At 42.4% G+C, this 143,446-nt stretch overlaps 6 protein-coding genes across 8 annotated transcripts; 5 read left to right on the top strand and 1 right to left on the bottom strand.

Moving 5' to 3' along the window:
* Positions 1-2,432: 2,432 nt before the first annotated feature.
* MRPL17 (mitochondrial ribosomal protein L17) lies at positions 2,433-13,735 on the top strand. 2 transcript variants are annotated; one of them, XM_051987628.1, is made up of 4 exons: positions 2,433-2,700; positions 2,868-2,936; positions 3,160-3,329; positions 10,511-10,611. In XM_051987628.1, the coding sequence occupies exons 1-4, from the start codon at positions 2,527-2,529 to the stop codon at positions 10,521-10,523; spliced, it is 426 nt and encodes a 141-aa protein (XP_051843588.1). In that variant the 5' UTR covers positions 2,433-2,526; the 3' UTR covers positions 10,524-10,611. The 2 variants fall into 2 exon arrangements, with proteins under 2 accessions (XP_051843588.1, XP_051843586.1); XM_051987626.1 differs by lacking the exon at positions 3,160-3,329 and having other exon boundaries at positions 10,511-13,735.
* Positions 13,736-42,359: 28,624 nt separating this feature from the next.
* On the top strand, positions 42,360-98,792 carry DCHS1 (dachsous cadherin-related 1). The gene is given in 21 exon segments (XM_051987618.1): positions 42,360-42,531; positions 42,534-44,230; positions 59,314-59,502; positions 59,597-59,828; positions 60,262-60,498; positions 62,046-63,086; positions 65,738-65,931; positions 66,200-66,296; positions 79,729-79,886; positions 80,247-81,108; positions 81,207-81,446; positions 81,754-81,879; positions 86,382-86,591; positions 86,985-87,872; positions 88,116-88,229; positions 88,618-88,829; positions 88,998-89,152; positions 89,427-89,557; positions 89,709-89,992; positions 94,217-94,355; positions 94,672-98,792. Coding segments are annotated over 21 exon segments (9,936 nt in total). The 5' UTR covers positions 42,360-42,425; the 3' UTR covers positions 97,296-98,792.
* Positions 98,793-98,952: 160 nt separating this feature from the next.
* On the top strand, positions 98,953-105,337 carry TPP1 (tripeptidyl peptidase 1). The gene is made up of 13 exons (XM_051987622.1): positions 98,953-99,065; positions 99,161-99,244; positions 99,663-99,802; positions 100,907-101,057; positions 101,171-101,298; positions 101,384-101,568; positions 101,672-101,870; positions 103,188-103,376; positions 103,596-103,665; positions 103,900-104,020; positions 104,181-104,339; positions 104,541-104,666; positions 104,823-105,337. Exons 1-13 carry the CDS (start codon positions 99,049-99,051, stop codon positions 104,961-104,963), a joined length of 1,710 nt encoding a protein of 569 aa, XP_051843582.1. The 5' UTR covers positions 98,953-99,048; the 3' UTR covers positions 104,964-105,337.
* A 2,349-nt stretch (positions 105,338-107,686) lies between these two features.
* Positions 107,687-109,833, top strand: TAF10 (TATA-box binding protein associated factor 10). The gene is made up of 5 exons (XM_051987625.1): positions 107,687-107,978; positions 108,506-108,663; positions 109,076-109,140; positions 109,280-109,394; positions 109,622-109,833. Exons 1-5 carry the CDS (start codon positions 107,771-107,773, stop codon positions 109,709-109,711), a joined length of 636 nt encoding a protein of 211 aa, XP_051843585.1. The 5' UTR covers positions 107,687-107,770; the 3' UTR covers positions 109,712-109,833.
* ILK (integrin linked kinase) lies at positions 109,804-117,901 on the bottom strand. Of its 2 annotated transcripts, none has more exons than XM_051987623.1 (13): positions 117,803-117,901; positions 116,800-116,908; positions 112,724-112,889; positions 112,424-112,519; positions 112,218-112,314; positions 111,987-112,070; positions 111,714-111,799; positions 111,211-111,320; positions 111,000-111,127; positions 110,756-110,877; positions 110,560-110,659; positions 110,331-110,461; positions 109,804-110,226 (listed from the first exon to the last, which is right to left on the bottom strand). In XM_051987623.1, the coding sequence occupies exons 2-13, from the start codon at positions 116,886-116,888 to the stop codon at positions 110,077-110,079; spliced, it is 1,359 nt and encodes a 452-aa protein (XP_051843583.1). In that variant the 5' UTR covers positions 116,889-116,908; positions 117,803-117,901; the 3' UTR covers positions 109,804-110,076. The 2 variants fall into 2 exon arrangements, with proteins under 2 accessions (XP_051843583.1, XP_051843584.1); XM_051987624.1 differs by lacking the exon at positions 117,803-117,901 and adding an exon at positions 117,597-117,705.
* On the top strand, positions 117,756-142,772 carry RRP8 (ribosomal RNA processing 8). Its single transcript, XM_051990812.1, has 7 exons — positions 117,756-118,196; positions 121,573-121,795; positions 128,010-128,511; positions 128,631-128,760; positions 129,242-129,348; positions 134,584-134,680; positions 134,991-142,772. The coding sequence occupies exons 1-7, from the start codon at positions 117,756-117,758 to the stop codon at positions 135,102-135,104; spliced, it is 1,614 nt and encodes a 537-aa protein (XP_051846772.1). The 3' UTR covers positions 135,105-142,772.
* The last annotated feature ends 674 nt before the right edge of the window (positions 142,773-143,446 follow it).

Genomic DNA, 143,446 nt, shown 5'->3' with positions numbered 1-143,446 from the left:
CCCCCTTCCAGAATGCAAACTCCTTGGGAGCAGGGACTAGCTATGTAATGAGGGGTGGAGATACTAGAATGGTTTGCCATTTCCTTTTCCAGCTTATTTTACAAATGATTAAACTGAGGAAAACAAGATGACATTCCCAAGCACACAACAAGTGTCTAAAGCCGGATTTGAACTCCAGATAGGATATTAAATGCTACCTTTGGAGTTTCACTGAGCAACCCAATCTGAAATGGCCCAGGCAATAAAATTCAAGACGGCCATAGTAATTCATAATTTAGAAATATTTATTTGTAACTGGCCTAGATGGTGTGCATGGCCAGGACAGACCTCCAGTAGGATTCTGGCATGGTTCCTTGCCCAACTGAAGTAGGTTCAGCCTTATAAGCATTTCTGTTCTGCTTGTTACATTCTGACATTAAACAGTGACTCGATTTTACAAGAGGAAAATGGGGGTTTTACAGGATGAAAGAAGAATCCACCAGGGCAGATGTTTTAAAACAGATAGGGATGGGGTTAGGCGACCACCCTCACAGAATAGATATCTTTGCGAGAATTGTTAATCTGGCACTTTGAAGTGCAAAAGAAGTCCCTAAATCTAGCTCAGCAGACCTTTCTTTGAGAAGCCCAGGCCCTTTAACCTAAGACTGAGGGAGGGGACGGGAGGCCAGTCCTTTGTCCATTTCACCTACATTCATCAGGGAATCAGTGGAGTTGTTGGTAAGATATTTGTTTCTCTAATACAAGTATGAGGGAAAGTCATAGATAGGAAATTCTATCATGTATAGAAATTAATACCACAACTTCATCTTGACTGTGTACATGGTCATGATTTGACTAATTTTCCAAGTAAATGTAAAAAAGATGAAACACAAACAAATAGAATATCTGCTAAGAATATATTTTAATATCATTTTTTTAAAAAGCTATTTTGTTTCTTACAGGATCAAAAGCTATTTTGTTTCTTACTGGATCTTCTGTGATTACATTAGTTGGGTAGAATCTCTTGTCCCCTGCCTTAAGTATATATGGGCATTTGCAGACGTACATGTGCAGGTGCACACACATAGAAAGAAAAATTCTGTTATGATCACTCAACAAAATTTTAAATTGCAACGTACAGAGATATCTGTGTGCTGCTAAAAGCACACTATACTTTTCTGTGGGACTTCCTTTATACACAAAAAGACAACAAAAACACAGGAAATCCTTACCCTATTCTGACTGACATAAGAGATGACAATTAACTACAGTTGTTGAGACAGCCGCATAAACAAGGTACAGATGATATATATGGTACATTTAAGTGATAGTAGCAAAGGAATTTCTATTGGAAAAGGATACACTCAGTACTGCTATTTCTACAGATTTTGTTGTTCAGCTATTTCAGTCATGACAGACTCTTTGTAACACCATTGGAGGTTTTCTTGGCAAAGATACTAGAGTGGTTCGCCATTTCCTTTTCCAGCTCATTTTACAAATGATTAAACTGAGGAAAACAACGTTAGATGATGTTCCCAAAGTCACACAGCTAGTGTCTAAAGCCGGATTTGAACTCCAGGCTCTTCGTCCTATCCACTGAGTAATCCAGCCTAACTAATATACATTGCTATGTTTCTTTTATTCAGCAAACTACCACAATCTTGCAATTAGTTATAACCAAGATGAAGTAACTTAAAGTTAAACAATATCTAAAATGTATGTTCTGTAGATACATATAGACAAACACGTATAGAGTCTAGACACACATATGCACGAATATACAGGCGTCTTTCTGACAAAAATCTTTTCCAGTTCTCCTAAATCTTAGCGCCTTCCAAAATGGCTCCCAATTTATCCCACCTATCTCTTGTTTCGTTAATCCGTTTTCTCTGTCTCCCCCGGTAATAAGTGATCTGGAGAGCTGGAACCGTCTTTTTCCTTCGTTTGTATTCCCAATCACAGGAGCTGCCACAAAGAAGGCACTAAACAAAAGTTGGCTGAATGATTAATACACATACACACATCGATAACCCCCGGGAGGACCTGGAGTCGGAACTCTTGCCCACCAATCAGAGGCACTGAACGACTGACGCATGTGCAGTCTTCGCACCCAGCCCCGAACTACAATACCTACATAGCTTCGAGACGCTCGGTTTTACTGAACGAACCCTATCCAGAAATTTGTCAGACGGGAGGGAGGCGTTCCCTAATCTCCCCCTTTAGACGCCAGGTGGCGCCATGCCCTCTCTCCATTATACCCGAAGGCTGGATCTAAAAGAGCAACCACTCCTTGTCCCCGCCCCGTGGAGCACGCAGTGCGTACGTCGCACGGCTAATGTATTCTGTAAATAGGTGTGGTCCGACCCTCCACAAACCACTGCCACCAAAGCGGACGCAAACGCTCATGCGCGTGCGCGTACACGTACACCACGCCGACGCCGCCATGACCCATGCGCAATTACACTCCGTTTGACGGGCCACCGACTGTGTGCATTCTAATTCCTGGCGCAGTTCCGGTTCCGGGTGGAGAAGGGGTGGCTGGCTACCATGCGGCTCTCTGTTGTTGCTGCCATTTCGCACGGGCGGGTGTATCGCCGCCTGGGCTTGGGCCCTGAATCCCGTATCCACCTGCTGCGCAACCTGCTGACGGGACTTGTGCGCCATGAGCGTATCGAGGCTCCCTGGGCGCGCGTTGACGAGATGCGCGGCTACGCTGAGAGGGTGAGGGCAAAGGACTGACTGACTAAGGGGAGGGGGTGGAATTTCCGGGAGAGGATGGAACGAGTCCTGGGGGTGGAGCCGGGGGGCGAGAGGGTACACGTGGCGGGAGGAGGAACCTGGAAGCCGGGGCGGTGCTCCCTGCCGCTGACTCCGCCCTTTTCCTCCAGCTCATTGACTATGGGAAGCTGGGAGACACCAACGAGAAGGCGATGCGGATGGCGGACTTCTGGCTTACGGTGAGTGCACATGTACGCATGCGCGCGCGAGGCCAAGGATGTTCTGCGGTCTTTGGGGAAGTTCTGTGAAGTTTACTTTGACTTAACTTACTGTCACCCAAAATCTCTTTAGTCTTTTCCCATGTGCTGCTAAGCCAGGTCTCACCACACTCTACTTACAGTTATTGATAGTTTAATCGTGAGTGAAAAATTTCTGTTCATCTATATTTAATTTTTTTTTTAGGTTATCCACATAGCATCTTTTGGAAACTTTTTTTGGATTCCCTGCATGTTAGCTATTCTTCCCATCTTTGTTTCCACAAATTTTCAAACATGCTTTTTGTTTCCCTTATTCAAGGTTATTAAAATGTCGAACAAGAAAGACATGATGCCAAAACTTTTCAGCATTTTACTGTAAGCTCTTATCTCGCTGTATGACATGAAATCCATTAATCAAAATTTTTTTTAATTTATACTGTACAGTCACGAAGACCCTACCTGAATGTTATTTATTTTATAATCTTTGGAGAATGACCATAAGGACATCAAGATTGACTGTCAATAAACTGGAGCAATCAGAATTTAGAAACATTATCTATTAGAAACAGTGTCAATTGTATTGAGCAACTGCTTAGAGTATATTTGCTTAGATTATTTCTATCAATCAAGTGTCCTAATTTGATCCACAGATTCTGGGTTTTAAACAAACTCAAGCAGTTTCTGAAGACTTCTAAGCAATTCCTTCAGACTACAAAACTTGCATTAAGGTGACAGATCAACAGATGGTCTCAGACAGAACATTTTGTGATATAAGTGCATGAGTGTCCACAACATATAGTTTCAAGAATTCCAGGATGAATTAAGTTTACTTAACAAAGAGTTTTGAGTATTAAAATGTTTTATATATTTAAAATTTTTACACATCATTATAAAGATTCATATAATAGTAAAATATGAGGATAAGTTCAATTATGTATCATCCTATAATAAAAATTGTTAGTGTCTTTTGATACTACCCATCTGGTCATGTTGATCAATAACCAGTAACTAAAACCAGAGAACTAATCAATTCAACTACTAAGTCTTTCTTAAATTTTAATTTACCCTAAGTTTGAGATAATAAAATTTTGTTTCTAAACTCTGCAGTTTTATACCTCTGGTACAGGCCATATAAGACCTGTAAAATCATTTGCTAATGCAACCACAGATGGTGATCATCTGAAAGCTAGGTACAGTAACCTCCTCTGTTAGAGTTCTTTAAGTTGATAATTTTGCGTGACCCATGAATGTTATAAATATCCAAATGGGCCATGGCAGAATTTAACAGCAATAAAAGTAAAATCTTTTCAGTTTAAAAGAATCATCTTCACATCTATATAATAGCATGGCTAGATTAACATTTTATGTGAAAAAATAGGAGTTTCAGTGGACTAAAAGATCAATAGGAGTTAAATGTGCCATCAAAAGTCTTCTCTACTCAATAAACCTTTATTATCTCTGGAATGAAATGCAAACTCCCTGTTTTTGGTTGCCTTCTAGCTTTATTAACCACATGACACCCCTTATATGTATAGCTCAGCTAAATGAGTTTTCTTACACACAGGGTGCTGTATTTCACACTTCAATGTTTTTAAAGCACCTTACACAAAGTCTTCTGATATTTCCAGATATTCATGCCTTCCTCTTCGATGACTTTGTGTTTATTTTGTGTGAGAGTGTATGTGTGTACACACACAGACACATATATACACACACTTTCTTGATACTTTGTAACCTCCTGGAAGGCAAGGACAATCTAATTTTGATCTCTTTATCTTTAGTACCTGGCATAGTACCTGAAAAATACTTAATACTTGTTGACTGATTGATTACACATCTTAAATTTTGTTTTTTCTCTCATCCTATCCCTCTTTATCCTGGATACAGAAAATGAAATTGTTTTCTCCCTTGACAAAACAAGCAACCATGCCCTAGTTTCCTTACTTTGCTCTTCTCTAGAGAAGGAACACGTTCATACCCTTTGGGAAGACTATTTTCACCATAAGACTTGAGGTAAGGTGACCAATTAGAAGGTTATTAAAGTAGTCCAAGTGAGAGAGGATTATGACCATGTGAGTAAAAAGATTTATGTGAGAACTTGGCACACTGATTGCATTTATAATATAAGGGAAAGTGAGGAATTAAGATGACTCGGGCTTGCCAGCTGAGGTAACTAATAAATACCTGTCACAGAAATAAAGGAGTGTATTTAGGAGAGGAAGGATGAGTTATGTTTTAAACAAGTTGAGTTTAAGGTGCCTTCAGCACATGCATTTCAAAATGTTCAATAGACAGTTAATACTGTGATACTGATAGAGCTGAGAGGGACTTTAGAGACTTTATAGACACTTTCATTTAGTGCAACTTCCTTTTACAAATGGGGAAACTGAGATCCTGAGAGATTTTTCCCCCCATGGTCATATAAACAGGAGATAGTAAAAACAAAGAACAGTTATCTAAAGATGGTTAAAAATGCAAAATTGGTAGCTTAAGCAAAGAATGGGGGGGGGGGGGTGAGGATGGTACTATCTAACCTGTATCTCAATAAAAATCCTTTCTGTGAAATCTAGGAAAAGTTGTAGAGCTTGCATTTGATTTTCAGGAAGTCTGAAGTTGTTTCTCTGCAACTTTCTACTGTTACTCCTTATTCTTCTCTTTGGCACCAACTAGAACAAGTTTAATGGCACTTTCATATGACAGACTTAAAGAGCATTATCATGTGCCTTCTGAGATTTTTCTAGAATCTAAACGTTCAGTGGATACATATTTTGATCTAGTTGTCTGAGTTTGGGAGTTTGTTATTCATCCTTCATCAGTTCCCTTCTTCTTCATCTTCAGAATATGTTCTAGAATCCTTTCATCCTTGTTGCTTTCCTCTGTATGGATTTAAGCAACTCGATATTCTATAATGTAGCACCCAGAACTATGCATAACAAAAGCAGTTTGACTCTGGGCAGGATCCAGCAGTACTTCATTTAGAATACTTTGCCTCTTATAATGTAACCTATGATAACATTAATTTTTTTTTAACTTTTGATGGCACATTTAATTCTTATTGATCTTTCAGTCCATTAAAACTCCTATTATTTTTTCACATAAATTGTCAATCTAGCCATTCTGTTGTATAGTTGTGAAGACAACTTTTTTAAACTAAAAAGATTTTACTTTTATTGTTGTTAAGTTTTTAAATAAATTTGGCCCATAATTGTAGTCTGATGAGATGTTTTTATATCTTTACTCTATTAACCAGCATGTTTAACTGTTCTAGCCTTGGGTCATTTGCAGATTTAACAGACATAGATCTGAGTCACTGTTTAAAATGTTAAAAGCAAAAGTCATAAATCCCTAGGACATTCTAGTAGACTTCCCTCCAGATTTATAGCCAATAATTAATGACTACTCCTAGTTTATAATAAGAAATTGTCGAATGTTTTGCTGAGTTATAGATATATTGTGTTTAAAAGGTTCCCCTCATCTATTAATTAACTTTGCCACCACCACTTCCAAAAAAAGGTTAGTCAGCCAAGCTCTCTTAAAGAAGCCTTTCGGTAATCATCATTTCACTTTACAAATCATCCATTTAATATGTCCTTTAATTTTGCCAAAAATTAAAGCTTGGCTCACTATAGTTTTTAGAAAACCTTTCTCTCTATTGAAAATCTAATCCTATGATATATCTCCCACTCATTTTTTTTCAAAGATCACTAAATAATTTGGAAATTATAGTTGCCAGTTCTTTCATTACTCTGGGATATAGTTTATCCCAGCCTAATTGCTTGAATTCATTCAGTACAGATATCATATACTCTTTATAATCTCCCCTTATTTTGGGTTTTAATTGGCTTTTAACTATTTTTGTTTTTCTTAAAACAAAAGCTCATTTTCTCAGAAAAAAATAAAAGGAATTTAATATTTCTGCATTCTCTTTGTTTTCTAGTATCATTAACCTATTTACCAAAAGAAGTGGTTCTGAACCTTCTGGAATTTTACTCTTTCCCCCATGTTACTAAAAAAAAGCTCTTTTAATTTATTTTGATACTCATTTTTCCCCTTTAGATCTCTTAGATATTTTTTCTTGTGAATTACTAGTCGTCTACATTTATAGCCTTTGCTGCATCTGCTTCTCTATTGTCCAAGAGGTTATTTTCTCCCTCCCTTTCCTTCTCCACTTGAAAGCCCTTTTAATCAGTTTTGCAAACACCTGCCACAAATATTTTTTACAAGCTTTTGGGATGTACATTCCATCCTTGACCACCATTCCTTCCTTCAAACCATGGTCTAAAAAGTCAAGTTCATTCTCAAACACCATCTAGTTAGCTGATCATGTCCCATAACTACCTTTCTTTTCTGCAGTCCCTGCCTTCAATCAACAGTAGGGATTAGAAGGAAAAAAAACCCTTATCCATACTTCCTACAGTTTTCAGTTTCTTTCCCAGAATTTCGTAATCCCTACCAATGATTTATCAGTACTTTCTAGTAGAATCATTTGTCCCTACGTGAATTACCCAGAGGGGGGTATTGGTTATCAGTCTTGACAGTTCTCAAGAGGGTGAATCATATGACTAATACAATCATGAATTAATTACTTTATCCAAACCACTTCCAAAAAAAAAAGTAAATTAAATATAGCTAAATCCACTGAAGAAAGACAAAACACTGATAATATGATTAACATCAGAGAACTCTAGACCTTAAATTGTTTACTTTGCACCCCTCTCACAAGCCTCTACAAACCAGAGGCAAGGCTAGAAGTTTACATGCAAATTTCTGCAAGATCCCATCTGGGGATTCCTCCTAATATAGCATCCTGCTGTACCATCACCCTTTGGCATCCTGCAGACATTGATTTTGCCCAGTGCCAGATACTGGTTTAGCCCACTCAAGGAGAAAGGAATTAGAGCAGATGACAACATGAGCAGCAACTCTGAGCCTGAAGAATAATGAATTGAAATTCATCTGAGGCCAGTTCTGTTCCCTAAGATGATGATACTCTGGTTAGGGTATACCTATTGCTCTTCTCTTCTCCTCCAACCCCCAAGTAAGGAAGCAAAGGGGAAGTCTCCAAAAAGTAAATGATGAATTTTTTTAAACATTTGACTCCAAACTTTTTTTTCCATTTGTTATTATTTGATTTATTCCAATTACATGTAAAGATAGTTTTTAAGACTTCATTTATTTATTTATTTGTTTGTTTTGGCAGGGCAGTTGGGGTTAAATGTCTTGCCTGGAGTCATACAACTACTAAGTGTAAAATGTATGAGGCTGGATTTGAACTCAAGTCCTCATGACTCTAGGACCAGTGCTCTATCCACTGTGCCATCTAGCTGCCCCACTATTCCCTTCTGAAATTTTCCTTCTCGAGTCTATCGGAATTGTCACCAAAGATTTAAAGAGAAAAATCTTTAATAAAATCCCAGAACACAAACAAACAAGTCAGCCAGAAGAAAGGAGGAAGAGGTAGTGAATTCTCTGTGAGAATACAAAACCCTCAACAAATATCATAGGACAATGGAAAATGAATAATGCCTGATGAAATATAGAAACCTATGGACTTTCTCGAGAGACCATGGAACAATAAGAAACTCCAGAGTAGTTCAAAAAGGAGATTAATGTCATAAAAGAACAAATTGCGAATGAACATGGGTTAGGATATAGACCTTAATTTTCACTATATTCCCTCAGTTTAGAATTTAAAATAAATAATTTAGAAAAACTTGAATCCACAGAGGAGAATCTTTAAAGAAATGAGAAACTAACAAGTTTATGTGTAAGAGTTACTGAAGTGGAGAAAAATATGGTAGAAGAGAAGCAAGAAGTTAAAGGAACACATGAACTGTTTGTAAGCCAAAGCCACTGACCTTGAAGAAAGGGTGTGCAGACAGCTTAAAAACCACAGGTCTCCATGTCAAAATGAAAATCTGAATACTATAATGCAGAAAATAAGATACACCCCAAAACAATAAGTTTCTCCATAATTTATATTGTATTGCTAGATCATCAGCAGAGAATCATCCCTATCATTCAGACCTTATTTCTCTGACAGTTATTGGTGGTTGGTACCATGGATCTACATCAGTCCTTGAAACTCAAAAACCTGAACTACCCTTAGAAAAGCTAGCTACCTCATATACAGGCATTAGGCTTATATCTTTTACTTAATTCCAAATGTTTGGTAGGCTTTCTTTTCTATGTCACATTATTCTGCTATTCAGATGAGTAATCAGATTCTCCTTTGGCTATTTTTTATTTCTGCCACTTATTCCAAGAACATGATCTTCTGTCTCATAGCCTGAAGAGTATAAAGATCTATCTCCAGTTTTTTTTTTTTTTTTAATCACTTCTAAGGGGAATTTAACCTGCACTTTGTTCATACATATCATTCTTAGATGTGTCAGAAACACAAACATAGCTGCTTCTACAATCTAAGCAAACGATCCTGATATTCTTTATTTGCTGGAAGCCTAATTTTCAATCCACTGCTCTTCTTGCTCATATCATTTTTGGCTAAATCTTTTGCTGTTTTGCTATGGAAAACTGTTCCTGTTTCAGTTTGATTTACTAGTGATTCCATATTGAGTCTTTCATGGCTTCACACAATTTCTCAAGATATGATGCTTGTGAAGTCCTGATGTGATAATCATCTTCAGCTTCCTTTGTATAAGGCTCTCCAGCAGAAATTAAATTGTCAGAAAGTCTTTACTTAAATCTAATTATCTACCTTTAGAGAGGCAGAATAATGTTTAGTGATGAGCTTAGAAACCTAGTTCAAATCACACTTCTGACACTGAATATAGGCTAGTCATTTAACACTACATGAGCTTCAGTTCTAAGATAGAGATAATAATATATATGATTCCTACCCCTTTGAGTTGTTGGGCCATTCAATGTAAGAGAACTTCACAAACCTTAAAACCCTATATAAATGACATCATTATCTCCTTTTTAGTAAACATGATATTTCCCCTTGTATTCCCTGGGCTATCTGAAAGTGATGATTAAAATCACTGAGAAGGACTGTGATATAGTGGAAAATGGACTTAGAATGACAAATCAGATTGAAAACCTAGCACAGATATTGGGTAACTGTGTGACTCTGTTTCTCTGAGCCCAATTTCCTAGTCCATAGTGTAAGATAAGTAAAACATGCTACATACTGCACATTATTAATGTGAAGCAAGCAGTTTAGAAGCCTGTTACTTTAAATTCAGCAAATATTCAGTTCCCAGTCAAACATACAGGAGACTAGGCTCTAGAAACATAACTCTTCTGCTTAGCTTTGTGGATGTGGGCAAGTTATTTTGCCTCTAAGTCTGTTTCCTTATCTGTAAAAAGAACCCTTTTAAGTTGATGTCTTCTGTTTCCTCTAAATTGTCCAGTATTATTCCTCTGTATGGGTATGTGTATGTGAGAGAAAGAAAAAAAGATGGACACTGAGAGTTTACCTGTATTCTTTTATTGGATGAAGAAGCTCTTGTGACAAGAGCATAGGGACTCATGATTTATTCTTGTGACTCAAACTATTTTCTGCCTTTCCTTCCCTTACTGCCATCCCACAGGAAAAGGACCTGATTCCAAAGCTGTTCCAGACACTGGCCCCTCGCTTCAGTAACCAAACTGGGAACTATACAAGGATGTTTCATATTCCAAACCGTGAAAAGATGGACCGGGCCAAGATGGCAGTTATTGAATACAAGGGGAACCCCCTCCCTCCACTAGTGCTGCCACGTCGGGACAACAATCGCACACTCCTCAATCAGTTACTTTTGGGCCTTCGCCAAGACCTGGAACAGAGTCCTCCCAGATCTACTGCATAAAGGCTCCAAGGGTTCAGTTCAGAGCAACATAACCCATTCTTGTTGGAGTATTCCAGCCCAATAGTGTGGGAGGGCAAACAACCTGTATTTCCTTCCTTTCCCTAGCTTCCCTGGAACTTTAGAGTTCCTGTCTTCTCTTGTTATGAGAGAACCTCAGACTAAAACGCACTTTGGATATAGGAACAGAACAAGAGATGAATGTGTATATGAGGTGGACAGGCCATTGTCCCTACAGTCTTTCTGTTCTGTCCTGAGCAAGAAGGGAGAAAAACACAGACTAACAGGCTTCCCTCTGTACAATAGATGATTCTTATACAGATATATGTAGTGTAAGTGCTGTTTTTATCCATTTCTTTCCCTGGTCTCTAAGGTAAGGCTAGTTTCTCTGGAAGGCCTTCCTCTAGACAGGACTCCCGTTGGCTTCCCACCTAAGCCAAAAGCTTCAGAGGACATTACAATTATCCTGTATCCAAGCAGGGACACAGAACTGCCACCCCAACTGTGTATAGTATCATTAAGTAGGCTTACACTTATACTTTGTTCTCCCTCTTCTCCCTGCACTTAAAACACTTCAGCTGTGAGGAGTATTGTTAGACCCCAAGACATGAAAAACTTTGCAGGATTAGGATGAAGAAAATGCATACAAAGCTGGGGAGAACTATTCAACTGCTCCCCAGCACACATGTGGGTTAACCCATATGAATGGGTGTGTTAATGGGGAATCCCAAAGCCAGCTTCAGTAAGGTCAGCCCCTGGTGGGAATCAGGATGTAGATCTTGCTGGGAATTTCCTGGAAATATTTCCCATGTACTTACTTTCAGTCTACTTTCTGGGGAGGGAGGAAATCCGGCTCTGCAAAGTAATGAGACCCATTCATATAGGGAGTCTTAGAGCTTTAGGTGCCACAGAACTAAAGGAAATCCGAAGTCAACACCCTTTTCTCCGCCTCTAAATACACACCCCACAACGCAAGACTACCACACATAGAAGATTTAAATATAGTTAAGGAATTGCCTTCTGGAAACTAAGTGGGAATCATTAGGTTTAGAATCCTCGGACTATGGTTATTCCCTCTACAGATAGGAAGAAGAGTGAAAAACATAACTAAAACAAGATTCTCAACCTTGGTCACTTTGTAATAATGTGAAATGCTAGTCTTGGATACTTTCAAGAATAACATTTTAAGAGTATCTTGATCTTGCTCATTTGTAGTAGAATGATGAGGGAATACTGGCCCTTGGCTGTTTTGGAGAGAAATCTGGATATATGAGGCCTTGGTTATTCTGGGAAGTTAAAAATCCTCATCCTTAATGCTGATTTATTGATCATTCTTGTTCACTACAATTCAATGATTGAAAATTCAAATCATGATTATTCTCAGGGATGATGGGAGAAAATTTTATCATTAGTCACCCAGTAGGACAGTGATGGGAAAATCTGGCCTTAGCTACTCCTTAAAACAGTGAAAGAAAATTCTGACTAGAGTAATCCTGTAGGTCTACAAGAGGAAATTCCAGTTCGACTCAGCACTGTGGTAGCACTCTTCCCTTCATGGGCAGTGATGGGAGAAGCCTACCTGGGTCGCTAATTTAATAGTGGAAGAGCCCCTGCACTTATTCCTTCTGAGTAATGGGGAAGTCTTGATTTAGGACATTGTGGAGTTTCAATTCAATAAAACATTTAATGTCTTCTCTATGCTGGACACTTGATAAGCACTAAAGATAAGAGGAAACGCAAAAAGTGGTCCCTAATCTCAAGGAGGTCAGTCTAATGAAAACAACTGTATAAACAAATATGTGCAAAATAAGTTGGACGTTATTGCAAGTAGGAAGGCACTTAAAGAGAATTTGGAAAAATCTCTTGGAAGTTGGGGTTTTATCAGGGATTTAAAAGTCAGTGATGGGCATTCTAGGTATATGAGAGAGCCAGTGAAAATTCTGATTGGGAGATGGGGTGTCTTATTTGAGTAACAGTCCATTGTCACTAAATCATAGAATGAATGAAAGTTGTTTATGTAAGAAAACTTGAAGGAAGGGGGGAAGGAGGTTATATTTTTCCTGGAGGAATAATGATGTCAAATTTATGCCTGGGACCAATTTGACCCCAAATGGAGGATGGACAAAAGAGGAGAGAAACAAGACAGGAAGGCTAACCAGAAGGCTTTTAATAGACCAGGTATGAGAAGATGACCTGCATTAGGGTTATAACAATGTAAGAGGAGAGTTGGGGATATATAAGAAGAATGTTGCAAATGTAGTTAGCTAGACCTGATGACATTAAATGGAGAGAGAAGGATGGCCAGATTTTGAATCTGGGGAATCAGAAGGATCTGCCTTGAAAAACAACAGTTAAAAGACTTAAGAGGTAAAGGTAATGAAATTTAATTCTAGACATGAGTTTAAAATAATGGGGCATCCAATTTGAAATGTCCCAGAAGGCAGTTGAAGGTTTGAGTGTAAAGATTACGCAGATCAGATTGATCAGCATAGAGATAATACTAGGATTCATGATAATCATCCAATGAAATATTAAACTGGGGAAAGAAGAGGGCCTAGGACAAATCCTTAGGGGGCATCTATATTAGTGGGCATTATCTGAACAAAAATAGGTAGAGAACCAGGAGAGATCACTATCACAAAAACCTAGAAAGAGAAACATGAGGGAGAAAAGGGTTTTAGGTAAGGGTAAAGGCTGAAGAGATCAAGAATAATCAGGATTTTTTTTTTAAAGCCATGAAATTTGTTGATAGATCACTGATAACTTTGGAAAGAATAGCTTCAGTTGAATGATGATTTTGGAAGCAGAGTTGAGAGGAAATGGAAGTACGTTTAAGTTACTCTCAAGGAGACTATACATCAAAAAGAGATATGGGATAATGGAACTAGACATAATCAACTGAGAATATTAAGTACAAGATATATTTATCGCCTTCATTGTGAAATAAAGACTACTGATTAGCAGATCAAATTGTTCAGTGTCCTTTTTTTAAATCACCAATTGGGAGACATTTTTTCAGTATTCTGGATGTTTTCTATTCAGCCACATAATATGTGGTTGAATAAAAATAATCAGGATGTCAGGCTTTCCTGAATACCAAAATTGGGAGCTGAGGCAAAGGGAAAAAACGGCCTATTGATAAGGCTAAGGCAGGCACTTAAGATGGGTTAACCGTCCTAGGAACTGAACACAAAGAAAATAATGAAAAAATATTGATCCTAGTTATTCTCATGAATGAGGATGGTGGGGCAGGAGAGGAATCTTGGCTCTGCTGTATGAAGGGACTTAACTGGATAATTCTATACCCTAGTTGCTCTTTGAAACAGTGATGGAAAACATTTTTCAGAGAAGAGATAGGAAATCTTGGCCTAGGCTACTGAGATTCAAAGATGGAGAATACTGGCCCTGATGAATCTCTGTGACACTGGTGTGCAGTGATGTGCACTGGGGTCACTACAAATAGCAATAATGAGGAAATTCCAGTTATGGTCCATCAACATGCATCTAATAAGTACTTAAGGTATAACACCAGATTCCTGGGCATGCAGATGAGTCTCTGTCTTTAAGTAGCTCATATTCTATTGATCATTCCCTGGGAAAAGAAAATTTAGACATTAGTTACTTCCTAAGATGAGAGAATCCAGGCCCTGGTCATTCTTTTGATAATAATGGTGGAATCCTGGCATCATCAACAGGTGAAAAAAATCTTCATACAGTGTAAGATATTGGTTTCTTTGTCTTTTGTGTCAAACTATTGGCTTCTTCTAAACTTTTAAAGATCCAGTTCTCCCCCCCAAACAGTTTTTTAGCAACATACCCCACTTTTCTGTATATGTGTAGGTGGTTTTTAAAACCCAAGCTTACATTTATCCCTATTAACTTTAATCTTAATAGATACAATCCTTTGTTTTAACCACTTGTTATCTTTTTGAATTGATTGTCACTAATTGTGTTAACTCTCCCATGACATCTGCAAGCTTGAGTATACATGTATACATTTTAAAATAATCTTTCAGTTCAGTGAATATTAAGCATCTACCATCTAGGCACTATCCATATCTTTGAGCAAAATGTTAAGGAAGCAAATCCTTGGGACACTGCCCTATGCAAGTTGCCAACAAACTATTAATAACTACTCTTTATATTGTCATTAAACTAGATCCCAACACACTTCACTGTACCATCATGCAGGATTTATTTTCCCAGCTTGTTCAGGAAGATAGTATTAGAGATTTTAAGTTGCTGAATTATGAATTTACTCTGTAGTAGGAGCAATACTTAGTACAATCCCTGCCATAGAGTCTGGGCTAGCTTTTCCCAAGACCCTAACCCAATGCAAACCAGGATAAATTGAATTTTCCTTAAGGAGGATTGAAAGTTATCCAGAAAAGTTGTCCCAGGGATCCTAAATTCCCTGAACCATTGATGTAAGCTTCCTGGGGCCTAATTTCAAAAAGCTATTGGAGGAAAAAAAAGGGCTCTTCCCTCAATTGGAGGGTGCCACATACAAAATGGAGGAGGAAGAAAAGGAAACAAGTATTAATTGCCTACAAATGTCAGGCACTATGCTAAGCACTTTTTCTTATTTGATCTTCACAACAACCTTGGGAGGTAAGGGCTATTATTAACCCCATTTTACAGATGAGGAAACTGAGGCAGGCAGAGGTTAAGTGACTTGCCCCAGGTCATATAGTAAGAAGTGTCGGGCTGAATTGGAATTCAGATCTTATCATAACTCCAATTCAGTGCTCTACCCACACCTGCACCACTTAGTGGCTTCATGCAGAATCAGGGAAATTGCACCCAGCTGAATCAATGCTGGATCCTTACTGAACATCCTTTCTAAGCTGCGGCTTCCTTTTGTTAACCATTTGATGATTCTGTCTGATTATGTTCCATTTCCAAGCCTGAGGTATCCCAGCTGCCCTGGGTCAAGCCTGGCCTACAATACTCTCTCTGTTGGTGGAACCAGCCTAGTAACTGTCAAGGAGATGAGAGTAGTTTGGCATGACTTGTACTTAATAAAACCATGGATATATAAGTATATTATAATGTGAAATGTTACTCCACAGCTCATTTCATCCATTCTGTTTATTTAGAATGAAAGCTATCCTTCCATGAGAAATAGTATAACAGTGGAGAAAGGGCAGACTTGGGAGTAAAGAAGCCCTGAGTTTAAGATCTGCCCTTAACATATAATAATATGCTAAAAGCTCTGAACTTCTCAGTATCCCCAAGAAATTCGTTAAGACTATAAATGATCAGATGTCTAATGAAAATACAATTCTGAATTTTAAAGAAGTCTTCCATGACCAAATTCTAGTTGTGAAGTTCATCTTAAAGTGCTAGTGATCCTAGTTCAATAGAATTTGCCCTCCCCTCCCCCAATCACGTGGCTCTGAATCACAAGTGAACGCTTCATTCTGGAGGTGAGTCAAAGTAATTTGGGGTAAATCAGTAAAATGATTTTTACAAGTAAAAATCTACTCTCTATGGGATCTCAGAAAACTGAAGGGTTTTGCCATCTGCTCTTTGCAAAGAGTGATAGTATGTAAAAAGTATAATGATAATTGAAAAGTTTTTGTACAAACAAAACAAATGCAGACAAGATTAGAAGGGAAACAATAAACTGGGAAAACATTTTTACAATCAAAGGTTCTGATAAAGGCCTCATTTCCAAAATATATAGAGAATTGACTCTAATCTATAAGAAATCAAATCATTCTCCAATTGACAAATGGTCAAAGGATATGAACAGACAATTCTCAGACGAAGAAATTGAAACTATTTATAGACATATGAAAATATGCTCCAAATCATTATTAACCAGAGAAATGCAAATTAAGACAACTCTGAGATACCACTACACACCTGTCAGATTGGCTAGAATGACAGGGAAAGATAATGTGGAATGTTGGAGGGGATGTGGGAAAACAAGGACACTGATACATTGTTGGTGGAATTGTGAACACATCCAGCCATTCTGGAGAGCAATTTGGAACTATGCTCAAAAAGTTATCAAACTGTGCATACCCTTTGATCCAGCAGTGTTTCTACTGGGCTTATACCCCAAAGAGATACTAAAGAAAGGAAAGGGACCTGTATGTGCCAAAATGTTTGTGGCAGCCCTGTTTGTAGTGGCTAGAAACTGGAAAATGAATGGATGCCCATCAATTGGAGAATGGCTGGGTAAATTGTGGCATATGAATGTTATGGAATATTATTGTTCTATAAGGAATGACCAGCAGGATGAATATAGAGAGGCCTGGAGAGACTTACATGAACTGATGCTGAGTGAAATGAGCAGAACCAGGAGATCATTATATACTTCAACAACGATACTGTTTGAGGATGTATTCTGATGGAAGTGGATCTCTTAGATAAAGAGAGCCTTAATTGGTCAAAGATGGACAGAAGCAGCTACACCCAGAGAAAGAACACTGGAAAATGAATATAAACTGCTTGCATTTTTGTTTTTCTTCCCGGGTTATTTATACCTTCTGAATTCAATTCTCCCTGTGCAACAAGAAAACTGTTCGGTTCTACAAACACAAATTGTATCCAGGATATACTGTAACCTATTCAACATGTAAAGGACTGCTTGCCATCTGGGGGAGGGGGTGGAGAGACGGAGGGGAAAAATCAGAACAGAAGTGAATGCAAGGGATAATGCTGTAAAAAATTATCCTGGCATGGGTTCTATCAATAAAAAGTTATTTTAAAAAAAGTATAATGATAATCTTTTGATGCTATTTTCGTACATATATATTCATATTCCGCATTGTACATACAATCGTTCTATTCCATAAGAAATTCATACTTGAGAGGACTTTTTAAAAAAATTTTTGTACGTAAAATTAAAGTTATTCATGATTTAATCTACCAGACATCATAAGACTCAAATAAATGAACAAAATTGTACTTCTCCCCATTTTATAAATATGAAGTCTGAAGAAATCAATAATGTATGTTCTAGTTCACCTTTTTTATTATCCATACCTAGTGCATTTATGCATATAGTTACCTACTGTGGCCATTGACATTTTTGCTCTCTCTTCTGTGAATATTTCTTGTGAATCTCAACAGAAATGGATAATGATAATCATGTTTCACAAGCTAGGGAAGTTCTCCAGTGCATCCTGGATTGATGCCCCTCCAAAATGGCAGATCTATTATTTTTGTCAAATCAACAAAACTCTCCCTCTTTTCTCTCTTTCTCTCTCTCTCTCTCTCTCTCTCTCTCTCTCTCTCTCTCTCTCTCTCTCTCTCTCTCTCTCTGCCCATCTCTCCCTTTTGCAAAATAACTCTTATCTTCCTCCCTTCCTCTTCGCCCCTCCACAAGAAACTTCAGGTAAACGATATAATTCCTTGAACTAAAGCCACCTTTGCAGTTTACTCCTTCCACAGAAAGGGGCTTATCCCAAACATTTTCTGTGAGCCTTCTTCCCTTCTTCTGACACAGGCTACATTTCTCTACAACTTTCAATCCTTCTTCCTGTCTTCTCTTTAAAGATTTTATCCATTTTTTCAAGAAATAATACATTTTCCTAATAATCTAGAGAATTATTTCACTTTTTTCTGGGAGGAAAATCAACCTGCCCTTAGTACACATAGTTGTCATTAGCAGACAAAATGTTGGGAGAATCCTAGTGATAATGAAGTTGTTCCCTGCCTTATTTACTCATAGATTTAACACAAATCCAGGCCAGGTTCTCCAACCTGCATTTCTGACTACATGGTTAAGAAACGATTCCCAACAACATGGGATGGTGGGTTGGGGGGAGAGGGGAAGTTGTAGAATAAAAACGTTGAATTTACAATTTAGATTACATCTTTGATGAACTTAATTTAGATTAGACAAGTTAAAAAATCCCAGTTCTGCAATATACCTTCTGTGTGACTTCTGACAAATCAATTTTCTTGTGTAGCTTCGGTTTCCTCATTCCTTATTCCAGATTAGAAAATTTTGAAATTCCCTTCCATCTCTACTTTCAGTCTTACTATGTTGCAACCAACATGACTGCAACAGTCCATCATTGTGACTACTCTTTCACCTGATCCAGATTGCAATTTCTTCATGCCTTAATCTACCACTTCATCTGTGACTGGCTATGTTTTCTCATGAGATTTCCCTCATGAGAAAATAATTGTTCGAATACCCTCTGACCAATGATGTAGCATGCCATTCACCTCTTGACTGACAGGTGATAGCCTCAGGATTCAGATTGAGACATAAATAACATGATCAATGCAGAGATTGTTTTGCTTAACTATATATATTTGTTACAAGGGTGTTTGTTTTTCTTTTTCAATTGGGAGAGAGGGGAGTGAGAAGAGAGAAGATCAAATTTAGTTAATTGGAAAAAAATTGTTTTTAAAACAGCTATTTATCTCATGCATCTTCCTCATTGACCATTGGTCACTCATTGGTAGCCATTATTTGTGATCTTAGCTTCTTGACACATAATTAGTCTGCCCCTTGAGTGACTCAATATGAGTCTGTTTCAAAGCATTTCCAGTGTAATAGAACTTGCTTAAGCATATGTTGCATTGACTTTGCCTTTTAATATCCATGGCAAGGTATCAGAGGAGACCTTTAATGGTAAAATGTGGCATTAACTATATTAATAGAAATGTGGCATAGCAATGGTTCTGTTCTTTTCCCCACTCAAACCACAAGTTTTTTAGTTAATTTTTTTTCAATTAACAAAAATCTGTTTTCTGTCCCCAGTATCTCCCTCACTCCACTGAAAATAAAACCATCAAAGAAATAGATGTAATCCATCAAAAAAAAATTCCCATATTGTCCATTGTTCAAAAAATATATCTAATATATGTCTATCACCTCTCTGTCAAAAGGTAGGTAGCATGCTACATATTTGGTAAGACCATTTTTAAACTATTGTTTCCTGTTTCTAAAAACTAAAGATTTGGAAGAGAACTCATAGATCATACAGCTACAACTAAACAGGAATTCCTCCTATTACATTCTAAAAAGTGGTCTATTAGACTCCATTAGAAAATCTCCATCTAAACAACCATCTTCTGAGCAAGTTTATTTCACTTGTAGATAGTTCTAATTATTAAGTATACACACACACACACACACACACACACACACACACACACACACACACATACACACACACACACACACACACACACACACACACACACACACATACCTACCTAAGCCTAAGTCTAATTTTCTGTATCAGCTACCAATTACTTCTAGTTCTCCTCTCTAGGATCAAGCAATACAAATCTAGTATCTCTTCCATACAACCTTTTAAATACTTAAGACAGAAATTCCTCCCTTTCCCCCAACTCTTCTCCAGTTTCTTTAACTAATCCAGCAAGATATCTGATCTGTTCAATATCCTAGCCCTCCTCTGAACACATTTCCACTTGCTAATGCTTTTTCTTATACCATATTCCAATTGAATGTACATTTATTGACTACTGCATGTAGGCTTAAGGTGAGATACGAAGTTTAGATAAGTCATAGACTTTGTCCTATCCATGTCTTTGTTCTCATGAAAGTGGTGATTAAGGTTTGGTATATACAAAAATAATTAGAATACAAAATAACAATTTTTAATGCAATTATGAATGAAGTTTTATATGAGGTGCAAGGTGAAGAGTCATAACTAATTAAGGGCAATCAGGAAAGATTTCTTTCAGGAGCTGGTCCCTGAGTTGGCTTTCAAAGCATGAGTAGTAATGTAAGCAGTTTGACAAAAGTAATCCTCAGCATAGAGAGCGCAAATGTGTGTAAAGATACCAAAGTAGAAAAACAGAGCATGTCTGGGGAATGGAAAATAGTTCAGTTTTGCTAGAATATAAGACTACATAAAGGGAGTCATGAGATAAGGGTGAAGTAGTAGGGTGATACCACATGGCAAAGAGAAATTTAAACTTTTTTTTTCCTATAAGACAATAAGGAATCATTGAAAGGTTTTAAGATTAGCGTACTATAGCCAGATATATTATCGAATTGGTCCATCAGTAGCATTCAGGGTAGAAGGAGATAGGAAGTCTCTAGAAAGACTGGGTACAAACCTATTTCAGTAATCCAAGGGGCTGGTGAGAGTCTGTGTTCCAGTGATAGCAGCAGAAGCAGAGCAGAGTAGATGAATGAGATGAGAGGATTTGGTGAGTGAGAATTGAGGAAAAGGAAAGAATCAAATATAACATCAAATCTCAGAACATAGACTGGGTGAATGATGGTGTTGCAAAATAGTGAAATCAAGTGGGGGAACAGATTTAGGGAGAGGGGAAGCTACTATCGTGATCTGGAATATGTTGAGACTGAATTTGTCGTAGTACACACTGATGGGGACATGGTTTCAGAAGCTTAAAATATCCATCTGGAACACAAATGAAAAGTCACTTGTAAGTATATATTTGGGAATCTTTGATTATCTTACATTTCCCCCCAGTTCTTTTTCCCTTAAGTTCACAGAGCACAGAAACTACTTCATTTTTGTCTTTGTATTTCTGTCATCTAGCATAATATGTGAACATATTCAAATGGATGTGTGTAGATGGATCACAACCCAGTCGTACTTGCATATCCTTTGGAACCTCATCTCTCCTCTGTCTCCCACTGGAGATCCACTTAACATGCAAGGATCTGTCTTCACTTTCTCTTGACATCAATATGGTACTAGAGCTCTAGACTCATAGGACCTGGGTTCATACCCTATACTTGTCATTTGCTACTTGCATGACTTTGGGCAAGTCACTTAATCTCGTTGGGTCTGTAAATGAGGGGAAATAGGGGAATAATCCTATGCTATGTGACCAGACTACTTTTTTCAATCATACATTTTCATAGCTCATACAATATATTGTTGCAGCCTATTCACACTCACCATCTTCTTTCTCTGAGTGATGCTTATTTTTATTCTTCAAAAACTATATTATTCCACTGCTGACCACCACTGCCATATACATTGTTAGTATGCTTCTTGGGAGCAAGGACTGTCTTGCTTTTGTGTTGGATCCCTAGAGATTAGCACATAGTAACCCTTAAAAAATATCTTTTTCATTCATTCAATCAATCAACATACAACAATGCCTGGGAGCCAATGTCATCTTATATTACTTATATTACATCTTATATTACTATTCTACTTCTTTTGTAGCTCCCTTAACTCCTACCTAATACTGCTCTAAAGGTAGTACTCACCCACAGCTAACTTGAACTGTGTATTTGCTGTACTTATCAATAAGCCCCACATCTGAGCTTTATTCACACAATTCTTGCCACCTGGAAAATGTTTCCCTCCATTAAGGTTATTACCTAATCTCCTTCAATTTATGATAAAGCTTTTTTAATCCCCCCAATCAGATGATCTCCCTTTTATCTAAAATTTCACAGTGCCATATACTTCTCTTACAGTCTTTATGTAGTAGAACTTATATTATCTTTATGTATTTTTTTTTACTCTTCACTAGGCGTTATTGAAGTTGAAACTAAAAATAATTGGGTTGCCATGGATGGCCTCTGAGATATCTCTTCTAGACCTATGATTCTATTTTTTTGTAGGATTTTAGAGTTTAGAGATTACATAGGTGGGAAGACCTGTATTTCTCATCTTTGTATCTCATAACTCTTAGCACAGGATCCTGCAAACAGTAAAATTCATGATCATTTGTGAAACAGCTATTTCTATGTCTCCCGAAGTGGCCTGAGTATATTTTTTACCATGAATAACTCCCAATACAAAACTCTCTCTAGTCAGCACCTCTGAAATGACTGCTCTATAGGAAAATGCCCATACTTCCAATGCTATTATCTATAATGAAAAAAAAATTAAGTAAAATTAGAAAAACAATGCCTGGAACATAGGAGGTATTTAATAAATTTGTTGAATTGTTTTGAATTCAATCATTTACAGAGAATTGCCAAATCTAGTGTTGGAGAGAACCTTAAAGACCATCTAGTCCAACCCTTACTTGGTAAATAATCCCTTATGCAAAATTCTCAACAATTGAGGGACATCTAATATCTCTCTTGGCAACAATCTAATGTTGCACTTTTGATAGTTTTAATTATTAGGAAGTTTTTGAAAACTCCTTTCACTGATTACTCTGTTTTGAAGTGGGACAAATCTAATTTCTCCTCCAACAGATGGTCGTTCAAAAGCTTGAAGACAGTTATTTTGTCATCCTTATAGATCTTCTCCAGACTATATATCCCTAGTTTCTTCAACCAGTCTTCATGTAGCATGATCTTGAGGCCTTTTATTAGCTCAGCTGCCCCCCTCTGAACCGACTCCAACTTATTAAAGTCCTTCCAAAAACGTGGCACCAGAACTGAACAGAACACCAGACATGTGGCCTGAACAATGGTAGAAGACAATAAGCTATCATTTCCCTAGTTTTGGACATTGTGCCTCTAATGATAAAGCTTTCATTTATATTTGCTTTTTTAGCAGCTGTATGATGGGACTGTAGGATACAAAATCCCCAGATTTTGTCCCCAATCCTATGTTTGTGAGGTTGATTTTTAGAATTCAAGTATGGAACTTTATATTCCTTTTAAATTTCACACATTCAGCACATTATGTTAACTTATTAAAGTCTTTGGGGATACTCTCTACACGTTAACTATCTAGCCAGGCTTCAGCTCTTGTACAAATCTAACAAATATGTTGCCTTTGTCTAAGCCTTTGATAAAAATGTCAATTTGATAAAAATATCAATTAACACAGTGATAAGTATAGGACCTTCAAGTTAGAAATATCTTATCTTCTCTTTGCCTCAGTTTCCTCAGCTATAAGAAGGAGATCATGATAGCTACTATCTAATAAATTTGTTGGAAGAATCAAATGAGATAATATTTGTAAATACTTAGCATAGTGTCTGACACAAGATATGTCTTCCCACCTCTCTTTGGCCAAGCAGAATAGGTCTAATCCCTCTTCATGATAATCCTTCTAATGTTTTAAGATAACTATTATTTTTCTTTTTCCTTTTTTTTTTTTTTTTTTTTTTTTTTTTTTTGCTAAGGCAATTGAGACTAAGTGACTTGCCAAGGTCACACAGCTAGAAAGTGTTAAGTTTCTGAGGTCAGATTTGAACTTAGGTCAGGCTGGTGCTCTATTCACTGAACCACCTAGCTGCCCCTATTATTTTTCTCTTTCAGAAATACCCTCATTTTCTTGTAGAAGTCTTCATATGATGTGGTTTCTAATTTCCTCAATATATTGGTCATCTTTTGTTCATATGAAAGTTTGTAAGTATCCTTCCTAAACATTATTCAAGCTAACATCAATCCATTCCATTTATTCAAAAGCTTCCTATATTATCATCTCTCTCATTTTTTCTACAGATTATCCACAAGCATAGTCAAATGTATTTTGTCTGAAATCTAATTATACTATGATCTGAAATGATGGAATAAATAGAGGAGAAAAGGATCCAAAAGAGAAGGGATGGAAGAAAGAAAGGGAATGAAAGAGAGAAATGGAGAGATGAGAGGTAGATATTCCATTGAAAAAAATGGATTAGGGAAAGAAAGGGATATGAGAATAACAAAAAGACAAGAGTAAAAGAAGAAAGGTGATTAAATAGGGAAGAATATACAGGGCAGTGGAGACAAAAAAAGAATGGGTTGGGAAAAGTATAGGAGGAAAAAAGAAGGAAAGAGGAGTATAGGAAACTTTGGAGGTCTTGGATGACATGAAGAAGGTGAAGAAAAAGAAGAAAGAAAAGAATATGGGCAGGAAAAAATGATGGAGAAAAAATGGTGGAAAGAAAAGTATAAGAGAAGGAGTAGTGGAGAGAAAGGAATCAAGAAGACTAAAGGTAAGAAGAGGAAGGCAAAAGATGGGGAAAGAGAAGGAAATAAAGAAGAAATATCAAGAGGAAGAAAAGAAAGAGAAGGGAACCAGACAAATTGGGGGAAGAGAAGAGTGATCGATCACTATGTTGAGGATCATGGAAACTGCCATATGAAGACCCCTGAACAAACTTGGTATGTTTAGCTAAGGGGGAAAAAAGATACATGACATGACAGCTGTCTTCAAGTATTTCAAAAACTACTGCAGGAAAGAGGAACAAAACTTGTTCTAGCAGAATACAGTAGTGGTTACAAAGAGGAAGATTTAAGCTTGAGGTCAGAAAACATCTCCAAAAAATTAGGGTTATCCCAAAGTGGGATGGGTTCCCCTTAACTCTAGGTTTTCAAACATCATGTCTCAATAAAAAGAAGGAAAATTTTCTGTTAAATGGCTCAAAATCCTTGCTTTGCCACTTCTAACTTTTAACACATCTCTGTTAGCTTTGGTCCTTATTTTATCCAGTCAATGGGGTTGGTCAAGGTGATGCAAAATCCCTTCCAATTGCAAATCTATATTCCTATAGGCCAAAGGTAGGAATGCCAATTGTTGGATATATAGCAGAGTATATTCTTTTTCATGTATGAGTTGTAGATCTTAAGGTATCTCTGAATTCTTTGATTCTGAAATAAGGAGGAAGAAGAGTAGGAAAAAAGAAGATGAGAGAGAAAGGAAGGAAGAATGGAAAGGGAAGGAATAGAAGAGAGGTGACAGGGAGAAGATATAAGAAGGGTATTTCAGGAGAAAGGGATGGGATAAAAAGGATAAGCAAAGAAAAGGGAGCTAGAAAGAAGAATGTGGAGATGAAAATGTAGCAGGAAGAAAAAAGGAAAATGAAGAGGAATGGATATGATGGAATAGGAATGAAATGGATAGACATGATATAGACAGCTCAGACCAGATTATTTAATTTAAAGCATCCTTTAATAGCCGGCTAGGACTGACCTCCACTAGACAGGCTAGAAGAAACCAGTCCCAAACCTTTAGCAAGGTACACTTTTAAGCACGTTTAACACATCCCAGTACAGCCTTGCGGTTACAGATTTCAAAAAGTACTGACACAGTTTCTCCTTTACAATGGGGATATGTCTGGATGGGAGTGAGCACACAACGGAACCTGTTGACATGTTTTGCAATGTTGTCTAGGGTCTCATGAACTGGGGGATGGGGCCCAGTCTGAATATAACATTTCCCTTAACTTAGTTTGAGCAACGTCTGCCTATAAGTCTGAGGTCCCTTGACCCAGGAATGAGGGGGCCAGTCTTTTGTCCATTACAGGAAAGAATGAATCAGAAAGAAAACCAAAAGGATGGAAGAAAATTGGAGGGGGGGGGGGGTAAAGGGGGAAGAGACAGAGACAGAAACAAGAAAGACGATAGGTAGAAAAATCAAGGTTAGGGAATTGGAGAATGGTGGAAGGAGAAAGAAAGGTTAAGGAGATGGGGGAAAAGAGAGGCAGAGACAGAGAGACAGAGAAGAAAGGTGATAGGAAGAAAAATCAAGGCTAGGGAATTAGGGGAATGGTGGAAGAAGAGAGAAAGAGGTTAGGGAGAGAGGGGGAAATAAAACAGATAGGGATTAAGGAGAAATAAGGGGTTAAGAAGAAAAATGCCAAGAGGTAGAGAGAGAAAAAGGATCACAGAATTATGAATTTCAAGTTGGAATGGCATTTAGCGACCATCTAGTTCAAACCTCTCCAAATGTAGGATGGAAATGAGATGGGAGAGAAGAGGATGGAGAAGGTCAATCTGGACCAAGTTCGGGAGGTTTAGGCTCACCCAGATACTGAGTCTGGAAAAGGAGGTTCGGACCAGGGCGGAGGGCTAGGAAGAAGGCAGTGGGGCCGGGACGTAGGAAGGGAGGGGGCGGGGGCGGGGGATGGAGAGAGGGAGGGCGCGCGGAGAGGGGGGCGGGGGCTCGGGTTACAGGCGGCTGGGGTGGGGGGGCTCGGGGGGCTGGGGGGGGCCGAGGGGCGGGGGGAATCTCGACTCCTCGGTGGCGGCGGCGGCAGCGGGAGGCGGCGCCCGGACAGACGGGCGGAGGGACTGACGGCCGAACTGCGGGACTGGAGAGGGAATCTAACGGGCAGCCAAGGCTGAGCGGCTAAAGCAGAATCCCAGAAAGAGGAGCGGAAAGCGCCGGAGGATGAAGTGCTCCGGGCCCCGTTCGGGCGCGGCCCCGGGGGGCGGATAGCGGATCGCGGAGCGGGCCGCCTAGGCGGCTGGGAGACGAGGCGCCGGTGGAGGCGGCGGTGAGGTCAGTGCCCGCCCGGCCCCTCCGGCCCCCTCCCCTTCGCCCGAGGTCCCCGGCCCCTTCTCCCTCGCCCGCAGAGTCCTCCCCCTTCCCGGCCCCGGGCTGCAGAGCTGGGGCTTTGTTCTGAGTCTGGAGACAATGGGGGGGGGGAGGGAGAGAGGGGGGAGATGGGGATGGGGAGGAGGGACTGGGATGGAGGGGAGAGAGAGGAGGGTCGGGGGCCTGCGTGTGCGTGTGAGTGTGTGAGTGCGGGGAGCCTGGATGGGCCGGGCGTGTTGGAGAGTGTATGATTCTGGGAGGATGTGTGCGTCTCCGAGTGTGCCTGCGTGTCCGTGGGGCAGCGAGTGTATGTGAGCTTGTGGCTTCGGGGGAGTGGGTGAATGGCTTTCCCTGTGTGAGTGTATGCATGTGCACCCGTATGTGTGTATCAGGACGTCTTGCATGTGGAGCGTGGGACAGAAAGAGAGACAAAGAGACCAAAATGGAGAGAAAGAAAAGAGAAACAGACAAGAGACTCAGGAAAAGAGTCTTGAAGAGGCAGCTGCAAACTGGAGAGGGTATTAGCCTGAAAGTAGAGTTTGCTTTCTAGTCCCAATAGTATCTCCAACTTACTGTGTGATCTTAGGCAAGTCGTGTCTCATATCTGGGCCTTTTCTTTCCTCGTCTAAAGTGAGAGGATTGATTCAGATTATCTCCGTGGTCCCTTTGGGCAGAGACACTGGGTGCCCCGGGTTCTGGCGAGTCAATAGAGATCCAAGATGTGAGCTGCCAGTTCCTCTCTTTGGAGATGCAGAAACTGGAATTGAAGAAGTGTTTGGGGACTCCCTGAACTGGCATAGTTGCCATTAGGAAGGGGGCAAGTTACCTAAATCCCTGGTGTGGAGGAGGGGAAGGAGGGTCTGAATGGCACAATGAATGCAGTGTGGAGTAGGCTGGACTGGAAACCACAGGGTCAAGGGCTGGGATAATATTGTGCCTTGTGGTCACCCACAAACTCCCGGACATTGTCACAACTGCCCACATGCTCTGGACACTGGCGGAGCCTTTCAAGTATCCCAGAGGAAGTGCTCTCAGCCACCTCTACACACTTAATCGACAAGGATTTATTAAGCGCCTACTATGTATCAGGCACTGTGCCAGATAATTGGGAGAGGAAGACAAAAAAAGAAACATTCATAGCCCCTCCTTCAAAAGCAAAGGCCACATAACACTGTGACAGCTGATTGAATACCCCACTGGAGATACTATCACAGCTGCCCACCAGTACCACAGCAGCTCTTCTCAGTGAGGCCAGAGGAGAGAGTTGCCCACACATGACACGCCCACCCACTTTAACAGCTGCCTAAACACCTCAGACACCAATACAGCCACCCCCACACCTCTAGTCTCTGCTGCCCACATCCCCCAAAGGAGTAATGGCCACTCCCTGAAGCCAGTCATTCCTAACTAGTGCATCCACCCCCACTCACACCTGTATAGCCCTGGCACCCAGTTCCCAGCCGTACCGCAGCCTAGGTCGGGGGCAGAGTTCCTTCACCTCCCCTTGTTCCAAGATAAGAACCATTTGTCCCATCTCCGACACAAGCAGGGTTCCTCCTACCCCCTATGCTAAGACAACCTTTTTCAGAAGTTCCAGGATACCTAAGTTCAAGGCTTCCCATAGTTGGAAAGATCTCATTCATGTCCACTCCTGTCCATGTTTCTTCTAGGACATTAAAAAGTGGCTGCTTCTGCTTCATTGTACTAAAAGTAAAGAAAAAAATCTTTTTTGGTGTCTTCTCTCTTTTCTCCGTCATCTAGTCTTCTTTATCTCTCTTTCTTCCTTCTCTCTCCTCTTTGAGCCCATCTTCTCTCCCCTTTGTCTTTCACTTGTTTCTTTGCTTAGTCCTTTCTCCTCCACATTTTTCTTTCTGTTGTTCATTTTCCAATCTGTTCCTTTTTCTCTCTTCGTTTCTCTTTCTCCTCTTCATTCAGCTTATTTTTCCTCTTTTCCTGTTACTTTCTTCACTATATATCCCTTCTGTTTTTTCTCCCATCTTTATTTCCTCATTTTCCACTCTCTCCTCTGTTTCTGCAAAGTTACAGAATCTTGGTTTAGAAAGAACTCCACAGAAATATCTGAATAGAGAATCCTTTTTATAATAATCCTGAAATGTTGTCATCATCTAGATGGTTTTGGAGAGGCAGTGTGGACCCCGGGGTGGGGGGGGGGGGGGGAAGTGTCTAACTTAATGTCACTAACTTGAGTTTGAATCCTGGTTCTGCTACTTACTACCTATATGACCTTAGCAAAATCATATAACTTCTTGGGCCAGATGTTCCACTAGGGTTTTTTATCTCTAGATCTATGATCATATAAACTCTGGTAAAGACTCATTCCACTTTGACAGCTCTTGTCAGGAAATTTTTCCTTACATCAATTCTAAAGCTGCCTCTTTCCAACTTACACCCATTTTTCATAGCTGCGCTCTCCAAGCAAAACAATCAGCTCAACATTTCAACAAGTATACTCTATGCACCTACTATGTGGCCAGGTACTGTGCTGGGTAATAGAGACAGAATGACAGAAAGTTACTATCCTCAGGGATTCTACATCCTTTGAGAGAAGAGGGGAACTGGGGTGAGGAAGGAGAGGAAGTCCATACAGTTGTGTGGAAGCGAATAAAAAAAAAAATGTATAGAGTAATTTAGGGAGAATGCTAATAGCTCTTCTTTGAGAGTGGGGGTGGAAATCAGAAAAGGTCTAATGAATTAAAATACAACTTTTAGCCTGGTTAAAGTAGAAAGATATTCCAAGCATTGGAAGCCAATGGAGGAAACTAGAATAGGAAGAAAGAAGTGAGCAGATGAAATATACATTTACAAATAGATAACAGCGAAAATGCAAAGGAAAAAGAAAAAAAAGATCATTGCATGATGTCATGGAGGGAGAGACTTCAAAGAGGAGAGTGATATTGATATTAAAAGCCTAGTTGAGGGTAAAGAATGTGACTTAAATTCAGAAGACAAAGGGCTGAGCTTTGCTATCTAGAGGTTCCACTGAATGACTATGGGTGAAATATTCCCCTTCTCTGAGCCTTAAGGTTTTTTGTTTTGTTTTGTTTTGTTTTTGCTTAGGCAATTGGGGTTAAGTGACTTGCTCAGGGTCATGCAGCTAGGAAGTGTTAAGTGTCTGAGATCAGATTGAATTCAGGTCCTCCTGACTTCAGTGCTGGTGCTTTATCTATTGCACCATCTAGCTGCCCCTGAGGCTCAATTTTATAATTTAGAATAGGGATAATCTGCTTTTTTTTTTTTAACCACAGAAAAACTGTCTATGAAAATGCACAAATATAAGGAATTATCTTTATTTGCAACAATAGAAACACATAAACAGTGACTTTTGTTGTTACTGTTACAGGGCACTTTGTATGATCTGAAGACAATGGGAAATCAAAGAGATTAAGAAGTAAAAACTAGCTCTGATAGAGCACCAAAAAGTAGGAAGTAGTTCTCAAAATAGATTGAAATTTTCTGTGCCTGAAAAATTCATCCTACAGTAACCAACCTGATAACAGGCTTTTCTAAATTTTGAAGGGTGGTCTTCAGTCAGTGGCTGCACATTAGATCCATGCTTCAGACTGTTTTAGCTTAACAAAACCTGGCACAGAAAGCCTTTGGAATAATTGCCAGCAGCTCTTCTATTCTCAAGTCTTCAGTTTGGGTTGTGGAGCATCCTGAGTTCCTCTTCAGTGAGGTTACCATTGTCTGAGCATCTTCAAGTTTGTTAGTAGTTTTCAAAAAATCCAATTCTCCCTTGTCATTCAGTTCAACTCTTTATCCTTCTTTTCAACCCTGATTCTTTTCCTCTCAAAGGAGTCAGAAGACCAGGGTTCAAGTTCCTGGTTAATTAGCACATGACCTTGAGGAAACCACTTAACTTCCCTGAGCCTCAGTTTCCTTACCTGTAAAATGAGATAGTTGTATTATTTGGCCTCTGAGGGTCTGATTCCTGTGATCTTGTGATTTTCTCTTCCAGCTCTCACATTTTGGGATTCTCTCCTTTGTCTCCTGTCTTTTTCTTCTAGTCATCCCTCTTTCTTCTCTGGCTCCATATATATACATACATACATATATATATATATATATATATCTTTCCTTTTTGTACCTCCTCTTCTCTTTTCCCTGACTTCTCTTTTTCCCCTCAGTCCCTTTAGTATCCCACTGTCTTTCCAGTATCTCTTATCTTTCCTTTCCATCTCTACCTCCATTTCAATGAAATTAAATTCCAATGAGCCAATTCTGAAACTCCTTATATCCCTTCTCCCCACTCTCTATCTCTCTTTTCCTTAGTGTCTCTCCAGTATCTCTTTTTTTATACATCTCCTGTTGCCTCTTTCTTTCATTCCTTTCACACTTTCAGTTTTAACTTTCCTGTTTCCTAGATTGCCATCTTTTTTACTCTTACACAGGTCTCTTCTCCTTTCCTACTACTTCCTCCTCATTTTTTTTTATTTCTAAGTCTCAAAGAAAAGAAGAAATCTAGTCCCACACATTCCTAAACAAGAATGTCCTTTGTATTATTGATAACAAATGGTCTTCTAGTCTGTTTTTTAATATATCCAGCATAGGGGAACCCATCACATCTCAAGGTAGCCTACTCCAGTTTTGGAAAATTATGATCCTTAAGAAGCCTTACCTTTAAGAAATCAAGCCTAAAACTTCCCCCTGCAGTTATCACTCATTGCTCCAAGTTCCACCTACCAGGGCAAAGCAGAACAAGAACAGTACCTCTAGTTGGCTGCCCTTCAGATTCTTAAAGATGCCCTCCTAAGTCTTCTCATTTGCAATCTGAACATCCTTAGTTTCTTCAATGGATTTTCAAATGACCCAAACAGTAACTTCCTCATTATCTTAGTTACCCTCCTCTGGACACTCTAATTTATAGAACCCTTCCTTAGAACTTGGCACCTAAAACTGAACACAGTATTCCAGATGTGGCCTGATCAAGACAATGCAGAACTCTCAGCCACTTTGACTGGTATTTTATATCTAATACAGCCTAAAATTGTGCTGACCATCTCATGGATCCATTGGAATATTTACATATAAGTAAACTGTGGTGTAGAAGAAATAGCATTTTTCCTCATCTGTAAAATGAGAGAATCAGATTGGTTGATCTCTAAGGTCAAATTCTAAATTCTGCATGTGCCTCAACTTCCTCATCTCCTTTACACTTCTTAATTTGTTGAAATCTACACTGATGTGTGAATTAGTTGGGACAGAGTAAAATAATTAACCTTCTAAATTTTCATGTGTTGCCCTTTGTTTAAATACTGCCTTTGTTGTTCTCTATTTTTATTACTTTGAGCCAATCACTTAATTTCTTTGGGTTTCAGTCTGTAAGATAAGGAGGTTGCCTTAGATGACCTCCAATATCCCTTCCTGTTCAAGCCATAATACAATGGTTTTTAAAAACAAAACAAAACAAAAATCTTTTTTATTATGTATTATGTAATCTTTTTGGTGTAAACATTTATCCTTTTGTTTTACATGATTTGAAATTCATTCACAAGATTTTGGCATTCTTTGATTTTTTTTTTTGAAACCACATTTTTTATCATATTGGATAAGTCCAATATTTGATATTATTGATGAACATTCTTTTTTCCAAGTCTAGCTTTAATTCCCTCTATGTTTTAAATGGGAGTGGAAATCAGATGAATCAAGATGATTGAGGCATGTTTAATATCCATCTCTTAAATATATTGTTTAGCCTTTACTGACATAGAACATGGTACAAAGTCACATTGCAGTATTTTATCACCATTTGGGAATTAATGTAATTTGGTATAATACTTTTTCTGTTTGTAATTATATTTGCTAAAATTCATTATTCCCCTTTCTGAGACAAGACATCTAGGCCCCCTGGAAGAAAAAAATCCCCGATCCTTTTTGGGTAGATGTACAATATGTCGAAGATCTTATAGGCTCATCAGGATTTCCAACAAAGGCATTGATATAGCCTTAAATGAAAAGGTGTGTTTTATAAGTGAAAATTACCTTTTCCCAATTTTCAGTACTTCATGCTCTGTATTTATTGTAAAGTTCATGACAAGCACTTTACCTTCATAACAAGTTAGCATCTATTTTTCATTGGTTTTCTTTATATTCTTCCAATTTCAAGACACTATGAAGAGAAACAGTAACAATCAGCTGCCAAGTCCCTCTGAGGGTCTTTGCTTGTTTTCTAAAGATTAATTAGGCTATTTTTCAGCAATAATTTGTCATTTCTTAGAGTTGTTTTTGTTTGCAGCCATACTTTCATTTACATTCTAGTGAAACCAATCATGTTTCACCATGAATTTAAATGATCCTTGTAATGCTCAACTTTCTCACACCAGCAGGTTCTACAATATCTCTAACAGTCATTGAAGTGTGTTCTTTCAGAACAACAGCTTTTGTAGCTTTCTTTGAAATAATATACATTCTTAAAAACCACAGAATTAAAAACACAATAAAAGAGAGTAATGAAATATATATGGTATGAAATACAGCACTCTACTGACAGTACTAACTAAACTGGGGAAACCAGGTTGATCCATTTTCATCTCGTCAGGGTTAGACATTATGAATCACCCCAGGGTCAATAGAAGTATATACTCATGACCATTGCTGTCACAAAATAAAACTACATAAAAATTACTAATTGTCAAAATAATTCACACATCACTGTAGCTTCTAGTACTGCCTACTCCTTATCTAAGATTATCAGTTATTAAATCATTGACCTTTTCTCAGTTCTCTTTCATCCTTCCTTTTCTGTAGTGTTTGACCACCCTTTCCTCCCAGATACTCCTTCCCTGGATTTTCATGACTTTGTTTTCTCTTGGTTCTCCTGATGTCCCTATGATTGCTCTTTTTTCAGTGTCTTCTTTTGGATTATTATCTATGTATAACCTTCCATTTGAATATACTCTAGCCTGTGTGCTGGATCCTTCTGCTTCTGTCTCTCTCCATTCTGGTGTTGATCTCATATAGTTCCCATAGTCCAATTCTCTTTTTATATAAATAACTCTCAAATCTACATATCTAGTCCAATTCTCTTTCCTAAGTCTCAAACTGTTACATAGGCATCTCAAATGCCCAAAGAACTCTTACTACTTTTCCTCTAAGACTACTCTTAAATTCTCACCTTCCTTATTTCTGCTGAAGGCACTACCATCCTTTTAGTCAATCACATTTACAAGTTCAGAATCCTCCTTATCCTTTCTTTCTCCTCATCCTCATATCCTATCATTTGTTAATTCTACCTCTACAATATCTTTCCTATGTCCTCTCTCCATTGACATGACCATCACTCCAGTTCAAGACCTCAAAACCTTTTATCCAGATTACCAAACAACCGTTTAATTGAGTGATTGAGCTAGGACAAGGTAGCTCAAGTCTTTCTCTTCTCCAATCCATTCTCCATTACAATCTAAAATTGCCAAGTTGATATTCCTAGAACACAAGTTGGCCATGTCATTCCTCAATTTAGTAAGTTTCCGTGACTCCTTTTTAACTCTGGGATAAAATACAAAATCTTCTTGGGATTTAAAGCCTTTCACAGTCCGACTCCAACCAATCTCTTCAGATTGATTTCATATTCCTACTACTCATGCACTCTGTATTCCACTCAAATTGATCTACCTGCTGCTCACTATACACTGTATACACAGTATTCTATTTCTTACTTTCCCATCTTTGTACAAGCTATGCATAGCATTCCTGAAATGTTCTCCCTTTTCATTTCCACCTCTTGCAATCCCTAGTTTTACTCAAAGATCAGTTCAAGTACCAGTTCTTAAAGGAGACCCTTTGTGATCCTTCAATTATTAGCGCTTCCCCTTCAAATAAATTTGTTTATACTTTGTATATTTACATATTTATATACTTTTTTTTTCTTAATAGAATGTAAGTTTCTTGAAAGCAGGGACTATTTTCATTTTGATTTGTGTTGCCCTAGGAGAAAGTACACTGGTACATGGTGGGCCCTTAATAAATACTTTTTACCTTGTTCAACAACTTGTCATGGCTGCCAAAAAATTTTAATACAGTTTTAAGCTGTGTTAAAAAAAAAAATCTGATGGCCCAGACTGAGGAGAATGATAGTTGTCTTCTGTTCAGACCACATTGCTTCCAGTTCTGTGCGTCACATTTTAGAAAGGTCTTAGAAAAGCTGGAGTAGATCCAGAAAAAGACAATCAAGATCCTGGAAGGAGTGGAGAATATGCCATACAAGGATCTAGGCTCAGCTGAAGGGATTGAGGATGTTTAGCCTAGAGAAGAGAAGACTTAGTGGAGAATGATAGCAGTCCTCAAGTATTTGAAGGGCTGTCATGGGGAGGAGGGATCAGCCTTGTTTCTGCTTAGCTCCAGAAGTCAGAAATAGGAACAATGGAGTAAAGTCACACAAAGGCAAAACTTCCCATCAATTTCCCTGTCAAAAAGTAATCTTCAAGAAATGGGGAGTTTTCTTTTTTCCTTTAAAATTTTTTTATTGATGTTTTCTTCTCCTTCATTGTTACTTGCTATTGACTCCCCACCCCACCCCTCCAGTCCTTTCCCCAGTAGAACCTTTCGTTGTCACAAATAAGTACAGGAGATCCAAACAAATTACACATTTGCCATTTCATTTCTGAAAATATAGGCCTGGTTCTTCATCTATTGGTTACCGCCTCTCTGCTCAGAGGATCTGAAGCAGAAGTTTACCAATCAAGCACCTTCTGGGGATGTTGTAGAGTCTATTCCTGTGCTAGAATTAGTTGAACTAGAACTTAAAAGTTTTTTTTTTTTTAATTCCAATATACTGTGATTCCTCAATCCCTTTCTTTTTCCCCTCTCAGTCCTCCTTCTCTGCCTGCTTTTTCTACCTTTCCTTACCAGTTTATTTTTCCTCCTGCCTTACAAAAGATCTCTCCTCTACTTCCTTTCTCTTTTGTTACTATTCTCTTTATCTGTGTGTCTCTCTTCACTGTTTCCTCGCTCCCTTTCCCCTCTGCTTCCCATCTTTCCTCTTGTCTTCTCTTCCCTTTGTGTCTTTTCTTTCCATTATTATCTCACTGCTTTTCCTTCTCTCTTATGATCCCTTTTCTTTTCCTTCTTGCTTCTCTGTCTTCTCTCTTTCCACTATTTCTTCACTCCTTAACCTTGTTCCCTTTTCTCTTATCACCAATTTTCCTCCACCCTGCTTAGTATTACCTTTTCTCTCTCCTCTGTTCTAACTTCTCTCTTTTTGTTCCCTTTCTGACTAGTCAAGTTGATTCAAAATTTAAATGACTTTCCTTTTCTCTTCCCCCTCCCTTTGTCATTTTTCTTTCTCTCCTCTACTTCCCTGCATTTCTCTCTACTTTGCCTCTCTTTGTCCCCCTTTTTCATTCTCTCTACTTCCCCTCCCTTTGGCCCCCCTTTCCTTCCCTCTGCTCCATCTTTCATTCTCTCTACTTCCTCTTCCTTTAGTCTCCCTCTTCCCCCTTTGCTTCCCTACATTTCTATTTCCCTTCTTTTGTCCCTTTTCCACTAATGCTTCCCTTTTTCACTTTCTCTATTTCCTCTAACTTTGGTCCCCTTTTCCCCTCTCTGCTTTCCTGTATTTCTCTTTCCCATCCCTTTAGCCCCACCCTTTCCCCCATCTGCTTCCTTGTATTTCTATTTCCCTTCTCTTTGTCCCCCTTTCCACCTCTTCTCCCCTCTTTCGCTCTCTCCACTTCCCCTCCCTTTGGTCTTCTTCTCCCCTCTCTGCTTTCCTGTATTTCTCTTTCTCCTCCCTTTAGCCCCTTTCTCACTTCTGCTTCTCTGTATTTCTTCCTATTTCCCTTCCCTTTGTCCCCCTCCCCCCTCTGCTCCCCTCTTTTACTTCCTCCATTTCCCCTCTCTTTAGCCCCCTTCTCTTCCCTTTACTTCCCTATATTTCTATTTCCCCTCCCTTTGTCCCCCTTTCTTCCTCTGCCCCCCTCTTTCACTCTCTACTTTCTCTCCCTTGAGCCCCCTTCTCTCTTCCATGTTCCTCCTCTCTGTCTTTTGTCTCCTTTGTCTAACTCTCCCATCTTTCTTTTTTCTGCTGCCTGTCACCATTTCTCTCCTTTCTTTCTCTTCTTCACTGTGACCTGGCTCCTTTCTCTCTATATGTCCTATTTTCTGTCTGTCAGACATTCCCTCTGCCCTGTATCTGTCTTGTTTTGCAGCCCTTTGTCTCTTCTTGTCCTTTGTAGCCTCCTTTTCTCTATGTCTCTCTTTTCACAGTGCTACCTTCTTTCTCTCCTCAACCTTTGACTCTTTTCTTATTGTCCTGCTTTTTTGTCACTCCTATCTGTCCCTTTTTTACTCCTTAACTCCCACTCTGTGCCCCCATGTATCTCCCTCTCCACCAGCCTACCTTTTTTCCTTTCTGCCTCCCTTCTCCCTCCCTACTGTCCCCTTCTACATTATCACCTTTTTATTTCCTCTTTTTTCCCTTATCTCTTCCTCATCTTAGTATTCTTTGTGCCATTCTCCCTTCTCTGTCTCTTCTGTTTTTCCTCTTCTCTCCTTCCTTTCTCTTTCATCGCTCCTGTCTCCTTCCACATAACTTCTCTTACCTAATCTCCCTGATCTTTTCTCTCCCATTTCCCCTTTTCTCTTCCTCTTTTGTCCCCCCACAACACACTTTTCCTTCTCCGCTCCCCCTCATCCCTCCTCGTCTCCCCAGTCTCGTTTGGGTGTCTACCTAGAACCTTCCTTTGGGAGTAGAGGAGGACGAATTGCTCTAGTCTTCCTCCCCATCCCATTGGCTTGATCTCCATGCCTGCTGGGTAGGGGGCTGCTTTATCCGTGGCTCCTCCTCCCCCTCCTGCTTAGACTCCTCTTTGTCCTCCCAGAGCTCCATCCTGACTCTCTCCCTGCTTTCTCCCCTCCTCCTCCCTCTGCCCAGCTCCTCTTGGCTGCCTCCCTCCCTCCCTCCTTCCCTCCCTCCCTCCCTCCCTCCCTCCCTTTTCTTTCCCTTCCTTCCCAACTCTGTCTACATTTCTGTCTCCTTTCTTTTCTCTTCCTCTTTCCTTTTTATGTTCTTTCAACTGTACACATTTCATTTTTTTATGATTCTTTCTTCTATGCTGCCTCCACATAGTAGGCACTTAATAAAATGTTTATTGAATTGACTCAAATTCTTTTCCCTGGGTCTGTCTATTTCATTTCCTTTTGCCTCTTCCTTTCCTCTCACCTTCTCCCACCCCCCTCCTTCCAGTTTCTCTTTCTTTTCATTTCTTTGTCTGGCCTTTAAGACAGGAGATTCCCTTTGAGCAGGACATCTTCTTTCCTTCTTTACTCCATTACTCTTTCCTCTTTATTCTCTAGTCAGTTATTCTTCTTTGCTGTTTATTTCTATATATTTATCTATTGTTTCTATCTGTTTCTTCACCACTCCCTTATCTCTTGTCTCTCTCCCTCTATAGCTTGTACTTACACTCTCATCTCTTTATCTTTTCCCTTTGTCTCTTCCCACCAGCTGTTTGTCTTTTTCTCTCCGTGTTACCCCTTAGTTGCTTTTCCCTACTGGTCCTTGCCATGACCTCCATCTCTGACCATCTCAGGACCATCCCTACCCTGATTCCCCTCGTTATCTATCTCTGCTCAATCAGCTTTCTGTCTGTTCTATGTATTTCTCCTCCCTACCTCTCTCTTCTTAGCATCAACCCTGGCTGGCTGTTTTTCTCTCCTGCACCTCCCCTCTGTCTCAGTCTCTTCCCTTGCCTGTTAATCATCCTATCTTCACATCACCCACTGACTCTGTTTCTCCCCTCTATAGCCCTAGCCTTACAATCTTCTTTTTCTCTTTTTCTTGTTTCTCCTTCTTCCTCCTATCTTCACTTCCTTCAGTCTCTCTCTGTATTCCTGTCTTTTGCCCTGTTTTTACCCTTGCCGCTAGTCTTTGTTTGTGTCCTTGCCTCTCTGACCTCTCCCCGTTGCTCTTGTTCTCTCCTGTCTCCTTGTCCTTCAAGGTTCAAGAACAAGACAGGAAACTGAGGGAGGAGTTCCTCTCCACCTCCAAATCAGGGCATCTGGGATTTCAGCTCACCCATATCTGGGTCATTTCTTCCCTCTCCCACCTCCCTACCTCTGCCTAACCACTTCTTTTTACTGTATCACTCTTCTGTGTTTTGTTCTCCTCTGTCTCTCTTTTCTCTCTCTCTCCTATCACTTTTGTCTCATTTTTCTTCCTGCCTTTCTCCCTGTCTCTAGCTTTTTCTTTCTTTCCTACTTCTATCTCAATATTTGTTTTTCTCTCTATCCTTAAATCTTGTGTGTGGATCTTTCTGAATCTCTACATATTTATCATAATATCTTTGCCCTCTCTCTGTCTCAGTGTCTGTTCCTGTTTCATTCACCATGGCTGGGACTGATCATTGGTGTTGCCAGGCATTCTTTCTTGTTCACAGTTTAAGCAGAATTTTCTCTTTGTCTCTCCTTTTTTAAATTCTCCCAGCACATTTCTGACCCCCTTTACTCTCCCATTCAAGTTTCCCTATACCCCTGGGCTTCCACAGCTGCCTTTATTTCTCCCTATCATCCTTTATTTATTTTGGCCCTGCTGGTCTGTTCCCGGTTGACCCCCTTAGCCCTGTGCCTGACTGGACACTTCTGTTTCCCTCTGTCTCTTTCTCCTTGTGTCCTTTTTATTCTCTTTTATTTCCTCTTCTCTTCCTACCTCCATACCCACTTGAAGTCTTCTGCCTGTTTGGCCTGCCCTCTCTTTTCTTTCCCACTTCTCTACTGGCTTGTCCTCTGACCTTTCCTGGCACTTTATACCCATCTGGACCCTGTGGTCTATTTTTTTTTTCATTTCTTCTATATGTGCCCAAACTCGGCTGATCATCTTGTGCTTTCTTATAATTTCTTGTTCATGCTAAAGCCTTTATTGAATTGCTATACTATAATGTACTTCTGCTTCCTCGGTACCATCAAACTTCTCACATACAGCTCTAGTCTCTCTGTCTGTCTAGCCACCGGACCCTCAGAGCTCTTCACAGTGACTATGCTAAAAAAACATTTCCCCAGATAGTTCCCCCAAGCATACCCCGATATGAACCAATCCATGTTGCCTCAGACTCTCTCCCATAATTCCCACCTACCTCTTGTCACACTTAATCCACACATTACCTTACATACACATATATACTTTCTTCATATTTCTACATCCCCAAATATATTCCCTCTTCACATCTTCTTCTCTTGTACAGTCTCCAAATCACAGTATCTCAGCATTGGAAGAGACTTACGAAAATATCGAGTCTACCTTGTCTTTCAGCAGGAATCCTAGGCAGATGGTTATATGGCTTTTCCTTCAAGACCTTAAGGGATGAAGGTACCTCTCACCACAGCCCACTTCACTTTGAAACAGGTCTAATTATGTAGAAATTTTTCCATGTATTAAGCCAAAATTTTAATTAAATTCTCCAAACTCCAGTGAGCACCTTATTTGTAGGCAGCACACTTTACTGAATAGAGAGCTGGCTCAGAACTGGAGGGAACTGTGTTCAAGTCCTGTCTCAGGCACAAACTGATTTTGTGGTCCCACATAAGTCTCTCAGTATTTATTAAACACCTACTCTATCCGGAGAGCAGTTATGTGGAAAGGGATAGAGTTTCTGGGCCTGGAGTCAGGAAATCCTGCCTCAGACATTTACTAGCTAGGCAAGTCCCTTACTTCTGTTTGCCTCAGTTTTCTTCTCTATAAAATAAGCTGGAGAAAGCAATGGCAAGTCCCTACAACATCTTTGCCAAGAAAACCCCCAAATGGGGTCACAAAGAGTCAGACAAGACTGAAGGATAACGTACCAAGCTCTTTACTAAGCACTGGGATACAAGAGCCAAAGACGATTTCTCCTTCCAGGAGGCACACAATATAATGAGAGGAGGCAACACAAAACCTCTGTGAACAGACAAGCTACAGATAACGGAGGGAAGGCCCGAGGACTGAGGAGGGTCAGGAAAGGGTGTCTGGAGAAGGCAGGAGTTCGGCTCTAGCGATAGGCTGGCCATGAAGCGATGGAGGTCTGAACCAGGAACGTTTCAGTGTCTCGGGAGGGAAGGGTCATAAGGGATCATATCCAAAGGGTAGTTTAAAGGTAGGAACTATAGGCCTTGCCAAAAAATGAATAGTTAGGGGGTGAGAAAGAATAGGGAGTTGAGCATGACGTCGGAAAGATAATGAATTCAGGCTAGGGTATGTTAACGTTAAGAAGCCTATAGGGCATCTAGCTTGCCATGCCTGATGGACAGCTAGAGATTGAAGTGCAGAGGTTAGGAGAGAGGTGAGGACTGGATAAATACATCTGAGACCATCTGCATAGAGACCGTAATTGAATTCATGGGAGCTGATGAGATCAACAAGTAAAATAGCCAAGAGGAAGAAGAGGAAAGGGTCCAGAACAGAACCCTGGGAACGCTGACCATTAGTGGATGTGATCTGGACAAAGATCTACGACGGAGACTAAGCAGGAAGATCAGGCAGGCCGCTGTAGAACGGGGAGAGTGTAATGGAAACTTAGAGAGGGGAATATCCAGGAGAAGAGGCACTCCTTGCTCACACAAACTGCTCTCACTCACACACACTCTCCTGACACATCTACTCCCTCCACTCACTTCCCTCAAACATACACTTTCCTCACAACTGCCCCTCCCCTCTCAATACTCTGCTCACTCACTGGCCATCTAGACTTCCTGCTCAGAAACATATACAACCCCCCCTCACTAACAATTCACCCCCCCCCCATTTCCCCTAGACACTGAATCCCCAGCTGAGTTTTACTGATGAAAATGGGCGCAGGCTGAGCCTGTGGGCTGGGGCTGAGTGGGGGTGGGGGGAACTTTTGGTTCGGGAGAAGGGAAAGGGGGATCGAGTTACAGGCCCTAAAGAGCAGCCCTGGTCCCCCTCTTCCTAATGAGAACCAGCTGTGGCCCCAAAACTGGTGCAGGGGGAGGGGAGAGGGAGGAAAGAACCAACTGGTGGTGAGTCAGAAGGACAGATTGGGGGATGGAGCGGATTGGGGACAGTCTTAGAATGAGGGGGGCAGAGTGTCCCCCTAGGGCCAAGAAAATGAGGAAACCGTGTTCTCACCTGGAAAAGATGGGGAAGAAGTTGAGGAAGTTGGAGGGACAGTAGGAGATGCTGCTGCCGGGAGAGATGGGGGCAGGCCGGAGGACCTCCGCAGAGGTCAGCCCCCGAGCTGACTGCTTCCTGCATCTCACAGCCGTATGTTTGGATATGGGTGTCTGTGTGTGTGCCGGAGACATATATACATGAGCATATTTTTGAGAATCCATGCGTGCATGTGTTGGTCTCGTTCCGCCTCGGTGTCATGTGTATATAAAACAACGTACAACTATGTCCTTTGTGGTACCCCAGTTCTGCCGGGCCCACGAGCCCAGTAACTCGACCCCGAAGCCCATCCCCCACCTGACCCCTCTCTGCATTCCTCACAGGAGCAGGAGCCAGAGGCAGGGCCAGAGCCGAGCGGGAGCCGCAGCGGGCAGCGGAGCAGGCCTGGAGCCGTCCCGACATGGAGCTGGAGGCGCAGCAGGAGGCCAGGCTGGGTGCCCCCCGGCGCCCCGTGGGCCCGAGGCCTCCCCGCCCTTTCCCCCTGCTGCCGCTGCTGCTGCTGCTCCTGGGGGCACAGGCCCCGGGGCACGGGGCCAGGCGGGCAGCCTGGACCTGCAGATCGACGAGGAGCAGCCCGCCGGCACCCTGATCGGGGACATCAGCGCGGGGCTGCCTGCGGACACCGCCACCCCCCACATGTACTTCATCTCTGCCCAGGAGGGCAGCGGGGTGGGCACGGACCTCGCCATAGACGAGCAGAGCGGCGTGGTTCGGACTGCCCGAGTTCTGGACCGAGAACGCCGAGATCACTACCAGTTCACCGCGGTCACACCCGATGGCGCCACCGTGGAGGTCACAGTGCGCGTTGCTGACATCAACGACCACGCGCCCGCCTTCCCCAGGGCTCGGGCCAGCCTCCAGGTGCCCGAGCACACGGCCCCCGGTACCCGGTACCCGCTGGAGCCTGCCCACGACGCCGACGCCGGTCGCCTGGGGACCCAAGGCTACGCCCTGTCTGGGGAAGGGGCCGGCCAGGCCTTCCGACTGGAAACCCGCCCTGGCCCCGACGGCTCCCCCGTGCCTGAGCTGGTGGTCAGCGGGGAGCTGGACCGGGAGAACCGCTCCCACTACACGCTGCGGCTGGAGGCTTACGATGGCGGGGCGCCGCCCAGGAGGGCCCAGGCCTTGCTGGACGTGACCCTGGTGGACATCAACGACCACGCCCCGGCCTTCAACCAGAGCCGATACCGGGCCGTGGTGTCCGAGAGCCTCCCCCCGGGCAGCCCCGTGCTGCAGGTGTTCGCTGCCGACGCCGACGCGGGGGCCAACGGAGCCGTGACCTACGAAATCAACCGCCGGCAGAGCGACGGGGACGGCCCCTTCTCCATCGACGCCCGCACGGGCCTGCTGCGGCTCGAGCGGCCCCTGGACTTTGAGCAGCGGCGCGTGCACGAGCTGGTGGTGCAGGCCCGCGACGGGGGCGCCCACCCTGAGGTGGGCTCAGCTTTCGTCACCGTGCACGTGCGGGACTCCAATGACAATCAGCCCACCATGACCATCATCTTCCTCAGCGAGGACGGCTCCCCTCGCGTGTCTGAGGGGGCGCAGCCGGGCCAGTTGGTGGCTCGGATCTCGGTGTCCGACCCCGACGACGGCGATTACGCCCACGTCAACGTGTCCCTGGAGGGGGGGGACGGGAAGTTCGCCCTGACCACCCAGGACAGCGTCATCTACCTGGTGTGCGTGGCCCGGAGGCTAGACCGAGAGGAGCAAGACGCCTATGAGCTTCGCGTCACCGCCACCGACGCCGGGACCCCTCCGCTGCGGGCAGAGGCCGCCTTCGTCCTGCACGTCACCGACGTCAACGACAACGCCCCGGCCTTTGACCGCCTGCTCTACCAGCCCGAGCCCCTCCCGGAGGTGGTGCTCCCCGGCAGCTTCGTGGCCCGGGTCACCGCCCGCGACCCTGACCAGGGCCCCAATGGCAACGTGGCCTACAGCCTCGTGCCTGGGACTCATGCCCATTGGTTTGCCATTGACGCGAGCACGGGAGTAATCACCACAGCCGCCCCCCTGGACTACGAGCTGGAGCCGCGGCCCCAGCTGACCGTGCTGGCCACCGACGGCGGGCAGCCCGCCCTGTCTTCCACAGCTGTGGTCCACGTGGTCCTGCAAGACGTGAATGACAATGAACCTGTGTTCAAGAGGACCTTCTACAACGCCTCCCTCCCCGAGGGCACGGCGCCCGGCACCTGCTTCCTACAGGTGGGGTCCCGGAAGTCTGGGGGCATCTGGGGGAGGGTTTGTGGCAGGAGAGGGGGGGGGGAGCAGCAGAGTGAGACAGGCCTGAGGCTCAGAAGGGGCTGCGCAGGGACAGGGAACTCTGGTGTTCTTTTTCTTCCTAATTTCTGGGTTAAAGAGTGTTTTCCACTGGAATCAGGATCAGAGGCTTTTCCACTGAACTCAGTCCCACGTTCAGGGCGCCAAAATGTAGTGTTTTTCTTCTTTAAAATATATAATGGTTCTCTCCGGGGGAGAGCAGGTTTCTCAGGGAGGTTTTCTGGAGGCAATCTTAGTATCAGTTAAGAGTAATAATCACCCAAAATGCAGCCAGCTGATAGAAATGCAAATGTTTATTTTCTCCCTCCAAAATAGCCCGGTTAGTTGAGGCCTCTCTCTCTCTCCTTGGTTCCAAGAGCTCTTGCCGCTTTGTCCTTTGCTTCTGCCTCTGCTTTCTTCAGCCTCCAGAGTCAGTACAAAGGTGAATCTGTCCTGCCTCGGAGAGAGGCTTCTGGCTCTCAATCTCTCGGAGTGCTCTTCTCCAACCCCAGCCAATGTTCTGAAGTAAAACTCCTCACTCAGAGAGGGCTTCTGTCTGAACTCACTTGACGCTCCTCTCTCAATCTAAATTCAGCTGACCTCCTGCAGCTTTGTCCTTTACTTCTGCCTCTGCTTTCTTCAGCCTCCAATTCAGCTGAACTCTCTTCACTGGGCTTATCTATGATCTTCTGAGAGAGAGGGATTATGGGTTTTCTCCCATAGTGCTCTCTGGCCCTAAGAGCTTCAAGGGAGGTGTGAATTCACAAAGTTACACAGTTTACTTTGTGAATCTCCCATACTTGTGAACTCCAATGAGTAAAGTGTGAACACAAGCATTGTATCAATTAGTTCTACTTAGTATCTTGTTTCAGGTTCTGGCCCAAAACATCAACTCTAATGACTAAACAGTTTGTAAAGACTCCAACAGGTAACAACAGCTAGAGGGGAAAGGGAGGAAAATAATCCTTGCTATGTCTTTAAGCTGCTTAAAATTAAGGCCCTCTTCTTTCTCTCTCCTTTCTTCAAATCAGTTCTGCAGACATTTTAAAGTACATCCCATAAGTCTGATGCTTTGTGACACGTTGGCTACACAAAGAAAAAAGCAAGCTGGTCATTGTTTCCAATGATAATATGTGATTATTTAAAGAGGGAGAGAAACCCAGGGTGGGGGATGTGGACCTGGGGAAGATTTCATGGAGGAAAAGACTTGAACTGAGCCACGGAGGAAGATAAGAATTCTGGGAAGCTCAAGATGGGAGATGAACTGAAAAGTTTAAGGAACACCTACCTCGACATCTCGTTTTACTAGCTGGACAGTAGAGTATATAAAAGAGAACAATTTGAAATAAGTCTGGAAAGGTCATAAGGAGCCAAATTATAAATAAGGCCAGGCTAGGGAGTATGTATTCAGTTCCAGGGCCAGTAAGATGGACTGAAGGTTCTGAGCAGGAGGGTGACAGGGGATACCATTCCTATGACTGGGAAGGTTTTGTCAGTTGTGCTGAGGGTCAGTTGTATTGGGGAGGAGATTGGCACAATAGTCTGAGCCTGAGCAAGAGTGTGATCTGAGAATGAAAAAAGGGGACAGAGACAAGAGGTATGGAGGCAAAACAAACCAGACCTGGCATCTAGTTGGATACGGGGATGAGGGACAATGAAGAGTCAGACGTGGCTGAGATTTCAGACTTGATCGGGGAGGATGATTGGTGGAAAGGATGGCAGTTCAGTTCCTCAATAGAAATAGGGAAATGTGGAGGAATGTTTTAGAGAAAGGTAGTTTGTTTTCATCAAAATAACAATGAGTAACATTTATGAGGTATTTTGAGGCTGATGCTTTTTAAACCTTCTCATTTGATGTGTTAAATCTGAGATGTTGATGGGACCACCAGAAGGAGGCAGTTGAGGAGGCAAGATTTGAGTGTAGGAGAGAGATGAGGGCTGGTTGTCTCAATTTGAAAAACCTGAATGCTCTGGAGAAGATAGGATCAGCAAGGGTATTTAGAGGAAAGAAAAGGAGACTCAGGATAGAACTTTGAGTATATTTGAGGAATCACTAAATGGGTGAAGGGTACACCAGAAGAAAGAAGAGTTAAGCAATTCTAGGAGAGAAGTATGGTATAATGGAAAATAGGGTTGGGTTTGGGTTCAGAGGACTTGGATTTATATCCGAACTCTACATCTTATGTATGACTTGTCCCTTTGAGCAAATTGCTCAATCCCTCAGTTTCCCTATCTAAAATGATGACCTCGAAGATCCCTTTCAGCTTTAAATCCTGTACTCCCATGATCATGTTCAGGAGATTGTCAACAATGTTGAAAGCAGAAGTCAGGTCAAGTAGGATGAGGATGAAGGAAAGGCTGTCAGATTTAGCAGTTGAGGGTCACTAGTATCATTTGAGAAAGCACTTTTAAAGTCCAAAGGATGAATGAGAATGGGAAGGAGAGACTGAGGGCCAGGGAGGCAGAACACAGATTGCAATCAATATTAAGGAAAACTTTCTGATGAGCTCCACATCCCTAGCCATCTTAAAGCAGTGGGTCTCAAACTTTTGTTTTCAGTATCTTTATCCTATTAAAAATTATTGAGGATCTCTCCAAAGCGTCTTTGTTTATCTGGGTTATATTTATACACATTTAGCATATTGGAAATAAAAACTATTTTTGAATTTGTAGACCCTCTAAAAGGGTTTCCGAGACCCCCAGGATTCTCTAGACCATACTTTGAGAACCACTGTCTTAAAGCAAAGACTGTATAACCACCTAGGAACCTTGAAGAGAAGATTATTGTTCTGGTACCCATTAGATTAGATATTTTCTGAGATGAGACTCTGGGATCCTGATTCAGTTAAGAGACTATCCAAATATTAGAGCTAATGAGGGACTTATTTAGAGTGGCACCTGTGGAAGGATAGATGACAGGGCCAATAATACCCAGCATTCACTTAGCAAAGTGAGTATTATCTCATTTGCAATACTGGGAGGTAGGCGCTATAATTATTCCCATTTTACAGATGAGGGAACCATTAATTGACCTGGCAAGAATCACATAGTAAATGATTGAGATAGGGTTTAAATTCAGAACCTCTCTAATCTCTAATGGATGCCAGAGATGTTGCAGGGAATGGATCACATGGGATTGGAGACTGATGGGCTATCTCCAAGGAACAAAGATGGAGGAGGAAGAGTTGCTGGGAAGCTGGTGCCTTTGAAAGAAACAGAGATAGAGAGGTTGACAGAGAAAAGTATCAGTTATATTTGAAATAGATCTATTTTGAGGGGTTGGCAGCACATTCAAGAAGAAAAAGGAAAAGCTAATAGAGTTACTAGATATGGGCTAAGAACTTCCAAGACCCCGTAATCGCCATGACATAGATGCTATGTAAATCAAGATGGTAGTCATCGTAACAGTCACTGGCATTTACACAGTAGGATAGCTTGGTGGTGCTGTGGAGAGTGTGGAACTGGGGACCACAAATACATGGCTTCAAATCCCATCTCAGATACTTTCTTAGTTATATGGCGCTTCCTTAAGATCTTGCAGTTTCTGTTTTCTCATATGTAAAGTGAAGAGAATAATAGCACTTTACCTCCCAAAGTTGTTGAGAGGGTCAAATGAGGTAACTTATGGAAAGAATTCTACAAATCTTAAAATGATATATATCAGCCATCATCCTTATTAGGGCTTTAAAGTTTGCAAGAGCAGTGGATAGAATGCTGGGCTGAGAGTTGTTGTTCAATTTTTCAATCATCTCTGAATCTTCATGACCCCATTTGGGTTTTACTTGGCGAAGATACTGGAGTCATTCACCATTTCCTTCTCCAGCTCATTTTTTTTTTTTTTTTACAGATGAGGAAATCGAGGCAGTGTTAAATGATTTGCTTAGGGAAATATATTTAGTGAGTGTCTCAGGCCAGATTTGAACTCAGATCTTCTCCATTCCAGGGCTGGCTGTCTATGCACTGTGCCACCTAGATCCGTAATATTTAAACTAGAAGGAATACTAGAGATTATGTGGTCTTTTTTCCCTCATTTTATCTGTAAGGTTACCCAGATTTTAAAGAGCAAAGACATAATTCAGATCCTTTATCTGTCATCCTTGCTGGAAGCGAACTCTGTATCTCCCTTACCAACAGTAAATTTTCACTGGTTGGAGAGATTCAGACAAGAAGGCTCATTTCTTTGATCCCTTGAAGATCACCTGGTAACTTTTTGGAGCACAAAAACTATGTCTCATCTCATTGGTTCTATCTGCCAACAAAATAATAGTAACAGGTAATATTTATATGACTTTTTAAAGTTTGCAAAGTACTTCACAAATATTAACTCATTTTTTTCTCCGCAAAACAACTCTGAGAGGTAGATGCTATTGCTATCCCCATTTTACAAATGGAGAAACTGAAGCAGGCAAAGTGATAGAAGATTATCTACACAGTAATAGTGAAAAGTGTAGAGAAAGAAAGAGCCAATCAATCTATCAATCAAAAAGCTTTTATCCAATGCTTTCTATGTGTCAGGAGCTGTGCTGGGTCCTGGGCTAGAATGACAGCTTCTTGAAGTCAGGGCTATTTCATTTTTGAATATATATATATATATACGTGCGTGTGTGTGTGTGTGTGTGTGTGTGTGTGTAGCAAATAGATATACACTGGATAGAGGTCTGGACCTGGAATCAGAAAGATTCATCTTATTAAACTAAAAACTGGCCTTAGTCCTTAGAGGTCCCTTCCAACTTTCTAATTCTGCAGTTCTGTGATTTGCATTTGTTCTGCTTGACCTCAAAGGGCAAAAATAGGAGCAAGTACAAAGAGGCAGATTTAAGCATGATGTTAAGAAAAAATTTCTCACAAAAGAATTATTTGAAAAATGGATTAGGCAGACACAGAAATTCACCCCACATTAAATTTATTCAGGGAAAGGTAGGATGAGCATTTGACAGGTGTGCCATGGCAGATATTCCTATGGAGGGATGAATTAGACTAAGTGGTCTGTGGTCTCTTTCAACTCAGATTTTGTAACTCTGGTTATGAGTGGTATTATCACCTAATACATTAAGAAGTGGAGAGAAAAAAATAAGTCTACAAAAAGCTCAACAAGAGTCCCAAGCCAACAAGTACTTGTTATCCATTGATAAGTATTTATGAAAAGTAATTTAAGAAGACCACAAAGGACCAAGTTGTATCCCTTGATGCAGTACATTTTTTAAATCCATAAGGCAAAGAAAATAGACATAATAAGAGGAAAGTAAAATGATAACATCGACCTGTAATTGTACAGGTGTTTAAAGTGGATTTGTATAAATGAAGAAAACTAAATTATAAAAAATTATTTTTTGAATGAACAGTGATGCACCTGGTCCTTTCTTATAACATTGTCAAGTCAACAAGTATTTTTTTGTTGTTTAATAATGCTTGTTGTATTTATTTATTTATTTTATAAGGACTTTTTATTTTTCAAAATACATGTAGAGATAGTTTTGAACATTTACCCTTGCAAAACTTTGTGTTTCATATTTTTTCTACCTTTATCCCCACTTCCCTCCTCCTTTAGACAGCAAGGAATCAAATACAGGTTAAGCATGTGCTGTTCTTCTAAATATATTTTCACATTTATCATGTTGCACAAGAAAAATCAGATCAAAAAGGAAAAAAGAGAGAAGAAAAAAAAACAAGCAAATAAATAACAATAACAACAAAAAAGGTGAAAGTACTATGTTGTGATCCACATTCAGTCCCCATAGTCCTCACTCAGAATACAGATGGCTCTCTCCAAGACAATCAACAAATATGTGTGAAAACTATTCTAAGCATTAGGAATGAAGAGAAATGAACAAAGGGAATAAATAAAGAATAAAACAGCTTTTACTTTCAAGAAGTTTATATTCTAATGAGGAAACAATAAGGACATGTAAAGAGATATACAAAATAAATATAAATAAATTCAAAGTATTTGAATACAAGATAGTTTGGGAGGAAGAGCACTAGCAGTTATGGAAAATAAGAAAAATCTTTATTAAAAAAAGTGCTGTTGCTTGAGTTGCATCTTGAAGAAAGAATGGAATAGCATAAGGGGAGAGGTGAGCAAAGAATGCATTCTAGACATAGGGGATGGCTAATGCAAAGGTATAAAAAGGGGAGATTAAAGGCCATGAGAAGGAGAAGACTAGTTTGGAGAGTATACAAAGTATGGGAAGGGGAGTATTTAAGTCAGTGCACCCCAAGAGCACTTAAGGATGAACAAATGAGTATAATAAACAGATGAAAAATGGAAGTATCTGTCAAGAGTTCTGTGCCGATCTCTATTCCATCAAAGATAATGGACCCACCATCTTTACACTCTCACCATCCAATATACTATATGAGGCTGTGGGAAATGGTAATAAAAAAGGACTAAGAAGGAAAAGTAACTGCCCTAAACCACGTGTACCCAAAGGAAGTCTGTGATGAACACAATTTTAAGGATATTAAAAGATCAATTTTCAAGATATCTGAAAGTGAGTGGATATCAAATGCCTTGAAGAAAAAAGATATCCCTACCCCAAAACATGTACTTGAGAAAACATCAATAACTTTTGATCCTTAAATCTACCCTCCCATCTTTACAAAATCTATATGAGAAGGGTCTACTCATTCATCAAAGGTATTTTGCTGATGGTATAAGAAGGAAATATTTTCAAAAATATTTGTTCTAGAACAGAATAAATATTTACAGGTATTTGACTAATTGATTAGAAGATTCAAAATTGCATTGTTCTTACTGTTTGCTGACTATTTTTAAAAAGCATTTGATTTGAGAGAGTTAAACATTGTCTTAAAATAAAACATTGTCAAAGTAAAACATTGACACTCTGAGGTATTAAACATGTATATTAATCACGTGGTTCCTTGAATGATGTAACAACGACTATAACTTTTGTTCACCAACCCTCTTATTCTTAATAACAAGCCAGACAGAAATAGGGAGAATATGTTTGTCAGAAGTGTTTATCATCATCTAGAAGGAAAAGCACTGCATAGTACACATCAAAGAAGAGTTCCCTACAAGTGCTTCTCTTTGCAGCTAATCTTGTATTGGAAGCATCAAGTCCTGTAATGTTTCAGAGTATCCTAAGTTAAATCAGAGTTTGTCCTTGAAGGAACCTTCCACAAGGGAAAAAACAAGCTGATAAAGAATGACTATTGTCCAGACTATGATATACAGTTGTATGGACAGCCCTTAGAACTGAACCATTACTAAGTAGTACAAGAATCTTGGCCAGACTCTGTAAATAGACCCAAACTTGAGCAGGAAGAGGAGAGCAAGTTAGATTATCTTTGGGAAATGCTTTTAATGACCCTAAACTTCTCCCTGAAACAAAGGGCTGCCTTTGAATGTTCTTCTGGTGATGCTATATGACTTTCAGTCAAGAGATGTCACAGTTTGCAAAGAATTAAAGCTTCAGGTCATCCAAAGGACAATGGAGAGGACGCATGTTGGACCAGAGAAAGCTACAATTACTGATTGAAGACCCTGATAAAATGTAAAACCCATGAAGAAACAGTTTGGTTCTTTTTTTGCCTTTGAATCCCTAGTCTAGTACAATGTCTCAACTCATAGTAAGCCAGTAACTCAGTTCTTGTTTTTCCCCATATGGATGGATAATTGAACAGTTGTACAAAAGAAGTGATATAAAAGGTAGCATCAGAGCTGAAAGGAATCTTGAATGCTAAAGTGTACAAGTCACTCATTTTGCAGATTGAGGAAATTTTTAAAGCATATTTGAAATTTGAAGCATAGAGAGAATGATTTACAACAAGAGCACCCAGCTGCTAAGATCTGAGTGACTCCCCAGTCCAGTACACTCACTGCTATTATTTGACAGTATGGAATGAGATGCTGTACTGTGGGGTTTCATGAGCAAACATGGCCTATGTTTTAATTTGTTTTGCTTAGCCTTATTCATTACAAGGGAAGATTCTGTCCAGTCCATCAATCAGTCAACAAGCAGGAAGTGGGGTGTCGAAGGGAACTAAAAGGTGTTGTTTTTAAAGAGGAGGGGGAAAGAGACAGACAGAAAGAGGGAGAAGAGAGAGAAGGAGAGAACATCAATAAATTTTTTTTTAAAAAAAGAAAAGAAACTAAAAGAAAGATGTTTAGCCAAGAAAGAAGATAGACCAATCATGAAATGAGAGACAGAAGGTATGGGCAACTGTATGCTCCACTGTATCCACACATTGTCAGTGATCCAGAAGAGGTCTAGAATGTTGGGTTCCTCACCCTGACCTCTGTGGAAAGTTTAGGTTAGAACATGCACCAGTTGAAGAATGGATGGGTGACAATGGAGGGAGCACCAATGAGATCAAAGTCATCAAAGCAGGAGAGAAATGACATTTAAGTTGAACTTTAAAGGATAGGTAGGAATTCCACAAATAAAAAGAAAAAGGAGGGACATCTCAGGAGCAGTGATAGAGAAGACACAGGCTAAAGAAAGTGTGAGTTACTAATGGACCAGGAAAAGAACTTGGAGAAGAAAGAGAAAGCCCTGAGGAATCTGTACTTTTCCAGGTCCAAAGAACTTCCACTGGAGGTACTACTTTGTGGGAGAAAAATGGAGAAATTGTTTTCAAAGCCCAAGGTTCTGAGTGAAGCAAGAATAGGGATTAGTGTTAAGGAGAAGGTCACTGCCCCCAGGTGCTAGCTTCACACATGCTAATTGATATGGTAATGTTTTTAGGGGAGTGGGAGGGATTTAGGAATGTCTTTTTTTCCTCCCCTGATTGGAAGGTTTCTCTCCTTTTGTAACCTTTCAACTCCTTTAAATTTAGAGGCTCTGGGATCTTTAAATTCAGTCCTAGCTAATCTTTCTCTATTCTTCCAGCCCTCAACTCTCTCCTGGGATGCCTCCTTCTACTGCCTCCCTCCCACCCAATAAAATTTTAGGCCATTGTATCCTATTTATCCTTTCTTTGAATGTTTTGAAATCCACTGTCCCAAAATCTAGGGCACATGTCAGATTATAGCTCGTTTTCCTCTTCTAGATCAAAAATTCTAAACTAGTGTGGTCACTTCCCTCTGAGGTTTCCATCATTCCCACCCCAGCAAGCCGGTTCCTCCCTGTCAGTGAGGATAAGGGCGAGAATGGCAGTTCCCCTCATTGTTTCCTTTTCCTTTTGAAGTGTAAAGCTTATCATTAGGGCAAGCAAAAAAAAAAAAAAAAAAAAAAGATTAGCAATTTTGCTTTTGTCAGAGAGAGAGAGAGAGAGAGAGAGAGAGAAAGCCGCAGCAGATGTCTAAGTATCTGAAGTTCTCTATGATTACTATATTATGCGTCCATGAAAGTCTTATGATCTATTTTCCAAACTTTTCCATCTGTTTCCCCTTTCTGTCTAAGTGGTCTGTAGCTTTCCCTCCAAGTATGCCCCAAGTCATATTTCATTCATGGGTTCCATCCCACCCAGTCCTGTGTGGCCTCTCTTACTTGCTCCCCATGTCCTGTAATAGCATTTGTGTATATGTGTTTCTATGTGTATGTATATCTGAGAACAGGGTTTCTGCGGCTGTCTACCTTCTTGTCTTTGGTCTTCCGGGCGTCTCTATTGCTATTCTTCCTTCGTTGTAGGGATTCATTTTGTTTTCTTGTTTGGTGATGTATTTAAGCAATTCCCCCCTCCCTTCTTTGTCAGCATAAAGCCAATTTAATTGTGTTTGTTTGGGGATGCACTGGGGTTAATTGATATGCCCAGGATCACATACATAGCTAGTAAGCGCCTGAGTCTGATTTGAACTCAAACAATTTGAACAACTCTATTCACTGCTGTCCCTATTTGATTGTGTTTGCAGGACTCCACATAGTATACTCTTGGCCAATAACACAACATGATATCCTATTTTTTTGGTACCATGCTATTAGGGAAAACTTCCTTCGATTCTCCTTTTCTTTTTCTTCCTTACAATATATTGTATTTATTTAACAGTTTGTATGTTCCAATCAGGGGAGGAGAATGCAACTCCCTGACAGTGGATGGTATATTATTTTTCATGGGGGAGTTAGGGTCTCTAACTAGCTAGGTGTTGCAATGGTTGGGGGCTAACGCTAGAGTCAGAAGCCTCATCTCCTTGAGTTCAAATATGGCCTCAGACACTTCCTCACACTATCCCCAGGTGTGACCCTGGGATAATCACTTAGCTCTGTCTGCCTCAGTTCCTCGTTCTCAAAATGAGCTGGAGAAAAAAATGGCAAACCATTCCAGTATCTTTGCCAAGAAAACCCCAAATGTGGTAACGAAGAGTCAGACACAGCTGAAAAATAAGGGAACAACAACAAAAATGGCCTATGAGGATCCTGAAGGTGGTATTCCCCTTACATGGACAGTGGGGGAAGAAAAGGCAGCTGGGTAGGTCTTGGTGCCCGTGGGCCTCCTAGTAAGCCATGCATGCAGTCTTAACATAGGCCACCAAGGGGCACTCCAAGCTCGGGCTGCCATCGCCTCGGCGACCCAGAGCTGGAAGAGGCTTCAGAGGCATCTGATCCGACCTCCACATTTTATGAGTGGGGAACTACAGGAGATGCCGTTGCTGGCCCAGGGTCTCAGGTAGTTAGCATTCCAAGTCGCATTTGAAGCCAGATCGAAGTCCTCAGCTTCCAGAGCCAGTGTTTGCCAAGCTGTACCAGGTCTATTTCCACGTTTTGAACATTCAAGCTGCCATGGTGGATGTCTGGGCTAGTATCAGGAAGCACTCATATCTCCCTAGTATCTGCCTGAAATCTGCTCAACTCATCGTAGGTTATAAAATCTAAAGTCACAATTCTAATGTCCTTCCCAATTTTGGATGACCCCAAACTAAAATTTTATTAGCATTATAGTTTAAAATGAATTTGAAGGGATACATTACTTATTAAGCTCCTGGCCTTTCCTGGTTCTGGTAAATATTTGAAAAATCTGCACTCTTCTCTATTCCTGGTCTTCAGCCAGGGATTCCCAGAGCACCTGAGGACCCTTTTAAGGAAGTCTGGCCCGGTATTCTGTTTTCTGAGACAATAGGTAATAGATGAGTTCAAAACTAACTGAATGATCCAATCCAGAACATTATGCTAAATGGATCAAATATCCACCTAGTGGGAGGTCTCTCCGGGGTTGTCCTTATCCCTATTCTGATAAACACTTATATCAATCACTTGGATAAAGGCATGATTGGGGATAAAGGCATGCTTAATCAAATTGGTGTATGACATAAAGCTGGAAGGGATTAGATGACAGTCAGGATCCTAAATGCGGAAAGGGGAGAAATAGCCTCACCGGTATTCATGCTATTCTGGGTTAGCTGGGTTAGCATTTCATCAGATGATCCAAGGTCAAAGGCAGCTCAGTCTTTTCTCGTGGATGGCTGCCTGCCATCCTTCCCTCCCCCAACCTCTCTCAGCTCCCTGCTATACTTCCTCTGCCTTCTCCAGCTGAGCTCTGGCAAGTTTTACTGGTGTCTCATGTTCACATCTGGCTGTGGCCTCTGACCCCCCAGATGCTTGGAGTTAGGGGGTAATCCCTTACTTCTGTGTCACAGGCAACTTCTACTCCATATATCCCTGGTTCAAGAATATGTCACGTGCTGATTTCTGTACAATATGGCACTAAAAAGGAGTACAGATTGTTGGCTTTATCAACAAAATAATTAGTGACTTCTTGTGACAGACTCGTCATGTTCACGGTTCTGGGTAATTCCTCTTCCATCTCTAGTCCCCAGCTGTCACTGTCAAGTTTAGACATTGAAGGGGAATATAGAAGAGAAGAAAAGCCTTCTGAAGCAATTGTTACATTAATATCCCCAGCATCCAGCAGTGCGGTCCTGAAAGTGGTAGAAGTTTAATAAATGTTTGTTGAAATTAAATCATTCAAAATCCCACTGACTATTCCGGTTCTCTACAGGTCACAAGGCCCTCTCTGGGATTCCATCCCCAATCACAACCTGGATTGTAGACAGAGAAATAGCCAAGGGCTGAAAGCAAAAACTCCAGTGCATTCCCTAGACAGGAAAGGAAACAAAGGAATAGAAAGAGCTATTCCTGCCAAGCCAGTCAGAGGCTGAATTTCTCTGACTTTAAGATTGTTTCATTTCTGAAAATTCATCCATTTCTGTGCTTGGTATTTTTTTATTTTTAACTTTCTTTTCCCTTTTATAATAGCCATAGAATCACAAACTTCTACATTGACAAGGGAACTTAACTGTCATCTGATCTAGTCTCCCATCCTGAACAAGTTGGCATTCTACCAAAAAAATCATCCAGCCTCAGCTAAAAAAAAACAACAACAAAATAACTATAATGGGCAGTCAAGGAACCATCACCTGAGGCAGCCAGTTTCACTTTGGAATCACTATGAATGTTAGGAAGTGTTTCCTAAAGTCAAACTTACATTTGGTTTCTTTGCAATTCCATTCATTGATTCTAGTTCTTTCTTCTGGGACCAAACAAAATAATTATGATTCCTCTTCCATGTGATAACTTTAAATATCTGAAGGCAGTTTTGAGGAATCTGTCATTCCTGCCTCTCTAGGTTAAACCATCTTTTTTCTTTTAGTTTTCCTCAGACTCCTCTATCTTTTAAAGGAAGAAAGGAAAAACATTTATTGAACACTAACTATGTACCAGGCACTAACCTAAACATTTTAAAACAGTAACCCTGTTTGATCCTCATAACAACCTTGGGAGATAGATTTGAAGTCAACTAAAATGCCTAATGTGTTTTTCACATGAACTGTATTAAAATATTAATAACTATTTTAAATTAAAATTTTTAGCAGAAATTTAATTTCTCTTCTTGCCCCATCTCTCCACATTTGAAAAAGAAAGAAAAATAAAACCCTTGTAACAAATAAACAAAGTCAAATAAAGGCAAATTCCCGTAATGAGTTGTGGCATATATATATTCTTACTCAGTACCCAGAATCCATCACTTCTCCATTGTCAAAAATCAGCACGCATTTGCAAGATGATGATCTTCATGAGATGAAATGGGGTTACTCATTGCATTGATTAATGTTCTTAAATCTTTCAAGTTTTTTTTTTTTTTTACCATGTTGTTAATATATAAATTTTCTCCTGGTTCTGCTTATTTGAACCTTTGGTTGTGGGGAGGGCCATTTTAGAGAAAATTGTTTCTCATGATGCTCTGAGACCCCTTCTATCTCTACAGATTCTGGTTCCTTTGTTCTCTCAGGTAGCTACTTACCTTACTTTAAAGCTTGAAAACCCCTACACCTGGGCTAGGGAATCAAGAAACCCTAACCATTATATCCTTAATTTAATTAAAATTGGGGTTTAAATAGCTTTTGCTGAATCCCTAAAGGAAAAGATTTTTAAAAAAAAATCAAGAAATGTGCAACCCTTAAGGTGTCTGATCATTTGGGCATGGGATGGGCATGGGGTGAGCATGGATTGGTCCTATCCTTCTAGTCCAGGTCTGGTTCATATGAGCAGCTTGCCCTTCCCTTGGTAAAAGATGGGGGAAAGAGGTTTTTTTTAAATTAATTAAATTTTTTGTTTACCTTTTAAGTTCCAAATTATCTCTCTCCCTCTCTCTCCATCCCCACACTAGAAAAGACCACCATTTGACTAAGTTTTATAACTGAGGTCCTTTCTCAAGCTAAATTGCCAAGCATTCAAACTCAACTCCAGAGAGCACAACTCTGTTGGGCTGGCCACATTGTTTGAATACCAAATGTACGCTTGCCAAAAAGACTATTTTAGGGAGAACTAACAGAGGGCAAGTACTCACAAAGTGGTCAGAAGAAGCAATTACAAGAATACTCTCAAGATTTCTCAAAAACTTTAGAATTGGTTGTATGATCTGAAAGCAAGATTTTACATTTATCCCTATTCTGCTTTCTCTGCCACTAGAAATTTCCCTCTAGGTTGACATAGTGGATGTTCAATAAATGCTTTTCCTTCCTTCCTTTAAACAATAGAGGAGTTTGAGGAAAAACTGAAAGAAATAAGGTGGTTTAATCTAGAGAAGGCAGTGGGAGACACTGGCACACAGCCCCCTAGTATGGCGTGACCTCATCAGAAAAGGTGCTATGCTCTATGACTAAAACAGAATTGAATTAACCCACAAGAAATGCGAGATAGGCAAAGTTAGAGTCCATCCCAAATGTTCATAGGGACCATTTGTGCCTGAGATGTGACAGAGTATTCCAGGCATGTATCGGTCTGATCAGGCGCGGTAGGACACACCGTACGTAACTCAACTCTAACATAAGGACGATATTTTGGTCCAGAACAAAGAACAGCAACTAACCGTAAATATATACATATATGTGCTCTTGTTTTTCTGAGTTCTTTCTCTGGAAGTTGATAGTATCTTCCTTCAAAGGTACTTTATAATTAGAATAACATGGTTGTTCACAATTATTCTTCAAATAATATTCAGACAGCATTCTCTTGATTCTGCCCTTGCTTATGCAAGTCTGCCCATTTTTTTCCTAAAATCAATCTTGGCATATTTTATAGCATAGTAATATTCCATCACAATCATATACCACAACTTGTGTAGCCAGTCCCAATTGATAGACATTTCCTCAATTTCCAGATCTTTACCACCACAAAGATAACTTTTATAAATATTTTAAAAGTTCTTTTTCCTTTTTCCCTGATTATCTTGGGAAACAGACATAATAGTGGTATTTCTGGATTATGGGTATACACAATTTTATAAGTCTGGGCGTAATTCTAGATTGCTCTTTAAAATGGTTGGACCAGTTCGCAGTTCTACCAACAATGGGTTAATGTCCCAATTTTTTCACATCTCTTCCAACAGTTGTCATTTTCCCTTTCTATCATTTTAGCCCATCTGATAGGTGTGATATGATATCTCAAAGTTGTTTTAAGGGAAGGATATTTTTAGGGGGTTACAGATCCAGTGAAGGACACGTGTTCCCATGTTTATCATAGCTATAGGTGTCCAGACTCCCTTTAGGGAGTGTGGTGGTTGGGGATGGGAACAGGAGGAGACCGGACAACAGAAAAGTCTTCAAGAAAAGTCACATTTTGCCCCCACAGGTGACCGCTACAGATGCAGACAGCGGCCCATTTGGCCTCCTTTCCTACTCACTGGGAGCTGGGCTTAGCTCCACAGGCCCGCCCCCGTTCCAAATCGACCCTCATACTGGAGAAGTGTGCACATCCCGGAGTCTGGACCGGGATCAAGGACCGCCCAGCTTCGATTTCACTGTCACTGCTGTGGACGGGGTAAGGAGGAGGAGCCTTTCTCCTGGTGGGGAGAACAAGCCCCTGGGGGTATCTTTAGCTCAGCTTCTCACACCCAATCTCCATTTCCTTTCAGGGTGGCCTGAAGTCACTTGTGTATGTAAAGGTGTTTGTGTCCGATGAGAATGACAACAGGCCTGAGTTCTACCCAAGGATATATGCAGCCAGTGTGAGCACCCAGAGCCCACCAGGCACAGCTATCCTGAGGGTCAGTGCGCATGACCCTGACCAGGGTCCTCATGGCACCCTCACCTACCGCATCCTGGCTGGGAACAGCCCCCCACTCTTTGCCTTGGACAAGGACTCAGGTGAGAAGCCAGAACACCCCAGCCCCCTTACCTCCCCAGTTCTTGAGACTGCTCCTGAAATGATCATCCCATCCTGTTACTGGGATTTCTCCACCCCACTCCCAGGATGTTCTCCTAGCTCCCCCAATACATGTCCCAAGCACCCCACTCCCAGCTTCATTTCCCATCCTCCTCATGGATATCAACCTGTCTCCCTACTAGTCCTGTATCTTATACTCTCTTTATTCTTTATTCCACATTTCTGTCCTGTACCCTGTGTCCTCTGCCTCTTACCTTCTGCTTTGGGTCTCATTTTCCAGTCCCTGTCCTCTTTGCTATGTCTTCTGTAACGTGACCCATGATCTTTGTCCTGTGTCTTTGTATCCTGTGCTCTGGAACTTGCATTTTGCATCCTACCCTCTCCATTCCCTGTTGTTTTCCCTCTTATTTCCAGGGCTGGTGTCTGTGGCCTGGCCCCTGACTGGACGAGCTGATGCTGTGCAGCAGCTGGAGATTGGGGTCCAGGATGCTGGTGGCCTTCGAGCTGAGCCCAATGCCCAGGTCAACATCAGCATTATCTCTGGGCCTCTCGTGCCTCCAGTCTTTGAACAAGCACAATACGTCTTCTCCGTGCTTGAAGATGTGCCTCCAGGGACCAGTGTGGGCACCATACGGGCACACCACCCTCCAGGTAAAACATACCCCCCCCAAGGCTACACACTCATACACTTACATATGTATATTTGCTATTTTCCCATCACTTGGTAACACATTTACCTACACACACACACACACACACACACACACACACACACACACACACTTATCTTGTATGAGTCAAATCAAGAAGCATTTATAAAGTTAGCTATAATAGTAGCTAACATTTATATAAGGCTTTAAAATTTGCAAAGCATTTAACCGATATTATCTCATGATCCACAAAACAACCCTAGAAGATAGGTGTTATTATTATCCATAGTTTACACGGAGGCAGGAAGAGTTTGAGTGAGTTATCCAGGATCACAAAGCTCTTAGGTGTCTGAGACTGGATTTGAACTCCGGTCTTTCTGACTCCAGATTCAGCACTCTGAGCACTTAGCTGGCCTCTAACCCACTGTATGCCAGCTAAATATCCAGTACTGGAGATTTAAAGGCAAAAATAAGAGAGTGCCCTCAAAGAGCCCTCATTCTATAAGGGAAACAATCCATTCATTCTAAGTAAATAGAAAATATATACCAAGTAATTTGGGGAGAACAAACTGGGGAGAATCAGAAGGTGCCTCCTAAAGAAGGTGGTATTTAAGCTGGCTTCTAAGGGGAGATAAGGATTTTAGAGGAGGTACAAGTGAGAAAAGGTAGATTCCTGGCATGGGAGACAAGACAGCCTGGGCAAAAGTGTGAAGGTGAGAGAAGGAAAAAATAGGGCAAGCTGCTTGGGTTGAACTGGAGGGAGGATAGAGTAATAATGTGTGATAAGCCTGGAAAGGAATATTGGAACTAGATTGTGAAGGGTTTTTAATGACCACTTGAGGGGGTTGTATTTTATCCTAGAAGCAATAAGAGCCACTAGAGTTTCCTCTTGAGTACGGATATGACATGGTTAGACCTGTGCTTTAGGAATATCAATTTGGCATCTGAGTTTGGAGGTGAGGGTTGGGGAAAGGAGAAACGAGGCAGAGAAAGCAATTAGGAGGCTCTTGGAATGGTCCAAGTGAGAAGTGATAAAGCCTGAACGTGGCTAGTGATTGTGTGAGTGTAGAAAAAGGGATGGATTTGGAATCTGGATTTGGAATGAACCAGTTACATGGACACGATTGGATATGAGTAGTAAGGGATAGACAAACTCATTGTCTCAGTGCCCCACACTTACCCATTCACATTTACACACTCTCACTTGTAGCCCAGCATCACAAAAATTCACTCCCCCTCCTGGGGACACACTTATTCTCAGCACACATTCATGCACACTTTTGCACCTTCCCAACCCTCCACCTCTCCAGATTCCACACAGCCATCACGTCTCACGTCTATAACACTGAAATTCTTGAGCGACCAGCCACCCTCACCCAGTAGTCCCAATACTTATCCACCCAGATTCAAGCCTCGGTGCCCCTGTTTCTGGACAGAACCATTCGGTGGTGAATAAGCCAGCTTGGAGTGACCCTCCCAGACACAGTTGTATCTCCCCATCAGCTTAGCAGTGGGGGGGTCCTTATAATTTCCCGCTCCCTTTGGCAGGCCGCCCGGGCTCTGTGGCCCTCACACTCTCGGGGGGAGACCCACAGGGCCTCTTCTCGTTGGATGGGGCGTCAGGATTGCTGCGGACACGGCGCCTGCTGGACAGGGAGCGCCTGGGGCCAGTGCTAGAGCTGGAGGTGCGTGCAGGCACAGGGTCTCCGCCAGCTTTTGCCCTGGCTCGGGTTCGTGTGTTGCTGGAAGATGTGAATGACAATGCACCTGCCTTCCCTTCACCCACGGACACTGTGTGGCTGCCCCCAGATGCTGGCCCGGGCACCCCTGTGTATACGCTGCGGGCAACTGATCCCGATTCTGGTAGCAATGGCCATGTCACCTTCACACTGGTGGCTGGGGGGAAAGGAGCCTTTGCCGTGGACCCTGCCACGGGCCACGTGCAGCTCGTGAGGACACTGGGTGGGCTGGCCCAAGAGTTGGAGCTAGAAGCACGTGATGGTGGCTCTCCCCCCCTGACCAGCCGCTTCCTGCTTCGAGTAGCTGTGCAAGAGGCAGGGTCCAGGGCTGGTGGGACTGACCCCGGGGTTGGGGGTGGGATCCCCAAGTTTGACCACCCTACTTATAATGTGGAGTTGTCTGAAAGTACAGCCCCAGGCACAAAGTTCCTACAGGTACGGGCACAGGGCCCTAAGGGAGGGCCCCCTATATCCTACCACCTACAGTCAGATGGGGTGGGTACAACCTTTGGTGTGGACTCACGTAGTGGATGGCTTTGGGTGCGGACAGCATTGGACCGTGAGGCATGGGAAGCATACACATTGCCGGTCCTGGCTGTGGCTGGGGACGGTCAAGGGAGCCTGACAGGCACAGCCACTGTGAGGGTGAGCATCCAAGACCGCAATGACCATGGGCCCCGTCTCACTGAGGAGCCCACCTTCCTGGCTGTGGCTGAGAACCAGCCACCGGGAACCACTGCAGGCCGCATTACAGCCACTGATCGAGACTCGGGCCCCAATGGACACCTCACTTACCATCTACTGCAGCCACCGGATGAGAGTGGGGCCTTCCATATCCATCCACAGACAGGTAAGATTCCTGAGATCTCTGATCCTATCATCAGTTCTAGCCCTTTCACGAGTATCTGCAGATCAGTGAGACTCATGTCCTTTCCAGATTGATCCGTTAGGCTCTAGAAGCCTCTCATCCCAACTCTGACCCTTCCACACACCCCCAAAAACCAGTGAAACTTTGTGGATTTTTTGTCTGACTCCAGGTTGACTCCCTGTTCAAATCATTACACATCCACAGAGAACCCAGAGGGACTCCCACCTCCATCCTCCCACTTCCTTTACAGGGACTCTAACCCTAACCCCAGGTCTGACTGGAGAATCTTTGGCTCAGAATTCAAAGGGACCAAAAAGGTCATCTAGTTCAGTTCATATCTGAAAAGGAATTCTCCCCATAACCATCTTTGAGAAGTGGTTATCTTGTCTTGGTTCAAGAATAGGGGAAAAAAAATAAAGAATAGTGAATTCCCTTTTACTGGAGGTCTTTAAGTGAAAGCTGAATAACCAATGCTTAAGAATGTTGGAGAATAAATTTCTTTTCACATATGTATTGGTCTAAATCCGAGCTTCCTAAATTATGGCTCATGACCCCATATGGGATCTTATAACAATTTGGGGATCACAAATTTATGCTTTGTTATTCGTAAATGTTTGATTTGTATACCTATTTTAATATACCTATATTCCTGGAGTCCCATAAAAATTCTTAGGCAAAACGGGGTCATGACTGGACAAAATTTAAGGAGCCCAGGTCTAAATGACCTGGGAAGTTTCTTTCTACTATAATATTATATGATTCTATAAATTCACTAACCTCCTAGGAACTTCCACTTTTAGAACATTAAAAAGCTTTCCTTTGTTGAAATGAACCTGCTTCTCTTCAATCCATCCATTCCCTCTCTTCCCCCCATTGTTCCTAGTTCAGTCTTTAGGAACCCTATTAATTTCCCCTTTCATATGAGTACAATTTCAGCATTTAATTGAAAAGCTTTAGTGTCTCTTTCCCAAGTCTACCAGCTGGCTGCATTTGGGGTAATTATTGATCTGAACTGATACTAAGGCTGTCCCCAGAAAACCTCCCCCGAGAGATCCACCTTATCTTATTATATTAAAGAAGAAGAATACAACATTTTGGCGCCCAACGTGGTGGGGCTGATTCAGATCTGGATACAGTGGAAAAGCCTCCAATCCAGCTCCACTCTTCTTGTAATTCCGCTGAAATCTGACCGAGAGCCTCTGTCTGTCTCTTATATATGAGAGAGAGGAATTGTGGGATATGAGAAAGAGGGATTATAGGTTTCTTCCCAGAGTGCTCTCTGGCCCTAAGAGCTTCAAGGGAGGTGTGAATTCACAAAGTTACAAAGTTTACTTTGTGAATCTCCCATACTTGTGAACTCCAATGAGTAAATGTGTGAACACAAGCATTGTATCAATTAGTTCTACTTAGTACCTTGTTTCAGGTTCTGGCCCAAAACATCTTCTTGTAAAATCAGATCAATAATCTATCAACTCTAATGAGTTAGCAGTTTGTAAAGATTCCAACACAAGTCTTTTTTTTCCTCCAGATTAAACATCCAGTTCTTTGACAGATTCTTGTATATTTAGGTACCTACTCATGGTTCTGGTTGCCTTCCTTTGGAGACCTTCTCCAGCTTCATGTCTTTCCTAAAACGCATAGAGTGGAGGGACAGCAAGGTGATGGAGTGGATAGAGCCCTGGCCCTGAAGTCAGGAGGACCTGAGTTCAAATCTAGTCTCAGACACTTAACACTTCTTAGCTTCATCAAATACTTCATCAAAAACAAATAAAATATATAGAGCTGAGTGCAGTGCTGTAGTTGTGTTTTGAGAAGGGCATAATACTTTCCTAATTCTTGCCACTAAGTCTTTCTTCATATAACCTAGGATCATGTTTACTTTTGATTTAATTTGAGCTTTTATTCAACTAAAATATGTAATTTTTTTCACATTAGTTTTGTTAACTATTTTCCCAAATCCTATACTAATACAATTGATTTGTCATATATGTACTCAAGAGGAAATTCTAGTGGCTCTTATTGCTTCGAGTATGTTGTGATCTAATTGGATTTTCATCCTATTACCTAATATGTTAGCTATCTCTTCTAATTTTGTGCCATTTACAAATTTGTCTATGCATGCCATTTCCATCTTCCTTTAAATCATTGCTAAAAAGGAAAGGGCAAAAGACTGATCCCTGTGGCATTGCAATAAAGACTTTGTTCTTGCTTTCATTTGAGAAGAAGGCATAACTTAAAAAAAAATCTTAAATTATGCAATGCGTTTTCTGTTTTTCATTTTTTCCTTAGATAGCTTAGTTGGTACCCTGAACACTGGTACCACTCTCCCACCATTCTGAGCTTTGGCTCCCTACTTTTCTGAATCAGATTCTAAGAGTCATGAGGCCTAAACCTCCAGTTCTCTGACTTTCTGGACCCCCTTATTCTCAAAACTCTGGTACCCAACTTCCTAATTCCTTCTTCTCCTTTTTCAAGAGTTTTGGTCCTTCCGCACTGAGTTCTGCCCTTGCAAAGTATACTGGGCCCCAGCTCCTCTACTTTGTGAACTCTGTCTCCCTTAAATCCCTGGGCCTAGGCTCTCCAGGTCCATCATTTCTTCTCCCTTGCTTTTCCCCTGTTCCCTCACTCCCCAGGGGAAGTGACCACAAGACGCAGTCTAGACCGTGAGCAGCAGAGCAGCTACCAGCTCCTGGTACAAGTGCAAGATGGAGGCGCTCCTCCGCGGAGCACCACAGGCACAGTGCATGTCATGGTGCTAGACCTCAATGATAACAGTCCCACCTTCCTACATACCCTGGGGGCAGCTGGTGGCGGGTTTCCCGTGCAGGTGAGATAGGATGAGATGTTCTTATAAATGGGGGGAGAAGAGGGGTGGGAGCGCCTCATTCAAGGGATAAAGGGGGGATTCCCCATAAAGCTAAGGAGAGTCCTTATGATGGATCAGGAAAAGAGGGGAAGGGACCAATGGGCAAAGGGTAGAGAGGGTAGACACTGGGTGCTCAATGTCAGAAGGTGAGGGGTTCCCATGTGGTTACTGTTTGGATCTCATGGTCAGTGTCATGGCCAGGTTTGACTTTGTGTCCATATCTCATCAGGTATTGGAAGGCATTCCTCCTGGAACCCTTGTCACACGCCTACAGGCAAAGGACCCAGATGAAGGAGAAAATGGAACAATTCTGTACAGCATGACAGGTATGAGGGTAGAGCTTGTGGGGACTGATCTGACTGAAGATTGAATGATGTGAGGACTGAGGCTGTGTAGGGATTGAGCTAGGGGACTGGGTGGGAAAACTAATCTTTGCTGCTGCCTGAGCTGTGGATATTGGTCTGTGTGACCACAATCATGTGAGTGCTGTATGGTTACTGAAGCCACGTGAAGCTGGACCACGTGAGGTCTGGGCACTGTAGAGACCAAGCCACACATGACTTAAGCACGTGGGTGCCAGGACCTAAGCTGGAAGCAAACAAGAGATCAATCAATAATCAACCAGTAAGCATTTATTAATCGCCTAGCATGTGCTAGACATGAGCTGGTGGTACAAACACAAAAAATGAAATAATTCCTACCTTTGAATAATTCATATTCTATTGGAAGATAAAGGAAATTTTATATGTGTATGTTTACTTGTGTGTATATACATATAGTACATATGTATATATGTATATATATTATATACACACACATATATATGGAATAAATACAAATAAATATTGGGTGATTGGTAAGGATCAGGAAAAGCTTCCTCTAGCAGATGATGCTTGATATATACAGAAGGAAATGAAGGATTCTTTTTATTTTTTTATTTACTTATTTGTTTGTTTTAGTTTTCAACATTCATTTCTATAAGATTTTGAATTTCAAATTTTTTCTCCCTTCTCCTTTCCCTCCTTCATCCCCAAAATAGCAAACAATCTCCTATAGGTTACATGTGTACAATGATTTTAAGTATTTCCATATTAATCATGTTGTGAAAGAAGAATAAAAACAAAAGAAAAAACTATGAAATTAAGGAAAAAAACTAAAAGTAAATATAGTAAGTAAGCTGTGATATGTGTTCAGACTCCATGGTTCTTTTTTCTTTTTTTTTTTTTTTATTAAAGCTTTTTATTTACAAAGCATATGCATGGGTAATTTTTCCAACATTGACCCTTGCATAACCTTTTGTTGCAAATTTTCCCCTCCTTCCCCCCATTCCCCACCCCAGCTGGCAGGTAGTCCAATACATGTTGAAATACATGTTAGATCCTATATATATATATATTTACATACATATACATACATATCCAATATATGTATATATATTTATAATTATCTTGTTATGCAAAAAAAAAATCAGATCAAGAAGGAAGAAAAAAAAACTGAGAAAGAAAACACAATGCAAGCAAATAACAACAGAGAGAATGAGAATGTTATGTTGTGTTCCACACTCTGTTCCCACGGTTCTCTTTCTGGTTGTAGATGGCTCTCTTCATCACTGAACAAGTGGAACTGGTTTGAATCATCTCATTGTTGAAGAGAGTCACATCCATCAGAATTGATCGTTGTATAGTCTTGTTGTTGCCATGTATAATGATCTGGTTCTGCTTAGCATCAGTTTGTGCAAACCTCTCCAAGCCACTCTTAAAATCATCCTGCTGGTCATTTCTTACAGAACAATAGTATTCATGGTTCTTTTTTTTTAATTTAAGTAGCATGTTATCTTTCCAATTACATGTAAAGACAGTTTTCAATATTCCTTTTTTGTAAAATTTTGAATTCCAATTTTTTTCTCCCTTCCTCCCTTATCTCATCCTTTCCTAAGACACCAATCGGATATAAGTTTTACATATACAATCATTCCAAACATATTTCCATATTAGATTTCATAGTTCTTTCTGTGGACGTGAATAGCATTTTCCATCATGAGTCTTTTGGAATTGTCTTGAATCATTGCATTGCTGAGAAGAGCTAAGTCTGTCATAGTTATTCACTGTCACAATATTGCTATTACTGTGTATAATGTTCTCCTGGTTCTGCTCACTTCACTCAGCATAAGTTCATTTAATGTCAGAAATGAAGGATTCTTGAGGAGGAAGTAGAAGGAAGGGAATCTCAGCCTTTCCAAATGCTTGGAGTCAAATCAAGCTAATTAAACACTTACTGTGTGACAGGCACAAAAGGTCCTAGCTGAGATGTGTTGTGGAGATAGGAATGGTGAGATGATGGTTTTGCTCTTGCTCAAGAGTTCCCCAGAGAGCAACGTGGGCTGGCATCTGAGTCCCAACAGAGCAGAAACTGACAACAGGAGATGTCATTTTTTTTTGTTTTCTGTGCTGTCTGACCATCAGATTAGGGGTGATGTGCCATAAAAAGGGGGTGTTGTGCCTGGAGGACTGTGATCCGGGTATCCTAAAAAAATAAAAGAATAGACTGAGGGGTGCCTGTTAGGAGATGATGTGAGAAGAGAGAGAGTGTGGAGTACCATTCAGGTACAAGAAGTGATCTATCAGGATAGCCCAACATCTGGGATAATGGCAAATCTTAGCATTGAAGTCCAGCATTGAATTGAATGGAGTCAGCAGTTAATAAAATAAACCTATGAAGACTATGTTCAAATTCCCCTCTCCCCGTAAACCTTATTAACTGTGTGATCATAGGCACTGCTCTCGGTCTTCATTTCCTTATTTGTAAAATGAGTATCATAATACCTGTACTTCCTATTTAATGGCTTGAAGGGAAGTTCAATGAAGTGATATACATAAAACTTTTTGCAGCTATTTAAAATGCCACATAAATGTTCTTTTAAAAAATATATCTCTGGAGACAAATCAGCAGAAAGTGAAACTAACTAGCCAGTAGCCCTGAGATGCTATTGATGAAAGCACAGACAGACCTATCAGAAGATCTGGACCTGTCAGTATATGTGTATCTTTGATGGTAATTTAAGTCCTCCAGTGACATTATGCAAGGCTTTGAACAGGCTCTCATGCCTTCTGTAGCATTAAAGCTACAGATGGATATCAGGCATCTCTGGACTAGATGTACAGATGTGATACAGGTGCAAGTGTATGTTGAGATTGACTTTCCTTCAGATGCAGAGGTCCTAATGATGTAACATAGATAGTTGGGTCTAGATAGCAATGCTTGCTGCTGGCAGAACTGCAGATCCAGGAACTCCAGCCTCAGCTGAGCAGCTACTGTAGCATTTGTGGGCTGTGTGACTACTTGCTGGTGACAGTACTGATCAATTGAATGTTCAGTTTCTAATTTTTGTGACAGAATATCTACTCATCAATTATAGTGGACCTGGATAAAGTAGTCAACAAAGTTAATTCTGCTTAAAAACAAATAAGATATTGGCAAAGCTAATGAGAAGTACAGCCTGGAGGTGCTCAAGACTCTTAAACCAACATGGGTTCTTGGATTTAGAACTAGAAGAAATCTTAGAGTCCATCTAATTGTATAAATAAGAATATTATAAATCTATAAATAAGAATATTAAGACCCAGAGAAGGGACTTGCCTAAGGTCACTCAAGGTGCATCAGTGTGGTGGAATTGAAATCCAGAGCTAATATGTTTTCCATTGTTGACCTGCTGCCTCTGAGGTCTGATGGACTGTGATGAAATGTTGGTCTCTCTCAAAGTAGGGTCTCCATGTCTCAAATGCAGCCTCAACTACAAGAAGATTTCTAGCATTTAATGGAGCTCTTCTTTGTCAAGGTTAACTTGTAGAAGAAGTTGCTGGAAGGCAAGACAGCCTCTGAGAGCATATTTGTCTGCCACCCCCAGTCCCTCCCATTGCGACTTTGACTCGGTTAGTCTCCGCAATTATCTATTTATAAAGATCTAGGTAGATCAAGATGGCAACCAAGTGAAGACATTTCTTGCATTTACCCTTGAAATTCCATCTTCTTCTTTTCAGACTGGTATTTATTGAGACTGGCAGACATCTATGTCTGCTAGGCTTGGTTCCAACCAGAGGAAAGCCCAGACCAATTTTATCAAATACTAAGCAGGGTCCAAAAGTAAATGAAAATGGTTGTAATATAAGCCACCAACTATCCCTTCCCAAAACCATTTTGTCTTATGCATGGAAGGGATGTAGAACCTGAAAGGCCTAGTCTGGCATTTACACAGACTCTACTGGACTCAAGAGGCTATTTTTTTTTTTAATCTATCACTGTCCCAGATTGTTTTTGTATTGCTCGCCTCCAATAGTCCGGTTTGCTCAATATCACCAGCTGGTGTGGTGAGTTAAATATCAGGAGCAACAAGTATTAATTCTGAAGTTGACAGTATTTAGGGCCTCATAATAATCCACAACTCTTTTCTTTCTTGATGAGCTACTGAGAAAGAGAGACAGAGACAGACAGAGAAGGAGAGACAGAGAGAGATATACAGAGAGAGAGACAGAGAAAAAGAGAGAGACAAGAAAGACACAGAGAGAGGACAAAGACAGACACAGAGAAAGGAGAGAGACAGAGACAGACACCCACACATACATAAAGAGACAAAGACAGAAAGAGAGAGAGAGAAACAGAGAGAGACAGAGATAGACACCCACACATACATAAAGAGACAAAGACAGAGAGAGAGAGAGAGAGAGAGAGAAAGACACAGAGGCAGAAAGACAGAGACAGAGAGGAACAGAAAGACAAAGAGAGAGACACACAGAGAGACAAGAGACAGCAAGAGTGAGAGGAGAGAGAAAAAGAGAAGAGGAGAGAAGAGATGAAGTAGCAGCTGGACAACATAATGGATGATTAGTTAGATCTGGCCTCAGACCCTTAAAAGGCGTGTGACCCTAGCCAACTCACTTAACTTCCATTGCCTCAGTTTCCTCGACTGTCAAATGGAAGAAATAATAGTACTTACTTCCCAGCATTGTTGTGAGAATCAAATGAAATATTTTATGCAAAGCACCTTGCCAGTTGTAAAGGATTATTTAAATGCTGATTAGCTCACTGGAGGGCAAAAGACCAAAAGAACAACTGCTGGCTGTTCTTTTCTAGGAATTCCTGCAGTCATAGTTTCAGGTTTGGGCAATGAATAGCCTTGGAACTCCCAGAAATAATTTAGTAGAGCAGCAGAATGGTATTAAAAACATCTCTGATATCTCTGACCCAAAAAAAGAGTTGCAACTTGGGGTCTCGTGGCATAGGGTTACTCAGGAAGCACAGGGAGAAAATGATGGCCTACCCTGAGTCCTATTCAGTGTCTACATAAGACCAATAGACTGAAAACCACTAGAAAGTGAGCACAGTGGATAATGTCCAGGCTACTTTGCCATGCCTCTCAAGCATTGGGCTCCTGGATCCAAACAGCACAATCTGGTCAAATAGTCTCACCATCAGTGATTTGTGGCATTTCAAAGGCACTTAGTTTTGCTGTACGAACTGAATCCATAAAACTTCATAAAATGAAATCCATAAAAAGGCCCTGCAGTTCACCAACAGGAAGATTCACAAAACCTAGTGATCAAATGAGATCCACCTGTTCATCAAGTACTTTGTAAACTTTAAAGTGTTGAATTCTACTATTGGGTACTTCAGTCTTCAGGGTCTGGATTAAGAGATTTCTGCAAGAACTTCAAGGTATCCAGCAGTCAGAGAGAGAAGGGAGACTTCTTCTCAAATTAATGAATGAAAAAACATCTATCATGAACTAATGTTCCCAACCAGGAAGAGGTCTTTGGAGAGGGAAGAACAAAGCATTGAAAACTCAAAGAATTTGTATAAAGAATAAGGCTAAAATAAACTCATTGTATAGTAGCATCAAGCTAGCCATACTCACTCCTCCTCACCGCACTGTAGCCATGCATATGGACCCACAGAGTCACTGAAAATCACAGTTCTTAGTCTATCTAGAAACATTTACTTTACCATTGTTGTTCTGTGTGGATCATTGAATGTAACCCAGCAGTTGACACGCTATTGGGAGAGCAGAATTTCAAGCATGTGAACTCTCTCATAAACTCACAGAACCTCAGACTGAAAGAGACCACAAAGGGTCCAAACTTATGGAACTGGAAATTCTCTCTATGACAGTCACAAACACGGTCATCTGGCCTCCAATAACAGGAAGGGAACTAGCTCCTGAGGAAGCTCATGCTAGTTCTGGAGCGCTACAGTTGGTGATGATTTGTTTTTCCCTTCATAAAACCAAAACCTGTCTCTGCAACCTCCACTTATTGCTACTTAGAATAATTCTTCAAATGAAATCTGACCAATGCAAAATACAATAGAATTCTCACTTCCCTATTTCTGCACACTGTTTCTATTATTGTAGCATAAAGTTCTGTTAGGTGGAGGTACTGCCAAATCACACTATTGACTTCAGTTGAGGTCCACTAATTTCTCCAAATATTTTTCATAAGTTCTGAAGTCTAGTTGTGTCTCCCCAGCCTATACTTCTATAGCTGATGTTTTTGAACCCAAGCATAGGGTCCAGTATAACAAATGTAGGCAACGTGTGCCTATAACTTACTAACTTGGCACACTGCTGGAGTAATAAAATTTCAAGTGTGTGGGCCTTCTAACAGACTCAGATTTTCAAAAATGAAAAGTACTTCAGAAGGCATATAATCCAACCTTTTGGCCATTCTTTCTACAATATTACCATCAAGCAGTCATCTAGCCACCAGAAAAGGGGGAGTTAATTAGCTCTTCAGGCAGTTCTTTCTACTTTTCCAATTATTCTAATTGTTAGAATATTTTTCTTTTACTTAAATGAAATACAAATCTAATTGAGTTTGTATTTCACTAAGTCCTTAGCTAAACCTTTTTCACTGTTGCCTAGTCTTGCTTCCCCATCTTATATTTAAGTAGTCTTTTTTTTTAAACACAAGTAATATGTTTTTGCTATGTGGCAGATGTTGTGCTAAACACTAAGGATACAAAGAAAGGCAAAACATTTGATGGGCTTTAGCACTACTATAGCTCAGAACTCTGAGCTCAAGCAATCCATCTACCTCCACCTCCTTAGCAGCAGGAATTATTATCTTGGTTCCTTTTGTTTTCATATTGATAATAATTGACTGATAGGAAAGAGATCATAAGACTAAACTTCTAGCGCTAGAAGAGATCCCTCAAAGGTTAATTAGACCAACCTTTTGATTTTGTTCTAATTTCTTCATCTGTAAAATGGATTAGAGAAGGAAATGGCAAATGACTCTAAGTATCTTTGCCCCCATTTGGGGTCACAGAGATACAGATGATACACAAAACAACTGAACAACAATAAACAACAAATTCTAAATTTGTATTTTCTGTCCAATAGCTTAATAAAAGGCCATCCTCCCAGAGAAACTTTTTAATATAAATGAAATTGGAAGACCTAAAAGAGCTGTAAATGGTGGCGCAAGGATTCTCCCTAAAAGGGCAAATTAAAGAATGTACAGAGTTGGTTTCATCTTTTACCTAAGGACAGGAAACATCATTTCATGGAACACCTGATCATTTGATCTTTCTATACTTATTTGGAACATTTTCAAATTCTGCTCAGAATATCTTTGCCAAAAAACCTCCAGGTATTTGGCTTCTACAATTCCATTCCACTAATTACCAGTGTCAAGAGACTATCCTGATATTTTTTTATTGTTCAGGGCTTCAAACAATCATTTTTAAAGGGAGCTTTAAAGAGACCACTAGCTGATTTTTTTTTGGTTTGGCACCTCCAAACATTAACAGTGCTAAATAGAAGACAAAACTACTTTCTTCTTATTTTCTCTACCATTGAAAATGATCTCTAAATTATAAAGGACAGAAAACAAAATAGTTTCGAGAACTGAAACCCAAGATAAGTGAGAATAGAGGAAGAGAGAACCTAAGTGTCTTTGATAAGTTTTCATCTCCTGAACTAAATAAAATACATTCTAGGATCCTGGAGGAATTGGAGTATGTGGTTGCTGAACTGTTGTAAGTGATTTCTGAAAAATCATTCAGAAGAGGAAAAATATATCAGGACTGGGGTGGGGTGGGGGGTGATATATTGACCTGAATTTCAAAAAAGAGGAATAAAGTGAAGTCAGTTTGATTTCAATTCTTTGCATCTTTTCTGAGGGTATTATTTAAAGTTTGTTTTATGAGTATTTAGAAAGTGAGTGGGAATTCAGCAATCACCATCATGACATAATTAAAATCAGGTTCTGACAGGCTAACCTCATTTACTTGTTTGACAGGCTTATTACGATGGAAGATAAGGAAAATGCTTTGAACACAGTACAGTGTATTTGGCTTTCAACAAGGCATCTGGAAAATCATCTCATGATATCTTTATAGACAAAATGGAGAAATATGTGCCAGATGATATCTCTGTTAAAAAGACAAGGAATTAGTTGTAATGGAGAAATGTAATTGGGAGAGAGGTCTCTAACAGAATGCCCTGGGAATCTATGCTATTTAATCTTTTATCACTGATCTATATGAAGACAATCAAATCTGTAGGTGACACCAAAAAATGAAGAGAGAAAGCTAATATGTGGATGACAGTGAAGATCCAAAAAGATCTTCAGTGGTACAGCCAAGTGCTTAATTGATCTAGACTTCAACTACAGGTGTAAGGACTTCCCCTGTTGGGGAAAACAGGAGTTCAGTATAGTAGAAAGTAGGAATAAACCATCGAATCACACCACATACCAAGATAAGCTCCAAAGAGATATATTTCTTCAGCAAAAAGGGTGTACCACAAGTAAATTAGAGGATCAAAGAAATATAAATGTCAGATATATGGATTGAAGAATTGATGACCAAAAATAGAAAAAACAAAGAAAATAAAAGGGACAATTCTAATTACATAAAAGTTTAAAAGTTGTGCATAAAGAAGAACAACACAATTATAAAAAAGGGAAACAATAGCTGTGCTGGATATTTGCCCTTGAATATAATCATCATCATCATAATAGCTAATGTTTATACAATGCCTACTATGTATGAGGCATTGTGCTAAGCACTTTATATCTTAAATATCTTGTTTTATCTTCACATCAGCCCTGGAAGGTGGATTCTATTATTATATATATTTTATAAATGAGGAAACTGAGGGAACAGGGTTTAAATGACTTGGCCAGGGTCACACAGGTAGTAAGTGTCTGAGATCAGATTTGAATTCAGATCTTCCTAACTCCAGGTCTATTTCTCTATCCACTGCAACACTTAGCTGCCCCCATATCATAAAAATTCTCTTCAAAAGAAAGTATTGCAAGATGTCATACATAGTAACAAAATATCATAAAAGGGAAAATTGATTGTTTTAAGAAAAGAAATGAATGGTTACTGTGATATTATTTTGAAATTAGCTCTCTATTTTAAGTCTACTCAAAACAATAAGCATTTATTAAGCCCTTACTGTGTGCCAGGCATTGTGCTTAGCACTAGGTATACAAAGAGAGGCAAAAAATGAAGTTTTGTCCTCAATGAGTTCATATTTTAATGGAAGAGAAAATATGCAAATGAGTATGTATTTATATATAAGAGAAGGTCAGGTTAAACTGAAATTGTTTTCAAAGGAAAAGTATTAACACTGAGTGAGACCAGCAAGAGCTTTTGTTCCATCCTTCAGAGTGAGATTTGTGATGAGCTTTGAAGAAAGTCAAAAGGGAAAAGTGAAGAGGGAGAGAATTTCAGGTTTGGGGATACAACCAGAGAAAAGACAGATTCTGGAGACGGAGGATCAATCAGTCATTCAACTAGCATTTATTAAGCATCCACTATGTTCTAGGCATGGGACTAATTGCTGAGTATAACAACAACAACAAAGACAGAAAAACAACAACAACAACAAAAATAATTCCTGCTGTCAAATACTCATAGTATAATGAGAGACAATATATAATCAACTATGTTCAAACAAGAGATAAAAGAAATTGGGTGTCATCTCAGAGGGAATATGATCTCACTAATTGATTAAAGAAAAGATCAAAATAAACACCAAATTGTAAAGATGATTAGTGATAAGAAGATGACACAGTAAGAGATTTTACAGCTTAAGTTCAAACTGTTTAAGGGCTTAAAAAGAAAGGGAAATAAATAACATAAAAGACTTAGATACCAGTTATCACCATTTTGTAGAGAAGAATGAAAAGCAGTTGCCAGTGTAACTAAGCAGAAAGATTAGGAATCATGCCAAGCCACAAAGAGTTGGTTTCTTTGATAAACCTGGAGAATGATTCTTAAACTCTGATGGATCTGAGAATCCCCCACAGTAAAAGCAAGGGGGCTGGACTAAATGATCTGAAATTTTTTTCCAATTCTGAAATTTTTGATTCTATATAAGCACTCCTATTCAATGATGCAGAATGGGATCCTTCCATGTTTGCCTATACATGTAGCTTTTGTTTGTATCCTTCCATAAACTCTCTACTTGGTATTTACCCAATATGCTGGGTGGGACTAGAACTCTAGATCTTTGCATGGCTGTTGACTGATCCTAATTCAAATTATGTGACTGACCCAATTTTTTTTCCTAGTGATATATTTCTCTGATGACACTTTTTATTCCTGTTGCACAATTCTAAATTGTAATGTATTGCAAATCTATCTAGCATATGCCTCTCCATTGCCCTTTTAAGATTCCACAAATTTAATCATTTAATAAATTTCCAAAGAGGAAACTATAGAATTCCATAATATGCAACCAAAAATAACACTAGAAGAATATTATTGGTTTTTTTTTTTAAAGATGAGGGATATTTCATGGGAAAATATATTAGTTTAACTTTGTTCAGTGGCCATCTACAATACATAATACTGCATGCATTGAGAACATGAGTTCTATGTGAAGTCCAAGTGTACCAGCTTCTGATGTCATATGGACTTATTGTAGTGGTACCATACTTGGAAGCTTGGAGCCCTTGTCTCTTCAGATTCTCTCTTGATACATAATTATTCATCAGAAGTTTATCTCATTCTCTTGGTGTTTAAACTCTGCCTCAGAAACCTAGGATAATGTATGTGTGGTACTATTACCCAATATGTTGAGACACTCGATTCACAGTGTTACACACTAAAGTTTTATTTGTCTGCAACAGGAGAGAAAAAGCCTAATATAGGAGATGGTTAATGTTCGTTCATATTTCTTCTCTGGAAGACTTTTTTCACATCTTTTGATGACATTTATTGGAGAATTCTTCTATCTTAATGATTGATAGCAGTTCCTATGTATTTTGGGTATCAGATATTTATTAGAGATGTATATTCGATTTTTCTCTCAGGCAATAGCTGTATTTATTTTATTTGTGTAAAAGTTTTGGTTTTATATAATGTAAGTAGTCTACTTCATCTTATAGCATTTTTTCATGTCATAACTGGTAAGCAAATCTGCTAGGTAGAGTTCTGAGAGATGACCTTTTTTTTTCATTTTGTGAGTTTTAAATATTTGTGGTTTTTTGTCTCTTGGGAATTTCTGTGATATGTAATATAGGTTGCTATGCTAAATTCATTTTCCTATTAGATATCTATTAAGTTTGGGGGTTTTTTTGGTTTTGTTTTGCTTTTTTGTTTGTTTTTGCTGACGCAATTGGGATTAAGTGACTTGCCCAGGGTCACACAGCTAGGAAATATTAAGTGTCTGAGGCCAAATTTGAGCTCAGGTCCTCCTGACTTCAGGGCTGGTGCTCTATCCACTGTGCCACCTAGCTGCCTCTTAAGTTTTTTTCTAGCATTTCTTATTGAATAGAAAATACTTTTCTGGGTTAAAAAATTAAGAAAGAGAAAAATCTTTGAATGAGTTCTTGGAAGGCAAATGTAAATCTTTTCCTCTTTGAAATCTTTAGGATATAGATGTAGTGATGGTATCACTGAATCAAAGGGCATGTACAGTTTAGTGACTTTGGGGACACAATTCCAAGTTGCTAACATTCTCTTTCAACTAACAAAATATAATATAAGCCTAAGCTGCAAGTAATACTTGATATGTAGTCCATGTGATACATGAGGCACTGTGGTAAATAAGCAGCCTCATGGACCACTTTCCTCAAACTTAGATAAGGTGTTGATATATTACTTTTCTTTTCCATGTAGCAAATATGCTTAGTCGAGCAAAAAAAAAAAAAAAAACCATTTGCCATGTCCAAAACTATATATCTGCAGCTTCCCTGTCAGGAACTCTTTATCACGAGTCCTCTGGATTACATGGTTAGTCATTACATCGATCAAAAGTTTTAGGTATTTTTTTTAACTGTGCTATTGTTACTGTGTCAAAAGTTTTTCCTTATGGTGTTGTTGTTACTGTGTCAAATGTTCTCCTGGTTCTACATCAATTCATAGAAGTCCCCTAGTTTTCTCTGGAAGTATCTTTTTTTGTTACTTCTTACAATTAAGGAGTACTTTGATACATTATCAGAACACCAGGCAGCCCCCTCTTTACTGGTTTCTCCTCTGGTCCTACCCGACTTCTTGAAGGCAATACCAATTACTGTCCCCAGGAACACCAAAGGATGGTAAATAAATCTTCCTCTTTGCAATTAGGGAAAGACTTCCTTGCTGTCTCCCATCATCAAACAAGCAACTAGCATTTGTGAAGTATCTACTATGTGTTAGGAATATAGATGTAAATATGATATAGTCCCTAGCCTCAAGGAGGAATTTCAGCTGTATTGAAGCAACATCTCATCTTCTCAAGAAGCTGTTCCTCTTTTCTTCTGGGGCATGAAATATGTGAGAATTGAACATAGGGAGCACACATCAGACAGTTTAAGCCCCATAAGGACAGTATTGTTTGCACCAGGGAGAGCAGTTTAGAGCAGTTCCTTTGTGTTGGCAAAGAATTGGAAATTGAATGGATGTCTCTCAATTGGGGAATGGCTGAACAAGTTGTGGTATATAATTGTAATGGAATACTCTTGTGCTATAAGAAATGACAAGCAGGATGATTTCAGAAAAGTCTGGAAAGACATATAAACTGATGCAAAGTGAAGGGAGCAGAAAGAGGAGAGCATTGTACAGAGTAACAGCAATATTGTAAGAGGATCAACTGTGAATTATTTAGATATTCTCAGCAATACGATGATCCAAGGTTATTCCAAAGGACTCATAATGAAAAATGTTGTCTACCTCCAGAGAAAGAATTGATAGACTCTGAACGCAGATCAGCCAATGGGGATAAAAGACTTTGGCTCCTGAGTGCCTGCCAGATGAATCTAGTTGTACATTACTTCAACAGGCTGGTCCAGGAATTTCCCTGGGCCTGCCGTGAGGTTAACTTCTTCCAAGTCTCCTGGAATATCTCCTGGATATACAAATGAGAAACCACCAAGTGTGAGAAAGTGGCCACTACAAAGCACTAGGTCTTATCCTTTAAAAATTTTGCCAGTATGAATCAGACTTGACCCTTTATGGTAGGGCCCTTAAAAGGATGGCAGCCCTGCACGTCAATAACTCTTTGGCAACCAAGATCCAGAAAATTCAGGAGAACTCAAATAAAGGCAGTGAAACTAGAAGCTGCTACAGTCAGAGTTCCACAGGGACTGGAATCTAGGAGGGCAGAGCCTTATAGTAACTAAAGTGTGAGAGTTGATCCATGTGAGGATTTAACACAGAATGTCTGATCTTAGGAAGACTTTCAATCATGGGCCCTAAGTTCCAACTCAGGCCACTTTCTTGGCTCTGGGACTCCAACTTGACCTCTCTTTCTCTCTATCTTCCCAGGTCCTGGCTCAGAGCTCTTCTTGCTACATCCTCACTCTGGAGAGCTGAGCACAGCTGGACCCCTGAGTCGATTAGAGAGGCCCCACTATGTGCTAACAGTGAATGCTCAGGACCAGGGCAATCCCCCCAGAAGCACCAGCCTCCAGCTACTCCTGCAGGTACCTGAGCCACCAGTCCCCCAATCTTGGATCTCAAAACTTCTATTCCCCCAATTCCAAATCCCCATTTAACAATCCCAAAACTCCCTGCCCCCAATTTCAAACCCCATTCTCATCATTTCTAATTCCCCTATTTTCCCAAACCTCTTGTTTCTAACTTCACACCTACCACCTTAATTCCAAATCTCCCAAACCAACTGTCTCTAAATCCACTGTTCCCAAATTCTGTATTCCTCCACCTTTAAACTTCTTGGGCTCCTTTACCCTTAAATCACCATCTCTCAGTTTCAGCACTCTACAGCTCTCAACTTTATATCCCCTGTCCCCAAATACCCAACCCAGCATATCGTCTCTTGGCAGGTGCTGCCCCGGAGCAGATCCCCGGCAGCCCCTGATGCCTCGGCAGCCCCCGCAGTGCTGACACTGACAGCAGGAGAGGGGCTCCAGCCAGGCTCCCTGCTGGGATCGGTGGCACTTCCAGGGGCCCCCCAAGGCGCACTTACCTACACACTGGTAGGTGGAGGTGACCCTGAGGGCACATTTGCATTGGATGCAGCCACAGGTCAGCTGTACCTGGCCAGGCCTCTGGACTTCGAAGCGGGGCCGGCATGGAGAACCCTGACAGTGCGGGCTGAGGAGGTGGGTGGGGGCGCCCCAGCTTACCCTGCCGGGCCTCGGCTGCTGCGTGTGGAGCTGCGTGTGGAGGACGAGAACGAGCACGCACCCACCTTTTCCCGGGACCCACTCACTCTGGCGCTGCCTGAGAACCCGCTCCCAGGCGCTGTGATCTACACATTCCAAGCCGCAGATGCCGACGGGCCTGGCCCAAATAGTGACGTGCGCTACCGCCTGCTGCGCCAGTCGCCCCCAGTCCCTGCCTTGCGATTGGACCCTCGCACTGGTGCCCTCAGTGCCCCCAGGGGCCTGGACCGGGAGGCCACCCCTGCCCTGCTCTTGCTGGTGGAAGCCACTGATCAGGCCCGGAACATCAGCCTGCGGCGCAGCACGCGTGTCTCAGCGAGGGTGTTTGTGACAGACGAGAACGACAATGTGCCGCTCTTTGTCTCACCGCCCAGCTCCCTGCTTCCTGAGGACCAGCCAGCTGGTTCTGTGGCCCTCTATGTGGTGGCCCGGGATCCAGACCTGGGTGAGGCTGCCCGCCTCTCCTACCAGCTGGCAGGCGGCAACAGCGATGGGCACTTCCATCTGCACCCTAGCACTGGTGAGAGTGGGGAGTGAGAAGTATGGCTGAGGCTGGAGCAGGAGCAGCCCGGGGGGCAGGATGAGGGGCTGACCCTGAACCCTTGCTCTCACTCTCAGGTGCACTGTCTATCACGCGGCCCCTGGACCGGGAGCAGCGAGCTGAGCACGTGCTGACTGTGGTCGCCGCAGACCATGGGTCGCCGCCTCGATCAGCCACTCAGTTACTGACAGTCAGTGTGGTAGATGTCAATGATGAGGCACCCGCCTTCCCACAGGCAGCGTACCATGTCCATGTGCCCGAGAACCGTCCACCGGGCACCACTGTGCTCACCTTGCACGCCACCGACCCTGACTTGGGTACAGTGCATGGGGACAGAGACAGCCTGGGGGGACGGAGACCGGCCTACTGAATGCCTTGGGGTGGGCAGTGAGAAGTGGAAGGGTTATGCCAGTAGGGAATTGAGAGGCAAGCACTGGGGAATGGAGAAGGGAGGTGGACAGTGGTATTGGGATGATGGGAAGACAGGGATGCAGGAAATAGCACCTTGGCCTAGGGCAAGTTTGAGGGAGCTGGGGCTTGAATCAGTTTTGAAAGCTAGAGATGAGAAAATTCATCTCATCCCCCACTCCCAAACACACACTGATTGATTCCCTCTTCACCAAGGTGTTAATGGACAAGTGACATACGGTGGTGTCTCTGGTGACACATTCTCCCTGGACCCAAACACCGGGGTGCTCACTACTCGGCAGGTCTTGGACCGAGAAGAGCAGCAAGAAATCAACCTAACTGGTATGGGAGATGGAAGAGACGCTGGGGATTTGCATGATGAGTGGGAAGTGTCCTGCCCATTGAGCATGACCTTTTGGAACAATGAGTCTAAGATCATGTCTGGTTTTCTCTTATAAGAGTATCACAGACAATGTAGTACCTGTTTCTGTTGGGCCAGGTCTCTGACTGGAGGGGACAGTAAGGAGAAAAAAATGCATGTATTGGCCAGAGGCATCATGGTATAAAGAAAAGCGCCCTGGATGAGTCAAGAGGCTACCGCCAAATCTGGGTTCTCCTATTAATTCCTTGTGTAAAGTCCCTTCTCTCTGAACCTCAGTTTGGTGCTCTAAGAGAAAGCTCTAAGGCCCCTTTTGACTAAAAGTTTATGCATCTTTTGGAACCAATTTAGCATGTCAGTGAGAAGCAGTCTTAATCTTTTGGTCTGATCAGAAATTTAGTACATTATGGAGAAATTAAGTAGGAAGGAAGGGCCTTGGGGATTTCTGATCACAACATTATACTTTAGAAGATTGTTCCACAGTTCCTTGTTATTGTACATTCCGAATTATCTAATCTAATAAGCAATCTAAAAAGCACTAGTGAAGGTTCACTTTAAAACCATCCTCACTTATAAACCTTGCAAATAGCCATTAATTATTTGTGACCTCCCAAATTAGTGCTTTGAGGAGCACAAGTGTATTTCTGGCCTTCACTTTCTCCTGGCCCCACTCTAATAGGCAGGATCTGCTGGCACAGACCAGAGCCCTGTTTGTGGGCCGTTTTCTAGGTCATGTTCAGTCACAGAATTTTAGAGTTGGGAGGGACCTTAGCAGTCCTTTAGCTCAAATTCATACCCAAAAAAGAAATCCCTAATTGTGATAACTGATGAGTCACAGTGGATATTTTCCATGACAGTGCAAAAAATCTTTGTCAAGTACCTGTGCTTCTGTTCTATGCCATGATTAATATTTAAATTATCAAACAAGATTATCTATATTATCACAACTTTGAAGGAATCTTGTCTGGTTTTCATTGCATGAAAGACACTTTGTTGAAAGAGTTTCTTTAAGGCAGTATTTTATTTTAATGAAATCAAATGCTTTTTTAACTAGTCAACAAATAATAAGTATATTGATATCTGTTTTTTTCTTTACAAATTTTAGCCAAATATGATTGTCAAGATATCGTCTACTATGAAAAAGCTATTTGTAGAAATCTACCTATTCCCTTCTCATACCTTCAAGAATATACTAAATGCAGTTACAGATTATTCTTACAAAAATTTTAGAGATGATAAAGAAGCAATATGGGCTAGTAGTTATTAATTTTCTTTTGTTGGTTTTTTGTTGTTGTTTTGCTGAGGCAATTGAGATTAAGTAACTTGCCTAGCTAGCAAGTATTAAGTGTCTGAGGCAGCATTTGAACTCAGGTCCTCCTAACTTCAGGGCCAGCATTCTACATACTGCACCATCTAGCTGCTCTCTTTTGGTCACTTTTTAAGATAACAATAAGGTCTGGGATTTTTTCTAAGACTTTGCTGTCTTACCCTTTTTCAGATACCTTAGAAATGGATTCCCCCACACCTTCAAAATTTTGAAGGCATTCAAATTGTTTCAACCGTCTTCAGTATGTGCTTTGTGTAGCCAAGTTATGGCACTTTTTCCCAAAAAGTTATCTCCCCCTGATTTGAACTGGCTTTCTTGTTCTCCCTCCAACCAATCCCCACACCAGCTTTTGATTGATCAGGTGGTATCCCTAGAAGGAAAACCATATGGCTACAATTCAAACTCTCTTTCAGGGTCCTAGGTGTATCCATGATGTAGAAAGGGATAAACTCCTACTAATTACTACTGCAGTTATTAGGCCTCCACTAGCATGCTTTCCATTTATACAAAATCATTTAGTTACAATGATACCATTGATAATTAAACATGAAACTTTCTAAAATAAAGCAGAATAATCAACCTACTTATTAATAGAAGGTAAAAGCAGGAATAATTAAAATATAACAGTCCATCTATAAACCTGGGTCACACTCTTTCAGCAGTATATACAGTGCATGTAGGGGAGAAAATAGACACACATTTACACATAGAGGAACCCAACACAGAAGCACAGAAGTGGGGAAAAGCAAAGCTGTTTCTCTGCCATTCTTAGGCCTTTAGAGTAGTTTTTTTTTTCCTTTAGGATTCAAAGGCATTTTTTTTTTAAACAAAGCCATCCTTGACAGTGTACTAAAAAAGTAGTGTGCTTTTTCAGTAAGTATCAGTTACCTTAAGCCAGAGAACTGCTAAGCTCTCTTAGATATGCTCTGGGATTCTGAACACTTTCTTCCTTTCTCTCCAGCTATAGAAAACAGTAGGATTTTGTAGCTTTTTCTGAATCAGCTTTCCAAAAAGGAGATTATTTTCCTTTGTCCAAACAGCCTTCATGAGCATCTAAGTAGCCCAGTGGCTAGAATGTGGGGCCTGGAATCTGGAAGATTCATCTTTCTGAGGTCAAATGTGGCCTCAGACACACTCACTAGCTGTGTGACTTTGGGCAAGACATTTAATCCTGTTTGCCTCAGTTCCTCATCTGTAAAATGAACTGGAGAAGAAAATGACAGAATACCACAATATCTTTGCCAAGAAAACCCCAAATGATTTCACAAAATGTCAGATATAAATAAAAATGATCGAACAACAGCAAAACAGCTTTCAGCAAAGCTATGTCTCTTATCATAGCAAAAGCTACACAGAGCTTCTAGTTTATCCTATTTCTTCCTCCCTAAGCAGAAAGGGCAACACAAGCAACCTCTTAGGCAGTAGAGAATATAAAATATGCCACAAAATTATATTTTTATTGCCCTTGAATGCACAATAAAATCAACTCAATCAGCTCCTTTATTCTCCCCTATGAGGCAGTCATGAATTTCTATTGGATTGTCTTCTCTACTAATATCTTCTTCTGCCATGTTAATTCATCTGGTACTTGCTTCTCTGGAGAAAGCCTTTCAGCTAGTTTCTAACAATACTCATCCCATTGCTTATCAGCTAGATACGCTTAAGTTCCTTTATAGCTTCAAAGATGTAATTACCAACTCCTGGTAGCTTTTGTACACAATTATTCTTTGCCTTTCAGGTTGAACTTTACCAAAGTTTAATATAGTCATTAAAATCACAGAATCTTAGCACTGAACGGGACCTCAATAGATATCAAGTTCAGCCTACACCTAAATAATAAATTTATCACGTTACAAGTGAACACTGGGCCCCTGTTTGAAGGCTTGCAATAATGAAAAAGGAACTCTCTGCTTACCAAGATACCCCATTCCCCTTTCTGACAGTTGTCTCATTTTTATTTCTCACATATATATATATTCCCCCAATGAGCATTTGTTAAGCACCTAATATTTGCCAGGTATTGTGCTAAGTGCTGGAAATATGATCTTATTTTTATCCTCACAACCACCCTGGGAAAGGAGGTACTAGTATTATCCCCATTTTACAGATGAGAAAACTGAAGCCGACAGGAGTTAAAATGTGACTTGCCCCAGATCACAGAGCTAGAAAGTATCTGAGGTCAATTTGAACTTATAACTTACTGACTCCAGGTCAGGTGTTCTAACTACTGAATCATCTAGCTGTTTAGGTATATGCTTGAGGTTATGTGGTTTGTTTTGTATGTGTGCATGTGTGTGTGTATGTATGTATATATATGTACACATTATGGACTTAGTGCTATGTCACAACTCAAGGAACAGCAATATAATTTTGCTAAGCATGATTTATATACATGCATACATGCATACACATGTGCAGGTGCATGCCTAGATACACTCATAGGTTTGTGAGTGCATATTTGCATTGGGGAATTTATATATAACTGATATGAGAAGCCTAGAGATGCTATGAAATGTACTTCTGCTGCTGTTGTTCAGTCGTGTCCAACTTTTTGTGACCCCATTTTGGGCTTTTTTGGGCAGAAACACTGGAGGGGTTTGCTACTTCATTCTCCAGCTCATTTTACAAATGAGGAAACTGAGTCAAACAGTTAAGTGACTTTCAGGGTCACATAGCTAACAAGTATCTGAGACACAATTTGAACTCAGGAAGATGAGTCTTCTTGGCTCCAGCCTGGCGCTTTATTTATTACAACGCCAGAATATAAACTATATATTAGTGTTTTATACATACATATATGCTTGGACCCATCTGTGCATTTGAGGGTACATTCTTACATAGGGAGAAGTATACAGTACTGAAGTGCAACCCCGTAATGGGGATTCGCCCCCAGACGTCTGTCCATGCATGTACATGGGTAATAGCTAAGGCCGGGAACATGTCACAGCTCTGGTGCCCGTTTCCAGGATCAGGAAGTACAGCGTACACCAATAGTGTGTGACCGGGGTAGGGGCTCGCCGGCCCCTCTTAGCTGCATCTGCCTGTGTGTATGCATGGGTGGGTACATGATTGTGTGTGCCTGTATATACCTGGGTACCCTAGGACAGCATCTGTGCTGAGTACCGTATGTATCTGCAGTGTATGCCCAGGACGGGGGCTCACCACCTCTGCTGAGCCACGTGTCCGTGCATGTGACCGTGGAGGATGAGAATGACCATGCGCCGGCCTTTGGGAGCTCCCATCTCTCCCTGGAGGTTCCCGAGGGCCAGGACCCCCAGACACTGACCGTGCTCAGGGCTTCGGATCCTGATGCTGGCCCTAATGGGCAGATTAACTATCAAATTCTGAGTAAGTCATATAGCAAAACTCAGGGTCTGGGGTCTTCCTTATGACAGAGGGTCTTTGGGACTCTTGTGATCACCATACAACCTTCTTACACCTGCCCACAAAACGACTTTCTGCCCTCCCCAGCAGCCATCCTAATTCCATTCCACAGGACCACATTATTGCTCTCCATTCTGCACTCCTCACACGGGACTCCCTCCAACTCCACACTAACCATGTTCCATTCTTTCTCTCTCCCATCCCTGGCTTTCTCCTTCATCTTCTATTTTCCCATCTCCACCTCTTCTGGTTTTTGTCTTTGCCTCTCTTGGTTATTGTTGTCCCTGGCCGTTTATCTTTGTTTTTCTGGCTATCTCTGTTGTTCTGTCCCTCCATCTTTGTGGATCGGTCCAGCAGACGGTGACGTGTCCGGAGCCTTCATCCTGGATGCGGTCTCGGGGACCCTGGGCACAGCACGATCCTTGGACCGGGAGGCAGAGCCATCATTCCAGCTCTTGGTGGCAGCCAGGGATGGAGGCCAGCCTGCGCTGAGCGCCACCATGCTGGTGACTGTGGCGGTGCTGGATGCCAATGATCACGCCCCCACCTTCACAGCCCCGTCCTACACGGTGGAGGTGCCCGAGGACGCCCCCCCGGGGACGCTGCTGCTGCAGCTGGAAGCGCACGATCCCGACGCGGGGGCCAACGGGCGCGTGGCCTACTACCTGGGGGAGGGCGCGGGCGGCGCCTTCTTGCTGGAGCCCGGCTCGGGAGAGCTGCGCACGGCTGTTCCCCTGGACCGGGAGCGGCAGGCTCGCTACAGCTTTGTGGTGCATGCCGTGGACGGGGCCGCAGCGGGGCCCCTCAGTGCCAGTGTGTCCGTCACCATCGCTGTGCGAGATGTTAATGACCACGCACCCGCCTTCCCGGCCAGCCCCCTCAGGCTCCGGCTGCGGCCCACACGCACCGCCCTGGGCCAGGGCTCCTCTGGTCCTCACGTCTTAGCCACGCTGAGGGCCGAGGACCGGGATGCTGGCGCCAATGCCTCCATCTTGTACCGGCTGGCGGGGCCCGCACCCCCTGGCGCCTCTGTGGACTCATACACCGGGGAGATCCGCTTGGCACGCCCACCCGCCTCCCTGGGCCCCCGGGACCGTGTACTCTTCATTGTGGCCACTGACCTGGGCCGCCCAGCTCGTTCTGCCACTGGCGTGGTTATTGTGGGATTACAAGGGGAAACAGAACGTGGCCCTCGATTTCCCCGGCCCAGCAGCGAGGCTGCTATTCCTGAGGATGCCCCACCAGGTGCGGAGAGGGCCGTGGAATGGAAGTGGAAATGGGGACCATTAAACATCCCCGGGGCACACGTGCATGTGTTGGGGTACCATGGACACAAAAGTTGTTCCATACCCTTCCCCAGCACACCCACTAACATGAGCTGGATTCAGGTCATGATGTTTGATTCTCTGATCCCTCAGTACTTCTCCCCTGGGATCTGATCCTGACCCCTGCGCTCCACCCATAAGCCATTTCCCCCCCCTCTTCTAGGGACCCTCATTATGTCCCCCCAGGCCACTCATGCTGGGGGCTCCACAGGCGCTATCACCTACAGCATCCTCAGCGGCAACGAGCATGATCTTTTCTCCATTGAACCCAGCACAGGTAGGGCTGGGGCGGAGGGTCTAACTAAAGAGATGGGTGTCTGCATCTGTTTGAGATCTAATGGGATCTCAAGGAAGATCAGGGAAGAAACATTTCGAGGGTCTAAGATATGGGAGGTGGGAGGTCTTTACTATCTGAAAGCTTCATACTCTACTGAAATGTTCTCCCCGTGGTTAAGGATCTTGGTCAAGGATCTCTGAGCTGCAAGGAGGGGCTGACTCAAATCTTAGTGTCCCTCTGAGGTCTGTGGGTGTATCCCAGCAGGCATGTGCAGTGATGGAGATGGGGGTGAGGGGCGGGGCAGATTCCCTCTCTGAGGTGTTATCATTAGGTAGATAATGGATGTTGAGAGGTCTCTCTGAGACCTGAAGTTCTCACGATCCCCCAGGGGCACTCTCGGTGAAGGCAGCAGGGGGACTGGACTTTGAGACAAGCCCAAGACTGCGGCTGGTTCTGCAAGCAGAGAGTGGCGGTTCCTTTGGCTTCACGGTGCTGACGCTGAGCCTCCAGGATGCTAACGACAATGCTCCACGATTTCTGAAGCCACACTATGCAGCCTTTGTACCCGAGTCTCGCCCTTTATCTGGGCCTCTCCTGAAGGTGGGGGGCAGGGTTGGGGAGGGAAGGACTATCAATGGATAGGAGGGTCCCTCATTACTGTTCTCCACAGACCATGAATAGAGGCAGACTCTCCACATCAGACTCACAGGCTGGGGACAGGGTCTGAGATGAGATCAGGACCCCATTCTGTCTTCCTGACATCCCCAGGTAGAGGCTGATGACCTGGACCAGGGCCCAGGCGGGCAAGTCACTTATAGCCTGGCTCCATCCCAGGCCACTCGGGGACTGTTTCACATAGACCCAGCTATGGGTACCATTACCACCACAGCTATCCTGGACCGAGAGATCTGGGCAGAGACTCGGTGAGGACTCAGTTCCTTTCCCCAATCCATGCACCCTCTGTTCCTCCTCCCCCTTGCCCAGTCACCTATCGAAAATCACTAGCCCACCACTGTGCCCTGATGTTACATGTCTCACAGCATCCCTCTGAATCCTTCCTAAGTTTCTCCCTATCCCAGTGTCTTTCCATCATCTTCCTGTTCCCTGAAAGTCCAACTACACTAAAAGCCCTTACCTTTTCCATTCTTCCCATCCTATGACTCCTGACCTGGTTGCTTCCTGACCTTGTGCCCCCAGCCTGGTGGTGATGGCCACAGATAGAGGGTCCCCACCCCTAGTGGGCTCAGCCACACTGACTGTACTGGTCATTGATGCCAATGACAACCGACCAACCATCCCCCAGCCCTGGGAGATCCAAGTACCAGAGGGTAAGTGTGAGCCGGGGGTTGTGGTGGTGGTATCTTTATCTGTGAGAGTGAATGTCTCTACCCATGTCCTGGTTGGTCCATGTCCTTTGTCTGTGGCAGCTTCCATATATGGGGGCCCACACCTATGTGCCATGTCTCATGTATGCTATAGATGCACTTCTAGGATCAGAGATTGCTCGGGTGACGGGGAACGATGTGGACTCAGGACCCGCCCTGTGGTATGTGCTGAACCCGCCTGGGACCCAGGGCCCCTTCAGTGTGGGACGCTACGGAGGCCGCATCTCCCTCACAGAGCCCCTTGACTTTGAGCACATGGACTGTTATCAACTGCACCTGCTGGCCCGGGATGGGCAGCATGAGGGCAGCGCCAACCTCACGGTACAGGTAGAGGATGTCAATGACAACGCACCCACCTTCTCTCAAAGCCTCTATCAGGTATGTTTGTACTTATCCCTCTTCCCAAGTGTCTACAAGGATGCCTAAAGTTTTCCCTTCATACCCTCTGTTTCTCTATAGCCTTTCCTAGGCTTCTCCTGAGCCTCTTCTCTGTCCCAGAATCCCCCAAACAGAAACACCTCGGGGTAAGGGGTCCCTTGTGCTCTCATTGTCACCAACTCCAAACTCCTACACTGATTCAGTGTATGACTTTGAGTAAGTCAATCTTTTCCATCCTCAAATTTCCTCAACTGTAAAAGCAAAGGATTAGACACAATTGTCTCTCAAGTCTCCTAAAACTCTGAGGGTCTGCAACTTAGCTTAGCTAGTTGATGTTATAGGCTTGTTACCTTTATTTTTAAATTCTTTGGTTTATCTTTTTACCATGGGTGATTATATAGCTGAGGATCTAAGAAAGAAAGATTCCCCCTTGTCTGAATTGGGGTCCTCTTTAATCATGACTAAGGTAATTTGGTTCCTATGTGCAATATCTGCCTTACTTAAAACACCACCTTTTTCATGAGCTTCTTGTGCTCGTGCACAAAGTTTAGTTTCAACATTCTTGAGCTGATGTTTCAATACTGGAGTTTTCGGGGCAGCTAGTTAGTACAGTGGATAGCAAACCAGCCCTGAAGTCAGGAGGACCTGAATTCAAATCTGACCTCAGACACTTATCACGTCCTGACTGTGCAACCCTGGGCTAGTCACTTAACCCCAATTACCTCAGCAGAGAAAAGAAAAATACTGCAGTTTTCTTTAGAGGACTTTTTAATAGCTTATACCAAGCAATTCTCTTGAGGACTTATCACTTTATATCCAAACATGATGATCTAAAATTCCTAAAAATGTAAGCTATCTCATATTTCCATTTCTTCTTCAGCCTCATTAGCATACTTTGAAGCTCTTCTCTCTGATTTCTCTTCCCCAGGTTGTTGTGAGGATTACATGAGAGAACATTTTTATGAACCTTAAAGTGCTCTGTAAAATCCTAGCTAATAATATAAGGTTTCTTCAGTGGTCTCTGAGCACCCAAGTTCTTCAGCAAAATCTTATTATCTTACTTCAGTTGTTGATAAGAAAGCACAGGCTTTGTGTACTACCCATTTGTTTCTTGATGCTAGTTAGAGAACTTTGCTCTGAACCAAGTGAAAATTCTCCTTTCTAGTGCTTGTCATACTTGTGGCTGTCTAATCCACTTATATAACAGACGACAATTTGCTTCTCTGGTTAGATCTTTTAAAAATTCAATTGTAATGTGTATTCTGAATTTTCTCCCTCTTCTCACCGCTCTCCCACACCTGATGCCAATCTAGGTTCTGGGACAACCTCCATCTTTGGTTCCTGTCTTCATTTCCTGACACTGATTCTTTGGCATTCAGCCTCTCACAAACCAACCCCACATTCCTCTTTTGGGTACATTCATCACTCATGTGATTCACCCACGCTATTGTTGCAACAAAAGATTCAAATATTCTATTTTGCTCATTACTGTATTTATTACTGTGCTAGGGCTGCTCTTATATCTGACTGTTCTGACCTTTGTTCTCTTGGTCTCTTGCTTTCACAAAATATGCTCTTGCCTCTCATTCTTCCTTTTCACAAGTTCTTTGTCACCTTTGCCATCCAAATTGCATTATATTAGTGTGATTCCTACTGTTTCTTTAGTTCATACAGAAGAGGATGCTCTAGAGTTCGTCAAGATTGGGACTCATCATTGGGAATCACTCTTGGCAATAGCACTTCTGTTGTATATTTTGTATACTGTGCTCATCATCTTGTGGAACTGTAGTGATATCCACTGTGTCTCTAGAATTGTATGAGTCATATTCATAAGCTCAGATGTTACTTCCCATTTCTGTACAAGTCTTAGCATCTAGTTTAGCATCTAGTTAAGTCATGAATTTTGTTGGCTTTTCTCCTACACATTGAATAAGGGTGGGAAGTAATATATGGAATCTCATCATTACTGAAATCATCCTGTAGGCTTTGCAGACTCTCTTATTGTGTCATATCAGACTTTCTGATTTTTCTGGCTTTGCACTAAACCATATGTTTCTCCTTGAAGACTTTTCATCATTTTATCAATATCCTCACCTCTAAGACAGAGAACTTCAAGTCTGCAGAGAATTACTCACAGATATGACCCACACTTCCCACGATACTTATAGTGTCGAGTGATACAGGGTTTTCTACTTCTAAGAAGATAGCTACAAAATTCTTTTTTGAGATTAAACCTATATTCTCAATCATGATATTTTCCTGTTCTACTCTGAAAATCTAGCCCTTGCCTCACCTATAGATAAGCTATTTCTTTCCATTACAGGAATTAGTTATGGCCTTTCTCATAAGTGAATTGTCTCTTGGTGACAATTCAAAATTTCTTTCAGTCTCTTTTCTCTTGGATCCTCTTTTCTCAGTAGCAGCACTATCAAACACTTTGCATTCATGAGTACAATGTAATAATTATAATTTACAATTACAAATTGAAAAAAATTGCCTATGACAATAAAAAATAGTTGTAAAACTCCATAAAAGGCTTAGGCAGAATTGATCCCATTTACCTGAAGCTCATCTTTCAGTCTACTACTTAACTTCTTACTAACTTAACTTTACTTAACTTAAATTAAGTAAAAATTACTTAATATAATAAGAATTATATATTCTTATAAGAATAACTTACTTATTCATTCTCATCCTTAAGAATTATTGAGTATTTTAGAGTTTTTTTTTTTAAATACATATGTATGTATCAAATGGTAACATGTCTTAAGACATTAATAAATCAAAAGCCCATCCTAATTTATTAAATATTATTTTCTAAATAAACTGAAGAAATGTCTTTTCCCATAAGTGGTTACCTCTATTTTTCTATTTCAAAACTCCCAATCTCTTAGAATTAAATAAATGAAGTTACTACCTATCCAATTTATTAACAATGTAATCAAGTAACAACACAAAAACACAATTATCTACATTGTTTTAGTTATGAAGCTCTGCCTGCTTCAGTTTCTTTATCAATAATAGTACCTACATCTGGGGGCAGCAAGTTGATGTAGTGAATAGAGCACAAGCCCTGAAGTCAAGAGGACCTGAGTTAAAATCTGGCCTCAGATACTTAACACTTCCTGGCTGTGTGACTGTGGGCAAGTCACTTACCCTCAAGTGCCTCGGCCAAAAAAAAAAAAAAACTAGTACCTATACCTGAAGGTTGCTGTATCAAATGAAATACTTGTAAAGGGCATAGCTTAGTGTCTGGCATGTAGTAAACACTATATAAATGGTAGCTATTTATCATATGGGAAAGTGGAAATAATCTAAAACCTCCTTAGTGGACTACTTTTCCAGAGAATCACAGCTACTGATTTGAGCCATGGAAACAAGAACTTCTCACTATCCTCTTTACCTAAGAGGGGGGCAACATTCATTAGGGTACAGACTTGGCCAGAGGGGGTACAGAGTTAGCCAGCTAACTCTACTAGTTTACTGGCTAAGTAAACCCTATCCTCAAGCCCTCCAAAGGGCCAAGACCACTGAGGAAACACATGGGTAAAACACAAACACTCTTACAACATAGGAAATCCATTAGCAACTAGTTTTTCTTTAGATAAGATGCAAAAAGTTGCAAAATACCCTCAAGTTACTCCATTTTCTTGAACATCCTTGTTTGTGGGCACAGACGACTACCCTAAATTTGAAAGATGTGGGAAGTGATCATTTAACAGAGGCCTCAAAATAGCACAGTAGGGCTCGACATAAGAGCACTGCACCCTTAGGAGGAGGACCCTGAAGGGACAGCTATATCAGGTGAACTGGAAAGAGGACAGCATGGAGGGCTTGTAATGTAGCTGTGAAGCAGGAGCACGCTAGAGAGAAAGGCAGAGTCCACAAGAGGAGATGGGACCCTCATGACTCCCTCTTTTGGGCACAAGGTTTATAGAAGAATAAGTGGTGCAAGGATGGGGAAGAAGTGTGGCCCCTGACAGTAGGTGTCCTGGGCAAAAAAAAAGTCCCTTAGAATCAGCATTGACTGAAAGATTACGTTCTCACACATTGCCTTCATCCATTAACTATGAGGCTGGCTCCTCATCCCTCTCTCATCCCCATCTAGGGAGCCTTAGCTATGGCTCCCACACCTGGGATAGATAGGCACCTAAGAGAAGCTTGGGGCAAGAAGAGGGCCAGGCTGCTCCCACAATAATGCTCACACCCATCCTTTCTCCCCAGGTGACCTTGGCAGAGCACACAACTCCGGGCAGTGCAATCCTGACCATCTCTGCCACTGACCTTGATTCTGGAGACAATGGCCGTATTTCCTACCACCTCGTGTCCAGCGCAGAGGGTTTTGACATCGACCCCAGCAACGGTGCACTTCCCTCCCCACCTCATTCCTTAGTTCCTTCCTGCCCTCTGCCTTTCCTCCAGATTCCTCTCTCTTCTCCAGTTTCCCCTGCTCCATTTTTTATTCATTCATTCATCAAATATTTAACACACAACTACTGAGTGCAGTAGTGCATACAAAGTTGATTTCTCCTCTCATGCTGACCTCCAACCTTCACCCCCTCACCCTAAATTCTCCAATCTGTTTCTTCCTCATCCTCCTCCTTCCCTCCAGCCCTGTCCTGACTACTGGCCCCACCTGCACTCTCCTTCCCACTAATACCCATATCCCCCCTCTTTAGGGACCCTGTTCATGATTCAAGCGGCCTCCCAGAGCCTGGGCGGTTTGGGCACAGTGGATATGGTGCTGGAAGCACGCGACCATGGGGTCCCGGGACGGACAGCACAGGCCACAGTCCACATTCAGCTGCAGGATGAGAACGACTACACTCCCAGCTTTGTGCAGCCCTACTACCACATCACTGTTGCTGAGGACCTGCCCCCAGGATCCACAGTTTTAATCCTGGAAGCTACAGATGCTGACCAGAGCCGACCGCACGCTACACTGGACTATGCCATCATCAGTGGCAACCGCGGACAGGCCTTCCAGCTGGAGAGGCACTTGTCCAAAGGTGGCTCCGGTCCCCAGGCCTTGGGCTGTCTGGTGCTGCTTGAGCCGCTGGACTTTGAGAGCGTCACTGAGTACAATTTGACGGTGTGTGCAGCGGATAGAGGGAAGCCTCCACGAAGCACAAGTGTCCTGGTCGTCATCACCGTGCAGGACGTCAACGACAACCCGCCCGTCTTCGCCCAGCCCCATTACCGTGTGGCTGTGCCGGAGGACACTCCTGTGGGCACTGAGTTGTTGCGTGTGGCAGCCTCTGACGCTGATCCGGGCCCCCACGGTCTGATTTACTTCACCATCAGTTCTGGGGACCCCGCACACCACTTTGAGCTGGATGAAAGTTCAGGGGCCCTCCGCTTAGCACGACAGCTGGACCGAGAAGCTCAAGCACAGCATCAACTGGTGGTTGAAGCAGCTGACCCTCCTGGAGCCCACTTTGCCCTGGTGCCTGTTACGGTGGAAGTACAGGACGTCAACGAGCACGGGCCTGCCTTTCCCCTGCTTACTCTGAGTGCCAGCTTGCCTGAGAACCAGCCTCCGGGAACACTGGTCACCACCCTCCATGCCCTGGATAAGGACACTGGGGCCTTTGGGCGGCTCCACTACACGCTACTAGAACCAGGATTAGGGCCAGGACTGGGAGCCACCCACTGGGACATGTTTGCATTGAATGGCTCATCAGGTGAACTTCGGGCAAGAGTCCCTTTTGACTATGAGCACACCCGCAGCTTCCAGTTGCTTGTGGGCGCAGCAGATGCAGGGAACCTCTCAGCCTCAGTCACCTTGTCTGTGCTAGTAACTGGTGAAGATGAGTATGATCCTGTCTTCCTAGCACCTTCATTCCACTTTCAAGTGCCTGAGGGTGCCCGTCGGGGCTACAATCTGGGCCATGTGCTGGCCTCAGATGAGGATGGAGGCGCGGATGGTGTGGTCCTGTACTCCCTTTCTGCTCCCTCCCCGTATTTTGGGATCAACCAGACCACAGGTGCTCTGTACCTACGAGTGGACAGCCAGGCACCAGGTGCAGGGGCCAGCGAAGCCGGGGGAGTAGGCCGGGCGAGGCGGGAGGCACCCCGGGAGTTACAGCTGGAGGTGGTGGCTCGAGGGCCCCTGCCTGGAGCCCGAAGTGCTGCAGTGCCTGTGACTGTGGATATCACCCACACGGCGCTAGGCTTAGCCCCTGACCTCAACCTGCTGTTAGTGGGTGCTGTTGCCGCCTCCCTGGGTGTGGTGGTGGTCCTGGCACTAGCAGCCCTGGTGTTGGGGCTAGTACGTGCTCGAGCTCACAAGGCGGAGGCAGCCCCGGGGTCCACTCTTCCACCTGCCCCTCTTAGCACCAGCTCCCTGCAAAAACCAGGCCGAGAGGCCCCTAGTCCCCCACATTCCGAACACCTTTACCACCAGACGTTGCCTGGGTATGGTGGGCCTAGCACAGGCGGTCCTTACCCACGCGGTGGCTCCCTGGACCCTTCCCACTCCAGTGGGCGTGGTTCTGCTGAGGCAGCTGAAGATGACGAGATACGGATGATCAATGAGTTCCCCCGAGTGGCCAGCGTTGCTTCTTCATTGGCTGCCCGTGGCCCTGACTCTGGCATCCAACAAGACGCTGATGCTGACGGACTGAGCGATACATCCTGTGAGCCACCTCCACCTGATGCCTGGTACAAGGGCCGAAAGGCTGGGCTGCTGCTTCCAGGCCCTGGGCCCGGGCTTTACCGAGAGGAGGGCCCACCAGCTGCCAGCACTGCTGGGGCCTTCCTAGGAGGCTGTGGCCTGAGCCCTGCCCCTCCTGGAGACTATGGTTTCCCAGCTGACGGCAAGCCCTGCGTGGCAGGGGCACTCACAGCCATTGTGGCGGGAGAAGAGGAGCTCCGGGGCAGCTACAACTGGGACTACCTGCTGAGCTGGTGTCCCCAGTTCCAGCCACTGGCCAGTGTCTTCACTGAGATTGCTCGGCTCAAGGACGAGGCACGGCCCTGCCCACCTGCACCCCGAATTGACCCACCACCCCTCATTACCGCTGTGGCCCACCCTGGGGCCAAGTCTGTACCCCCTAAGCCAGCTAACTCTTCAGGCCCGGGAGTCCGCGGCCCCTTCCTGCCCACCCACCGCTCCCCCATTAGCCATGAAGGATCCCTGTCCTCAGCTGCCATGTCCCCCAGTTTTTCACCTTCACTATCACCGCTGGCTGCCCGCTCCCCTGTTGTTTCCCCCTTTGGGGTAGCACAAGGACCCTCTGCCTCAGCTCTGAGTGCAGAGCCTGGCCTGGAGGCCCCTGATGAGGCAGAGCTACATATCTAGACTGGAAAGCTCCCAGGGGCCCCTGCGTAATCGTGAGGACACAGGATGAGCCCACTGGCCTATCCCCTAGAGGCCTCTCCCCAGTTCCATCTCCTCCCATCCCTAGGTTGGGGCAAGAAATTACTCCAGGGTCCACTGCTTCCCCCTGGTGGGGACACTATCTGGCTCCCCAGAGATACCCCTCCTAGAGCACAAACTCAGTCACCACCCCTGACAGAGGGGCCCTCACAGGCCCAGCCTAGATTCCCCCAGGGCTCGGAATATATATCCCTTGGGGCCCAGGGCCCAGCATATATATACCCTGCCTACTGGCCCTGGCGTATCCAACTCTTGAGGCCCAACATATACGAAGGCCCAGCTTACATCCCCTGGACCCCAGGAATCAGTATATGCATATCCCAGGTCCCCAGAGTCCAATCTTTGTTCCCCAGACCTGGCTTATCATATATCTCCCCCAGAGCCCAAAGTTTACACCAGTATGTATACCTTCTTGCCCTCTCTTTTTCTTAGCTCTCCCACCTTCAACCTGAAGCCCAACATGCACACAAACACACATTCCCCACATCTGTGATCTAACACCAGATACCCCTGGTTAGGAGCACTACCAGTCTTAGATCTCGAACCTTCTTCCCAAATGGCCAGACTCGTCATCCAGCCTCTGCTTGGAGCCTCTCCTGTACCAGAATGCAGAAAATTCTGGCCCCTCAGCAATACTTCCCCAGCCGGACCTGTTTCAGTGACCATCCTCGGGCCTCAGAATTGGCTCAGGAGCAACACTTGTGCTCCCCTCTCCCCAAACTCCCTTTTCTTTTCCTTCCTCTGCCTGGTCCTGCCACCTCCCATAACCAGTGCCTTGCTGGTTTTCCCGTCTTACAAAACTTCACTCCCCAGAACTGAACTGGGCAATAGACTTAGCAGCGTCTGCCTCTGAGGCCCCCCTTTTCTTGACCCCGGATCCTAACAGCACCCGCACTGTGTCTCCATTTCCCCCTCCTCCCCCCTCAAGCAGGAAGCTTGTTTCTTTGAGCCCAGAAGAGTAAAGAGCAGGCCAGGCTGGGTCTCCGGAGGTCTAAGGAGGATGTCAGTGGGACCTCAGCTCAGAACTGGGGAGAACAGAATAGGGGGAGGGGCGGGGGAAGAGGTAGTCATAGAGGGGACACCGTCCTTGGAAGGGTAATCTAGAGTAGGAACTCTGCCCAAGGGATAGTCCAGGTTTGGGGGTGGATTCCGACCTGAACGGGGCTTAGCGAAGGAGTTCTGTCCTGGGGGCTCAGAGAGGGGGAACTCTGCAAGGGTAAGACCTAACGATCTCTGCCCTGGAGAGCTCAGGGCAGGGGTTCTGCCCTGGGGGCTCAGCTGCTCCCAGAATCCCCCCTCCCAAGGCCCCGGATCCTTATTTATTGGGTGAGGGAGAGCTCAGGCTGCCCTCGTACCCAGACCCAAAGTGCCAAATATTCTCACTCCGGAGCCTTAATAAAGAGACTGTTTGTACCTGGAGCTGCTTCCCTTTGTTTGGGGGTGTTGTGCCTATTGGTGTGCTTACGTGGGTGCGGAGCTGCGGTACGTGCGGGGCGGAGCGGGGTGGAGGGTGGGGGTTTCCGTCTGATTTTGTTTGTGGGGACCCGCCCAACACGGGGTTTGCGCGTGTCTGAGGGAGGGGCGGGGCTCTCCTTGTCCGTCCCCCAACCCGCCCACATCTATACGGGAAAGTGCCCACGCTGTCCCGGCTTCCTTCTGTTCCCAGGGTCCTGCCATGGGGCCGGAGGTTTGGTGAGCTCCGGGCCAGGGCCGGGCGGGAGCTCGGGATGGGCTCGCTCTCCGATGTCCCCGGCCCCGCTCACTCTTTCCTCCCCCCTGTTCCGCAGCGTCCCCGGGCCCCTGCTCCTGCTGCTCGTCGCCTTGTGTGTCTGTGCCCGAGGCCTTGGCCCAGAGCCTGACCAGCCTTTCCTGTGAGTGCCCGCCCCTGACCTCGGCCAGCCTCCCTGCTCCCCCCAGACCAACTCTTAGACTACTCGCTTCTTTCACGTGGTTGATTTGAGGAAAGTATATTAAGAACTACTGTTATTTCCGCGAGGGTCCGACCCGCCTCTCCCCTCTCCCCTTCCCAAACTATTACCATTTACCTCTAAAATTCCCCCATCAGCCATTCTTTGATCTTGATTCCCAATCTTCTTTTCCCCCAGCTCCTCCGCCATTCCCCAGCAGCACTTGGTATGAATCCTTGACACCAGACCTTTTGGAAGTCCCTAAACCTCAACATTCTTAGACCCCCTTTCCCCTTTTTCCCATCACCCCAGATCTGATACGAGCCTGTAAAAAAAGAAGGAACCCTAATTTCACACGCACTCCCCTTCCCCATGTTCCCAGGCCGCCGCCGGGCTGGGTGTCTATTGGCCGTGTGGGTCCTACTGAATCATTGAGTCTGACTTTCGCTCTGAGACAGCAGAACCTGCAGCAACTTCAGAAGCTGGTGCACGATGTATCCGACCCTGGCTCCCCCCGATACGGTGTGTGTGTGTGTTGGGGGGAAGTATGTAGGGGTGGGGATGGAGGGACACTAGATAGACTGCGAATAGCAATACCAATTGGAGGGAAGATCTGTGTTCGGGGTTGAATATAGAGTGAAAGAAAATGAACTGCATAGGTCGTATAAGCTGTATAATAATCCCTTTTTTCTCCAATTCCAGGGGTTCTAAGCAGCTCTCTCGCTCTGCTCCCACCCCACCCCAACATAACATTCTAAACCAAACGGGCTTGTGTTTTATTTCTTGACTAATGGAATTTTTAAAGCTGGTAACCAAACCTTTCTCCTGGATACTCTACTCCATTGGTTTTGGTGACACTTGTCTCTTGGTTCTTTTCCTGTCTCTCTTGAACCATCCCTTTCTCTGTATCTCGAATTCTCTGACCAAACTTTTAAAGGTATTCTACCTATATAAATTCTCAAGCTTATAAATCCAGCCCTATCTTCTGCACAATGGGGTCTGATCCCCCATTTCTAAACTCTGAGTGAAACTAGGGAAAACTGGAAGAGGTGTGGAGATATACTGTAAAGAGTGGGAAAAATTTTGACAGCAATTAGAGGATATGGAGAAGAAGAGATACAAATTCCAGAAAAAGCACACATGAGCAAAGACACAAAAACACAATTAGAAACACAAGTTGTGGAGAGTAAGAAAATCCACTTCAAATGTTCCTAAGGGATTGCCTCAGACCTGAGGCAGAGCATTCTGAGCTTGTATTGGTCTGATCAGCTACAGAGGATAGACACATAATTTAACTCTAACATAGTATTTTGGGTGTCTTCAAAAATGAAGGACAACCACCTAAATCTTGTTGGAGTGGACTGTGATATAGAAAAAGCACTGGATTTGGTGTCAAATGTTTGTAAGAGGTCTAGAAAAGAATTGTGATGACTAAGTTTAATGAATGGAAATGCTAAAAAAATCTTTAGCTCAAGATCTGTAATAAACTAAGCTACCATCCCCCAGGGATCTGGACCCTTTCAACCCTCAGTGTTCTCTCTCAAAAGCTTGGGGTGAACTATAACATCTGTGCCCATGAGATTTACTGATAATTCCTTCAATCCACTCTTCCCCTCTTCCCAATAGGGAAGTACCTGTCTCTGGAAGATGTAGCTGCATTGGTCCGACCATCAACACTCACTCTTAGCACTGTGCAGAAATGGCTTCTAGCGGTTGGAGTCCAAGATTGCCAAACAGTGATCACAGAGGACTTCCTGACCTGCCAGATGACTGTCCAGTGAGTTGGGGACTAGCTGCCCAAGGAGGGATAAGGGGTTGTAAAGGTTCTCCCCACCCCCCTGATTCTTCTAATAATTGCTGACTCCCAGCTCTGTGACTTCTGACCCCCAGGCAAGCAGAGCAGCTCCTTCCTGGGGCAGAGTTCCATCGCTTTGTTGGGAGACTGGGGGGAGGCCGTGTTGTGAGGTCCCCACGTCCATACAGCCTCCCTGGGGCCCTGGCTGCCCATGTGGACTTTGGTAATTGGTTTGGGGACTGGAAATTGGGAAGGGAGGGAAATAGGATCCTGCCTAGAAGCTAATTCCATTTCCTCCTAATGCATAGTGGGTGGACTCCACCGGTTCCCTAGAGCCTCCTCCTTACAGCAACGACCAGGGCCAAAGCTGGAGCTAGAGGAGTCCTTAAGTCTGCACATGGGGGTGACTCCAGCTGTGATTCGTGAGAGATACAACCTGACTGCACAGGATGTGGGCGCTGGGTCTCCCAACAATAGCCAGGCTTGTGCCCAGGTGAGCTCCCTCCTATATGTGACACTCTTTTGAGAAAGTCAATACATTTCCCCATCCTTTTCTGACCCTGACCTTTTCTATTCTATTTCTCCTCCCCCTCTAGTTCCTAGAGCAGTACTTCCATGATGCTGATCTAGAAGAGTTCATGAAACTCTTTGGGAAGAGCTTCCCTCACAAAAACTCCGTCAGTCGAGTAGTTGGGCAACAAGGACATGGCCGAGCTGGACTGGAAGCCAGTCTAGATGTACAGTACCTCATGAGCGCTGGAGCCAACATCTCCACCTGGGTTTACAGCAGCCCTGGTAGGCCACCTCCCCATAGAGATTCAAAAAATTGGCATTCCAAGAACCCTCAAAACCAGAGCCTAAGAGATGCCCCAGAAATCCCCTTTTGTGGAGGATGAAAGGTAACTAGTGTTATTCCCCCAGAGTGGGGTTAAGGGAGGGGAAAAAGGGGATCCAGGTGCATCTGGCTCCCTCCCCCCCATGAGTAGAGAAACAGAGCCTAAGAGATGCCTCCAGAAAGCCCCTTCTGAGGATGAAAGGTAACTAGTGTTATCCCCCAGAGTGGGGTTAAAGGAGGGGAGAAAGGGGATCCAGGTGCATCTGGCTCCCTCCCCACCTTGGGTAGAGAAACAGAGCCTAAGGGATGCCTCCAGAAAGCCCCTTCTGAGGATGAAAGGTAACTAGTGTTATCCCCCAGAGTGGGGTTAAGGGAGGGGAGAAAGGGGATCCAGGTGCATCTGGCTCCCTCCCCCCCCATGAGTAGAGAAACAGAGCCTAAGAGATGCCTCCAGAAAGCCCCTTCTGAGGATGAAAGGTAACTAGTGTTATCCCCCAGAGTGGGGTTAAGGGAGGGGAGAAAGGGGATCCAGGTGCATCTGGCTCCCTCCCCCCCATGAGTAGAGAAACAGAGCCTAAGAGATGCCTCCAGAAAGCCCCTTCTGAGGATGAAAGGTAACTAGTGTTATCCCCCAGAGTGGGGTTAAGGGAGGGGAGAAAGGGGATCTAGGTGCATCTGGCTCCCTCCCCCCCATGAGTAGAGAAACAGAGCCTAAGAGATGCCTCCAGAAAGCCCCTTCTGAGGATGAAAGGTAACTAGTGTTATCCCCCAGAGTGGGGTTAAGGGAGGGGAGAAAGGGGATCCAGGTGCATCTGGCTCCCTCCCCCCCATGAGTAGAGAAACAGAGCCTAAGAGATGCCTCCAGAAAGCCCCTTCTGAGGATGAAAGGTAACTAGTGTTATCCCCCAGAGTGGGGTTAAGGGAGGGGAGAAAGGGGATCCAGGTGCATCTGGCTCCCTCCTCCCCATGAGTAGAGAAACAGAGCCTAAGAGATGCCTCCAGAAAGCCCCTTCTGAGGAGGATGAAAGGTAACTAGTGTTATCCCCCAGAGTGGGGTTAAAGGAGGGGAGAAAGGGGATCCAGGTGCATCTGGCTCCCTCCCCACCATGGGTAGAGAAACAGAGCCTAAGAGATGCTTCCAGAAAGCCCCTTCTGAGGTGAATGAAAAATAACTATGAGGCTGGTCAGCCCCTAGAGGTTAAAAAAAGGGGACCCTGGCACATCTGGCTCCCCCCACTTGAGTAGAGAAAACAGTGCCCTCTCTCTCTGACCTTTAGGCCGTCATGAGGCCCAGGAGCCTTTCCTGCAGTGGCTCCTCCTGCTCAGTAACGAGTCTTCGTTGCCATTGGTGCACACTGTGAGCTATGGGGATGATGAGGATTCGCTCAGTACTGCCTACCTTCACCGGGTCAACTCTGAGCTCATGAAGGCCGCTGCTCGAGGGCTCACCCTGCTCTTTGCTTCCGGTACTCATGCTCAAGACTTCTGATCCTGATAGAAGACTCCATCTTCAAGTCCAATTGATTGATTCCTAACCTTGATCTCTTACTGATATTCCTGCCTCAGCCCATTTTCCTGCATTTCCCATCTTAAGGCCTCTTTAAAGAATCCCTCATTTTTTCTCCCTTCTCTAAACTCCTGACTTCAAAAACTAACCTCAGACCTGTCGCTGTTTTTTCTATCAGGGGACAGCGGTGCCGGGTGTTTCTCAGGACCAAAGGGCCACTTGTTCCGTCCCAGCTTCCCAGCCTCCAGGTAACCCTCCTCACCACCACTCAGCTACTTTGTTCCCAAGCTGTAACACCAAACTGAGATGCTCTCTTCTCTTAATGGTGACTTTTGAGGCTCCCCTGACCTGTGACCTTTGGGAAACCTTCTAACCTGTGACGCAGGATCTGTGGGACTGGGTAACCTACGATCCTTGGGGCCCTGAGCCTTTCTGCTGACCTAAATCCCCAGGTACTAATTCCCAGACCTCTATGTCTACAGCCCCTATGTTACAACAGTGGGTGGGACTTCCTTCCGGAATCCCTTCATGGTTACAGAAGAGATTGTCGACTACATCAGTGGCGGCGGCTTCAGTAACATCTTCCCAAGGCCTCAGTACCAGGTGTGAGAGTGATAACTTACCCTGCCCCCCAGCACCAGGGGAATTCAGTCCTACAAGACCCTTCTTGATATTCCTAGTCTGAGAGACATAAATGGCCTGTGGGCATTAGAGGAATAATCAGGATGGGCTCTGAGTCCCCATGGCTGTTCTCCCTCTTTAGGATGAAGCTGTGTCCCACTTTTTGGGCTCTTCCACTCACCTGCCTCCCTCCAGTTACTACAATGCAAGTGGCCGGGCCTATCCTGATGTAGCTGCACTCTCTGATGGCTACTGGGTGGTTAGCAACCATGTGCCCATTCCCTGGGTATCTGGCACTTCGGTGAGACCACTGTCACTTCCCTAGCCCAATTTTCATCCTTGTGCTTACGTGGCTTTTTCTATCATGACTGCTACTTCTATCACACTCTTTTCTTCCTTGGATCACACACTATCCCCACTCTAGCCAGTTAAGTAGAAAGACATGCTGCTTTTTCCTGTTCCTTTTGCTCTTTGTCATATGCATTCTTTCCTCCTTCCACAGGCATCAACCCCTGTCTTTGGGGGGCTCTTGTCCTTAGTGAATGAGCAGCGACTCCTGAATGGCCGTCCCCCTCTGGGTTTCCTCAACCCTCGACTATACTCAATGCAGGGTCGTGGCCTATTTGATGTGAGTTTGGGGGGTGGAGATAGGGGTTGGGGAGAACAAGGGTGGAAATGAAGGTGTTAAATGGGTGAGGACAAAGTTTGTAGTGAGAATATGGAGGATTTGAGGTATTTGGGGGGGGCAGGCCTTCAGGTATAACCCTTTCCCTTTTTACCACAGGTGACTCAAGGCTGCCATGAGGCTTGCCTGGATGAAGAGGTGCAGGGTCAGGGATTCTGTTCCAAACCCGGTTGGGATCCAGTCACAGGTTGGGGAACTCCCAACTATCCAGCCCTCTTGAAAGCCCTGCTAGACCCTTGAGATTTGATCTTACCCTGTTCTTGGAAAATGCCACCCTCTTTGACACCCTGATCCCACCCTGCTGCAGGTACTCTTGATTCCCTGACTCATCCTTGCTGTGAACACTAAGTTGACTCCTGCAGTAACCAATCCTACAACTTTCATGGGTACTGATTAACATCACTACCCCCTCACAAAGTATTTGTAGGGCTTAATTCTTCCCCCTACTTCTTATTTCTTCAGTTTCCCTTGCCAGGCCATTGAAGCCAAACCTGCCCCAGGCAATCACAGCCAGTATAGATGACCTCATCTGTCCATGAGTATTCCCCTTCCCAATTTGCTTACTGTTGTCTATATTTGCGGAAAAAAAAATAAAGCCTGTGATCTTTTCTCTACATCTTCTGAGTTGCTTGAGGGACAGAGAGAGCACGGTTTCCCTTGGTCTTCAGAGACCAGAGTCCTGCACACTCTGGGTGCAGGTCAGTTAAATGAAAGAAGAGCATGCAGGTCAGTTAAATATCTTAATTCAGAAAAGGAAATTGAGACCTAAATAGGTCACACATGTGTATAGTCTGGAATATCCTCACCAGGACAAGCTGTCAGAGAGGCCCCAGGTCCCATTAAGCTCACAGGGAGGTGGTTTTGCATCTATTAACTAGTCTGCTACTTGAGCTAATTCATGGGCCTTGGGCCCTGATCCTTAACTCCTTGTTATTGCTGAGTCAGAATAAGTCCTGGAGATTTCCATTTTCATTTTTACTGTTGGTAACTCCAGGGTAGAAAATGGAGCAGAGATGAGGAAGGAACCTGATGCCCTGAACCTTTATCATAAATGCTCTTAAAAAACTGTTAGCTAGGACAGGTTAGAAATAAGCTTGATTGCAAATGGAATTGAAGGAAGAAGTGTCACCCATGCAATCATTTTGACTGGTGTGAATAGTTAACACAATTCTTAAAAATTTTATGTCGAATATTGGGCTAGGCACTGGTAGGAGAAAAGGAAGGCAGGAGCAGTATACAAGTTTAAATGAGGAATTATTTCCTCCTCCCCCTTTTAGGTGCAATCTATTAGTGGATCATGACAAATTTAGATAGTTATAATATTTCTATTATATGACAAAAGCAGTAGAGTTAAAAACAAAGCTCTATTAATATCTATGATAAGTCATCCAGCCACATTATTTACAATAACATTGTAAAATAGGTAGGCCTGTTTTGCAAATTGTTAATTAGTTGTATCTGACTCTTCATGACTCCATGTGAGTTTTCTTGGCAAAGATACTGGAATGGTTTGCCATTTCCTTTTTTAGTTCATATTACAAACAAGGAGCAGAGACAAACGGGGTTAATTTCAGTCACCCAATTCAGAAGAACTCAGAAGAAGCCAGATCTGAACTCATGGAAAAGAATCTCCCTGACTCCAGGCCCAGTGTTCTATACACTGTATCACATAGCTGCCACAGTGGCAAAAAAGGGATGTACAGAAATAAGGTGAATATAAGGTTTTACAAAGTAGACACCCAATTGCAAAAAAAAAAAAAAAAAGTTTGGATGCACTTTGTTAAAGCAACATAAAAATAAAGGAAATGTTTGTCAAATACAGATAGACAAACTTAAATCCAGGTTGAAACAGCTAATTAAGGTTGGGACCAAGTCTCCTGCTTTGCAAATCCAATATTCCACTGCTTCCCGTTTTCTCCAGAAAGCCTCCAGGAATGAGAAACTCAACACTAGTTAAAAAAAGCCTCTTCTGTCAATGTGTGAGAAGGAATTTGGACCAGGGGGAGGATACTGTCAGGGAAAATGACACCCCTAGACACAAAGTGGGGGAGGGGGGAAGCCTCTGGCTTCTGGAAGTTTCCTAGAAGAAAAGAATTTGGGCCACTTAAAATCAGGTCAGTCCAGAAATCCAGGAAGGGAAAAAGCAAAGATAGAGGAGCCCTGTTTCCCAGATAAAGAGATGTAGTTGGGTAGGCTCGTGCAGAGATAACTGAAGTAGAGGGAACTGACGGTCTTTACCCATGGGTAACACGTTGCCCTTTCTTAAACGTGTAGATGCTACTCTTCATAAAAATTCCCGGAAAGAGTGCTGTTGAATTTAGAGCAGCCATTTGTCATGGCCTTTCTCATTGCCCAGATTGGCAGAGCACAGGCGGGGTGGGAGCAGCATCCAGGGATTCCCAACGCCCCATAGGCCTTACTGCCTCGGCCCGACGCTCCCCCAGCCTCCAGGGGTCACTCATTGGCTTAGTGCGGAAGAGACCCGGGGACTGAGGGGTTGGGGGGAAGGGCTATCATCTAGCCCACCATCTTTTTTTTTTTTTTTTTTAACAGATGAGGCAATAGGCCCAGTGAGGTTAATTACCGGGTCATCCACCCAATAAGCAATAGATGAACTCGGACTTGAGTCAGAGTGCTCGAGACCTCAACATGGACCGGCATCACAGAGGGCGAAGAGTGGGCTCACCCGGCCTCCGAGGTCCGGGAGCCCAAAGGAAAGTTCAGTCGGCTGAAGACAAACGAACCGGTTTCCATAGCAACGCCAGCTGTTCTGCAGACCCTCTAGCTTCGCACTTCTCTATGATCCTGGGTGGGGTGGGGCGAAAGAGACGCGCCAAGCCGGAGCCAGTGGGAGAGGAATACAAGCCGTAGGACTCGACGTCGCGGTTACGCCAACGGGATCGGAGGGCGCGGCCTCAGCCGGAAATAGGAGGAAGTCGCTTGAGGGGGAGGGAAAGACGTGAACCTAAGCGGAAGCGGAAGCGGTTCTGTCCTCCTAGTTCTCGGCCTCGGGTTCCGTCCCCGCTCCCCGCCTCCTGCCCGGCGCCATGAGTGGCAGTGGCGCGGACCCCGAGGTGGTCCCGGCCCCTGCCCCTGCCCCGCCGGGCCCGGCCCCGACTCCCACCCCCACCCCTGCTCCGACCCCGACCCCTGCACCGGCGCCGGCTCCCGCTACAGTCGAGAGCAAGGCCAGCCCCGCGGGAGGCGCAGGCCCCGGCCCTGGCCGGGGGGACACGTCCGACCGCCGGGCCTCGGGTGAGCAGGGATCGCGGGGGGAGCGAGCCAGGACCCGTATAGGATGAGAAGAGCTAGGGGGAACTGGGGCTCTCGTGTGGGTGGCGCAGCTTGAGGCATCGACTAAAGGAAAACAAGTGCTGACAAAAGCAAAGCTGTCGTAGGATGGAAGGCGCCCGACCCCTCCAGGAAGGCCTCAAAGAGAAGCTTGGAGGACCAGTTTCTATCGTAGAAGAGATTCTTGTTCACAGAGTACTGACTGGATAACCGAAGGCCCTTCTGTCTCTGAAAGGCCGTAAAGAGGAGGGGGGTGTGTGTGTGGTGGGGGGGGAGGAGGGGAGGGGGAAGGACGGCGAGCCTTCCAGAGCGCTGAGGAAACGAGAGAATGGTGAACAGCTGAGCAATGCGAGCCTGGAAGACCTAGTTGTGAGGCCTTTCCGTTTCCAGATCAGCCAGGTGCCCCTCCTGCATTTAGTGCTGGCTTCCTAGCCATCATTCTCTCCACTACTCTACTATCCATTTGAAATTCCTCTTATCTCCTCTGCCAGTCCCGGTATCTGCAGCTGGGGGAACAGCCCCCCCTGAAGGTGCCATGTCTAACGGAGTGTACGTGCTGCCTGGTGCTGCCAATGGAGAGGTCAAGCCCGTTGTGTCTAGTACACCCCTGGTGGACTTCCTCATGCAACTGGAAGACTACACACCCACAGTACGTATAACTGTTTTTACAACCTTTTTTCAGTTCTCTGCAGGATTGTGCTGGCCAATTTATTGCCATTCCTTCGGTCATTAATTTTTCCTTGGCGAGATCCATTTTTATCTTTAGGCTGAAGGTCTTTTTCTCCCTTGTTTCTGAAGGGCATTAGCATTCAGCAAAAGCTAGATTTACCCAAAGGTTCTAATTTCTTTTAAGGATTATTTCTAGAGCTGTTTTCTATAAGGTTTACCCAAATCTCCAACTTTTGGCCTCCCCTTCCCTTTCTATTATGCACATACCCCCTCCACACTTTTGTTGATTAAACTATAAACTATTTGGTTTCAAAGATGTGATTGTTTTTGATTTTCTTTGTATCCCTAGTATTTAGCATAGTGACTGATTGAAGTTTTATGCATGTTCTCAGATTCCAGATGCTGTTACTGGTTACTACCTGAATCGTGCTGGTTTTGAAGCCTCTGATCCCAGAATGTAAGTGATTTGGCACAGGAAAATCCAGTCCCCAGCATCTAGTGAGCATCTCTAGCTCCTTTCTGTATGCCAAGTACAGACTTCAACTTGAGGGAGGGCTAGTTTTATCCCCATATGCCAACTCCTTCTACCTTCCCAGTGTCCGGCTCATCTCCCTGGCAGCCCAGAAGTTCATCTCTGACATTGCCAATGATGCCCTACAGCACTGCAAGATGAAGGGCACTGCCTCAGGCAGTTCCAGGAGCAAGAGCAAAGTAAGTAGATTGGCATTAGGCTGGTGATGTGACAAATGTTCCCCTGGATCTCTTAATGAAGCTTGAAACTTTCTATTAGTAGACACCTGTGGTCCTGTGAAAACTATGGGAATTATCATCCCTATTTTATATACATAAAAACTCAAGTCTTTGCCTCGGGACATTAATGCAAGAATCAAGACTACATCCCTTGCTCATGTTATTGCTCTTCTATTTTTCTTTTCCAGGACCGAAAGTATACCTTGACCATGGAAGACCTGACCCCTGCACTCAGTGAATATGGCATTAATGTCAAGAAGCCACATTATTTCACCTAAGCTCACCTCTTCCCCGGCTGGCCGGGGGTGTGTGTGGGTGTGTACACATTCAGTCCCATTCCTTCTTCCCCACCCACTCCCACACCAGCCTGTTTTCATAATAAACCTTTATTGTGACTGAGGCAGGTGGCTGCTCTTCCCACATTGGGGAGACACTGAGAAGTGGGGCTTGGCATGGTGTGAAACAAAGCTGAGCCTACCCCCACTCCTCCAAGATTGGCAGATGGGGGGGTGGGAAGGTAGCCCCTAAAGCTGGGGGGTGAGGGGGAGCTGAGGTGGCTGTACCGTTGCCAGGAGAGGGAAGGGCCCTGGGTTCTGCTGCTAGGAAGGGGGTATAGATGTACCCCTTTCCCCCCATAAGGCTCTTATTTGTCCTGCATCTTTTCCAGGATGGGCACAATCATATCAAACTTGGGCCTCTTGGCTGGGTCCTCATTCATGCAGATCTTCATGAGTTTACACACATGTGGGGAGATACCTGGAGGAATGGTGGGTCGGAGACCTTCCAGAGCAACCTATAAGCAGCAAGAATCCCCAGGTTCAGGACATCTGTCCCATAAATCTGCTTCTGCTTCCCCTCCTCCCTCCCCCCCAAACATGTCCCCTGCATTCTCCAAACCTTCATGCCAATTTCCATGTTGGAGAGGTCAGCAAATGGTACTTCCCTTGTCACCAGTTCCCATAACAACACGGCAAAACTCCACATGTCTGCAGAACGACGATTAATCTCCTCGGGCTTCTTCTGCAAGGCTGGGTCGAGGGAAAGAATTGGGATAAGAAACTTGACTCTTTTCCTATCTCCCACCTCCCCAGTAAATCTGCTATCTTCTACCTTCATCCCCCCCTACCCTCAGGAGCCACCCAGGCAGGGGCATACATGCGCCCTGGACACTGAAAGGAGAATTTCACATCAGCCATGCTGATACGGGCAGTCATATCCTCGTCAATCTGGGGAGGAAAAAACAAAGGCTGGTTGTAGTGAGGAATCTGCTCAAGTAACAGTTGGATTAGATATACCAAGTCCATTGCAGCTTTAAGTCTCACCATGACACTTCGGCTGTTGAGGGCATGCCGGGGTATGAGGGGCTCCAGTGTGTGCAGGAAGGCCATGCCCCTTGCCATGTCCAGAGCAAACTTAACTGCCTGGGTCTGATCAACAACAAAATCTGGGAGAAGGAAAGGAGTTAACCCTCAGACCAGACAGCTGGCTGCAGGTTCTTGTTTCCACCCCCCACCTCTGTTCCCCCCCCCCATCCCATCCCTTTCTGGGTACAATGCCACAACTCACTGGTCCCTTCATGAAGCACGTTGTACAAGGAGCCATAAGGCATCCAGTGGGTGATGAGAACAGGATGAGGGGCAGGGGGTGCCTGACAGGCTCCCAACACAGGCAGCACATTGGGGTGTGAAAAGATCCTGCAAAAATAAGCCAGAACTCACCTGCTGCTCTGTCCCTTTGACCCCCCCCCCCCACCTCCCCATGCCCCCAACTCCCCCACCTCAGTTTAGGATACTCCTCATTAAAGTCTCTGCTCTTTCTTGTACTCCAGTCACGGATCTTCAACATCTTGATGACGATATCATTCCCCTGCCACCGACCCTTCCACAGCTGGGTTGGGACAGGCAGGATCAGATTAGGGATTAGGGTCAGGGAGGATAAGATCAAAGAAATTGGAGCTGGTAGGGACCTCAGATCATCTCTATAACCCCTTTGATTTTATAGATGAAAGTAAAGGCCTAGAGAGATCAAATAATTCATTCACACAGCAAAATAAGAAGTAAAGCTGGAGCCAAACCCACTTTCTCTCCAGGAAATCCAAGGTTTTCCCCCACTATGCATTGAGCGAAGTAGAGGAATGATTAGAGAGGAAAAAGCACAATACAGGGTTCCTGGCCTATGCAGAAGGCTTGGGGTAGACGGGGTGTGGTTAGGAGGCCAAGGCTAAGGCAGTTAGGGGATCTGGGCTTGGAACTAAGGGGTTCTTAAGGGTCTACAGGTCACCTCTCCTGACTGGTTCTCGTTGAGTTTCACCATCAGGTTGAGCTGCTTGAAGTCGATGCCTGAGTGTTTATTCAGGGTGCCGTTCCCTGAGAGGAGTGGGGTGTTAGACAGGGGGGCTAGGTAGGGGCTGTTCCCTGAAGGGGGATGGGGGAAGATGTCCAGGGCCAGTCCCTTTGAGGATAATGGAATTGGGGGGTAGATATGTAGTTTACCAAGGAATAGAACGTTAAGGGAAGAGTTGTTGGGTGTTAAGAGTAAACTAATTCAACTTACGAGGTCGAGTGCGTGTTGTTCCTTTCCAGAATGTGTCTTTGTATGGGATCCGGCCCATTGGCTGGCCCAGCTTCTCAGCCCGTTCTGAGAAGGAAAAGCAATGGAGAGACACAGCCCCTTAGGGTAAGCAACAGGAAAGCTGGACCCCAATCTATTCCCCCTCCCACAGATGGACTCCACTGAGGAAACAATGTTGGGGGCTGGACAGTGAGTTTAGGATCCAAGGCTCACCTCGGAGGCTCTCTCGAAGTGGGGCTTTAGCCTTGTCCACTGGCATTTCTCCATACTTGTTACAAATGCTGATTAGTGCTCCACCAGCAACAAGATCCTGGGGAAGGAATGACCATAAGGGGTCATTTCTCATCCCTACCCACTTTCTCCTATAACACCTTTGGAGATCAGGTGGTCTCCTTCCCCAAAATGAGTGAAGTCCTCACCTCTGCCACTTGGTCCTGGCCCCAGAAGCAGGCATAATGAAGGGGCACATTCCCATGCTCGTTCACTGCATTTATGTCAGCCTTGTATTGAAGCAACTGGGAAAAAAAACAAAAGATATGTGTATCCCATTAACTCAGTATCCCCCCAGCCCTTCCTCAATCAATTTGTTTTCTGGCAGTAGATGTACAGATAAGAGCCCTTCCTCATCCAGTGCCAAGGGCCAAACCCTATCCCATTGTCCCATGCCTCTGAATAGTGCTCCAATCTAGATGATATAAAGGAGAGGGAAGATTGCCTACTTTTTGCACAATGTCCCGGTGCCCATGGCTGGCTGCCAAGTGGAGTGGGGTATCATCACCCCTGTTCATTACGTTGATTCGGGCTCCTCTCATGATCAGCATTTCAACCACAGCTGAGCGGCCTTCTCGGCAGGCCCAGTGCAATGGAGAGAAACCATGGTCATCCCTAGAAAATGGGAATAAATAAAATCATAATTCACATTTATACACTGCCTTAAACTTTACAAAGTGCTTTCAGCCCCTACCCTAAAAAGTGGATTGTAGAAATAAAAACATTCCTGTGTTATAGGATAGAGGGTCAGAAAAATCAATTTAGGGTCACAACATGGTTAAGGGGTTGATGGAGAGGAAAAATGTGATGGATGAAACAAAATTGGATTGGACTCATAAAACGTCCATGTATAAGCCTGGAAGTCATTTAAATTTTGAGCTTGTTTCCTAATCTATTAAATGGAAAAAAATTAATTTGTACACAGAAGTGAAAAAAAATGTAAAATTCGACAAACTGATTTTTAATGGGGGTGGGGATGGAGTTTAAGGGCAAAATAAAAAACTGGCAGAAGTCAAACATCAGGATCTGTTGACTAAAAGAGGGACAATAGTCACTAGAACTGGAGAATCCTTAAGAGTTCTAGCAGAACTCTAGGGACTAAAAGGGAAATCAGAAGCTGTTGAGGGTGGGGCTTGCCTCCAGCAGAGGGCCTCTGGTCAAATGGCCATATAAGGAAATTCCCACCAAGGTCTGGAGGTAGGAAGGCAACCCAAGCAGAGTTGAGAGGCAGGACTGGGGTGGGGCAAGAACTCTAAAGGACTGGGGACAGGCTAGTCTGAGGAGGAGGGGTGTGGCTGGGCCTGAAGGGTTTGGGTCATTAGGAAGAGGGGTGGAGCAGGGGCTCCAGTTAGTTCGGCTATTGGCCTGCTCCCTTTTGCTTCTTTCAGCTACAAATATATTTGTATACATACAAATCCTGAGATTCTGAGACTCTGCTCTAAGTCCAGTCCTTGATCCGGAATTTCTTCTAAAACACCCTGAACAACTGGCTTTCCAGCATCTGCTTTATAATATTGAGACATAAGAAACTTAACTATTTCCTACTGCATGCTATAGGTAGTTCTAATTAAAATTTTTTTCCTTACATTGAGCCTAATCCCCTTTTTCACATGACAGTTTTTCCAATCCTCTTCTTTTTTCCCTTTTTCTATAACTCAAAAAGCCCTTAATATGATCCTCCCTACTCACCTCCTTTACTCTAGGTCAACTTCTCTAACATGTGCCTTTGACCCCCTCCCCTGTCATCTCTAGCAGTGCTCTACCAGTACTATTCCCCCCCACTATCCTTCATCTTCCCCATTCCTAATCTTCAATCTCACTGTATTTGGCTTATTCTTCGCTATTGTTCTACAAAAATATCCTTAGCCTCAATAACCAAATGATTTTTTTAACCATGGCATTTCCTCAAGTCATTGTCCTTTATCTTTCCTCCTTTTCATAAATAACATTCTTTAAAAAAAAAAACTCATTTATTCTTATGTCCTCTAATGTTTCTCCTCAACTCATTCCAAACTAGCTTTCTGATCTCACTACTAGGCTGAAAATGCTCTCTCCAAGATTATCAAAGATTTTTCAATTTCTCTAAAACAAGTGGCACTTTCAGTCATCTTTAATCTCCTGCTAATCTGTGATGCTGCTAACCAACTCCTTAATATTTTCTCCCTAGAGTTTCCTGAAATATCTCTGATTCTCTGTGTAGACATTCTTTCTCAGTTGTCTTTGCTGAATCATTATCCAAGTTTGGGCCCCTAACTTTAAGTGTCCCCATGGCTTCGTCTTTGCCTTTCTTTATATTCTTTCTTAGTGACTTCATCAACTGCCATATAGTCAATTATCATTTCTAAGCAAATGATTCTCAGATCATTATAGCTAGACCTACTCTTCCCTGAGCTGCAATCAGTCTTAAATCACCAACCATATACTCCTAATAAGATGTTCTACAGAAATCTAAACATGTCCAAAATCGATTTCATCTCTCTCTCCAAACTAATTCATTCTAAATTCCCTATTTCTATCATTTTCTTGGCCACCTTAGTTCAAACACTCAAGTCATTTTGATTCTTTATTGTTCCTCACCTCCATATCCAATCAATTTCCAAGTCTTGTGAGTTTACCTCCACAATCTCTCTCACATCTGCCCCCTTCTTTCCATTCACATAATCACCACCCTCTTCTGGCCCCTCATCATCTCTTGCCCAGACTACTGAAAAAGATTGGGTCTCATCATTCTCTAGTCCCCAAATTGTCCTTTCTAAAATGTAGGTCTGACCCTATCACTCCTCTATTCAAGAAGCTTTAGTGATTAAATCTACTGTATAATAGTTTTTTATTTGGCTTTTGAAACTCTTGTCAATGATACTCTGATCTATCCAGACTGACTTCCCATTACTCTCCCTCAGACATGCTTAATTTTCAGGCAAAGTGACTTGTTTGCTATTCTCTAAATTTGGCACCCCATCTCCAGCTTCTGTGCCCTAACACACAGGCTTGTCTGCCATGAGTCAGATGAACTCTCTCCTCACCTAAGACTCCTAGAACATCCTGCTTATTTTTTTCCTGCTCAGTTCAAGTGTGACTAGATCCCTTTCTAATCATTAACATTAGTGCCCTTTCCAACCACTTTATATTCACTTTAGATTGATATTTATGTATGTTAACCTCCCCTTTCTCTAAGTGGAATGGAAGCTCCTCGAGAGGAGGGATTTATTTCTTTTCTTTTCTTTTTTGTTTGAGGCAATTGAGGTTAAGTGACTTGCCCAGGATCACACAGCTAGGAAGTGTTTAAGTGTCTGAGGCTAGATTTGAGGGCAGGTCCTCATGACTGCAGGGCTGGTGTTCTACCCACTGTGACACCTAGCTGTCCCAGATTGTTTCATTTTTATCTTTGTATTGCTAATGCCTGGCACAGGCTAAGTACTGAAAAAAATGTATGTTGAATGAATGCCTCTGAATGAGACCTGGGAAGCAGTAAACATTTTTGGCTACATTGTCACATTAACTCATATTCAATATGTATTCCACTAAAATCCCCAGAATTTTTCCACAGGAATTGTTGATCTGTACATTCACAATTGGTACTTGTGCAACTGAAATTTTTAAACCAAAAATAAGACTACATGTTTGAACAGCTCTGTGAAATTTTCTATTAGATTTGATCTGACCTTAGCTTAATAGTATGATTTGGGATCTTGTTCTGTTTCTTGTTTTTATTTTTGTTTTGTGAGGCAACTGGGATTAAGTGAGTTGCCCAGGGTCACTTAGCTAGGAATTGTTAAGTGTCTGAGGTTGGATTTGTGCCCAGGTTCTCCTGACTTCAAGGCTGGTACTCTATCCGCTGTACCACCCGGCTGTCCCAATTGCCCTGTCCAGTTTTTTAGCTATCACTATTTGTAGTTGACATGAAACTAACAGGACAGACATGCTACCTACACCTTTCCTCAAGTCAATGTTCAAAATGTTGAAACAGCAAAAGTCAAAAGGTGCCTGGGTCACTCCACTAGAGACCTCCCACCCCGTTAACACTGACCTACTATTCTCTGGGTCTGAATCTGTGCAAAGTTCCTAGTTCAGGGCTCAAGAACTAGGAACTAGAGCTCACAACTCTATCTTCCAAAGACAGCTTAATAAGCCATCAGAGGCTATACTGAAATCCAGTTGTACTTTATCTACCACTACACTAATCCTGGCAAAAAGAGAAATGCAATATTGTAGATTTAAGACCTTAGAAATGAATATCTAGCTCTGAATTCCTAGAACTTTCACATTCTGCTTTTCAGAGTTGTTCTAGGGCTTCAACTCCTTACGCACCCACCTGAGGTCCTAATGGCAAGAATTAGGGTCATAGTCTTATTTAGCCCTCTCCCGATATTTTTGCCAAATACATTCCCCCTCCCCAACATCACCAGCCCTATCCACTTGGCCCTGGTACGGATCACAGAAACTAAGCCCTGCCCAAGAAAAGGCTGTGCCTAGATACCAAAGCCACAGTTAACTGTTCCCTGCCCAGCCCCTCAAAGCCCCTCACCCCTGGTTCAAGTCGTTTTCTGTGTTGTCCAGCCACAAACGCACAGCCACAGCATTACCCTCCCGGCACTGGGTGAAAATGTCGTCCATGACAGCAGCTGCTTCGGGCCCTAGGGAGTCAGGAGGAGAGGGGGGAGAGGCACTCCGGTTATCACCCCCCCAAAAGAAAAGCCTTTCCCCCCTGTTTTCGGTCCCAGTGGGTCAGAGCCATCTTCGCTGCCTGGCTTGTCCAAGATGCTGCGCCAGCAGCAGGACGGGGAAAGTAGCAGAGGAGGATGACCCGGCTGGGGATAGTCATACCGGTGGACCTCTCCAGGCGCTCCTCGCTCCTCTGAGACAGACAACAGCCGACACGCTCCCAGAGAACAGCCCGGCTTACAGGCGTGAGCTACAGGGAGAAGGCTTTTCCACGTCCCTCCCACCCCGCACCCCGCTTAGTCAATGCACTCGTCTCCAAACAAGCTTATCCTTCCCGGAGGAGCAGCCTCGGACTTCCCCGGAGGAGCAGCCTCGGACTTCCCCGGCAGAGCCCCGCCGAGGCTGAGTGGGCCCCGGGCGCTGACTTCTCCCTGCAGCAGCAACGCACCCACCGTGACCTCGGAAGCGGCTGTGCGCGTGGGAATGTTCGGGCCCGCGGGGGGAGAGCCACTAGTCTGCCACAGAAGAGTCGGGAGGAGGCCCTCCCGCAGTGAAAGGGCAGGAGTCGCTCCTGGGCGTTGTCCCTTCCCCTCTCCAGAGACTCCCTCGTTCCAGAAAAGGGTGAAGGGAGGCACCGCCACAGACTGCCCCGAGCCCCACCTGACAGTTGAGGGGTCTGTAGCCCACAGAAAGTAGCGACCGGCCCGAATTGCACAGCGTTCTGGGACTAGGCTGGGGACTCCGCCCGCCCGTTATCCAGGCCCGCCGAGCGCGGGCAATTCAGTGCCACTTTCCGGGCTCGGTTTCCTAAACCATAAAATGGGTTCGTGGCCCCGCCCCCGCCTCAAGTTCGCACGATTCCTTACCGGGGCTCCAGGGGCCAGGTCCAACCGTAGCTGCCTCCTACTCCGGCCGCTGCCTCCTCCGCCAGCCCTGCCACACCCGCCTCGGATCCCGGCCTGGCCCCGCCCCTCGCCACGCCGCCGCTCTGGGCGTCCACAGCCTCCTCTCGCTGGTCTCTATCGGGCGGAGCAACCGCTCTGGGCGCCCACAGCCTCCTCTCGTTGGTGCCCGGCGAGCGGAGCGGTCGCTCTGGGCGCCCATAGCCTCCTCTCGTTGGTCCTGGTTTATAGCCGTGTCGCACGTGGTCCCGGATCCCCCATGTTCGAGGAGCCTGAGTGGGCGGAGGAGCCCCCGGCCCCGGCCGCCCGCACTCCCCCGATCCCGCGCGCTAGGGTTAAGCCGGCGCCGCGCGCCAAGGTAAGTTTGCCGCCGCGTGGGCGTGTACTTTCCCCTCTCTTTTGTGCCCTAGGGTTCTCGTGAGCCGGGTGTTGGTGAGTCCTAAGCCCCTCGTGTCCGCGTGTCCCTCCCTCTGCGTGTGCATGACACTCCCCCTCCCCCCCGATTCTTGGAATCAGCGGCGTGTGGGGCTCGCCCCCTGTGTTTGTGTGACCCCCCCACATTCGGTCCTCTTGAACCTCGTGTGTCCTAATATTACCGCTCCGCCGGTGCCCGTGGGAACCCCGCCGGGGGCTGTCAGTCTGCCCTCTTCTTAAGGAGCTCCGTGGCCGTGTGGCCCAATGGCTCCCGCCCTTGCGGTGGGCGCCAGGATCCACGGGGTCCCAGTGTCCGTGTGCCCCTCGCCCTGAGTTCTAGGGACCCCTCTAGGGAGGGAGCGGCGATTTCCTGCGGCTTCCCCCCACCGGGTCCTGTCTTAGGTAGTGGGGCCGGACCTAGGGGTGGAGGGACGAGGGATACCTCCTTTTCACGCCCGGGTTTGGTCTCTGTTGTCCATCTCTCCCCCCCCCCCCCCTTTTTTTTTTTTTTATTTTAACATTTTTATTTAAAGTTCTGAGTTCCAAATTTTTACCCTTCCTCCCGTGCTCTTTACCTGAGACCATAATCAATCAGATATAGGTGTAGGTTACACATGGGCAATTATGTAAAACATTTCCATATTAGGCATTTTGTACAAGAAGATTTTTTTTTTAAGTGAAAGAAAATGAAAATAGTATGCTTCATCCTTTGGGATTCTTTTGGATCATTGTATTGTAGAGAATTACTACATTCACAGTTACTGTTACTGTGTAAGATATTCTGGTTCTGTTCATTTCAATATGCATCAGTTCATGTGTTCCCAGGTTCTTTTTCTGAAATTATCCTGCTTATCATTTCTTGTAGTACAATAAAGTCCATTACAATCATACTCCCCAGCTTACTAAGCCTTTTTTTCAGTTCTTAGCCACCACAAAAGAGCTGCAGTAAATATTTTTGCTCAAATAGTTCCTTCCCCCCCCCTTTTTTTTTTAGATGTCTGAAATATAGACTTAGTAGGGGTATTGATGGAACAAGGGTGTGTATAATTTTCTGTCCCTTTAGACATAGTACCAAATTGCTCTTTCAGAATGATTGTATTAGTGTCCCATTTTCCCATATCCCCTGCAACATCCAACATTTTCCTTTTTTTTTTTTTTTTTCTACTTATGATCCTTTTCACCCAAGAAATTTATATTACTTATCTGGGACATATAAAAATATATAAAATAGGTATACATATCAAACATTTATTGATAATAAACCATAATTTTGAGACCTATAGTTTGAGAAGCTTTGATTTACAGCATTTTTCCATATAACTAGAGATAGCTTTGATTTCTTTATCTGAAACTTGACTGTTCATATCCTTTTTACTATCAGTTGGGGAATGAGTTGCATCTTTATAAATTTAACTCAATTCTCTATATATTTGAGAAATGAGGCCTTTATCAGAGATACTTGTTGCACAAATGTCCATTTCTAACTTAGGAATTAAATGTTGCTGGAGGTGCCCCAAGGTCGTAGCTAGAAAGGATCACTTTCTATGTAGCTAGGTGGGGTTGAAAGATGATAACTTCTGCCCAAAATTGACATTTTGCTGAAAGACCAAAAGATGACAGTTCTGGCCATGGGTCTTGTTATATCACCTGAGGAGAAAATGTCAGAGATTTGGAGGAGGGGACTCATGATTAGGAAGCACAACATGGATCTTGGAGGGTCTCTGGTGAATAAGTGACCAGACAAATCAGAGAAGATTAATGAATGCTCTTCAGAAAGAGTAGTGGACATGGCTAGGGGTGATTTGAGATTAAGGGAGACTGAGAAAAGGCAATTCCAAGATTCGCAAGATTGCATTAAGACTCAGGGAAGGTCACAGATTAGTGCTAGAAGATTTGGAGTGAGGAGTGACAATTTTGGAAAGATGAGGAAAGACTTTCCGAAGAAGATGCAAACTTGAATTTGCCTTGGAAAGATGACCAGGATCCCAACCAGTAACTAGTTGATAGGGGGATGGCTGTGGCAACAGGCATTTCAGGCTAAGGTTGTGAGCACAAAAACCTGGGATATGTACGAAACATAGAATATAATGATCATAATTAAACGTCTGAAGTGCTCTTCTTTCACAGCCTGTTGTAAGCATTTTTGCCCTCATTTTCTTAACTTAAACTTAACTTAAAAGGGAAAGCAACCTGGTGGATGAGAATGAGTGGTTTTAGGCTAAAGCCCCTGCATTGAATCTCAGTTTTGGAATCCCCTGCTTGTGTAACACCTGTCTGCTAGTATCCTCTCAGCGGATCTCTGTATCCTGTTCTCTAAAATAAGGAAGTTGGATTAAGGGTATTGATTGGCCTTGAAGTCATAGGATTTTGTTTCAAATCCTATCTCTATCCCTTATTACAAAGTCACTGAGCCTGTTCGGGTCTCTCTTTCCCCATCTTTAAAATCAGAGGACTAAATCAAACGACCTCAGGTCTCTTTCAGCACTAAATACATGATCCTATGATTATAAGATCTCCAGTGAGCCTTCTAGCTCTCTCTGCCTGAATCAGAGAAGAAATCAAGCCTTCATGTTTCAGAACCATACTTTGATGGATGGACTCCAGCCTTTCTTTTTTCTTTTTTAATTAAGAACTTAACAAGTAACCATGTAAAAAGACAATGAGGAAAAATATGAAATTGAAAACAATATAGTTTTTTTAAACATGTTATATATTCAGTTTATTCAATTTTTTAAATGTTTCATTGATTCCAAGAGTATCTTTTTCATATTATTTGCCCTCATACATGGTACATTCTGCCTGAACTAACCTACTTCCTGTTACTTATGCCTAGCATTCCATTTCCCATTGTAAGATTTTGTACAGGCTGCCTGTCCCAGCACCTGGGATGTTTTTCCTTCTCACCTTCATCTTTTTAGAGATTCAGCTCAAACCTAAAGTATTTTTTGATCCAAACTCCCCTGCTTTCAGTTGTTAGTGCTTTCTGTTAAAAGATAACTTTGTGTTTGCTTTGTATATACTTACTTAACTTGTAAGGTGTAACTCCATCTCCTCTAGGATATAACCTCTTGATGAAAAGCAGTCATTTCATTTTTGTGTTTTATCTCTGTTGATCACCACAGGGCCCTGTACATAGAAGGTGTCTCATAAATACTTCTTGTTAAACTGGATCAATTAGTTAGTTCCTAATTGAGGGAACTTCTGCTTTTCTCAGTGGGAGTAGGGATAGAGGTAGGCACACTGAACAGGGTGCAGGGGGCAGAGACCTTCATTAAGGATTCAGATTTCCTTCTCTCCCTTAACTCTTTTCTTTCCCCCAGGGCTTCAGCCGTAAACAGCTCCAAACTACATTACAAGCACTCCAGGCTGCAGCACTGCCTTATCCTCTTCCTAACCAAGAGGGCAATGACTCCAACTCAGATTCTGACCTTGAGGAGGAGAAGAGAAAAAAGAGGAAGAAGACCCCCAAACTGGCTCCATTTATGGAAGAAAATTCAAAGCTACCAGTTCAAAGAGTAAAAATTAAGAAAGGAGAGAGCAAAGGTTGGGAGCAAGGGAGGGAGAAGAATTTCCCATTTAATCATATTTGTTCTTTTTTTCCCCAAAATCATAATAATGATACTGTAATAGATCTGGGTTCTCATCAATATGCCTACTTCTTCCAATGGTCCAGATTGCATCTCATCCTTATCCTTTGTAACGCACACATATGCATTCTCATCAGCCTCTCTTAGGGGCAATCTGTACACTGGAAGCTTTTCTCTAAACGTTGACAGTAAGAGGGGTATGACTTCAAGGAAAAAGGGAGTCCTCTTATCTTCTTTCTGCCTTCTGTCATAGTCAGATTTCATCTCAACTATTATTAAGTCTGGCTATCACACTGATGAGATAGAAGAAGGAGACAACAGGAGAGTGAAGCTCCATGCCAGATGAGAGTAAGTTTGAAGGAAATTTATTCTGAAGAAGAGAAAACCCAGAAGGGTCACACAGATAGTCTTCAGAGTGGTTAGATTTGGCCTGTTTGGCCCCAGAAGATAGAGTGGTGGGTGGAAGTTGTTGAGAAAAGATTTAAGTTTGAAATTAGCAAGGAAAAACTTCTTAATGCTTATAGATATACAAAAATAGAATATGCTTTCCAGAAGAAATGTTGTGTTCTGCTTCTTTGGAGATTTTCCCCCAGAGGCTAGGTGATTTATTGTCAGGTATAATTTTTTTTATTATTTTATTTTATTTAATAATAACTTTATATTGACAGAATCCATGCCAGGGTAATTTTTTTTACAACATTATCCCTTGCACTCATTTCTGTTCCGATTTTTCCCCTCCCTCCACCCCCTCCCCTAGATGGCAAGCAGTCCTATATATGTTAGATATGTTGCAGTATATCCTAGATACAATATATGTGTGCAGAACCGAACAGTTCTCTTGTTGCACAAGGAGAATTGGATTAAGAAGGTAAAAATGACCCGGGAAGAAAAACAAAAATGCAGATAGTTCACATTCGTTTCCCAGTGTTCTTTCTTTAGGTGTAGCTGCTTCTGTCCATCATTTATCAATTGAAACTGAGTTAGGTCTCTTTGTCAAAGAAATCCACTGCCATCAGAATACATCCTCATACAATATCGTTGTTGAAGTGTATAATGATCTCCTGGTTCTGCTCATTTCACTTAGCATCAGTTCATGTAAGTTGTCAGGTATAATTTAAAGGGAATTCCTTTTACCATGGGTTGGATTAGATCAGGATTTCCTAGCCAAGTTCAAGGAACTCCCAAAATTTATTCCCATCCTGATCCTGTCAGTTCTCCTCCCCAATAGGATTTAACTTTGATAGCAGACAGTCATTTGACTTTTGTTTTTGTATCCCTATTGAAGACCACAAGATCCTATACATAGTATATAATATATAATAATAAGTATATAATAAATACTTCTTGTCAGACTGAATCAGCAAGTACAGCCCCTAGTTCTGTGGGAATAGGGATAGATATAGACACACAGAGTTGGGTACAGGGGACAGCAGCCCTCAGTCAGGACTCAGATTTCCTTTTTTTAACTCTTTGCCTTTCTCCCAGGGCCTTAGATACCAATGTCTCCAAACTACATTACAGCAGTACTCAGACTGGGTTTCTTTTTTCTTTATTCTGGCTAACTGACCACAGTGAACTAACAATCTTTTTCTGTTATATTTTTTGAATATCTTTTATTCTACACTTACTGAATGTCATCATTAGTAATTTGTGTAGGCTACATAAGTTTACTAGGCTTCTCTCCATTTTGCTCTTAGGGGTGGTCAGAATTTTGATGTTTCAGAGATTGCAGTGTTCTATGATCATAACACCCATATAGCATCTCTAGGAAAATATTGGTGTTATAAAAGATAAGCTATGGAGTCCTAGAACAGTGACAGATCATTGAAATCATTGCATGTATGATTTACCCATTGATATTCAGCTTACTGTCTTCCTGTTGTTAAATTCTGGGACCACCTTATTTGTTCATTTGCAATAAATAGTTTGGATTTTATTATACATATACATGCATACTGATGGAATGGCTACCTTTTCGGCTGCACATGGTAGTTTAAACCATAGAATTCTCAAATTTAAACAGCAAAACTCTCTTCTGTAGCCTGAACCAGATAAAAATGTAATTGGGGAAAATTAATAAACTAAAATGAAATACAGTATAGATTATGTTAATTTGTTTTTTTAAGTCATTTTGTATTCGGCAAGGATCCATTTCTAGTTGCCTTAACCCTGATGTAGACATAATTTGATTCTTCCTATATGGATTGTTATTCTTATCTTTTTTTAAGTGCTTATGAATGTTTTTAATATTAAAGAAACTCTGTAGTATTATGAGCCTTGATACAACAAATTTTAGAAACAGGAACAGCTGGAAAAGCTTGCCATCTATTGGGAATTCCTCTTCAAATTAGTTTTTATATGTAACATCTTCCATAATAATCTCAAACAACTTTGATGAGCACAGATCTTATTTTATGTCTCATTTAACATTGATCTCTTTGTTGTCATCTATCAAAGAATGATATGATTTTTAAAAATTAACTACATTTAATTTTTGGTTGCATTTTAAATTCCAAACTGTCTGTTTTCCTTCCCCATCTTCCTATACAGACCACTATTTTGACACCTGTGTGTGTGTGTGTGTGTGTGTGTGTGTGTGTAGGTAGATAGATGTAAAACCATAATTTATAAAACCATAACTGATAAACAGAAGTATGCAAATTACGGTTTTACATCTATCAGTTCTTTTTTTTGGAGGAGTTTCTTCATAGGTCCGTTGTAGTTGATATGAGTATAGTATTCAGAATAACCTAATTGTTCACAATTATTCTTTGAACAATATTGCTGTTCCTATATACAACATTCTTTTTTACCTTTTTTTTTTTTTTTAATAAAATTTTATGGGGCAGCCAGGCCCTGAAGTCAAGAGGCCCTGAGTTCAAATCCGGCCTCAGACACCTAATACTTCCTAGCCTCATAACCCTGGGCAAGTGACTTAACCCCAATTGCCTTGTAAAAGAAAAGAAAGTTTGATTTTCTAGTAGATCCTCCTTGCCTGCCTATTTTCTTTCCTATAATACCTACCTTGTTGAAATTCCAGATTGCAAACACTTATAATTAAATGAAACCAATTCCCTCACTGGTTATGTCAGAAAAATATATCTCAGTCTGTATTCTGAGTTTATCCTCTTTCTGTCAGCAGGTGAACAACGTGTTTTATCATGAGTCCTTTGGAAGTGTTTGGTTACTGTGTTGATCCCAGTTCCCAAATCTTTCAAAGTTGTCTTTACTATATCATTGCTGTTGCATAAATTGCTCCTAGTTGTGCTCATCTCACTCGTCATTTGTCTTCCTAGGTTTCAGTGAAATCCTCCTTTCTTCATTTTTAAAGCACAATGATATTTTTTCCCATTCATATACCATAATTTATTCAGTCACTCCCCTACTCCTCTGAGTACACTGTTTCCAGCTCCTTACTACTATGAAAAGAGCTGCTAGGAATAGTTTTGAATTTATCAATTTCTTCCCTCTTTGGTCTGTTTAGGGTATAGCTTTAATAACGGTATTGCTGAGTCAAAGGTGTGCACAGGTTAATAACTTGTGGGCAGTAGTTCTAAATCACTTTATACAATGCCTGCACCAGGTCACAGCCCCACCAGCAATGCATTGATGTGTATTAATAATACATTAATGCTTCTGTTTTCCCATAGCTCCTCCAGCATTTTCCGTTTTTCCTTTTCATTAGTTCTGCCAATTTGATGGGAGGTAAATCCACAGGTTTCTAACTTGTGAGTGGCTGGAGCTGAACAAAACAAGCTAGAGAGGAGAGTCTGTCTGGAATGAAACAAAAGTTTAATTTCAGAGTGAGGGACATGACTTGTCCTCAAGGACACATATTCTGGAACCCTACCCCAATGAGCAGGTCAGGATCTCAGTACTAATACCTATGGCCGCCGACTAAGCTGTAGCCCCAACAATGAGGGGCAATAATGTGATACGGTTGACTCAGAGCAGCGCTTCATGACATGGGTACTTCAGGTACTTGTCTAGGCCCAAAGAACATCTGGTACTGCTCAAAGTATTACAGCGAACTAAATCTAGGATTTTGCCATGGCTGAGATCATCCAGAGGGTGAATCCAAAGGATTGTTATGTCAAGCTCGGGACACAGTCTTAGCTCTGGAAAATGGGGTGTCTCCTAATATCTTTTTTAAAATGTGGCTATTGATAACTTCAATTTTTTCCTCTAAAAACTGTTCATATCCTTTGAAACTTTTGAAACAATTGGGATATAGTTCATGGAATTATTTATAATCTTGACATGCTTTAAAGGTACCCTGTTTTACTTTTTAATTTATTGAATAAAATGCTTTTGTATAATCAACAAACAGTGAAATTTTATATTTTTGTATTTTCTACTCATTTCAGTCATTTGTTACTTAATATGTTTCCATAGAAAAGGGAACTTAAAGCTAGGGGAATCAGAGTTCAGTTTCCAGGTCTACCATTTATTACCTCTGTGATCTAAATCAAGTTATTAACCTCCTTGGGCCTCAATTTCCTATCTGCAAAATGAGGGAATTGGACTACATCCTTCTAGCTCTAGCTATTTTCACTTCTCATGTGTTCATCAATATCCAGATCTTTCTTACAATTTTTTCTTATAAAAGATGAGAAAGTATTCATATTGGTCTCATTTATCTTTTCAGTCTCTTCTGATTTCCCTCATCTTTTTTTATTCGACTGTGATTCTTAAGTTTGTTAGTTATCATTTCTCCTACAGTATTTAATCATTTTATTGGAAACACTTGATTTTTCATTTTCTGAATTGGATTTTCTCTAAAGTTTTCTTTTTTCCTTCTATTTTTGTTGTTATAGTTCTGTTTTATTTGCATAATTATTGTGGTTTAAGATAGTGACAAATGTGCTGGCCTTAACCATAACCACTCACTTGGCTATCATTCTGGAAGTCCAATAATTTTTTTGTTGTTGTTAGTTGAGTGTATATGGTATATCTATATTCATCTTTTTAGACAATGCTCCCTATATCTCTTTATTGAAATCCTTTGTGTTGTGTTGGTATAATTCCAAGGATAAAATTAGCAGCTCAACAAGCTCAGGATCCATCATCTGCCAATCAATCACTAAATATTTAAATACCTACTATATGTCAGGTACTATAGTAGGCTTTGGTGACACTGAGACCAAAAAAAAAAAAAAAAAAAACTGTTGCAGAAGACATTTTATTTGATTACAGTTTAGTATTCAGATCATTAAAAGTATTTATTACTTAACTTGTTACAAGCCAAAAAAGACAAAAGGTAAGCATTAGGTATGACTGCCCATTTATACTTGTAATGAAGACTTATCCTAAAATGGAATTACTTGTGTAAAGAAAAGGAAAACATGAGTTCCTGCCCTCAAGCACCTTATATTCTTTCTGTTAGTTGCTTTGCTTTGGGCAAAAAAGAGAGTTTCACTATATATCCAGATAATTAAAATTCCCCATCATTGCCAAATCATCCCTCTCTGGTATGCCCCATCATATCTCTACCAATACTGCTTTGCTGAGCTTGTGGTCTGTTCTCAAATTTGTCCTGTGTTTCTTCCGTTTGGCTGTTCAGTCTCTATCATCACCAACAGTCTCTTTCCTGGGGCTTCCTCCATCATTTCCCACAAAAATTGCATGGCACACTTTCTTCCCCTGTTTTTTTTTTTTTTTTTTTTTTAAATTCTATACAAGTGATTGTCTTCTTAATGTTTCTTATCCATTCTGTTACTCTTGAACTCCATCTATTGCTGCATTCTAAGTATCAGTCACATCCCAGCAAGTCTCAGTGATACTTTTGAAGTATATTTACTTTCTTGAGTTATAAGCTTTAGTTTCCCTTTTTTAAAATAATCTCTACTTGGATATCAGTGCATATGTCTGGGCCCAGGAGAATTATACCTAGTCCTTTTTCTCATTATTATTTCCTATGAATTCCTCAGCCTCTCTATCTGTGATATTTTTCTTGATGCCGTCTGTGGTTGCCAGTTTAGCTATTGTACCTGTATGCTTTTCTTTTAATAGCCTTACCCTTGGAGGATAGGACTTTGACTTCTCATCCTTGGAAACAACCTGCCTCTGAGCTAGAGAATGGTGACGCTGACCTTTCAGATATTGGGGTTTGAGGCAATTTACCCTGGCTCTCTACCAACCAAAAGTCTTCCAAAATTTTACCCCTACAGGCTCTGGAGTCCCAGGTAATAGTGATCTGGTCCCTGTGCTTCCTCAGAAGGACCCAGCCCTCACGAGGACCACTTACAGACCAGTGGAAGATAGGAATACCACAGAACCAAGGCTAAGCCGGAAACAGTGGAGAAACCGTCAGAAAAATAAAAGGAGACAAAAGAATAAGTTTCTGCCCCTGAAGCCACAAAGTGTTGCAGCTCCTGAACAGGAGAGGGCCCCTGAACTGACAGAGGAGTGTGAGCCAGCATTGGAAGCAAAGGAGTCAAGATTATCTCTGGACCGGGGTGGGATGCTGCGGGAAAAGATGAAGCTACGGCTTGAAGGAGCTCGTTTCCGTTTCCTCAATGAGCAGCTTTATTCTGTAACCAGCAGTGCCGCAAGCCATATTTTCCAGGAAGACCCTGAGGCCTTTGAGCTTTACCATCGTGGCTTTCAGAACCAAATAAAGCGATGGCCCTTGAAGCCTGTGGACCGAATTGTGAAAGATTTGAAACAGCAGTGAGTAAGAAAAGGCCCCTTAAGAGGGCCCCTTAAGGGCAGCTAGGAGCAGATCCCTAGGAGATCACTACAACTGATAGTCAGATAGTCCTCTGACTCTTGCCTGTTTGTCTTTGTAGGCCAGCATCCCTAGTTGTGGCAGATTTTGGTTGTGGAGACTGTCACCTTGCCTCTAATGTCAGGAACACCGTTCACTGCTTTGACCTTGCTGCACTTGACCCCCGTGTCACAGTATGTGACATGGCCCAGGTGAGAGTCCAGTTCTCTGTGAATCTTTATTTTGCCATCTAAGTTGTCAACTTCTAATAGAAGGTATCGTCTTCCCTGAAAAACTCTCACCTGTCTCTGGAAACTTCTACTTTCTCATAATTGTCTTTAACCTTTTATAAAGTGTCATTTCCTCATGTCAGCCCTCATGGCTTTCTATAAACTTTCATCTCCTTGTCTCAGACCTACTTTCCTAAAGGAAAGTCATATAAGGCCTTATTTAGCTCAAGAATCCCTGATCTTTCCTATATAATCCCTCATTTCACCCATGAAAGCTTTATCCTACTACTGGAAATTACCACTTCCTTCCTTAAGCCTTTAAGTTTCCCTGGAAACCTTTCCTTCCATATGTAAGAACTCCTCTTTCGGGAGCCCATATTTCTTTTCTTTAGGAATTTATGTTTTTGATTGAGGTAATAGGGCTTGAGTTTCATAGTTTCCCCTCTCTCCCCCCTGACTCCAGGTACCCCTCAAGGATGAGTCTGTGGACATTGCCGTTTTCTGCCTTTCATTGATGGGAACAAATCTGAGTGATTTCCTGAAGGAGGCAAACCGAGTGCTGAAACCAGGGTATGAGGACCTCTTGGAGGTGGGGTCTGTGTGAGGACTCTTTCTTTCTAATTCCTATATGTAACCTATTGGTGATTAACGCTTGTTAGTGTCCTTCCTAAATGGGGTCCCTCAGAACTGAACACAGTATTAAGGTTGTGACCTGATTGGAGTCCATGTAGACATTACCATAATAGCATGAATTTAGAGTCAGAAAGGATTGTAGAGATGATCAGATTCAACCCTTCTGACAGTTAAGGAAATTCCTCTGCCTTTCTTTTTTTTTTTTTTTTTTAATTTTTAAAAATTTTTTATTTTTAATTTTTATTTTTTTTTTCTATTTTAAATTTTTATTTAATAATTACTTTATATTGACAGAATCCATGCCAGGGTAATTTTTTTACAACATTATCCCTTGCACTCATTTCTGTTCCGATTTTTCCCCTCCCTCCCTCCACCCCCTCCCCTAGATGGCAAGCAGTCCTATATATGTTGGATATGTTGCAGTATATCCTAGATACAATATACGTTTGCAGAACCGAACAGTTCTCTTGTTGCACAGGGAGAATTGGATTCTGAAGGTATAAATAACCCGGGAAGAAAAACAAAAATGTAGATAGATCACATTCGTTTCCCAGTGTTCTTTCTTTGGGTGTAGCTGCTTTTGTCCGTCATTTATCAGTTGAAACTCAGGTCTCTTTGTCAAAGAAATCCACTTCCATCAAAATATGTCCTCATACAATATCGTTGTTGAAGTGTATAATGATCTCCTAGTTCTGCTCATTTCACTTAGCATCAGCTCATGTAAGTCTCGCCAGTCCTCTTTGTATTCATCCTGCTGGTCATTTCTTACAGAACAATAATATTCCATAACATTCATATACCACAATTTACCCAGCCATTCTCCAATTGATGGACATCCATTCATTTTCCAGTTTCTAGCCACTACAAACAGGGCTGCCACAAACATTTTGGCACATACAGGTCCCTTTCCCTTCTTTAGTATTTCTTTGGGATATAAGCCCAATAGAAACACTGCTGGGTCAAAGGGAATGCACAATTTGATAACTTTTTGGGCATAATTCCAGATTGCTCTCCAGAATGGTTGGATTCGTTCACAACTCCACCAACAATGCATCAGTGTCCCAGTTTTCCCGCATCCCTTCCAACATTAATCATTATTTTTTCCTGTCATCTTAGCCAATCTGACAGGTGTGTAGTGGTATCTCAGAGTTGTCTTAATTTGCATTTCTCTGATCAATAATGATTTGGAACACTCTTTCATATGAGTGGTAATAGTTTCAATTTCATCCTCTGAAAATTGTCTGTTCATATCCTTTGACCATTTATCAATTGGAGAATGGCTTGATTTCTTATAAATTTGAGTCAGTTCTCTATATATTTTGGAAATGAGGCCTTTATCAGAACCTTTAACTGTGAAGATGTTTTCCCAGTTTGTTGCTTCCCTTCTTATCTTGTTTGCATTCGTTCTGTTTGTACAAAGGCTTTTTAATTTGAAGTAATCAAAATTTTCTATTTTGTGATCAGTAATGGTCTCTAGTTCATCTTTGGTCACAAATTTCTTTCTCCTCCACAAGTCTGAGAGATAAACTTATAATCTCGTTCTTTATGCATAGGTCATGGACCCATTTTGATCTTATCTTGGTATATGGTGTTAAGTGTGGGTCCATGTCCTCTGCCTTTCTTAATGCTGCCTTCAGTCCCCTTAGTTTTCCCACCTACCATGTTACAATGTGGACTCCTGTTGAACTGGCAGTCCACCAACCGCCACAGTCTTTTTCATGGTTTTATGTTTATACCTCCCCAGTCCCTTATTTATGTGGTGGGATTTTTGAATTTTCAAATGTATTGCTTTACATTTATCCTTCTTAAGTTTCATCTTATTAGGTTCAGGCCATTTTTCTGATTAACATAATTCTCTTTGGGTCTTTACTTAGTAATTCAATGCTTAGCTATCTTCACTCATTTCATATCATGTGTAAATCTAATCAGTGTGCTGTCTAAACCATTGACAAAAAATATTTACTAATATAAAGCCAAAGGGCAGGTCTTTTAAACATTACACCTGAGAATTCCCCTAGTTCACATCGACATTTTGGATTGTTCAAGTACTTTGGAATCCATCATCCAGCTTAAAATTTATCATTTTATCCATAATATCATGAAAGAACTTGCTCAATGCCAAGTGAAATTAGGAGAGATGCTCAAGATTGGTTTAGATTCAGTCCTTGGCAAGTCACATAATTTTGTAATCTTTAAGGGTCTTTTCAGTTCTAAAATTCTAAGGCTATAGCTTTCCTTGATTTATTTAGTAACACTGTCCAAAAAAAAATATGATTAGTTTGACATGATTTGGGAAAGATAACATTAGCGGTTAGAGATCAAGTGTGTCTTGTTTTTATTGTTGGAGAAATTAAGTTTCAGAAATGACTTGCTTAAGATTATACAGATAGGATTGGGATTAGATCTCAGGACTTCCGACTTCAAAGCCATTATTCTTTTCACTTCCCTAATCTATGTCTCTCATATTTTCTTCATTTTAGTCATCCCCAAAAAAGTGTTCCTATTCCTTGATCTTTCTTTTGTTCCCAGTATAGCTTAAAAAGCCACATTGTCATACCTTGGATTCATCACTAGCTTAAATTCATACTAAATTTAGCACTCCTGAAATTTTTCTTATGGGATTATGCCACTCAAGAATCTGCCCTTGTATTATATGAAGATGAAGTTCAGATGGCAGAGTGAAAGGTCACAACTACCAGACTTCCCTGAAAACCCTCCTACAAAATGATAACAGAAAATATCAAACAGAATTCTGAGCAGAAAAAACTGCAGTGAGTCATTTTTCCCGCCCAGGGCAACTTAGTAAGACTTGAGAAAACAAGGGCCCTACTTAGAAAAGGACTAGAGTACAGACCAGGAGAGCAGTGATCATACCTCTCCCCAAATTTCATGCTATGGGAAGCACCAAAAACTTAAAGGCCTTCACATCAAGCTATGAAAGCTAAAGGACCAATCCCACCCCACTATCCCCCAAATCTGGCCAGTTAAGCTGAGCTAATTATAGAGTCCAAAATCAAGAAGTAGTTTGGAAAAACTGCAAACAACAACAAAGAATTCCTATTGTGACTGGGAAGCTTAAGACAAACTCAGAAAAAGACAATAATTTGAAAAACATCTACAAACAAAATGTCAAAGAAAAATGCAGATTGGACACAAGTCCAACGATATTCTACAAGAGCTAAATAATGATAATAATTTTAAAATATATTTTTTCCAATTAGATGTAAAGATAATTTTTAACATTCATTTTTTACCTTGATTTCTTATTGTTGCTCTTTTTTTTTTAATTAAAGCATTTTATTTTCAAAATATATGGATGGATAATTTTCAACATTCACACTTGCAAAATCTTGTGTTGTAAATTTTTTTCTCTCCCTTTCCCCAACCGCTCCTAGAGTAACATTCATTTTTTATAAAATTTTGAATTCCAAATTTTCTCCTTCCCCCTCCCTAAGACAGTAAGCAATTTGATATAGGTTATGTATATGCAATCACATATAAGAAAGACATTTTTTAGAAGAACAAAAAAGGATTTAAAAAATCAAATAATAGGAGGAGAGGAAAACTTGGGAAAAGAAATTAGAATAATGCAAGCAAATTATAAAGGGAGAATTACCTACTTGACAAAAGGCATAAAAATACTAAAGAGACTGCTTAAAAATCAGAATTGGTTTTGGTTTGGTTTTTCTTGGGCAATGTGACAAATATGGAAATATGTTCAAAAGTACTATATGTATATATGTGTATATATACATACATATATAATCTTTATCATATTATGTATGTGTAACCTTTATCATATTGAAGAAAAAATGTGGACTACAAAATCTTACAAAAGTGAATGTTGAAAACTATCTTTACATGAATTTGGAAAAATAAAATACTGTTGAGAAAAAAGAAAAGTAAACAAAGGACAAACATCATCAAAAAAAATTGATCAAATGGTAAAAAAAAGTACAAAACCTGATTAAAGAAAGTATTTAACTCCTCAAAAATTAAAATTTGGTCAAGTTGAAGCTAGTGATTCCATGAGACATCAAGAAATAATAAAACAAAATCAAAAGTATAAAAAAAATAGAAGAAAATACAAAATATCTTGAAGGAATCTATCCTTGCTTCTAACTTGCATCTTTGCATTTATATTTAAAAACTACATTGCTTGATCAACTATGCATCTACATTGATCTTGGTAGGCTGTTTGCCTTTTTTTTTTTTCATCCTGAGAATCATTTGTGTTTGTGTTTTATAATTCTGTTCTCCAGTATCTACTCATGATAATGTTCCTTAAAGAGTCTCCAAGTCATAGGGTTCTATCATCTGTAGATTCAGATCAATTTATCCACAGTTATGACTTGAAAATCTATCCTATTGTTTCTAGAGCTTAAGGTAGAATGGTCACTTCTTTTCAACAGTCAGTGAACAGTAAAATGCTGCTTCAGCATTTGTGCTCTGCTTTAGGGCCACAAATACAAAAAAGAAAATAATCCTTGCCTTTAGGGAGTTTACCTCTAATAGGGAAAGATAATACACAAAAGAAAGCTGAGAGAGAAGGAGGTAGAGAATGATGTGGTAGAGAACCCAAAAATGACCAAAAAAGTGCCTGCATGAGAATTGAGATATCTGAGGAGAGCAATTCTTACTTAAGCAACTAGTTTTCTTGTTGATGAGAATTGGGTTGGGAATGGCAGCTTCCATGGTTGTTTCCTTTTAAATGATAAAAGTATTTGAGGAGATTAGCAATGACTAAAGTCACCTTCCAGTTCTAAATCTATGATACGGTAAATCAGTTTTTCAGTCTTTTTTGGCAAGGAAAAAGCTTTAGTAAATATTTAGAAAGTTGAAATCCCTTACCTTAGCATAAGCATATCTTTGTGCCAGGCATGCAATCTTTTTGTCCGAGTACTCTGATGACAGTGTTGCTTTATTCCTTTATTACTCTTCATCCAAATGCTTTCTACATCTTCCCTGGTCTGTTTTCTTCATTTGCTTATTTGAGTGCTTCATACATTGCCTATGCACTGATAATTCTCACACACACACACACACACACACACACACACACATGCATGCACACACTCTGTTCACTTAAATACACTACTCTCTTGTACCCCTCTGCCCTATCCAACTCTGCCATGATTTCCTCCTCCTTTCATGTCCTTTCTTTCCCTACAGAGGCCTGTTGAAAATAGCTGAGGTAGCCAGCCGGTTTGTGGATATGAGGAGTTTCTTGGGAGCCTTAGCCCAGCTGGGCTTCAAGCTTGTCTCCAAGGTAATAGGGATATGCCTTCTGCCCTTCTCCCTTTCCCCCCCACATCCTGAGCCCTTGTCCCATAGGCTAGACAAGTATATGAAGGGATAATATTCACTAAGTTGCCCTACCTATTTGTAGAAATTAGACAAGATGTTGGGCCCTAAGGAGTTGATAGCTAGGAAAGAGAGCCAGCCTCTCATAGCAATGATTGATTGTTGACCCTTTCTCACCGTCCCCCCTCCATCTCACCTAAACAACAAGGAAATGGAAAAGGGGGCCATAGGAGAAGTTAATGTTCTCTAGCTGTGTCTATCTCTTCTCCTTTCAGGACTTGACCAACAATTACTTCTACCTGTTAAACTTCCACAAGACAGGACCTCCCAAGGCTCAGGGTCCCCTTCCAGGCCTGACTTTGAGACCATGTCTGTATAAACGCCGGTGACTCAGTCTGTCATCTTTCTGTCTCCACCCTGATGCCTCAGGACTGAGCTACCATTACTACCCAGTCATGAAGGCTCCTTGATAGTACAGAAGCTTGTGCACAGAAGCATTGTGATAGGACATGGACCAGGGCAGCAGATGAGGAGTTTATGAAGATTGAATTGACTTGTACAGAAGGACTTGGGCAACAAGGTGGGGGATTTTCAAAGAGAATCCATAGTTCAAGCCCTGACTTGAACTATGAAACAATAGTAAGAATGATCAACTTCATCTCTTTGGGCTGCCTTCTCCTCATCAATGAAGTAAGAAATGGATCTTGGGTGAGATCTGAGAACCATGCAGGTTCTGAACTAATAGGATGGGGGAAGGGAGATGAATAGCAGCCCCTCCAGTTTTTCGTATCTCATTGAAGAAATAAAGCTGTGTTGGAGTTTGACTCCTGACTCTTTTTGTAGCTACTATCCTTCCTGACTTCTTGCATGATCTGTGGTTTCAGCAAATTTCCAGCTCCTTGGAATAAAATAGAAACAGGAACAGACCCAATTGTAACTGCATGTATGAGATAAGAGGCCCCTACATGGGCCAAGTGGACAGGAAGGACAGCTAGACCTATAGGGAAGGTCCTCAATCTGTGTGACCCAGAACCTAGAGAATACCTCTCAGGACCTAATGCCAGCTGATTGTCACATATCAAAGGATCTTTTATTACTAGGAGAGGCAGAATTCAAAAACACTTGTGTTTTTTTTTTTTAAAAGTTATAATTGATTCCTTTTATTTTTATGTTAGTCATTTCTGAATATATCAAAGTCCCTAGTTTCTTTTTTGGCAAAGGAAAAAAGATGGCAAAACCCATGAATGCTTAAGACATTCTGCCAGTATTTCCATCCTTGTATATCCCCTTTCCATCAAAAGGGCACTGTTCATCTCATTATTTTCATATATAGTTTCTTGTTCTATTGTTTTTCAATCATGTAACCCCATTTGTGATTTTCTTGCTGTAGATACTAGAGCAATTTGTCATTTTCTTCATTTTATAAATGAGGAAACTAAGGCAAACAGGACACACAGCTAGTAAGAGTCCGAGGTAAGATTAAGACTTCCTGAGTTCAGGCCCAATCTACTGAGCCCCTAATTGCCCAATTAGTCTAGCTGTGTGATCTTGCCCAAGTCGCTTCACCCTGCTTGCCTCAGTTTCATCATCTGTAAAATAATCTGGGAAAGGAAATGGCAAACATTCCAGTATCTCCTCCAAGAAAACCCCAGAAGGAGTTGGGAAGAGTTGAAACGACTAAACAATAATCAATGGGTATACACTTTGGTTTTGGCATTTTGCTGTCACAGTAAGTACTGTTAGGAACATTTTGGTATATGTGATCCTTTCTGCCTTTTTTTGATCTTTGTGGGATTTATTTCTTGCAGCGGATTGTTGATTGAAAGGGCACAAGCTGTTGTCTTATTTTGGGGTATGCTTCAACATTGTTTTCTAGAATGGTCAAACCTGGCCATACTTACACTTGTCTTCTTGCAGCCTCTTCAGTGTTGACTCTCCATCTTTTATTACTGTTGCCTATTTACTGGGATTGAGGTAAAACCTCAGAGCAGTTTTAATTTGCATTTCTCTTACCAATAACGGTTTGGAATATTCTTTTATGTGATTGTTAATAGTCTGCATTACTTGTTTTTTGTTACTGTTTGTACCTTTGACTACTTCTCTGGTAATCAGAATTGGCTTTATGGGTCCAAGTCACACGCATCTACGTTGCATGTTGTCCAGTGTTGTTCATGAATCTAGTTTAAGAGTTTATTCCCTACCAGGACCCCAGCCATCGCAAAATCTGCCCCTCTTACACTTCCTGTCTCTGCTGATAGGATATTCAGCCCCAACCTAGTGATTTTAAAGAAAACTGTCAAAAAAAGAACTGCTATTTATGGCTTGACTGTGGTCATGCCAAGGGCAAGAGATGGCATTCATCTGTGCTCCCTGTGTACCCAGAGGGTCATTTCATTATCCACAGAGATCATGTTGACATAGTCAATTAGGAATGCATTTGGAGTTTTAAATGGTTTGAGTTTACTGAGGAATCTTGGGGGTAGGGAAGAAGGTGCAAGAAAGAATGGATAGCATGAAAAAAATGAGTGACAGATGTGGTGACTTTAGGGGAACAGGAAGGAAAATGACATAGCTGGGCTGATCACCCCACTTTTAATGCACTTTCCCCATTTTCCTTAGTGAACTTCTTAACCCTTGATTGGCTAGTTGACAGCAGCTCAGTGATCTGTCTCTTAATTTCCATGCCTGCTGTGAGGGATAATTGGGTACTGGAATTCCAGCTGCATTAGGCTCTAGGGTAGTGGTTCTCAAAGTCAAGTCCAGAGATTCTCTGAAACCCTTTCAGAAGGTCTGCAAATTCAAATTATTTTTTTTTCTAATATGGCAAATATCAATACAAAAATTCTTCAGACAGATCCTCAGTAGTTTTTTAAATAGTATAAAGATAGTGAAAACAAAAGTTTGAGAACCACTGCTCTAGGGGATAGGGAAAGCATTGCTAACCTGGAGAAGGCTTCTAACAAATCTACTTTCCATAACTATAACCTTGAATCATTAGAAAGGACAAAAGCACATATCATAAATGGGCATTTTTTGCAACAGCAAAATATAAAACAGCCATAGTATAGGCAACAGAATACAAACTAAGAATTCTCAGCCTATCACAGATTAGTTTTAAACAGACACCTACAATATACCAAACAAGGCTAAGTGATGGGAAATTAACCCCCCCCCCCAAAAAAAAAAAAAAAACAAATAAATAAATAAAGGCAAAAGATAATCCCCTCTATTAGAGAGTTCACAAATAAGGGAAACAATGTGCAAAGAAATATATACAAACGAGCTCCATATAGAGTAAATAGAAAACACTTAACAGAAGGAATGTACCAGAATTAAGAGCACCTGGTAGAATATCTTGTTCATGGAACAAAGAGGCCAGTGTCACTTAATTAAATGGTATATGTTGAGGAGTCAGGTATAAGAAAACTGGAAAGGGTTAGATTATGAAGTAGTTTAAACACCAAATAGGATTTCGTATTTGATCCTGGAGGCAAAAAGTAGCCACTAGAGCTTATTGAATAGGAGAGTGACAAAGTCAGACCTATATTTTAGGAAAATCACTTTGGTGGCTAAAAGGATGAGTTGGAGTGGGGAAGAGACATGAGGTAGACAGGTCCTTCAACAGGGTGTTGTAGTAGTCTACATGTGAGGCTTTTGTAATAATCTAGGTATGTGATGAGAGAGCCAGCCCCATAGTGATAGGAAAAGACAGAAGGGGGCATATTTGAGAGTTGTTGCAAAGGTGATTTGACAGGCCTTAGAAATATCTTAGATATGGCGGAATGGATTGAAGTGGGGAGATAACAGTAATAGAGAAGCTAAGAGGGAGGAAGAGAACATATAATGATTTCCTTTTGGGGCATGTTGACTGTAAGATGTCTAAATGGACAACCACTTTGAAATATCTCAAAGACGATTAGAGATTCAAAATTAGAAGTCAACAGAGTTTAAGGTAGGATAGGTAAATTAAAAATGAATAAAGAGTTGGTCAATTCATGAGATCTGTAAAGATCATCAAGTAAAGTAGTATAAAGGGAGAAGATAAGACCTGAGTGAAAATCCTGAAGAATACTTATGGATAGAAGACATGGTCTGAAAGAGATTTCAGCAATGGAGATAAAAGTGGTCAGATAGGAGAAGCAGGAGAGAATGATGTCCCAAATATCTACAGAGAAGAGAGTTTTTTAAGGAGGAGAGTAATCAACAGTGTCAAAAGCTTCAGAGATATTGAAGAGAATGAAGATTAAGAAAAGCCACTGGATTTGACAATTACAAAATCATTTGGTTAACTTTGGAAAATAGTTTTGGTGGAATGATAAAATCTGAAGCTAGATTGTAAGGGGCTGAGAACGAGAGGAGAGAAAGAGGAGGTATCTATTTGTAAATCCAAGATAGCCTTTTCAAGAAGTTTAAATACAAAGAGCATGAGAGAGAGGACAAAAATTATCCAGGATGGAAAAGTCAAGTGAACATTTTTTAAAGATGGAAGAGACATCATCATATTTGTAGATATTAAGAAGGGAGCCAGTAAACAGGGTGAGATTGAAAAATACTAGAGTGGGAATAACAGAAGGGGCAGGATATAGGAAGAGGTAGGATGTTACCAAGATCACTTGAGCAGATAGATTTAGCTTTGGTAAAGAGTAAGGCAACTTTACATGGAAAAAAAGTGGAGGAAATAGTGACAGAAAGCATAAGAATAACATAAGAGAAAGACTAGAGAAGAGAGCTCATGACAAAATCAGTTTTTCTTGTAAGAGGCAAGATTCTCAACTGAGGATGGGGGGATGAGTAGAGGTTTGAGATTCGACAAGGGATGAAAAGGTTTGGAAAGGGCAGAAGCTGATTATTGGGGAATCAGGGGACTAAAAGCAGGGTTAGTGGAAAACTAATAGATTATGGATTTAGGAACTTTTGAACATGTAGGCAGTACATTTGTGGGTAATGACAAGCTCAAAGATATGACTGCTGGGATAGAGGAGCAGGTCATGAGAATTGAGTAGATTAAGGAACTCAATGTCTAAAGTATTTGAGAACCAGTATCTATGTTGAAGTCTCCTAGTATAAGAACAAGAAAGAAAAACTGTTATACCAAAATTATTGAGAAAGGGGAGAGACCTGGAAGTCTATAGAAAACAGCTTCTAGGATTTTGATTGGGTGGTATATAGAGCTACTGCGTGGTGAATTATGAGAGGGAAAATCTGGAAGTGGTATTAGTGGGAGGTAAGATTATTCTAACTCCTCTGACTCTACCAGTGAGTTAGGTGAAGATAAGGAGACTATATGCTGGGAGTGGGGAGGAGGAATGAAAGGAATGGAAGAAGAGATTTAGGATGAAGAGATCATTGCTTATAGAACAAGCATAAAGGGGTGAGTCTTTAGTTGGAACTTTGGGGTGGGAGGATTGAGAAGAATCTGATGGTGGAGTATGGGCAATGGAATTTGGATAATGATTTAAAAGGAAGGTGCCACTCCTTTTCCCAAAAAAGATTGGAGATTGAGTTGGAAACAAGTGCAGTGTTTGAGGAAAGGCCCATAGTAGCTGGTCTGATGGGAGCCTTCATTTTACTATTCTTCCCTTTGAAGGCTGGAAATTGGGCAGGAAATGATGAAAAATCAAACCCACACCCCTAGAGATGGAAATCCCACTACCCATCAACTTTCTTTTTCCTCTTCTCTCATGGGACAGGCACAGCTAGAAATGAGATGCCTGAGATCAAAGGAAAGGTCATTTCTCTTTGAATCAGAAGTTTTCCACATCATGGAGATCAGGCTGGCAGGAGGAGGTAGGAATTCTTATACTGGCACAGATGGAAGTTGGCATGGCCTGGGTATTCTAAAGTGGTCTAGATGATTTGAAGGCCAGAAGCCCTAATAATTCTTCTCTTCCCCTTCCCCCAAACTGGTTCTCCAGGTACCAGCCTTACATGATTTAACTTAAAGAGTTTCAAGATCTCAGGAGTTAGCAGGGACCTCAGAGACTATCTGATCCAACTCATACCTGAATATCAATCTACAATCTCAACAAAGTGGTCACCCAGCTCTGGTCAAATACCTAGTAATGAAGAGTCTACTACTTCTGCTTTCAGGGGCCAAGCTGAATAGTTCTAATCCCTCTACTACAGGACTAGAAATCCCCCCTTAATGCTTTTCTGAGAAGATAAAAATTGTTACTTTAATCAGTCCTTCTGTTATAGTCTATTTTGTCCAGTCATTCTGGTCTCAGTCCGCTGAATTGTAATTCAGCTTAACCATTTCAGTCCTAAAATATTACATATAGAGCTAAATACAAATATTAGTCTTTTTTAGCTTCCATGTTCACATTAATCCGTATTGAGTATGTAATCCACGAAAATCCCCATGCCTTTTCCCTAAAACTGTTCCAAATGTTCTCTTCTGTATTGGTGCAACTGGTTATTTTAAACTTGTACAGCCCTATATTTATCCTTAATTTTATTTTTTTAGAGAAAGTTGAAGTATAAAATTAATGAAGAATGTTAAGTAGCATCAGTATGATGAGGGAACCTTAACTTTAATTTAGAAGACCTTAAGAGTCTTGGCCCATAAATTAGTTGTATGGTCTTAGGCAGTCTACTTCACCTAGATTTATTTGTAAGGAAAGGCTCTGATCTTTATATTGCCCATCTCAGGGTTGGGAAACAGTCTGATAAACTATTACCAAGTACTATATAAATGAGCTATTTTTTAAAATTTTATTTTCCTTTTTTTGGGTTACATTTTAAATTCCAAATTCTTTCCCTCCTTCCCCACTATTTACTAAAGAAGACCATGATTTGATGTGGAAAACTATTATATGTGTACTTCTATTTTGTTAGAAACTTTACAAAGTGATAAGTCAGTTGCCTAATTTACATGGTATTTATTAGCAAATTCTCTAGCTCACTAATGTGTTTAAGTACTCATTGGAGTTCACACTTTTGGGAGATTCACAAGTCAGAAACCCACAATCCCACTCTCAGAAGAATCAATCTTTGAATTCACACCTCTAAAAGAGCATAAAAAGGAGCTGAGTTAGTGAAATGAGTCAGTTCAGAAGAAGCCCACTCTTGTAGGCAGAACCAGATTCATTCATATCATCTCACACCACCATGGTGGCAGGCTCTCCGACTTCGCTTCTCCATTGAAAGATAGGCCTCTAAGAAAGCTACCCGGGCCCAAGGAATGAGACAAGACTTGGAAGGATAAAATAAACGTTTGGATTTTATCAACTGGCTGCGTTTGAAGTTATTACTTGGAATGGAAACTAAGGCTGCCTCCAGAAAACCTCCCCAAGAAACCTGTTCCTACAGAGCATTATATTTTAAAGAAGAGAACACACTATTTTTCTGAATTTTGTGGAGATGTTCTGGAGCAATCTTCCTTCGTAGGTTCTTTATAGCTGATTTTAATTGTTCCAAATGGTATCTGCAAAAAGACTATTATCTCATTGCCCATTCTGGTTTCAATTTTTCTTCCCATATTGCTATTGCTAACATTTCTAAATTATATTGATAATGGGCATCCTTGTTTCACTCCTGATCTTTTTGGGAAAGCTTCTAGCTTATCCCCATTAGAGATGCTTTCTGTTGGCTTTAAGTAGATGCTTATCATTTTAAGGAAAAATCCATTTACACTTATGCTTTCAAGTATTTTCAAGAGGAATAAATTCTATATTCTGTCAAAGGTTTTTTCTGTATCTGTTTGATGTACCTTTTGTTACTTTTATCTTAAATTGTCCCTGTATTCCTGATATAAATCCCACTTGATTATAATGTATATTGTATATATATTGTAGCCTACTAGTTATTTTATTTAGGATTTTTGTATCCATATTCGTTAAATTGGTTATGTTTTTTGTGTTTCTGTTCCTGAGTTATCAGCATCATATCTGCTTCATAAAAGCTTGATAGGACTCTTTGCCTATTACTCCAGATAAATTATTTAGCATTGGAATTTATCTTTAAATGTTGGTAGAATTCACATAAATCCATCTGGTCCTGCTGTTTTCTTATGCTCCTTAGTTTTATTTTTTCTAAATAAATTTTAAATAATTTTCTCTGCGCAGTTTATATTTTTACAAGTGTTTTTCTATTTCATTTGTTAAAATTATTGATTTTAATTGGGGCAAAATAACTTCTAATAATTGCTTTGATTTCACTTTCATTAATGGTATATTTCACAATTTCCATTTTTGATAGTAATGATTTGTGGGGGCAGGGTTTTATCTTTAAAAAAAAAATCACTAGAAGCAGGTAGTTGGGTCCCAGATAGAGCACTGGCCCTGAAAAATAATCACTAACCAGTGGTATGTGGCGGTTTTTTCCATAAAACCAATTTCTGGTTTTACTAATTTGATAGTTGTCTTTTGTAATTTTCCAAATTTCCAATTTGGTGTTTAACTGGGAATTTTTGTTCTTTTGTGGTATGTTTATACATACAATTCATTGGTCTGTACATTCTGTTGATGTAAGAAATCACTTCAAATTTTCAGTACCCCTATCCTCACTAAAATATTTTTATATCTCACTTTATTTTTCTGTGAATATGCTATATCATCCCATTATTATAAATTCCTTAAAGACATAGACTTTCATTTTTGCCTTTGCTTTCCTAGCACAGTGGTTCATAGTAGGCGATAATCATTACTCAGAACTCTATGTGATCTTATACTCAATAATTCTGCTACCCAAGTTCTCCAATCAGTGTATGTGCTTCCCACCCCAATACCTT

Source organism: Antechinus flavipes, chromosome 3, assembly GCF_016432865.1.
Source record: "Antechinus flavipes isolate AdamAnt ecotype Samford, QLD, Australia chromosome 3, AdamAnt_v2, whole genome shotgun sequence".
NCBI lineage: Eukaryota > Metazoa > Chordata > Mammalia > Dasyuromorphia > Dasyuridae > Antechinus > Antechinus flavipes.
The sequence above is the reverse complement of the archived record's forward strand: the minus strand, read 5'-3'. Positions and strand labels throughout refer to the sequence as shown.

Coding starts and splice junctions, on each gene's coding strand:
- TAF10 (XM_051987625.1), top strand. CDS start 107,771: ATGAGTGGCAGTGGCGCGGACCCCGAGGTGGTCCCGGCCCCTGCCCCT. Junction 107,979..108,505: donor GTCCGACCGCCGGGCCTCGG/GTGAGCAGGGAT, acceptor CTCCTCTGCCAG/TCCCGGTATCTGCAGCTGGG. Junction 109,141..109,279: donor GAAGCCTCTGATCCCAGAAT/GTAAGTGATTTG, acceptor CTACCTTCCCAG/TGTCCGGCTCATCTCCCTGG.
- TPP1 (XM_051987622.1), top strand. Junction 101,569..101,671: donor ATAGCCAGGCTTGTGCCCAG/GTGAGCTCCCTC, acceptor CTCCCCCTCTAG/TTCCTAGAGCAGTACTTCCA. Junction 103,666..103,899: donor CCCAGCTTCCCAGCCTCCAG/GTAACCCTCCTC, acceptor CTATGTCTACAG/CCCCTATGTTACAACAGTGG.
- RRP8 (XM_051990812.1), top strand. CDS start 117,756: ATGGGTTCGTGGCCCCGCCCCCGCCTCAAGTTCGCACGATTCCTTACC. Junction 128,512..128,630: donor GTGAAAGATTTGAAACAGCA/GTGAGTAAGAAA, acceptor TTGTCTTTGTAG/GCCAGCATCCCTAGTTGTGG. Junction 128,761..129,241: donor CAGTATGTGACATGGCCCAG/GTGAGAGTCCAG, acceptor CCCTGACTCCAG/GTACCCCTCAAGGATGAGTC.
- ILK (XM_051987623.1), bottom strand. CDS start 116,888: ATGGACGACATTTTCACCCAGTGCCGGGAGGGTAATGCTGTGGCTGTG. Junction 111,128..111,210: donor GAGGAGTATCCTAAACTGAG/GTGGGGGAGTTG, acceptor TTATTTTTGCAG/GATCTTTTCACACCCCAATG. Junction 110,878..110,999: donor CGTGCTTCATGAAGGGACCA/GTGAGTTGTGGC, acceptor TCCTTCTCCCAG/ATTTTGTTGTTGATCAGACC.
- MRPL17 (XM_051987626.1), top strand. CDS start 2,527: ATGCGGCTCTCTGTTGTTGCTGCCATTTCGCACGGGCGGGTGTATCGC. Junction 2,701..2,867: donor TGCGCGGCTACGCTGAGAGG/GTGAGGGCAAAG, acceptor CTTTTCCTCCAG/CTCATTGACTATGGGAAGCT. Junction 2,937..10,510: donor TGGCGGACTTCTGGCTTACG/GTGAGTGCACAT, acceptor GCCATCCCACAG/GAAAAGGACCTGATTCCAAA.